Source organism: Apodemus sylvaticus, chromosome 4 (genome assembly GCF_947179515.1).
Source record: "Apodemus sylvaticus chromosome 4, mApoSyl1.1, whole genome shotgun sequence".
Classification (NCBI taxonomy): Eukaryota; Metazoa; Chordata; class Mammalia; order Rodentia; family Muridae; genus Apodemus; species Apodemus sylvaticus.
In genome coordinates, this window is record NC_067475.1 from 58,074,722 (window position 1) to 58,193,073 (window position 118,352).

Sequence of the window (118,352 nt, forward strand, 5' to 3'; positions counted from 1 at the left end):
GTGCAACTTCTAAGGAAAGAAAAGCCCCCCACTCCCTGTAGGAGCTGCAGTATGACACAGACTTGGAGCTGGAAGGAACCCATAACCAGCAGAGAGGCAGTTGAAGAGTTAGGAGGAATTGTAGCAAACATTTCACAACACATGTACTAGTCAGGTGGGGGCTGGGCAAGCTGGAGCTATGTGACTAGCCAAGTATTAGACTGAGCAGTTCATGTTTAATTTGGTGTCCAGCTAAAGAAAGTTCTAAAATGGGGTGGGGGAAAGGTCAGGATTTAACTATTGCTTAGGAGGGTATTTCTGCAAGAACACAAGACAGATGGAAAGGAAAAGAATTGAGCAGGGGATCAAGAGGAGAGTTCATATAGCAAGAGTATAGACTAGAGGTGATCAATAACCAGTCTAGGGTGAGGTGATAGAGCTAGAGAGAGCTGGCAGATGGGAGAGCTACAGGATAGGAAGCATCTATTCCTGCATCGAGCAGTATAGAAGCCTCTAGCCATATGCAGCTATCTAAATATAAATCTAATTAAATTTAAATCAGATTTAAAATACAGCCCCTTAGTACATGGTCACACTTCAAGTATTTAATAGCCACCTGTGGATTATGCAGATAGAGAACAGTGAAGTTCTTGGGGAGTGAAGATCCAAGTCTTGGGAGTAATTCTGCGATTTGGGAGGGAGGGAGGGGCAAGTTGGTCTGCCCCCCTAAATTGGGGGCTAGCCTGGATTACACAATGACTACCAAGCCTGCCAGAGCTATAAAACAAGATCTTGTCTCAAAACAAAACAAAACAAAATAACCAAAAGGAAAAATGAAAATAGGTGGAAGAGAGAGTCATTTTCATCTCAGCAGAATGTTCTATTGGACAGTGCAGATTGCTTTGAGGGCAACTGACATAGAGATAGGGACAAGGGATTAAAGGGCACTAAGGCGTGGCAGGATGGTGACTGAGAAAGGTGATGCTGTCTGAAGCAGATGGTTAGACAGGAAGGAGGACCTAACAGATCCTTCACATCTATCAAACTCTTGGGACACAAGTGTCTCTATGAATTACCAGGAGCTCATAGTGTAAGGAAGGCAAAGTGTCCAGGGGGTCTTCCAAAGCTTTGTAAGGAACACAGTGTCCAGCTAGTGTCCCAAAGCTTTGCCCAGGGGCCCCAGTGGTTTCTAACTGGCTTATTCCTTCCTATGCTAAATTTGTTCCCAGACTGTGGCGCTCCAGATGGTTATGAGTGCGAGGTCCGTTCCTCGGCCCTAGCGGATCAGTGGCGTATACACACCGTGACAAGGCTGGAGTCCCACGGGCTGTGTGTGCTTTCTGGAGCTCCGCTGTGCCAGTCTGAACCCTCGTATCTTCTCAGATGCTGCACACTTCCTCTCCTCTGATTGCCTCACTGGCGTCTGCTTGATCCTTGGAAAGTCCCCTCGCCCTCACTCCCTTGATTGCTTCCTCTGAAAATATTTCTTCCCACGGGTGCCACTGCTTTTTAGTTGGCCTCTTTTCTTTCACAAGTCAAGTTCCAGAGTCTCTTAGCCACTCTTTCACTTACCTCTCTCGCCCCTCTCATCATTGACTTCATCAGCAAAACTCCAAGCAATGGTGGGTACCTTGCTGAGTGATCTCAGTAGAGATATATGACCACCACGTAAAGAGAGGATAAAAGAAAGCACACAGGCCAGATCTGATCTCATCCATCTGTCCGTAGGCAACACTTACAGCAGTGTATAAACTGGAAAAAATATACACAAGGAACAGGCAGGGCATGGATGCATGGGCGCGTGGGTGGGTGTGTGCATGGGTGCGTGGTGTCTGGGACAAGGAAAACTGACAAAAGGCACTACTAAGGAAGAACAGTTAGAAAAGTGTCCTTTCCTCAAGGCTGAATTTGTCCTACTGGGTACTCAGCCTGGTGGGTGAAATAAAAACTAGATTTTAGCTCTCACTCATCCCCTCTGCCCTGCAGTGGGCTCTGCCTACCTCAAATATGCACCTACCTGCTCTGTGTCTGTGCCTTTGCTACAAAACAGTCTGCCACTGTACTGTCCTTGTTCCTATTTAAGCCCAACTGCTTCAGCACCGAGCTAGGCCTCATTGCTTCTTAGTTCCTGTAGTTTCTCTAGGCGTCTCCTCGTGTCTCTGCATGGCAACTTTATTTTTCCGCTCTAACATCACAAGGAAGTAACTGAGCTTTGAAAGCAGGTCCCCGGATTCCCCACACCCTTCCCCCCCACTGACTGTGGCTGGGCTCAGCCAGATCCTTACTCTGTCTTCCTCACCTCTCTTTCATTCTCTCAACACACTCCAGACTTTCCCCCATATGATTACCCGGAAAGGATTTTCTTTAAGCTCCTCAACAAACTGCATCAGGCCAAACTTAGTCAGTGGTTAAATTCCCAACTCTTGACCTGGGATGTGCTCCGCAGCAATGAGTTATCTAGCATGAGCCAATCAGGGTGGTGGGGGTGGGGATGGATGGGGGTGAGGCAGTGATTGAAACTCAATTGACTTAGCTATTTCAGCTGTAGGGAAGGGGACTGGCAGATCACCCCTCCTTCCTGAAACAACTCCCTAACAATTTCCTTCCTTCCAGGGTGTTCCTCTAACCTGCCAACTCTGCTTATCTCCTAACCTCTACTTCTGTGGTTTTCCTTGGTCCTCTCTTCCAGCTACTCTCCATCCCTAAGAAACTTTATGTTGACCTGGGGGTCAAATCATCTACATCGTGATGGATCTCAAATTTATATCTCAGAGTCATACCTCTCGCTTTTTATTCAGTTCCTCTGCTTGAATGGAAAACAGGCAAAATAGAAGTTTTGTTTTGAAAAAGACTTATTTCTATTCTATGTATAAGGGTGTTTTGCCTGTGTGTGTGTGTGTGTGTGTGTCTGTGTAACACTAGCATGAAGTTCCTATAGAGGCCAGCACAGAGTCTCAGATCCCCTGGAATTAGAGTTACAGCCTGTTGTTAGCTGCTGTATAGGTGCAGAGAGCACAGTCAGGGTCTTTTGCAAGAGAAACAAGTGCCCATCACTACGGAGCGTTCTTTAAGGATTTTCTTTTAGCCCTCCTAAAATAGAACTCTCAATTTCTTCGGTCCCAGCTTCTCTCTCACTAAATGATATCAGCCAGCAATCTAAGAATCATTCATAATTGTTTTGTTCTACTCTCTGCCTTCTCAAGTCCAAATCTATTAAAACAGATTTAATAAAGCCAAAATAAAAAAATAAAATAACCATTTCTCACCTCGCACCCTGCCACTCTTGTCCAATAGGACAAAAACAGCCACCTACTAGACTTACCCTGTCGATATTCATGGTCCTGTTGGATATTTTACACACACAGCGAGACTCACTCCAGCTCCTGATGGGCCTGAAACTCCAGGCTAACCTCAAATTTGTGGAAACTCATTGTGTAATCTAGGCTAACCTTAAACTTGTGGCAATTCTCCTGCTCCTGTTTTCAAGATGCTGGGATTACAGGAGTAAGTCACCACGCCCTGCATAATGTTAACCTTTAAAGAAACATGAATTAGATATAGTTATTTCTGGGCCCACCCTCTCCTCAGGGCTTCCTATTGCCATTACAATGGCCCATGGGCTCCACAGGGTCTGACCCTTTGTCCACATCCTGGCGCCTCACTACTCTGCTTTTTGGCCATAGACTCCACTCATCTGTCCCTTCATCTGCCTTTTGCCATTTGTGAGAAATGGCAGGCACATCTGGGGTTGTGGCTGGTTTTCTCTTGGCCCAGGAGGGTTGCTCTTCTCATCCAGTCTTTGTTGGCTAGGATGAACAAAAGCATGCAAAACCCTCCCTGGTGACTCGTCAATTTTGCTATTCTTTTTGTAGTTCGTGTTCCCTCTCCTAGTTTATTAAGATGAAAGCTCCAGAAGTGACTTTCCCTATATGTGTCTAGAACAGCATCAAGGACCTATTAGGCACTCAACTAGTAACTGTCCCATGATTGCATCCCCTCAAAATTCTCTTTCTGAATTTTTCCTTCCCCATTTCAATGTTGGCCTTAACCACCTTCTCAAAGGCAAGGCCCCAGTTCCTGTCTGCACACTATTCCTCCCGACCCTTTGAAGAACGGCTCCCTTAAATAGATTCTCTACAGGGCTGAGAAGGCGGAGCCCAAGGCAGGAGGCGGAGCCTGCGTGCTGCGTGCGTGCGCGTTCCGGAGGCGCCGCCGCCGCCGCTCCCGAGGCCGCTGCTACTGCCGCCGCCGCCGTGCAGAGCCCGAGCCCGAGCCCGAGCCGCGGCCGAGAGGAGGGAGGAGGAGGAGGTGGAGGAGGCGCCGGGCCGCGGGGTGAGTACCGGGTGCGAGTGAGGGGCGCGGGCTGGTCGCACCTTGGCGGCCGCTTCTTAGTCGTCCGTGAGTCCCGGGCGGCGGCCGGGGGCCTGGCGGGCGGGAGGGGCCGCGGCTGGAGGCCGGAGCCAGCCACGCCCGCGGACCGAGGCCGCCCGGCAGGGCCTGCGGGACCGGCCGCGAGGGGCGGGCCGCGAGACGGGACGCGTGTCCGCGCCCGCTCCGCTGTCGTCCCCGCGGCTGGCCGGGGAGGTGCGGTGCCCTCCGCGCGGCCTTTGCCCCGGCCGCCGAGCGCTGACACCTCTGCGTCCCACTCCGCCGCCAGCCGGGTTCCCGCCCTCCCTGCCCTCTGTCTTCTGCGGCTTGCCATGTGTTCGCCTTTGCAGCGTTGCTCTCGACTCTGATCTCTGCTGCTTCCCCTGAATTTTGTCAGGAAAGAGGCCAGGGTGTGATTCCTGTCTTCCTTCCACCGAGGGCGAGTGAGGAGTGTCGGGGTGGTGGGATTGTGGCTTGTCTCCTTACTCAGAAAGTTAAGGACAGTGTCTTCTGCTGAGTTGTGTAATTTGCTGTTGTAAGGACAAGAGCAAGGAAGGACAGTTGTGTCCCCCGCGTCCGCCCCCCTCCCATCTGAGGTTTCCTCACAGGATAGAAAACTAGAGTTGAGGGGACCTTTCATCCCTTGGAAAAAGAGCCACCGTCCAGAAACAGTGAGTGTGTTGCCTTTGGGAAGGGAAAATCATTTTGTTGCTGCTTTGAAGGAAGTACTGTGTAAGAAATGGAATAAAAGGGCAGGAGGTTAATGGGCCAAGCGTTACAGGTACCAGCCACAGTTTTCTGCTTTTTGGGTGGCTGAAGATACTGTTTTTATTAGAGTCAGAAGTGTCGACTCTCAGAATTAACCAGGGTAGTTAGCCTTCAAAAGCAGGCAGTTATAAGAGAAGATGCTGGAAACAGGATTTGGAAACTTTCTTTGCGTTTCCTGTCAGAATGTGTGGGGTAGCTATGCCTGTGAGTACTTTTTTCTTTTGATGTAATTGATTTCTGTAACACTTTGGTATAATACGTACTAGATTAGGTCCCAGACTCCTTCCTGTCTTTATGCCTTTCTGTAACACTTTGTTTCAAAATTAAATTTACATTTTCGGGTATTCTTTCTTAGTATGGTGTTTCAGCGAATCTTGTTTAGTTTAGTGCCTTGCTACTTCAGGTTCTGTTCTGATTGTGTTCATTAGCAGGGATTATACCTGTTCCAGCCTTTGTTGAATGAGTTGAGTGGTCTGTTTACACATCTCCTATCTTTTTGAGAGGAACAATGTTGCATTCCACTTCCATTATAAAAATGTCATTCTCAACCATTTCTAGAATATGTTGAAATATATGAACTCTTCCTTTGCCCAGGAAAAACAAAACAGGCATGTATGCACAGAGTTTTAGCAGTCAGCTTCTGAACTCCTCTAAAGCCACCCATAGACATTCACCTTAAGAGTGAAATGAGATCCCAATATTATTCAGTTTCATATTAAAACTGTTCAAAAGTGCACACTTTTTGTGGCCTCGGGTGTAATTGTGCCTTCACCTGAAATTCTGGGGATTTTGGAACAAGGTGTAAGAGGTTTAAAATAGATTACAGTTTTATAAGGAAAAGTTCTCACTCAGTAACACCCCCCACCCCCACCCCCACCCCGGGCCCAATCTCCTATAGCTCAGTGGTGTAACTGAGGAAGACCTTGCACTACTAACTCTCGCTACCTCCAGAGTGCTTGGAGAGGTTTACTTCCCTGCCTGGTGTGTGGTGCTGGGGATGGAGCCCAGCTTCATTTAGCAGTCATTTTGTTTGTAGTGTTGAGGCTTTGCCACCCCAGCCTTAACCAGCAGCCATTTTTAAGCCAATACTCCCTAGTATATTTTGGCCCCCAAAACTCATAATCATGACTAATTAGGCTTTTATTTGTATAATTTTATGTTTTAGTAATATGAGCATTTGAAAATCAAATAATTTCTTTTTTCTCTTTCAAGTTTGTTCATATATGTGGTCTTTATGTAGTTTACTGTGAAAATATGCAATATTCAGCAAGTACTTAATTGAATGTCTACTGTGTGGATAAGAAGTTCTTGCTGTCATCCCATCAGCAGGAGGGACAGACCATAACCAAGCAAATGCAGTGTCTGGTGTTAGAGCTGTGTAGATGTGTAGATGGGTGAGGACTGGTGAGCGGCTAGAGACGCACTGGCAGGGAAAACCTGAGGCTGGAGCAGAGGCCTGAAGGAAGTGAGGAGGGATGTGTGCTTCCTCTGATGCAAAAAGATGACAGGAAGAGCGGCCTCTAGGACAAAGACCTTGAGTATATGTGATCCTTTGAGAACAGCTAGGAGGGCAGTGTGGTGTAAGAACGGTAAGCAGGGAGAGAAGAGAGGGCTTGAGATTAGAGAAGTAACTGGGGCCCTTATACTCAATAATAGGACTTGTGGATTTCACTCTGAATGAGATGGGGGAACCCTTAGAGTAGAAGAGAGACCTTATTTGACCTAAGTTTATGAACAGCATTCTGACTGTTATGTGGAAGTCAACTCGGGTTGGGGAAGGAAGGCAAGAACAGGACCTGGGAATGTTTTGTTTTGTTTTCTTTTCTTTTTTAGTGTTCTGGGGATTGAACCTATATCCTTGCACTTGCTGGGCAAATGCCTAGCAACCAAGTTACATCCTGCCCTGTCTTCCTTTTTAACTTTCCAGCCATGCTAAAATAGTCCATCTTCTTTGTTGGGCTTGTAGGTATTCCCCCCCCCCCTTTAAAATAACAACGACGTTTCACAGTACTTTAGGCAACATTTCTTTTTCTTTCGGAATATTTCTTTGTGATTTATTTCTAAAAGGATCACTATATGAATAGACTTATTTGGTCATGTAGTTTCAACAGCCATGTTTTTTGAGCAAAAGTTTCATGGCAATTTAGTTTTCTTTGGGTCTTATCACCACACACGATTGTTTTGGTAATCAAGTAATCAAGATTGTTTTGGTAATTAAGTTTAGACAGGCTCAACTTAACTCATGTCTGCTTTTAACAGAGTGCTAATTGTTGGGAATATAGGGATGAATTAGAGGGCTTTTCTTCTCGGGGGACTTTTACATTCTTCTGTGCTTTAGTATCTAGTAGTGAAATAACTGAGTCTTGACAGTGTTTTTCTGTTACCGTGAACTTTGTGGGTGGTTGGTGGTCTTACATAAAATAAGTTTATAATTCATTCTGGCAGTTACTTTTTCTATAAGGAGTTTTTTATTGGCCTTTATAATTTGTTTATGTTTTGTATGATGTTTTTAGAATCTTATGTTTGACAATAAATTTCATTAAGTAGTCCTTAGTTAAGAGCAGTTGGATTTTAAATTGTTGTAGTGCCTGTTATTTTGAAAATAGACTGTTGGTGTGTTAGGCAAGGTCAGCTTTGAATCTTTGACATTTTACTTAGTTTTAAGAGGAGAATGATACCAGTTTGTTTTTTATAGAAAATTATATCACCAAGGCTTTGTTTCAGCATTTCTGGTTCTGGAATCTAGATGGCTTGACTTGGTCTGAGCCAAAACTGTGCCATCTGTAAAGGGACAGAGGACTGCTGAATTCCCAGAAACCACCTAGCACAGTGCAGCCTGTGCTGGAGGTCCACCTAGCACAGTGCAGCCTGTGCTGGAGGTCCAGGGGTGCTTACAGAGCTTGGTGTTCAAGACCTTGGCTCAGACAGCTCTCATTTCAGGTGGTCAATAGCAATAACTGTACACAGCATTTATGTCTTATTATTCTGGTACATTTAAAATTCTGAACATAAACTTCTCCTAAATGTTCTTTTTCAAATTAAGCTAATCACTTGTGAAAAGTTATGGCATAGTTCAAGTATTTTATGTTCAGTTCAGTGTTGTAGTGCAAATTATTGTGTTACTTAATGTAGTTTTTATCTTGTAGAAAATACTAGCATTAAATAGAAATATTTAAGCTTTTATATGTTAATGAGAGGAAGTTGAAACATCCTTTGTGTATGCCTGTGTGTGTACATATCATAAGTAATAATTTTATGTGCCTTTTAGTATTTTATATACTTAAATTTCATTTTGAGTTTTTTGTAGTAGTGGTCATGGTTATGCAGTGAGCGATCTTGGCCTCCCTCCCCTGGGCATACAGTTTTGAGATGACTGGATAATTTGTTTCAAAGTTAAGTGATCCTAAAGAGTATTAAATTTATAAGGTTAACTTTATTCATTTTTATGTTCTGATCAGCAAAGCAGTTCAGCAAAGAACTGTGCCATGCTCTCATTTCTTCCTGAAAATAGACCTTTCAGGGTGAGGGATCTGATGTGCGCTCACACAGGCATCAATATAAAAAGGGAAGTTGTGTGATTATTAATGTAAAACTGAAATAAGAAATGATGTACTTTCATAAGTGGAATACAAATAGTCCTTTTAGTATTATTTTCAGAAGTACCTGATGTACACCTGGGAAATTAACTGTTTTGTGAAATAAACTTTAGTTATTATGCAAGTGAGTGACTTTAAAAGAGTACTTAACTTACTTAGGGCATATCAATTTTCTGTAGATAAATCTGAAAGAATCTTTTTTAAGTCACTCTAATTTTTGCCAGGTTTGTTTTTGTTTTTTGCTTATTTCATTCATAATGATAGGGTGAACTATTTCCTAAGAATAAATATTAAAGTACAAAGCACTGATAAAAAACCAATTTTGAATTAATTAACGATTTAAAGGACCTCACTTTGAGCTCAAAAGTATATATCAAGCATGCTACTTATGGCCTTTAAATTTTTTATGGATATGTGTATTTTGCCTTAGTGTATGTTTGTGCATCACTTCTGTGCCTGGTTTCCAGGGAGGCAAGAACATGCCTGATCTGCAGGGCTGGAGTTACCCGTGGTCGTGAGCCACCATGGGGATGCTAGGCATTGAACCTGGGTCCCTGGAGGAGGGACCAGCGTTCGTAACCACTGAGCCCCTTATTCATGGTCTTCTTTCAGTGCTGTTTTATTCCGACTTATTGTACATGTGAAAATTTTTTTTGCTCAGGATAAGATTGCGGTTTAGCTTTTAGAGGCAAAACTGCCCAGGTACAAAGAACTAGGTGCAGCCATTGGGTAACACCCTGATGGTGTGGATGCTGCTGCAAGTGAATAGTAGGGGTCTCTGCTGTGGACTGCCCACATGCTGACTACACAGAGGGCACATCCATTCACTGTATTGTCAGTGGTGTTCTTAAATTCACTTATAAATAAAATCATTTTGTTCCAGATAGGTTGGTGATATAATGCAACATTAAGACAGCAAGTTCTATGTTCAGTCTTGTAGTAGTTGACATTTAGCACTAATTTTAGAATTTTATGTAGTTTATAACCTAGCACAAATCTATTGGATGTGTTTGAAACTGTTCTTTCAGTTCAAATGTATCTTTTTTTGTTTCTTTTTTGTTTGTTTGTTTGTTTGTTTGTTTTTTTCGAGGGTTTCTCTGTGTAGCCCTGGCTGTCCTGGAACTCACTGTGTAGACCAGGCTGGCCTCGAACTCAGAAATCCACCTGCCTCTGCCTCCCAAGTGCTGGGATTAAAGACGTGCGCCACCACCGCCTGGCTCAGTTCAAATGTAAAAGTATTGTATACTTTCATTAACAGACCTATTCAGCCATTGAACCACTGTCTTAAGTATAAATTGATTTTATTTTATTTTATTTCATGTGTATGGGTGTTTTGCCTGCATATATATCTGTGTACCAAATGAGTGCCCAGTTGAATATGCCAGAAGAGGGTGCCACATCCCCTGGAACTAGAGTTATGTTGGTCATCAGCCATTGACTGGGTGCTCAGAGCTGAACTTCAGTTCCCTGGAAGGGAACTATGGATTCTTGAACTCTGAGCATCTCTCCGGCCCCTTAAAGGTTTTTTATTACCTATATCTATGATCTCTGTTTTTATTTGTGTATGCCAAGATGCATGTATGGATGTCTGAGGACAGCTTGTAGGAGTTGTGTCTCCTTCCACCATGAGGTTCTCAAGGATCAAACTCAGGCACCTTTATCTGCTGCACCATCTCACCAGCCGAAGTTTGAGTCAAAATTAGATTCAATTGTTGGACACACGTAAATGTGTAGTATCATTTTTTTTCTTATTTCCTTTTTTTTTTTTTTAACCAGTAGTACTTTTTAGCAGCTTTTTAGTATTTGGCTCTCTGTTGAATGGTAGGCCTTGTGCAGCTTCATAAATACTATCCCTTAGTTGTCAAAAATATAGTAAAATATAAATTATAGATTGTGATGTAGCTCAGTACACATTCACACACACATGCACACACACTATATGGGAGTTGTTTCCTTGTTAAGCTATCATTCTATGTTTAATGTCAAAGTTTGGGACTTTTCTTTTCTTTCTTTCTTTCTTTCTTTCTTTCTTTCTTTCTTTCTTTCTTTCTTCCTTTCTTTCTTTCTCTCTCTCTTTCTTTCTTTCTTTATTTCTTTCTTTCTTTCTTTCTAGAACAGATTTTTAATATTTTCTCCATCTCAATTAAAATCATCTTTGTCACTAAAACATGTAGTTAGGATGGATATGCAGCCAAATATATCAGTTTGCATTCTTAGTGAACTCTAGGAGCTTGCCAGGTTTATTTTCAAATTTCTTCCTTCTAAGACCTAACTGATATGATTATAAGAAACAATAGTATATTTAGTTTGCAAAATGAGTATAGATAGTCTGGTTTTTCTATTTTGCATGTGTGAATTTGGATTAATTTGACATTCACTTTCAACAGTCATACATAGAAAATCTGCTTAACTGTGGTTCTTTCTTTGGGGATTTTGGCTGTCCATTAAATGATAGGCCTTGTGTAGCATCATAAATACTATTGAGTTTCACATAACATCCTTTATACAATCTAAAAGTAACCATGGACATAATAGAACCTGGCAACAAAACAAGCCAGATGGGTTTTTGTCCTGAGAAATGTAGTTCCTAATCCAACTAATCTGACACACCTTCTCACCTCCCCCTGAGAGAGACAGAGAGATCAGTATTACATCGTGGCAAGTTTTGAAAAGAACATAAGGGTAAAGAAGAAATCTAACAGTTTTGATGGTCCCATTACACAGAGCAAGCCACAGCAATCTTTCAGTATGGATTTTTTCTAGTTTTTCCTTTGTGTGTATAGACTTTTCTTTTTATAAATGTTAGATTTGTGCCTTATACTATTTAGTTATTACTTTTCCTGTCTGTGGGATGTTGGCCCTTAGGTTTAGAGCTTTAAGGTTGACTATCATACTACTGTTTTAAACAATGGGAGACATTTGTGTACATTTATCATTGATTGCATTTGTTTTTGTCTTTTCCTTCCTCCCTTTGCTTTAGGCTTGGATTCCCAGAAGTGGGGTCTCAGGCTCAAAGGGTAGTTGCCCTGTATGAGTGCCTTGCTGGACCTGTGGTGGCATTGATCAGGGTAGTTTTCAGTTTTTGCCAGTGGGGTCGATCCATGTTAGATTCTTCATGGTTATGCCTCAGACTTCCCTTTATTAAGAATGTGGAACATTAAGTGGAAATTTACAAATCTTTTGAAAAAGCTGGAGTGAATTTCTCTAAAAATATTTTAGATGAAAGTAATATGTGAGGACTTATGGGGAGGGGGGAACTGGGAAAGGGAAAATCATTTGGAATGTAAACAGAGAATATAGAAAATAATAAAAAAAGGAAAAAAAGAAAGTGATATGTGACAAAATAGACAGTTGAGTTGCAATCTGAGCACTGTATGTTTTTATTTTTTTTTTGTTTTTTGTTTTTTGTTTTCTAAAATGATGAATATGAGAAAGTTTATTTTCTTGTAAAATGGTGTGTGGGAGGTGGAGAGGGATAGTGGGAGGGAGCAAGGGAAAGAGACAGACAGACAGACATATTGTTCTGACTTAGTAAACAGTGTTTACTAATGGCTCTGGAGTTAGGCAAGCCTGATCCAGAACCTTGCTTCACCACTTACGAAGTCCATGTTACTAACTTGGTGATTTGGTATTTATAAACCTTGGTTTCTTATTTTTAAAGGATCATGACAATAGTACTCCCTGCATCATTAGTTGGTGAAAAGGTTTGAAATAATGTGTGAGACTGCTTGGCTTATAATAGGCATTTAATTTAAAAAAAAAAAAAAGCAGCTATTTTGTTAATTATTTTTGGCCAGTTTCAGAAGGGGGAGGTACCTCACTTCTGTGACCTTGTTTACATGAACGAATAGAGATATAAATGAACTGTAGTGTATAGTGCTTAAGGGGAGAAAAAGAGAGAATGGTAGACTCTGTCAGGAATGGCGTGTGAAAAGTGAGACCGTTCAGAAGATGAAGGATGGGATATTAATTTAACAGAGGTATGCTCTGCAGATGCTTAGTGGTTAATAGCACTGGCTGCTTTTGTAGAGGACCTGGGTTTGGTCCCCAACACCCATGTTGCTTGTAACTCTAGTTCCAATGGACCCAGTATCCTGTTCTGGTCTCTGTGAGTACTGCAGGCATGTAGTACACTTACATATGTGTAGGCAAAACATTCATACACATAAAAAAAAATCTTCCCTGGGTGTAGTGCCTCACGCCGTTAGCTCAGCACATAGGAGGCAGAGGCAGGCAGATCTCTATGAATTTAAGACTAGCTTGGTCTAAATAGCTAGTTCTAGGACAGCCAAATAGTAGTATTTTTTGTTTTTCTAAAATATGTACAACTTGTGCAGAAATTTAATTTTCTTTAGTGTTGTAAAGTGTTTAGTTTAGTTAATAGAGAATTCTTAGTTTTATACCTTATATTCTAGAGATATTGTAAAACTGTTCACTGTACGGTAATATTCTTTTTCATGGGTTAGGTTTTGTTATGATTTTATTTTATATGTATGGATGTTTTATCTTCATGTATGTCTGTGTCAGAAGAGAGAATTAGGTCCTTTAGAACTGGAATTAGGTATAGCTTTAAGCTGCCATGTGGGTGCTGGGATCTGAACTCACATCCTGTGGAAGAGCAGTTTGGGCTCTTAACTGCCGAGCTATATCTCAACTCACCCCACTCCATGTTTTTAAATTCTTGGTAAATGCTACTAGACATGGAACGCATCAGCTGAGCAGAGGAGGTAAACACGACAGCTGAGACCTCGAAGGCAGTGAAATAGAGAGCAGCTCCAGCAAAGGGAAGCTGACCTTGACAAGTATTTAAGTATTCCCAGTCTTTCTTTTTCAGTTTCTCTCTCTCTTTTTTTTTTAAATGAGCTTTTGTATCCAATTTTAGTCATTCTGGTACTTGACTCTAGTACTTGCCATTTGCCTGAAAAATCAGGATGCAAAGCTGATCTAACTTGATATCAATCTATCTGAAAATAAATTCATATGAACGGTGAGTTAGAAACCAAACAACTCTTTTGTAGTTTTAAGATGTTTATATTTTAAAAACCAGTTCTCATTTCTTTCTTAATGTTTTTTCTCCAAATAATATCTAAATTCAGAAATGAAGTCTTTAAGATGCTAAGAATTAAAGCCCTGGACTGCGTATGGCCAGGCCAGTGCCCCACCTCTGAGCTCCATCCTTAGTATTGTCAGGTCTTGTTCAGTTCTCTTCCCTTTAAAGTATCTTTGAAAATACTTTGAATCTGTAAGTATAATAGTAATGTTAGAGATTGTTGCTGTTGCTTTTTACAAATACTTCTTTCTTGTTTGTGAAACTGCAAAATTTCAGATTTACTAAGCTATTTCATTTACCGAAAGACCTCAGGTATTCATAGTACCGAGTTACTGTCACAGCATTAAGATTGCAGTTGAGTCTGTTTTGAATAAGTTTGAGTTATTTTTGCCAGCTGAAATAGAAGTCAAAACTATGACAATTCTTTTAGGACAGACTGATGACTTTCCAACTATAGTCAAGAGAACAATATCTTTCTGGATTGGGCTACATGACACTGCTTCTCTATGGCCTCTTACATTCTTAGAAACCTGCTTGCATATGGCAGGAAAAATAAATTATTAGATCAAGTAGCTACCATTTTAGGGTATATTATTAAAATTACTCAATTAAAACTCTTTTTTAGGTTGCCTAAGCTGCCCCCAAATTCCTGGACTCAAGTGAGTCTACTGCACTGTGCCAGTCTCAGTAGCTGGTTTGGCTTATTTGTCCATTTTTACATGAGGTGACATAAAGTGTGTGAGACTCTAACCTTTTATGTCACAATTTTGAAGCCACTGAATTTGGTAGGGAACAAATCACATAGGACTATGGAAATGGTTCAGATTCTGTGATAAATAGAAAGGGGAGGCACACTGCTCATCAATTCCCTGTATAGATAAGTATATGTAACAACCTGAGTCTGAAGGCAGCGGTACTAAGAATTCTAGCTAAAAACAAATCTGCAGGGTAAACAGTTTCTTGTCTATGCGTGCGTGCGTGCGTGCGTGCGTGCGTGCGTGCGTGCGTGTTGTGTACGTCAAGATAGCTGGCCTGTGATTTGAGTTTGAGTGTTCTCCTGTTTCCTCCACAGGTGTACTGGGATTGATTCCAAAGACACCTTGCCCAGTCCAGCTTTTGTGGGTTTTTGAGGTTTAACTTAGGTCCTCTCACCTTCCCAACCGAGCCTCGCCCCCACATCGCTTTTTTAAAAAAAAGTACAATGGCACTGTTTTCCCAAGGAGATCAGAATAAATAACGTTTAGTATTGCAAAAAGCCTAATAAAATGGTATATTTTTGGTGTGGTAGTGCACACCTTTAATTTCAGCCCTTGGGAGATCTGAGTTTAGGGTTGTCCTTCTCTACACATTGAGTTCTATGCCAGCCAGGGCCGCATAGCTACACAGGAGAGATCCTCTCTCTAAAGTAAAAGAATTCCCCCTGCCGTGTGTGTGTGTGTGTGTGTGTGTGTGTGTGTGTCTCAGTAGAAGTATGTAGACAAGCTAGTGCCTTTTTTTTTTTTTTAATCTAGTTACATGTAGACTCAAGTCTTTGGATCTGGTTTCTGTAATTCATTAACTCACAGTTAATGTCAGAGTGTTTGCCTAGTATGTAAGAGTGTAATGGCTTTGATTCCTCACTCTATGAAAAAATTTTTTCTTTATGGTGGGGAGAACTTAGCATTGAATTACGTTAGTTTTTAAATCTAAGAATTTGAGAATTCTGATTAGCCTTTACTTAATCTGACTAGCAAAGTACCAATGTACTTGGTACAAAAAGCTCTTTAAAAACACGGAATCCATGGAGAATAAGTTTTTTCATAGAAAGGTTAGAAATCACTGATGATTTTGTAATCTCCTTGGGAACTTAAAGGAACTAATATTTCTTTGCTGGTAGACGTTTTATCATTCCACTTAAACTGCATAATAAGTCTCTGAAGTGGATACTGGTTGTCTTAGCTTGCTAGTGTTAAGATACAGTAACAGACGTTATCACAGTTTGGGGAGGAAAAGGTTTATTTCATCTTACTACTCTCAGCTCACACTCCATCACAGAAGGAAGTCAAGGCAGGGCAACGTGCAGCAGGAACTGAAACAGGAACTCAGAGGCTCACTTAGGCTGCTTCCTTATACAACTCAGGACCACCTGCCCACCTACATCAGTCATTACTCAAGAAAATACCGCACAGACTTACCTACAGGCAGTCTAAATGGAGGTATTGTTCTCAATTAATGCTCCTCTTCCTAGATAACTTTAGCTTGTATCAGGTTGACAAAATAAGAAACCACCTCAACAAGGGCACATAATATCACTATCACAATATAAAACTTTCCATTTATTGAAAGGCTACAATCTTAAAGAATTCACATTAAAATTTCAGTCTCTTTAATATATCATTTCTTAAAGCTCTAAACCTCTCTAAAATATCCAGAGCTTCTCTAAAATATCCACCTTTTCCCCTCAGATTCCCGACTGTTAAATTTCTGTCTCTAAAGTTCTAAAGTCTTGTTATCTCTAGGCTCTTGTAAAATAAATAATGGGTTTCATATTTCTCTATGGGGGAAGAACCAGGGCACTGTCACAATCAAATCAAGCAGTACTTAACCTACACAGTGTAAAGAGTTCAGTAGTTTGACATCTGGGACCTACTTGTGATCCTCTGGCCTTCAAAGGGCCTGGACTACTTCTCTGGTTCCATCTTTGCAGCACACATAGCTTGTCTCCTAGGATCATGGAAAGGTCTACTCCAAGGCTACTGCTGTACACTTCGGTAGTGCTGACAGGGTACTGAGATCTCCCCTGTAACTGGGCTGCACCTTCATTTATAGTCTCTCCTGGGATCTCTTCAGTACTCTAAGCCAACTTCATGGTACCAAGCCTCACCTCTCTATGGGCTCTCTTCAGTTTGAGGCTTCTATTGCAGCTGAGGCAAATGTTGCCTTCCCAAGTGTCCTTGTTCATAGTGCCATGCCTCAGCTGCTCTCCCTAACCCCTTGATGCCTTCAAAGCTTTCATATTAGCAGTTTTGGTGGCCATCGGGAACTAAAGCCTTGCCCTACTCTAGACTATAGCTTCTGTGTGAGGAAACACTTTCCCGAAGATTTTGCCTCAATGATTCTGATATTTTATTAATTAAAACTGATTTCTTAGCTTCAGCTAAATGACAACACGGAAAGGAAAGATCACAGCTCCAGCTGACCAGAGACTACAGATTTTTTTGTTAGTTTTTGCTTTGGTCCCCCCACCCCCTTCAAGACAGGGTTTCTTTGTGTAGCCCTGGCTGTCCTGGAACTAGCTCTGTAGACCAGGCTGACCTCAGACTCAGAGAGATCTACCTGCCTCTGCCTGGCATTGAAGATGCACACCATCATCACCTTTTAAAAAGACTACAGATTCTTTTTCTTAATTCTTTTATTTATTTACATCCTAAAATTTGCCTCTTCCCAGCCCCCTTTTCAGAGTTCTTCCCACCATCCCCCTCACCTCACCTCTCAGAGTGCCCCCCCAGCCTTCCCCCTCCCTGAGGCATTAAGTCTGCAGAATTAGGCATATCCTCTCCCACTGAGGCCAGATAAGGCAGTCATCTGCTATATATGAGGGGGTGGGGGGGGGTTGGGGAGGTTGGAGTTGGTGGTTTAGTCTCTGGGAGCTCCCAGGGGTCCAGTTGACACTATTGGTCTTCCGTTGGGGTTGCCTTCTCCTTCAGCTCCTTCAATCCCTCTCCTAACTCTTCCATAGGGGTCCCGACCTCAGTCCTATATTTGGCTGTGAGTATACATATGTCTCAGTCAGCTGAGGTAGAGCCTCTCAGAGGATAGCCATGCTAGGCTTCTATCTGCAAGCACAGTATAGCATCAGTAATAGTGTCAGGGTTTGGTGCTCACCCATGGGATGGATCCCAAGTTGGGCCAGTCAATGGTCAGCCATTTGTTCAGTCTCTGTTCCATTTTTGTCCCTGCATTTCTTTTAGGAACAATTTTGAGTCAGAAAATTTGAAGGTGGGTTGGCGTCCCCATCTCTCCATGGGAGGCCCTGTCTAACTACTGGAGGTGTTCTCTTGAGGTTCCATATCCCCACTCTTGGGCATTTTGGCTAAGTATCCAAAATAGATAAAGAACTCAAGAAGTTTGATTCCAAAAGAACCAAATAACCCAATTAAAAAATGGGGTACAGAGCTAAATACAGAATTCTCAACAGAGGACTCTTGAATGGCTCAGAAGTACTTAAAGAAATGTTCAGCATCCTTAGATATCAAGGAAATGCAAAGCAAAATGACCCTGGGATGACCTTACACCAATCAGAATGGTTAAGAGCACTGACTGCTTTTCCAGAGGTCCTGAATTCAATTCCCAGCAACCACATGGTGGCTCACAACCATCTGTAATGGGATCTGATGTCCTCTTTTGGTGTGTCCGAAGACAGTGACAATGTACTCACAAATATAAAATAAATAAATATAAAAACAAACCAACTCAAGTGACAGCACATGCTGTTGGGGATGTGGAGAAAGGGGAACAAACATTCCCTCTCCTAACTCTTCCATAGGGGTCCCGACCTCAGTCCTATATTTGGCTGTGAGTATACATATGTCTCAGTCAGCTGACGTAGAGCCTCTCAGAGGACAGCCATGCTAGGCTTCTATCTGCAAGCACAGTATAGCATCAGTAATAGTGTCAGGGTTTGGTGGAATTGCAATCTGGTACAACCATTGTTGTATCAACCACTATTTTCTCAGTGTTTCCTGGCAGTTATTCAAGAAATAGTTTCTACCTAAACACCTAGCTATATTGCTCCTGGGCATATACCCAAAGACTCTCCACCATCCCACAAGGACATGTGCTACACTTATGTTCATAGCAGCCTTATTCGTAATGGCCAGAAACTGGAAGCAACCCAGATGTCCCTCAACTGAAGAATATATACAGAAAATGTGGCTCATTTACACAGTGGAGTACTATTCAGCTTTTAAAAACATCATGAATTTTGCAGAATGGATAGAACTAGAAAATATCATCCTGAGTGAGTTAACCCAGACCCAAAATGACATGCATGGTATGTACCCACTGATAAGTAGATATTAGCCAAAAAGTACAGAATTCCCAGGAAATACACTTCACAGACCCTAAGAAGTTAAACGAGGAAGACTCAAGTGAGAATGCTTCAGTCCCACTTAGATTCTTAACATACAATACTATACAAACGCTCCCAGGAGCATCTTTCTTCCCTTTGCAATGTCAAGTCAGGCTTCTGTCATCTCCTTTGCTCTTAGCATTATCCTCCAGATGAACAGTTCACCAAGTTTTGGTGAACAATGACTTTTCTAATCCAAAGTTCTGAATTCTTTCTGCAATCCTCCCCAAAACGCATGTTATGTCTACCACAGCAGTACTCAGTAATCTGATAGCAATTTCTGTCTTAGCCTTGTATTACTGTGAGAGAGCCAATGACTATAAGTGATTTGGAGAGGAAAGTGTTTGTTTCAGCTTACAACTCTCAGCTCACACTCTGTTACCAAGGGAAGTCAGGGCAGGAACCTGGGGCAGGAGCTGAAGCCACTGAGGAACACTGCTCCTCCTGGATGGCACAGCTTCGCTGTAGACTAGAACCACCCACATCCATCATTAATCAAGAAAACGTCCTACAAACTGCCTGCAGGGAGTCTGGATGGAGGTGTGCTCTCATTGAGGTTTCTCTTTACAGATAACTCTAGCTTGTGTCAAATTGAAAACATAACAACCAAACCAAAACAAAACAACCAACCAGGCCATTGTTATTGTCCAGTTCTTATAAGTGATTAAGATAAAGGTAATTGTGGGCTTTATGAAAATTCACACAGCTCTTAAGTATTATTATGCTAATACCAAGCTTCCCCAAAGATGAGTAGCATAAGGCAAAAAATAGATGCTCAGTAATTGTGTAGGTCCTGCTTAAAAACATGAATGAAGGACGTAGTTACAAGGAACTGTCTCTGTACCAGTTATCTGTTCTTTAGTAAACTACACCATTTTCCTCTTAGGTAAGTCTAGAAAGTTTCTTCAGAAATGACTACTAAGTCAGGATGCTATTGAAAGCATTGCTGCTCTTTCGGAAGACCTGGGCTCTGTTCCCTGCATGTACATGGTGCCTTTGAACCAGTTGTTACTCCAGCTTCAGGAGCTCCGATGCCCTCTTCTGACTTTGGTGTGAAGTGCATGCATGTGGTACATGTATCTACGTGCAGACAAAACATCCATACATATTATAAATAAATATTTGAAAAAAGAAAAAAGTTGCTTCAGCCTATTTTTTTCTGTTAACCCTCTCCTAAGTGAGACTTAAATTACTTCTAATAAAAATGCTGTTTAAAACTCCTGAGGGCAGTGAAGATCAGATACTTTATTTTTTTATTTATTCTTCTCTCATACAATACATCTCCACTGGTTTCCCCTTCTTCTCCTCTCAATCCACATGTCCCACCTACCTACCTTTAGAGCCACTGCTCATTCAGAAAAGAGCAGGCCTCCCAGGGAAACCAACCCAACACTGCATAACAAATTTAAGTTTACCACAATTTTCAATCTTAAGGAATGGATGCCCACCTAGACATTAAAATAAGTTGATAGAGGGAAGTTGGAGAAGCGAAGGGATCTTAATAGAGGATTTACTGTACAAGACTACATGTACAGTAAATGTGAGAAAGTTGCTTTTCTAGGTAGGTAAATCACTTGTTTTCACAAAGTAGAAATGAAAATGGTGAAATGTTGGCCAGGAGGAGGTAGGTTAATGTTGAAGGAGGTGCATGCCCTGTGTGGCTGCAGCAGCTCACTGAGACCTTCAGAGGTGATGCTGCCTTTACTGTCGTCTAGTGATGCTCATGTGCACAGCTTCCTGGGGTGTACCATCGCTCTGGGAGTACAATAAGCCTAGACCGAAGGACAAAGTTTGTTTTGGAAAGGAAAAAACATTTACATTCTAACATAATTTGACAGGCTTTTTAAAAAGATAACTTTATATAATAGTTTGATTTTTGATATTGTCATTTTTTTCTTCTAAACTGTTTATTGGATTTTTTCAAAAAAAATTATTTATTTCATGTGAGTACATTGTCACTACTTTTAGACAGACCTGAAGAGGGCATCAGATCCCATTACAGATGGTTGTGAGCTACCATGTGGTTGCTGGGAATTGAACTCTGGACCTCTGGAAGAGCAGTCAGTGCTCTAAACCACTGCGCCATCTCTCCAGCTGTTTAATGGATGTTAGTGAAGTAATTTGTGAGTTTATTTCTAATCTGCTTTTTAGATCCTAGTATTTACAGTAAAAAAAATCATCTTCCTAGATATATGTGGTGGCGCACGCCTTTTATTCCAGCATTTTTGCATACGATGGCTGTAGAGATGGGTTTCTATGAGTTGGAGATCAGTCTAGTCTACATAGAGTGCCAAGTATGCAGTACATAGGTCTGTCTCAGAAAACAAAACAAAACAAAAAACCCTTGCCTTTTTTTGTAACTCTTAAAAAAAAACTTTGGTAGTATAGCCTATTTTATTCTAATTTTTTTCACTTTACTCCTATGATTTAATAATGGTAATAGCTTTCTGGTATGAAGTCTTCATTCTTCAGAAAGTATTTCATATGTAAATTCAAGTATCATTTTCTATATAGCTATATATCTTAATTGTAATAATATAACTTATGTAAGTTTAATTAATGTAAGAATGTCATTAATTTATGGAAAATTGTGGGCAAGTAATGTGGGAAGAGGAATCTTAAGATCTGCTTTTATCTGTGTGTTAGATGTATGCTGTTTCTTTTGCATTCCTATGATAAGAAGTCTGGTACTTTAGAAGCTCAGAATTGGTCAGTGCTGAGGAACAATCCTATCCTACTTTCTATTGCCAGGCAAGCACTGTGATACTGTCTCTTCTCAGATTATTCTTTTCAAACATTCCTGTGCCTTTTGATACTTAGTTCCAAAACTTAGGGCAGACTTCAGTAGTAAAACATACCTTGACTTTTAAATAAATGTTTAGTAACCTCTGATTAGTCTTTTAGTCAACTGTTACACTTTTTACACAGAACATCAGCATTATAATTCAGTAGCATTATAACTCCAGCCTGCATTTGGAGCAGTGGATACGTACAGTTGTAGAAGATGTGTTGTCCCATTGTTCCCATTGTGCTTTAGACTAGGACTGCAGTCACCAGTGGAACAAGCTTGAGCTCCTGTCACCACTCAGCACTAGTTACGTGTGTATGTAAGGAATAGTAGGCCTTAGATAATGGCTACAAAGAGTCATTGCTTTATTGTCTTCTTAGCTGGCTCTGTTTAGGTTCATGTATGCTGGGCTGTTTGTGTCTTACAGTGACTTTTCACTCCCTGGACCTTTAGTCATAATACTGCCGTGACTATTGTTTAGTATCCCCTGTGTGCTGACATGCAGAAGATGGGAATGTGAATACTTTTTAAAAAGTGCCTAAGCTGGAAAAAGTTATTTTAAAAAAATCAAATATTCATGCAAGAGTTGTCTTACATGACGAACCATCATCCCTTCTCCTTCCATCCATCCTGTGGTTAATTTCACAGTGTATTCAATCAGGTTTTTAGTCCTATAAGCCACAGTGTTTTGTACAGCAAACCATAAAAAGTGTCTGTTGTTAAGGGGAGAGTGCAGATGAGCGGCACGGACGGGGTTTCATGATCATTTGTATGAAGTCTGTGTTAGTGTAGAGTATAGCAGACAAAGAAGTAAGAATGGTCTTAAATTGTTACCTCTACAGCATGGGGTTATGGACAGTTATTCCATAACTGTCCAGGGACTCATCGTTTAGCCCACAGTGGCCTACCTGCTTGTAAGTCCTCATACTCTAACCTGTAAGCTGCTGACAGTTCAGGCGTACCCCCGCCACCCTGGCTCATCACATGCCTCTAGCCTTTCATTTCATGGCTGTACACATTACACTGTTTATATATTTTAGATTTGGAAAATAAAAGCTCTAATATGAAATTTATTAGAGTATGAATTAATTTTAAAGATGAAAATTCTCAGATAAAATTAAACACTGTATAATAAATAGCATTTGAAGTAGAATTATGAGAATTTTTATATGATTAGAATTTGTGGTAAAACTAAACTGGAGCAAAATTGACTTTCTAGTTTCTGAATGTGGGGATTGAGAGATCCAGAAAAAGTCTGAAGTGTTTATGATAGATAGCATGCCTTGGAAACTTTTATCGTTGTAATTGCCCAATTACATTGATTTTTCACCACTTTATAGATGACTGTTAATAACAGAACTTAATATTAGTCCTCTAAGTATGCTAAGTATGCTAAGGCTTAACTCTGTCAATTCATAATGTATCTGTGACCAACAGAAAGGATATTGGGCAAAAATTTGCATGTAAATCTTGGTGTTTTTAATCTACTTCATTTTCAGTTTTTTCATCTGCAAAATAGAAAATGAATGGTGTCTAAACTTTAGGCATGTCTAAAAACTAAATAAGTATGCCCGACATATGAAAAGCACTTAACACTTTACTACTGCTTTTTATTACCAAAAGTTGGCATTAATGCCTCTCAGACACTGGAGCAGCCAATCTCTAGAGACTGGAGCTGTATGTGTGTGCACATACATGAAGCCAGAGGTCAGTATTCGGAGCCTCCCTCGTTTATTTCCAACAGTGTCTCGTCATTGAACCCAAAGCTCACTGATCCAGCTAGCCTTGCAAGCTGGTGAGTTTCAGGGATCTACCCTTCTCTCCTACTCTCACAATGCTGTGCTGAAATTATAAATGCTGACTGCTGCACACGCTCAGCTTTGTGTGAGATCTGAGCTTAGTTCTCTATGCTGGCAACGCAAGTGCTTTACCAGCTGAGCTGTATCCTCAGGCATTCCCATTAGTTGAGTAGGGCAGTTAGCAGTTACATTTAGGCAGGTTAAGTTTTTAAGGTTAATGTATAAAATATATCTTTGGCATTCATATCTTAACATTTTAGCACTAAAGTAACATGGAAAATCTGTAACACAGTATAGGCAGAGTGCTGGATTTGTGTGTTTAAGTACTCATTCTCTGAACATGATCTGGGGTAGCTGGGAAAGCCAGCTGTGCTTTGTAGTCTTCTTATGTTCCTCAAGTGGTAGTGATGTGATATTCTTCCAGTTTTTTCTTTCCATGGTTTTCATTTCAGAATTAACTGTATGTGTTGATGCTGGGGAGAGAGGTCTTCATTGTGTTGCTTTGACTGGTCTCTATCTTGGGATTTTTCTGCCTTAGGCTCCCAAGTCATCATGATTGTAGACACAAGCCACCACATCCCAGCAGGTTGTTTTGTTTTTGAAGCTGTAGAAATAAAAGTGGACATTTTTTCATTCACTAATAAAAATTAATGATGTCAACTTCTCATTGCATATTCATTTTGACCTTGTAAATTCGTTAAATGTACACAGATTATATGGCTCAAACTCAGGTTTTACCAGATTTATTTTGAGAAATGAAGTGTTGCTGGAGATGTATCTCAGTGTAGAATGCTTGTGGAGCATGCACTAAGTCCCGGGTTTGATCCATTTGTATGTCATTAGGAAAAAGCAAAAGAAAGAAAGAAAACAGCATCCTAGTGAGGCATAGGCATAGTGAATATTTGCTTTCTGTGCATCTGTGATTTATATAGGAAAAGGAGGGCATACATTTTGCCCCAGAGAGCTAAATTTTCTGCCATCAAGAATGGATTCAAAGAGCTAAAAGAAAACAAAGAAAAAACTCTTTAACTTTATCCTCTAGACCGTTAATATTTTGGTGTATAGCATTCTCCAAATTATTTAATGTAGTTCTTCTGTCAACAGAAGCCAAATCAGATATATAGTATTTCATGTTCCCTTTTTCATAACAAATGAATATACTTTAACTTCTTACTTAATGGACAGATAACATAGATACATAACAGTTATTTAAATGAATCTTTATAGCATCCCACTTTTTTTTCTGGTTAATTTTTCCCTCATGCATCTTAACTTATGTCCTCGGGATAGTTTGAAAAAATAAGAATTATTTATTGTAAATACTTAATATTTTTAGTATATATGACTTAGAAAATCAAAGTTTCTTTCTCCAAAGACAATCGCCATTAGAATGTTTGTGTAGCACTTTCTTATGTGTGTTAAACATAGTTTTATACACTATATTCATGAAATGCAAAAGTAGACTGTAGCTTCACTGTAGGCAAGTGCTTGCTTGTTGAAGGTGTGTTGGTCATGTTTTCATTCCATGTGCATAATTCTTACTCTTTAAAGCAGTGTCCCTTCTTCTGCCAAAGGATCTTTTGTTTCTTACCTCCTGTTTGCTTGTGTCTGTCTCATAAATTCCTGATAGTGATAGAGTCACTGGATCACTTAAGAATTGAAAATGCTTTTTATGCTCATTTTTCTGTTATTTCATTCTTTTGGTATTGGCACCAGATTTTAATTGCAAAATTCTTGTAGTCCTTTAAATAAATAGAAAATATTATTTTGTATATGTGCAGGTGTACCTGTATAATTTTCATATATAGCTTAATTTTGGCTCTAATTTTAAAAATTACTTTTAAACCGTGTGTGTGTGTGTGTGTGTGTGTGTGTGTGTGTGTGTGTGTGTGTATTATATACCAGACTAGAATAATGCATGTATTTAATAACATTTTAGTGCCTAGCCATAATTCAGAATTCTAAAGCTATCACTGAGTTTGTTATCTGTATTATAAAGAACTTGTAAGCACATTAAATAAATAAAAAGGCTATGCACTCTTGAGGGTACCTGAAAGCAAAACATACTGCCTTGTCATACCTTTTAATTTTTAGTTTATTGATTGAAGAACTATGAACTTATATTGTCTTTATTTTGAAATTTGTTTTGTTTAAAGATAGATGTATCCTCCCCTTTCTTTTCTGGTGATATATTTATTTTAGGCATCTTATACTATTCTGTTTTTATTTATTTATTGAGTTATTGCTGTATTACCTACACTTGCTTAAGGTTAACACTCTCATAAATCAACCTATACCAGAATAGAGTTATCTTAGGTGATACTTGTGACTCAGTATTTTTTTCTACAATCTTAATGTAATTAATACTTTGCTAGATTCAAGCAGGTTTCTTTATGGAAAATCAGTAAACATTTCAGAAAGCTGTATTTTAACTTTTAAAAATGTTTTTAGATTTTAAAAATATACTCATTCCTTTCAGATTAATTTCTTCTATATAAACTTAGCTACTTGTAGCTTTTTAAAATATTTTGAATGTTAGTTTTGATTTTTTTAATAATTACATTACCTATGATTTCCCTCCCTCCTTCCCTCTCTCTCTTCCTCCCTCCTTCCTTCTTTTCTTCTTCATTTTTTTTCCTTTGTTTTTTCAAGACAGGATTTGTCTGTGTAGCCCCAGCTGTCCTGGAACTCACTGTGTAGACCACACTGGCCTTGAACTCAGAAATCCACCTGCCTCTGCCTCCTAAGTGCCACAACTGCCTGGCTCTTCTTTTCATTTTTGAGACAGTGTCTCTTTATGTAGATAAGGGTGTCCTTGAACTCAGAAGAGAGCTAGCTGTCTCTGCTTCCTGAGCGTTGGGACCAAAGATGTGTGTCACTATGCCCCAATCTTTTTAAAAGGACACCTTCAAGTGCATTTTTTAGCTGATCTTGGTGGCACACACACACACACACACACACACACACACACACCCCTGTAATCCCAGCATTCAAGAGATACCGGTAATTGTTCAGCTATCTGGAGAGATGCTTCCTCCTGCACTAGATGGGAACAGAGATAGAGACCCACAGCCAGACATTACCTTGGGACACTCAGCCCTAAATGGGATATCTCCATCAAATCCTTCTCCTTGGAGTTCAGGGAACTCTGCAGAAGAGGAGAAAGAATGTAAGACCCAGGGGATGGAAGATACCAAGCAAACAAGGGCCTCTAGATTAACATGAGCAAAGTGCACATGAGCTCAGAGACAAAAGCAGAATGCACAGTTCTGTACCAGGTCCTCTGTGCTTATATTATGGCTTCAGTTTAGTGCCTTTATGGGATTACTGAGTGGGTGAACAAGTGGGTCTCTTATTTTGTGCCTTCTCTTGGACTTTTTCCCTTTGTTGGTTTGTCTGCTCCAACTTCAATGTGATAGTTTTTGTTTTATCTTATTATAATTTATTTTGTTATATATTTCTTAAAAAATTAATGAATGAATGGCCAACCGACCGACTTAGCCACTAGGGTAAAGGTTAACAACTGAACTATTGTAATCCTGCTGGGAGAGGGAAAATCAGTTTCCTCCACTGGAGTGGCACTGGGTACATCGACCACTACCTCATGTTCAGCATAGGTGACCAACATATTATGGATTCTACAGTTTGTGTGCATGTGTGCGTGCGTGCATGCGTGCTTGCGTGCTTTTATTTGGTTACAGTTGGGTGGCTTTTGTTTGTTTTGGGGTGGTGTTTTATTTTGTTTTCTTGGTTGTATTGGGTGAAAGTTGAGTGGATAGGAAAGGGGAAAGGATCTGGAGGGATTTGGGGGAGGGGAAGAATATGGTCAAAATATAAAGTTAGAAATTGTTTTAAATAATAAAAAGTATAATAAAAAGGAACTTTCAAATAAATTCACACACCAGAGTGGGGGAGGGACAAGAGGAATGAAAGTTTGAGACTAGTCATTATGTAATGAGCTTGCTATATTTTATTTAAAAAGGTGACATTTTAATTACTTTTAGTGTTCTGGCATGTTCACACCTAGAATAAAGGCTGGTTGTAATAAATGTGCAGTTCATTGTGTACACCCTCCGTCCACAGTTCAGACGGGGTTGCTCCCAGTACTACTAGACTCTCTTGGAATTGAGTGGTTACTTACTTAGCTTCATTATAGAAAAACTGATCTTGGAACCAGAGAGATGGCTTGTTGGTTAAGAGCAAGTATTTTTCCAGAGGACCTGGGTTTGGCTCTCTGCATTCACTTTGGGCAGTTCACAACTGCTTGTAACAAGAGCTCCAGGGCACCTGACATATGTACTCGCTGAGGCCAGAGATAATTAACATCTTAATTGTGAATTTATGGGCTGAGGTTTACCGTTTAACCAAGTTGGAGATTTCATGCTTTGGCACAAGATATATAGCTTTCGTGAATTTTAAGTATTTACACAAAGCTGCTTTTTTATCTTAGTATCACAGTCACAAATGACAGCTTTTGCTTGAGAATTCATTATGACTTCAGACCTCCCACCAAACCAGGGTGGCTTCACTGAAGCTCTTACCCTGCGCACTGCCTACTTTGTTTCTTGAAGACTGAAGGTATAGTAAGATGAAAAACTAATTTAAATAGATAGTGCATTCAAAGAAGATAAACAATTTTAACTTAATTTTGAACTAAAGTATGTGAAATTATTTTATAAATAATTCCAAAAATTAGAATGTATGATAGACATTTATATTTTATAAAACTTAAAATATTTCCATTTTTTATTACTCTTCCATTTATTCTTGCCTTATTAAGTATTGTGGTAAGTCAATATTCATAGGACTTTAAGTAGCAATGGCCACATTATAACAAGGATTATTTAACGAGTCTTTCAGAGAATACATCTCCACTGCTTGTAGAAATTGGGATATTTCATTTTTATGTTTTGTACTTTTAACTAAAAGTAGGTTGTCTTTCAGGAAAGTATCAAGTATTAACAATATGTAGAAGCCCATTTTTACTCTCAATTTTGTTTTCCCTTTTAATAATAATTTCTCAGTTTAAGGACTAAAGCAATATGGAAAATTTTAAATCAATTTAGAAAGGTTAATTTTTATGAAGTAATAAATTGCAGAAGCAGTAAGTACAGATAATCAAAAAGTATAGAAGATTACAAGTAAAATAAAATGGCTATCAATTTGTTATATGTCCTTGGAGAAACTTCTGTTAAAACATACATATTTTTAAAAATACTTTAATTATTATTCTGAGTATTTTGCCAGCATGTATGTCCACGCTGTGCCCAGAAGAGGGCATCAGGTCTCCTGGGACTGGAGTTCCAGATGGTTGTGAGCCACCTTGTGGGTTCTGAGAATCAAACCTGGTTACTCAGGAAGAACAGACAGTGCTCTTAGCCACTGAAACATCTCTCTGGCTTCCAGATATGCATTTAAATATTTTGTAATTTTACTTTATTTTTTGAAAGTGTAGGATAGCAAATCAGGGTCTTGTGCATCCTAGGCAAGACCATGGCCTTTTGAGAGAGGAATCCCTTATGTAGCTCAAACTGATCTCAAACCCAAGATCCTCCTTTCTTAGCCTCCAATGCTGAGGATACAAGCATGTGTCACCATCCTCAGCTAACAACAGTCTCTGTCTTAGCTTTGCATATTCCCAAGCTTCTAAATTCAAGTATGAGCTGGGAATCTGGTGTAATGGTGCATGCACATGCCTGTGATCCCGGTACTTAGGAGGCAGAAAAAACACCTGAATTATGTGATACATGGTGAGATCCTGTGTTTAAAAACAAAAGAAAAGTACAGATAAAGTGAAACACCAAAAAAATATAAAACCTGAGGTAAGACAGTGATCAAGTCCATGGTACCATGGTTTTCTGTAGCAGGTTGTATGTAGATATAGATAGGCAGATGTTTTTATAATGTTTGTAATTCTCTTAAAATACGTACCATTGCAAACCTGATTATTTACTCCAGTAGTAGTTCATCAACAGTTTATAAATTTATTCAGGCACTATACAATGACTTTATATTTAACAGTGGTTTCCTTAGATTATTATATAAAGTGAAGAGATTCGTATTAACAGTGTAAACCATAACATTGTAATTCTACTGTTCGAGTATATGTTTGTTTGTGGCACACACACACAGAGGTTGGGGAGACATGGAAGAAGAGGAAAAAGAGAAACTTACGAATTAACATTTCATCTTTCTATACTTCAGGGCTGGAGAGAGAGAAAAGAGAGTGGGTGTGCACACCGCAATTTAGCGTGAGACAGGAGGACTGGTGTCCCTGAACTCTTAGTATATAAGACTTGACAATAAGTGGTTGTTACTGGTGTATGTTTCTTACACTATACTCAGATTTCATGTAAGGAGTACATGTTCTGCAATTAGCATTCTAGTTATACTTCCATTCTAAGACAAGTTGTCAAGTTTCTAGACTCTTATCTGTGCTCTTCCTACTTAAATTCTGTGTGTTTACTATAAAAGGTGCATGTTATGCTGGCAGCTGCCTCAAAAATCTCATGCTCACCTTAATTCTTGATCAGTCATTTATTTTTTGTTTGCTTTAATCTTTTATTGTATGACAATAATTATACACACACACACAACACACACACACATACACACACAACTACCACTACCACTTAGCTAAAATGTGCAGTAGGTTATGCTATGTAGGGCACATGCAAGTGCACTGTGATGTTTCACAGTGAAGTCTCCTAGTGACTTAATTTCTCATAACCCTGCCCTTTAGTGACATATGACTATACATTATTTCCAGGGAAAATCATCATCATTTGTGTACTGCAAATTAGATAGACAAGATGGCTGATAAGACAGTGTGATATTGAAATTAGCCACACAGATGCTAGAGCCAAATTGCTTGGCTTATAATCAAGAGTCTATGGTTTATGTCTGTTCACCTTGGACAAGTTAGTTAATTTCATTACTTAATATAAGATGAGGATAATAATCTCTACCTCATAGGAATGGTACAAGGATTAAAAACATAATACACAGTGTTCAAAACACTGTTTTGTACATGGTAAGTTGGCAATAAATAATGGTTACAGTTAATTTATTGCTTGGCAAGGGCTCACTGTATAGCTCAGCTGGCCTCCAGCTTTGATTCTCCAGCCTCAGCCTTCCTCATACTGAGACTCTGTACCACAGCAATGACCCTTTGTTTATATTCTCTTTTCTTTCTACTTTAAATCATATTTTTTACTGTTTCTACCAGTTTCTTGTCCATTTCCCCTGATAATATATTAATGTTTGCTTCAATAAATTAGACCAGAAAGTAGCAATTTTTCTCCCTAAAAGGTGGTAGGTACTATATATTTTAGACTTTTAGGTGCAGTGGGTCTCTTGAGTAGAGTTGACTTTCTGTATCTGTATCTTCACCAACTGTGGATCCAACCAACAGTGGGTCAGACACTTTCTGTAAGTTGTATCTTCTGGGAAACCACAGTGTTGCTTCTTCATGCCTTTGTGCAGTTTAGATGCTGCTTACCCACATTATTGGGGGTAATATCTTAAAATGAACTGCCTGTAAGTGTTAGCCACATTTACATAATTACTTTATACCAAGATGAGATTCCTGTTTGAATAACTGAGTACTGCAACCTAGCCAGGTTGGCACAACTGTCAGACAGTTCAGTAAATATTTATTCATCACAAAAATGAACAAGAATTGGAAATGATGAATAATGTAAGCAGAAAAATATGTTAGCTTGAAGGATAACAGAATAACAGAACTTAAGTCAAAATAAACAGGTAGAATCCCCGAGAGAAACTAGAATAGGTAGGAGTGGAGACCTTGACTTCACTGTTTTCTTATTTAAGGTATACCTTAGTCAAAATTAGTGAGCTCTAATTTTTCTTAAGATTAAGCTTCCTGGGAAACTGATTGTAATGGCCTTACTTTGGTTTTAGGTCATATTTCCTTTGTTCAGTGCAGAGAAGGACACCTTGATTGATGTTCACATAAAAACTGCATTGGTGGAGATAAGGGTTGCTTTCCAGTAGAAAATGAGAATACTGTTGTTGTCAAGAAAAGGGGCAAGAGGGACAATAGAGAGTCAAACGTAATGTAACCAAACTCATCAGTTCTTGTTCCCATAGAGGGACAGCTGGTAACGACCCAAGCCAGGCCCAGGACATGTAAAATTCCACAAGCTCGGATAATAAGCTGATGTTGTCACTTCTGGGCCCTCTAATCTTCCAGAAATTATTCCCAGGCTTTAAGAACGAAGATTTTTGTTCTGTATTCATTTAAGTTGTAAGTGGTTCTTATATTTCCTAAAGTGCATATTTGACTACAAACTGGTAGGGAGAGGATAAAGGATAGTACATGAGGAGTGCAGCCGGCACTCCAGTTGCCAGCTACATTCCGAACTCATGGCTGTGGCTTGAGAGGTGTAAGTCTGTCCACTGAAGAAAGTCACCTTCCCTCTTCCTTCAGCTTGCCAGCTTGCCTGTGTACTCCTAATTCTCCTCTCTCTGGGTTTTCTTTGGGGAATTTTGTTAAGAAATGATGAGGGCCTTTATGAACACAGTGGAAATAGAGACAAAAAAGAGCAAACAGTTGAAAACCGTTTTAGAAAATGAAATTTGTAGAAGTAGCTTAGCTACCAGTCTCACAGATTGTAAGTTTTCTGGCTTTTGGGACTTGCAAAAATATGTAAGACAAGTAAAGACGATGGCATCTGATGTGAGACTTGAGGACAAAAGATGGTAGTGACTAGATTTGGTATATCAAGGAAACTCAGAGACAGAAAGACAAATGTTTCATATTCTCTTTGTGGATCCTAGCGCTGCAGATAATGTTTGAATATTGTGGAATTTTCCCTTATCATTTTGTGTGTATAATGTTCATAACATTATTAGCCTCTCTAATTCATACTGTGTTGAGAATTTGCTTTTCAGTGAAATTAGCTGCTCTATTTAGTGTCTGGGACTAAGTTTGCATATACATTCTTTGTAATCCTTATTCTTTAAGGTGTTTATAGTAGCAGTGTCACTACTCATTGGTGACAGTTTCCATTAAGTATCACTTATGTTTGTATGCTTAAACTTTGTCGTTTAATATGAAAATAATCTTGGTAATTTAGGGTTTATTCTCATATACTACATATTTAAGTACTTCTTTTAAGTACAAATATTTACTTTTCTCATAATTATAACTATAGTTTTAATTATTTTTATGAGATATTTTTTCACTTTCAGTGTCCTTCATTGTTTGAATATTTTTTAAAAACATTTATTATGTTAATTTATTGTATATATGTATGCTCATGCTGTGTGAATGTCAGGATAACTCTCTGGAGTCAGTTCTCTTCCACTCTGTGGTCCCAGGATGGAATTCAGGTGTTAGGCTCAGTGACAAGTGTCTTCACCTGCTGAGCCCATCTCACTGCCCCAGTGTTTGCATATCCATGACCCTTGCCCACTGCTTTACAGCACACTGGTATCAAACTCAAGGTCTTGTGTTCTATTTCCTCAATCTAATTTTTTCCAAACTCCCCCATTCTGGGAATTGACTGTAGGGCTAACACATGCTGGGTAAGCATTCTATAACCAAGCTACTTTCCCAGACTGCTATCTAATATTTTTTTCAGTCGAAAGAAAGGTACAGCTCATTAAGATGGAACTTTTTAGAATTGGGCGCTGGAGAGGTGGTTCAGTGGTTAACAGTATTGACTTCTTTTCCAGAGGACCCAGGTTCAGTTCCCACACCCACGTGACAGCTCACAGTCACCCTTCTCTCCATTCCTAGGGGATCTGATGCCCTCTTGTGGCCTCTGCATTCACTGAGGCAGACTGAGTGCACAGTCACAGACTAACTCAATGTGCTTAATATAAAACTAAATTTATTTTTTAAAGAACTTTAAAGAGATTAAAAAGATATTTTAATTAAAGAGATATTTTCATCAAGCAGGTGTTTTCCGGGGTTCACATCTTATTTCTAGTAATAAACACTTATAACCAAAATGTTCTACTCAGTAATTTTCATGGTTAAATGTCTTTTAAAATTTTGCTCAGAATCACATTCTCTAAGAGACTTTTATTTGATGTTTGCAAACAGTCTCTTATTTTCTGGATTTGATGTACACAAACAATTGGCGATGATGAAAGTGGCGGTAGGGATGGTTGGTCATGTTGATGAAAATAAGTAGAGCTGAATAACGACAGATTATTTCCTGGTGCTATTTCTACCAAGAGACAGTATTTCAAGTATTTAATGTATTCTGTTTGGCAGGAGTGGTAGCACATCTTCAAGCACACTGAAAACAGATCTGAAGTCATTGGTTTGGACTTTATTTAAATAATTCCTCCATTGTGAACAAAGAAACCTACAGAAACAAGGCCCAATTTTGAACTTTAAGATAGCAGATAAAAGCAATAATGAGAGTGAATATGTGTAGGAAGTATTACCTCATAGATCAGCCTGTTCTGTTATGTCGGGTTCTGCTTATTAAGTACTATTTTTATTAGCTTCTGGTCATTGGATAAGGAATGAAAGTGAAAGCACACATATCTTTTGCTTGCTTTATGTTTTTGTTTTGCTCATACTGTAGAAAATGATACCATGATAAATACACTATTTAACTTAACTGGTCCATAGGAAAGCTAGCATTTTAGATGGAGTTTAAGGTAAGCCTGCAAGTACCAGTCTTACTGCTGGCTTCTGACCCTGGTTCCGTAGATCACTGTGGGAGATCTTTGGTAAGACACTTTTTCTTCCTGCCAGCCCTGCTTTCTTCTGTCTTCCCCTCTCTCCTTCACACCCTCCTTCTTCCTTCCTTTCTTACTGGCTTTTTAAGACAAGGTTTTACTCTGTAACTAAAGATGTAACTCATGTTGGTCTCAAATTGTGGCAATTCTCCTGCCTCAGTGTCTCAGTTGCTGGAATTACATGAGGCTTCTCTGGGACTCTAAGCATTTCACACTGCTTCCTAGCTTCATACTTTTTAGCTGTAAAATAGGAGATTATCATTAAAAAGGTGCAGTCCTGTTATTTATGGATTGGGTAGAACTGGAGATTGTTTTGTGTATGCCTGTCTGTGGAGACCAGAGGACTGCCTCTAGTGGAGACCACAGGACTTCCTCTAGCGGGTTTCTTGGCCTGCAGTCCACTCTTTTCCTCCAGTCAGGGTTGTTTGCTGCCTGGAACTCACCATTTAGGTCACCATTAGGCCTCAGGAATCTGTCTCCACTTCCCACCACTGGATCTATACACGCACACTCGTGCACACAAACATCACAACACACACTGGTGGTTGGTTTTGTTGTTGTGGCAGATTTTGTTTTTATGAGTTTTGAAGCTCAAACTCAGGTCCTTGTGCTTGCAAATAGACCATCTTATTAATTGAGCAATAGACTCAAGTCTCTGGACCAGCAATCCTTTTTTTTTTTAATTTAATTTTTTTTAAATTTTAAGACTTATTTATTTAATTTATATGAGTACACTGTAGCTGACTTCAGACACCAGAAGAGGGCATCAGATCCCATTACAGATGGTTGTAAGCCACATGATGGGGACTGAACTCAGGACCTCTAGAAGAACAGCCATCTTAAGTACTGAGCCATCTCTCCAGCCCCAGCAATTCTTATGTTAAGAGAAATAAGTCATTCTTGGAGAGATAAGTACCGCATTTTCACATGAATATAATCAAGCTAGTTTATTAGAGGCTGAGAGTATCATGATGGTTTCCCAGAGGCTGGAGGAGTGGAGCAGAGAGAAATTAATGGGGTAAATTAATGACAGACATTACAGCTAAACAGGAAGCTGCCATTGTATTCCAGACTGTGGATAATGTCAATGTGTTTTATAAGTCAGCTAGAAACTTGCCATGCCGATAGATTATCATGGTCTATGTAAACTCCCTATATTTTGCTATTGGTGATCAATACTTTACTACTAATTATGATCTTGTACGTGAAGTAATTGGTTGCTTCTCATAAAAGTTTTAATAGGCAGTTAATATTTAAAGAATATAGGAAACAATATTCCTTTTTCCTAGAATGAGCTAAGTATTTAAAATAATGATTATTGTCTTAGATTCCTATGAGCTGGGGCATTGGTTTAGATGCTTTTATGCACTTGATTAATCTTTATGCCATTCAGAATATAGAACTAGTTTGCTGATTTTTATTCCTCTATTAGAAAGGCTTTAAAATAACACTTTAATGTTCTTTGATGTCATTAGGACTCAGGAAAAATAATTGTTATAATTATGAAGACCCAGAGGACTCTTGTTTATATTTATTTTGTACTTTAATTATACCTGTTTTATTTATACTTACTTTAATTATAGAAGTTTGTACTTTATACTTTAATTATAAAAAATTTGGTCTTGGTTTACAGTTCTTTCTGCATTGTATATGAGTGATAGTACGTCTCACTTGTTCTTGAGCTCTGTGGAAGACACCCAGATAGCATCACCGAGAGCGAGTTTCTTCAGCGTAGGAAGCTAACTGCCGTTTCTTAGTTCTCACTCGGCCATATCACAGCTTCTGTGCATAGTCAGTCACTTCCTACAAAGATCTAATCTGTGAGGTTCTCGGCAAAGCTGGGCCTACAGTGCAAAGATTCTCATGTGCTGGCTGCACCTCTTCCTCCATTCTGAGCAGTGCCCAGGAGTCACTAGTCACATCCTCGTCACATTACACATTGCACGAAGATCATTGTCTTTCCATGGCTTTGAACAACTGTGTAATGGCAGTGTTGTGTACATGATAGTATTACATTGAGTAATGTCACTGCCCTAAAATGTGCCAGACTCTCCTTTTTATTTGTTTTGACTGTATATCAATTAAGAAAAACAGTAAGTTCTGTCACATTGTATTACTATACTTTTTGCCTTATGGCTTTAAGATTCAGAAATACTTGATTTCAGCAGGTTTTCACGTTTTATGATGTTTAACAATTAATTGATTATAAGTAAAATTTTGAATCACAAAATATGCTATGCATATGTATATACGTGTGTGTGTGTGTGTGTGTGTGTGTGTGTGTCTCTGTGTGTGTGTGTGTGTGTATCTGTGTGTATGTGCAGGCAGATGCGAAGGGCAGAGACATCTTGGGCACCTTCCTCCTCCCTTTTTTTTTTTTTGAGCCGGTCTCTGGCCTCCAGTATGCTGACCCTCCCTCCAGCTTTCAAGGTTCAGCTCTCTCTACCTCCCAGCCTCCCAGCCTGCTGTCCCAAGAGTCACAGGTGTTCTCTACCATGTCCTGCTTTTGACTCCGTGGTTCTGGAAATCCAAAATCAGGTCCTCATGCTTGTCAGGCAAGCGCTTCCTCATTCAGCCCTCACCTGCGCTGTGTCTTAGAACACTCTAGGCAGGGAGCTCAAGCAACCGCCTTCTGTCTTCCCCATCTCTTTTCTGTTATTTGTGACAGGATCTTATTAGTATTATAGGGACATGCCACTGTGCCCTGGTTAACTGTTCAGTTTGAAAAACAAAAGTGACTTTGTACTTACAGAAGTAATTTTCAAAACTACCATGCCTTATGTCATAATTCCTGTAGTGAGCTCCATATATATTTTAACATTTCTTAAATTAAAATATAATTACATTAACTTTCTCTCTTCTTGTTCCTCCCTCCAGCCCATCCCAAGTCTTCTCCTCTTTCCATTCCCATACTCTCAAATGGATAGCCTCCTTTTCTTGTCAGTTATGCATATGTGATATATTCTTATACACACATATATATGAGTATATTTAAATCCAAATATATAAATAAAACCAGCTGAGTCTGTTTCTGGTGTTTGTATGTATATGGCTTCATGGCTGACCATGTTGTATTTGGATAACCAATTAGGAGGCCTTCTTAGTTACTATTCTACTGTTGTGAACAAACACCATGACCAAGACAACTCTTAGAAAAGAAAGTGTTTAACTGGGGTCTTGCTTACAGTTTTAGAGGGTTGGTGTTTGCTTGTATGTCTGTGTATAGATGCCAGACCTCCTGGAACTTGTGTTACAAACCATTGTGAACTGCCATATGGGTGCTAGGAATTGAACCCGGGTCCTTTGGAAGAACAAATGACTTAACTAACTGTATGATACTAGTACAAGGCATGATTTTCCTCCTGTTGAATTGACCTTAAGTCTACTTAATAGTTGATTATTACCAAGATGTGACTGCCATTTATTGCAACTTTAGTGGAGTGCCATCTCAGTTTTTGTGGTGGTTCATAGGTACCACAGCTGAGCAGGGCTATTAATTGCTTTCCTTCCTTGGCAGCTTGCATAGTATTTTCAGGTCTGGAAGCTGGGGACTGTAAGAAGGAGGCTTTCAGGTTAAATAATCCAAGTTCTGTGTCCAAAGTATGCACTGTCTTATCCAGAATATGCAAAAACCTCAAAGAAAAAAAAAAACAGTCCAAGGAAATAAACGACCCAATTAAAAAGTGGCTAGGAATCTAAACAGATTTCCTCAATAGAAGAATATAGTTAGGAAATACCACAAAAAGAAATAACTTCATTATCCTTAGCAGTTAGGGAAGTGCAAATCAAAACAGATTTGAGATTTCATCTTACCCCACTCAGAATGACTACTCAGGTCAACAAAACAACTGACAGCAAATGTTAGTGAGGTAGTGGGGAGAATCCTCATTCACTGTTGGTGGGTAGGCAAATTGATATAGCCACTCTAGAAATCATTGTGGAGAATCCTTAAAAAGCTAAAAATAAATTTACCTTATGGCCCGGCTATACCATTCTTTGGCAGATGCCCAAAGAATTGGACATCCTACTCCACAGCTACTTGCTTAGCAAAACTCATTGCTGCCCTATTCAGAATGGAAACAACATAAATGTCTCTCAATAGACGAATTTATAATTAAAATGTGGTACACCTACACAATGGAATACTATTTAGCTGTAAAGAAAAATAGAATCATGAAATTTGCAGGTAAGTGGATGGATCTAGGAAAAATTACATTGAGTGAAGTGACCCAGACCTGGAAAAAAACACTTCATTTCTCTCTCATCTGTAGTTTTTAGCTCCAAATCCAAATATAGAACATGGAGTAACCACAGGATCCAGGAAAGTAGAGACCATGGCAGGAGTGCCTGACAGGAGAATAGCAGGATTCAAGGGATATGAAACAGGAAACAAATGAGAAGGGTGTCTATGGCCTGAACTCTCTCTTGGTGGCAAGAGAACCATGTCAGAGGCCCTGTTGGTGTGTGTGTGCTTGATACATACAAGTTTTGAATTTTGATGTCCAGTTTTTTTTTTTCTTTTTAGTGGTTGTATTTCAAGTGTCATGCCTCCAAAGTTATTGCTAACCCATGTCATACTGTTTCTATTTTTTTCCTCATGGGATTTTATTTAAGTTGTATTGTTTAGAGTGTGAGCCCCATTTGGTCAGTTTTAATATACAGAATGGGAGATTCTTTTTTTTTTTTTAATGTGGACATCCAGTTTCTTAGCACTATTTATAGAAAAGATTATCTTTTCCTGACTGTCTCTTGTAAAACATAATTTGGCTGTGTTTGTGAAGATTTATTTCTGAGGTCCCTATTTTGTACAATTTATCTGTCTAATCATTTCTACACTGTTAAGAACATGAGGTTCTGTGATAGATATGGGGTGCCTGCCTCTAGTCCCAGCACTTGGGGGGCTCTGAGGCAGAAGGATGGCTTCTAGTTTACATAGTGAGTTTCATTCCAGCCAGAGCTACATAAAAAGACCCTTCCTTGTATATTCATACAAAACCAAAATACTAACTTCTCTTTTGATTTCTTTTTTAAAACTTGGAATATTAGAAATATATTGTTTCCAAATATTTGGAGATTCTCATGATAATCTTTGCTACTGATTCTAAATTTGATTCTATCAGTTAGAATATATTTTGCTTCATGCTGTTAATTTGTTAGTTGTATACATATTAAGTATACAGTTTCTTAAAAGAACAAAGATCATACCATCTAGAACTGAGAAAATAATAAAGTTATATAAAATAACAAAGACTTGTTATATATTCAGTGAACTGAATTTTTTACAGTTCACTTATTTAAAAGTATAGAATTGACACAGGATGTAAGGCATTAACTACTGCTTCACTGCCTTAAAAAACAATTTTATTTGGGCTGCTTAAGTGATGAGAGAAGAAAGCTACTCATGTGACTATCATGTCTTAGTGACAAAGCTCAATGGGGAAATTCTTATATTTATAGAATATTAAAATTATGGAAAAGAACACGTTTAAGTATTGATCATTTTAGAAATCCTGCATAACATTTAAATATACACTCCTTCCTCCAATCTATTCTAAAACAGTTTATGAACTATTAAATCAAGCTTCAGAAGAACTTAAACTTTTAGCATTGACATAATCAAGCTATAAAGAGAACCGGGGCTGGATTCTGACAGGTTTTCTTTCTTACATAGAGCACTGTCTATTAGAAATGAGGATGTTAACTATCCCACACGGGGTCAGTTACAAAGACAAGGCCAGGAAACCATGAAATGAATTGTAAAGGGATGAGGCGTGGTGGGGAAGCGGAGCAGGCTCACCACAGCAGAGCACAGCAGCTTGGCGGAAGACAAAAGGCATTTGTATGGTTGCCTTTATTGAGACTTGTATTTATAGTATAGAGTATTTACTATGTTGGTAAATTTTTACATTCTATTGTTGTTGGGTGGAATATTCTTTAAGCGTGAGTCAACTCTCCTTATTGGCTTTGCCTACTTGGTGTCAGTACAGTGCTATAATTATAAGTGAGAGATTTGTTTCTGTTCTCCTTGTTTTATGCATTTTGCTATGTTGTGTATTCATTCCCAGCAAATACTATTTGTTAGATCAACAAAAGTAAAGGTGAAGTTTATGATCGTCATTTCTAAAGAATTTCACAGTTCTTGCAAGGTAGGCCAGTTGATGACAAATTCCTTCAATTTTTCTTTGTAGAAGTCTTTTCTCTCTCATTTTGAATGATAATTGCCCTAGATGCACGATTGTAGCTTGGCAGATTTTGTCTGAATGATTTAAACATTTCACTTTATATTCTTTTTTGTGGTTGAAAGAGAATCCTGATGTAATTCTTAGCTTAGCTCCTCCCTCTGGCTTATTTGGCCATTTTGTGTGTGTGTGTTTCATTTTCTTGCTGTCTGAGTATCTATCTGCCCAAGTAGATGTTTTTATGTTCATCTTACTCGGTGTCCTCTGCGTTTTCTGAATCTGTGGTTTAGTGTTGATCCTGTTTGGGTTTTTTTTTTAGCAGTCTCCCCCTCTTCCCAGGTCCTCTGCTTGGCTTCGTCTTCAGCTATATTTGGAAACTAATTCTTGCCACCTCCACTGCAGCTGCTTTGGTCCATGTTGTCTTGGGTGCTTGCTGTTGCCTGGTTCTTCCTGCCTTTGACCTTTATCTGTTTCATAGCTAGAGGAAGCTTGTCACCCTCTCTGCTTGTCATCCAGTGGCTTCCGGTCTCATGCCAAGCTAACAGCCTAAGTCCTTGCCATGGCCCGAAAGGCTGATTTAACTGTTTGGAATCTCCTAGTAAGGAATCCCCACTGCTCCCCAGTCTTAGGCCCTCCTTATCTTGTGGCAGTTGCCTCTTCTGGAGGCTTTGCCACCCTGCTCTTTTGTACACCTCTGTTCTTTAGTTTCCTCTAGCCCTTACTCAATCAAATACTGCTTTGGAAAACTTAAACCACACACTCCATCAACTCCTTTCCCCATTTTACTACTTTATTATTCTCCAAAGTATTTGTTTGTTTATATTACTGGGGATTCAAACCAGGGCCTGAGCATGCATACCCCCATCTCTTCACTAAAGGACGTCACCTGCAGAGGAATCTCTGGCAGAGGAGAATATGGTACACTGAAGAAAATGAAGAAAAGCCAATTATGCTAGACTGTTGAGAACAGGGTAGGGGCACACATTGTAAAATAAATCTTGGGTGGGATTTAGAGGTCAAATGATGCTCCCTCTTAGGCATTATTAGCATTTCCATCTTTATATTTAAAGGTAATAGTGGTCATTAATAAATCATACTGCTCACCTGGAGGGTTATAAGGAAGTTGTTACTAAAGTGACTGATTTGTCATGTTATGAAAATCATCCCAGCTATTTTGTGGGGAATAGACTGGAGGGGTTATATTAATTACCTTTTTAAAATTTAATTCAATTTTTTTGCTGTGATAAAACACTGTGGCCAAAGCAACTCATAAAAGAAAGTGTTTAATTGGTCAGGCGTATAGTTTCAGAGGGTTAGAGTCCACCACGACAGAGCCATGTGGTAGCCAGCAGCAGGCATGTTGACTAGAGCAGTACTCAGAGCTCACATGTCAAACATAAAGAACGAATGCACTAGGATAATGAAAGGTTTTGAAAGCCTCAAATTTTGATCCTGTAACATACTTGCCTCCAACAGGGCCACACCTAATCCTTCCCAAACTGGAGCTACCAACTGGGGTCCCTGTATTGAAATATACAAGCCTACACTGGCTATTCTTATTAAAACCATTACAGGGAAAAGATTGAGTTTACTGCAGTCAGATGACAGTTGGTTCCAGTGATTTAGGTGTCAGTTTTTAGCAGGTTGTTGATGACCATGTAAAAGAATGTTGGAGCAGTAAACCTTCAATTAAATGTATAGGAATATCCTTAATTAGCAGTTCTTATCTCCTAATCATCAGAATGAGAAATGTAAAAATATCTAATTTTATACAATCTTTTGATTCTACTTTGAGAAAATAGAATGTCTGATGTAATGTAGATCTTTAATATACATCCTGGAAAGCCCTATGTCCTTTTATATGTTTCTTAACATGTAGCACAAAATCAGGCATCTCTAATTATTCTTATTTAATTTTCATTTACATTAGAGCTGAACTTTGGTTTTGTTTTCACCCTTTATTTTGGAGTACAAGGCAACATTACAGTTTCAGATTTTTAAATAAACCATATGTAATAAAGTGTTGACAGGAAGTATGACCTGAGTTCTGGAAGAGTGGCTGTTCTTTAGTTGCGTGTGTAGGAGAGAGAACAGCTATGAGGTCATCTCCAAAGAAGAGAACACATACTCAGTGGCTGTGACTCAGTGGGGCCAAAGAGGAGAGTCCTGCCCAACCATGATCTTCAACACAACAAACCAGAATCTTACAGTACAAGAGAGAAAGCAGCTTCCAGCTGGCTTATTAATTAATTTGGATGACTACTGAAGTGCCCCATTTGTGATCTTCAGAAAGACTTGTGTGGGGAACATTTCATATGTTCTTTATTGTTACACAGTACACTGAAGCTGGTAAGTGTTCTCACCACACTACCTTGTGTTACCCCTAGAAGCCTACCTGTGCTTTTATACAAGTCTGCTCTGTTTCTAGTTGCTACTGTGTTGGGGTCAACTTTTGTACTACATGTTTTCTCAACACCATCACCAAATGCACAATTGAAGATAATCAGAGACCCAAGAGTATACCCTAAAGTGCCTCTTGCCTAACTGTCATATTCATTTTGCATGAGCCAGGCCTGTTTGGGGGTTTCTTTCCCTCCAAAGTGAAGACCATTCATTTTCTCCAATGTAACCTTTTCTATACAACATCCTCCAATGGAAAAAGAATCCAAATCTGCCCTGGGTTTTATTAATTTCAGTTTAGCAAAATAATTCTATATCCTGAAGATGTTCTGGATTCACATACACATGCAAATGTCAGTTAGCCAAATGTCAATCAAATCAGCCTGTAAGCAATGTAGGTTTGGTTGTTTTGGTTTGGTTTGGTTGGTTTGTTTCAGCTTCAAAAAAGCTGCCTAACCATGTCTCCTGGTTTTGTTGCCTCTTCCTTTGCCACTCTCCGTGCTGTGGCAGCAAAGTGGCTTTGACTTCCCAGCATCACCTCAGGCCAGAGCCACTTCAATTTGAGACCAATTCAGTACCTTTCAATTTAAGGTTAAGAATCAGTGTGAATCCTAGAGCTGCCTTGTAATTTAGGGTTCCTACATTGGTAGTGTTGCTGAATGTTATGTGTATGTTATCTTATTTGTTGTTCACACTGATGTTGCTGAACTGGTAAAGATTATCTCATTTTCCAGCCCTATTTTCATTTGATTCTAAGGGCCTACTAGGTTATTGAACTGGGAACTCATAGACATAGTGGGAAAGGTCATAGACATTAGTGTTCAATAAAAGCTAGTTTTGAATCCAGCCTTAGTTATTTCATGCAGTATTTATTGAACATCTACCATTCCCAAGTATTGTTTGGGGTACTAGGATGGTCTCTTTCTTTATAGTATTAAGGAAGAGATACTAACCTTGAAGCTGTTAAAAACTAAAATATATTATTAGTAGGCAGCTTGAAAAAACTGTTTCCATGCCTTCCTGTGGTCTCTCTCCAGTTTATTTCCCGATTCCATCCTACATGGTGCTCTTTCTTGGGTTCCTGCTGTAAAACTGTGCCCTTGTGATACAGACGTTGTAGGTCTTAGGATGTTATAGGAGACCACAGTAACCTGATAACCTACTGTGAAAACCATCCTTTGTGGAACTGGAGAGATAGCTAAGTTGCCAGTCGTGCTTGCTGCTCCTGTAGAGAACCAGAGTTCAATTCCCAGCACCCACATCAGGTGGCTTATAACTGCCTGTAACTCTAGCTCCAGGGAACTCTAGCTCTAGCTCTCTGGCTTCTGTGGTTATCGGCACACGTATGCGGTACACTCACACAGACACATAAACACTATGTGCTTGTTCTCCCCTCACTTGGCTTGTCATGGTGAAAGCTCGCTAGCTTACTCCACTCTCTTGAATCTGCTTTTTTCCCCCTTGAAATTCCACATCTTTTATACTCTACTTCTACTTTCTTCCTCTCCTGGCCTTCATGTAATACATTTAAAACACAGTGATGTATACTCTTCACTCCCCCATCTCCTTCCAAAGGTGAGCCTGTGCTTAAATACAAGTTTATATATGTGTGTATATGGGTAGAAACAAGTTGGCATGTTAGCCACTGAACTCTGAAATCAAATTGCTTGAGTTTGAATAATGCTTTTTCTTTCTAGATGTGAACTCGTTAGTATATTATATATTAATTAGTTCCTACCTCCTAAGCTTAGTATAACTTCCTCCTTCCCAGCTGACACTAGGGGTTGAACCTGTGGTCTTACCTATACCAAGTAGATATATTGCCACTAAGCTGTGCCTTCAGGCCCCTTAGTTATTATCTATACTTATTTATCTATATATGAGTTATCTATATATATATGAGTTAGATATATGTGTCTGTATCTATACTTAGTTATATATGAGTTATCTATACTAAATATTCAAGAAATGTAGGCTGGTATTATTTGTTGTTATTATGTAACAAAATATATTAAAAAGCTAGTGTCATTTAAACACTAGAGACAGGTTGAATTATGGCTTCCTAGTTACTTTATGCCTAAGTCATAGTTAACCCAAGTAAAATACTTTTGTGGTTTCCCTTATAATTGGGACAAAAATATGTTTTAAATTTTTTGATTACTTAAAAACTTTATAAATGACAAATTGCTATATAAAGTTTAGTTGCTATTGGTGACGGTTTTACTTTTCAAGGTCACAACATTTTGGCTGAGTAAAAGAAATGCAGTCTATTTAAAAATATGTTTCTGGGTGTGGTAGTTCATGCCTGTATCTCTAACACTCGGGAGGGTTAACAGCTCAGTTTTGGATCAAGCTGTTCCTGCATCAAAAATAGTAAATAGACAGATATATCAGAAACTTTGTAATAGTCATCTTTTTCCCCCAAATGACTCTAAACTCAGTCTTCTTTATTTAAGATTATAAATATGTAGTTTACTTGGCAGTCCTGCTAAGGAACAAAATTTGAGTAAATAAACTCTCACTTATGGAAGTATATCTGCCAGTGCATTCCAGAATTGGATATATTTAGCTGTGCTTAGCAGAATTTAGTTAACCTGGTTTAGTGTATCTTTTAAAATTAAAAATAAAACAAAACAAAACTTTTAGTCAACCTTGAAAGTATTAATCTTAAAATGTTTTAGACTGAGGACTGGGGAGGTGACTCGACCCCTAGCACCCATGTGATGAGTTAAGCTGGTACATTACACCTACTGGGGAATCAGAAGGATCCCAAGAGTTCAGGTTCAGAGAGGGCCTGTCCCAGAACAATTGGTTGAAGTGGTAGCAGACACCCAGCATTAACCTGTGACATATGCATGTGCTCCTACACACTAAACATACAAGGGTGTTCGGCCTGGCTTATAAGTGTCTTGTTTGACAGTACCCCATCTCCCATGTCCATCACTCAGCTGTGCACTTTGTGATGATTTCCTATGTTGCTAAACAGGATACAGGCATTCACTAGGCTTTGATAGCTCATGGATCCAGAGCACATGTTGTCCCCAAAGGCAGAGTACAGGGTATTTTTGGATATGATACTGTTCTCCCTTCTGTTACTTAGAGGCATTCTCAGTACTAGACATTTAGAAGGAAAAGTTACAGTCAGAGACACTTTGACAAAGATCATCCCTTCCGGATGAATGCTAAATCATTTAAATATGAGAAGTAAGTTTTACTTCAGAGTAGTAATTTGATTTTATGTAAAAAGTACATTTGAAATTTTCATTTTAAAAGTATTTTTCTTTCTAGAAAACAGCCCAGTTTAATAATTTAATTATGCAATATATACCTTGATCACCTACTGTACTGTGAACTCCTGCATTTATAGGTGATACTTTTTAACATATGACAACAAGAAATAAAAGAAATACAGTTTCTTTCTGTTCTACTAGAGTTCAGATCTAAACTTTGACATGCAGCTGTGCCCCCAGCCCTTCTTTTTTAGTTCTTTTTTGTTTTTTAAGTTATTAAATCCATCTCAGTGTTATTTGAGGTTGCCAGCTTGTCTGAATGTTTAGTGATGCGCACTGGTAAAGTCCATCATCCAGGAGGCCAAAGTAGGAGCTGGAATTTGAAGCCAGCCAGGGATATGTTGCAAGTCCTTCCAGGCAAACAAACCAACAGTGACAAAACCAGTCTCTCCAACTCACTTGCTTCATAACATGAAAATTCATAGTTGGAAAAACATGCTTGTTTAAAGTTGTTTCCTAAAAATGTCTTTAGTTGTCTTTCAGGGATAAAAACATGCTGAACAACACATTTCTCCCTAAATTAGAATTTATATTACTTGATTAAAAAAGCTATCATTTTAGGACTGTGGATAGGATAAGGTACAACATTCAGCCATACAGCATATCTTTACCAGCTCCTCTAACTCAAATCTAGAATTAGTTATTAAAAACAATGCCTTAAGATTAGGTTGTTTTAAGATTAAAAGTTCTGTTTTCCTCTCTGAGACAGGGTCTCACCATAGGACAGACATACTGCCAGAGGGCAGTCTCAGGTATTAACTCTCACCTTGTCCCTTGCTTGAAGCAAGATCTCATTGTCTCTGAGCAGGCTACATACACCAGGTCAGGTGGAGTCTCCTGTCTCTGCTCTCTGTCCTACTGTAGAAGTACGGGGGCTATTTAGATGGTACACTCCTGTATCCAGCTTTGTATGAATTGTGGGCACTGAAACGCACAGTGCCCACTAAGCCATTCCCTCAGCCCTAGAATGAATCTTATAAAAATAGTATGCTGAGATCTAAGGACAACAGTTAGCATTAACAACTAAGATAAAAAGCATTTCAAGGAAAACAAATAGTTGTGTTTCTGTACAATCCCTTGGTAAAGGCAAATGTGGCAGATTATAGGAACTGAAGAGAGACCCAGGGTGCCTGGCAACGAGTAAGAGTGCAGAGCAAGATAGAGTACAAAGGGCTCAGTTACAAGCTTTGAAGACTTGTTCTTGGGTTTGATCGTACCAGAGAACAAAAAGAAGCCATTTGATTCCCTAAGGAGGATGGTAACTGTTATAGTTCTTTCTTTTGCTGTGTGATAAACCAGTGACCAAAAGCAACATGGGAGGAAAGGGTTTGTTTGGTTTTACACTTTCAGGTCACAGTTCATCACTGAGGGAAATCACAGAAGGAGTTCAAGGTGGGAACCTGGAGGCAGGGCACCTTGCTACTCATTGTAGCATTGCCTTCAACCAGAGAACTCACAGCCAGGGATTTACCACAGAGAAATGCTGCTGGATTGCTCACAGGCTTATACTTAGCTAACTTTGTTAAAATCGCAGGACTGCTTGTCCAGGGACGGTGCTACTCACAGTGAGTCGAGCATCCAGTAATAAAACAGTACAGCACAGGCATGGCCACAGGCCAGACAACATAGGTTATTTCTCAATGGAGGCTTCCCTCTGAAGTGCCTCTAGGCTGTGTCAGGTTGACAGTCCTAAAACTGACCACACACACACACACACACACATCCTGAAAAGATCATTCTGTCTACAGTGTAGAGCTAATGTGCTGTGGAGATTAAGCAACAATGACCTAGTTATGAGGCAGTTTCAGAAGTCCTAGAAGAACAATAATGGCTGTTTAAGACTACGTCTTAGAAGAAAAAAATAGATAGGTTCTCTAGCTTGAGGTTAACAGGTTCTTGATCCAGGTAATTCTAACATTGCTGTCTTTTCCCCTTACTCTACCTTTAAAAAAGGGAGTGACACAGCAGAAGAGGAAGCAGGAAGAATGTAAGAGCCAGTTCTTCTGGACGTGACTTGGCCATTGTATCCATTACCTCACTGCAGTGTCATCACTTGGACAAGACCGTATAAGAGTAGGCTCATCATCACTTTGCAGTGCAGAAGTGCTCTTGGACCACCTCTCGCTGAGGGTCTGTGCATAGTTAATAGGTACTGAAGGAAGGGCTGTCATTTTCCTCAGTAGGAATGGGTAGTTGCTCATGTTTTGGTAAATAACCACTGTTAGTGTAAGCAACCTTAATTAAACTCTGGCAACCCCCCAGTAACGGCATTAACATAGGAAGAAGAGAATTGGGAAGAAGGGTTTCAGCAGGAGAGGGTGATAGATGAAAATGCCCCAAACTCGGTGACGTTATGTGTGAATTGTCAAAAGATGTTTAAAAAGTGACACAAAATGCAAAAGCACTGCTTTGTGATGAAATTATCTATCACAGTAGGATGGTATCTTCATAACATCAACTGTGCATAGTTTCATCTTCAGAATATTACAAAGAATTTCTTCATTAAATGTAGATTCTTGACTGTTTGCTTGGGAAGACATATATGTTGGCCATAGAGAATTTGTAAGCAAAGATATATTTTTACCTTTCTGTAATCCTAAGAAGCACTCTTTATACATCTGTGGCACATTCTTTTTTTAAAAAGGAATGTAATTCTTCTTTTTCTCTGTATATTCCTCACCAAGAAAATTTACCATTATCATTTAAGGTTTGAGAAGTATCATAGGATCTTGCTACAACATTTAGTAACAAAGCAAGCGTGCATACTTTTAATTGGCTATGACCTAGAAATGCTTAAAGATAATTAGGGTTCTGAGGGGAAAACTTAGGGGACTCATGGTCAAATGATATGCTATGTTCCTTTACCCTCCCAGATGAAAATAACTTTAAAAGGCAGAATATACAGTATTTTTCATGTATCTAAAAGCTGGAACTGTTTTAAGTTTTATTACTGTTTGTTTGTTTGTTTGTTTGTTTGTTTGTTTTATGGTGCTGTGGATTGATCCTGGATCTAGACACATGCTACATAAGCATTCCACCATTGAGCTAAAGCCCCAGCCCCAGCCCCAGCTCTAGAGTGGGTGTTTTAGAGGACATGCTCTATACAGGATTAGGAAGTAAAAGTTAGAACAACTACTACACCTATTTTTGTCATGAGGTCATTTACTGAACTCTTAGGGTTGGTTACATTGTCTTGGAGACATACAAGTAGGACACTAACTCAGTCTATTAGAAAATAGCCCATCATGTGTATGTGTCTGTTTGGCCCCCAACCCTAGACAACAACAAGGAAAATGAACTGAGTTGAAGGTGGTGATGGAGGTTGGGAGGGAAGCAGTTACTCCCTGACATTTTATAGTTAGAGTCTAATCTCTGTGAGATTTGTATTTCTAAGGCAGTTTATAGCTAGTTCTAAGATACAAATGAAATATGGTTTACAGTAATTCCAGCCAGAGATAGCCCCTTGACAGAAGCAAATGAATGTCATAGTTAAAAAAAAAAAATTCCTCAGTTAAAAAAGAAAAAACTTACTGAAAACAAGGACCAACTACAATAGATGGCTGAATTGGATCCCCACTGACTTTTATACCTTATCATCATTATATAGATAACAGCATGTTTAGGAAATTTTAAATGAAAATATCAGAATTATGAGGCATAGTATTATAGAACTTCCTATGAATCTCCCAATATTCAAATCCTTGATACATATTAATTCAGTCAGTTCTCACAACTGTGAAACAGCGACTACTTACAGGTAAATAACTAAAGCACAAAATGAGGACTTAACATGGTCAAGGTTAGTAGATGAGCCAGTGTGAATCTTGTGTTCATGTTTTAACTGTTTCACTGTGCTACTTAAGAAGAAAATGAGATGATGAAGTACTACCATTAGCGTTGAAGGGAAAACAATTTAGAAACTAAATATTTTGTTTATAGATATATACATTTGTTATATATAAATATATTTGTATAAATAAAAATAAGTTTAAATCGACAAGTTATTTTAGAAAACTAGTGATCAAGAAGATGATTTGGAAAATAGGTTAACTGAAAGAGACAAGGATAGAAATATGTAAGAAAAGATATGAAAATAATGGCAGTAAAATGCTATTTTCCCAATGCTTTTCCCTCTAGTAATGGGTGGATGTGCTGACTGAATGCTTTGCTGCCTAGCTAACGCTTCCACGCCATTGCCTTCCAGCAAGTAAATTCTGCCCTTGTGATAAGCGCTGAGCAATTTGGGATGCAAGTGGGAAATTGTGCAACTTCTAGGTCATGAATAAGGAGAAAAAGTATGGCCTTTCTTTTCTTGTCTTCCATCCCATGGAATGTTACATGGTTGGTGAGCTATTGGGGGGCGGGGAGTGTATGTGTATAAATGACAGGGTAAGATATAAAAGTTTGGCTCGCATATTTCTAAACTGCTAAAGAAGCCCTGGACTATATGAGCAGGGGTGGGTAGACTCAAATAGTCCTAAGATGATATATGTTCTCAGTAGAGCAGCTTGGTCTACATCCTTATACAGGAAGAGGGTTAGCAGTTATCTGATCAGAAGTCCAGATATGAGGAAAAGTCACATAGAGATAGTATTTAAGGAGATTAAGAATTCATATTTCCAAAACATTAAAAGTTAGGTCCTAAGTAAGCTAAATAGAAATCTAAGACTAAGCACTCAGTTAAAAACCACAGCCAAAACAGCCAGAGGGGGGAAACTTTGAAAAGATCTGCCATTACAACAGCTGAGTTACTGAAAGGAAAATAGAAACCAAGACAATAGACAGTATACTCAAAGTAGCATCCATTAAAGCTAAAATATCTTTCAAAAGTAGTGGTAATGGAGAACAACATAACTTTTAAAACAAAAACTATGACTGTTTATCACTAACTGGATATCATAAAGATTACAGAAAATGTTTAGAGATAAATAATCATTGATGCTTCATGAAGAGTGCATATTAGAGAAGGGGCCAAACATGGTGGCATATGCCTATAACCACAGCATTTGGGTACTGGAGCAGAAGAATTGCTATGAGTAGTAAGTCAACCTACACTACAGAACACAATCTAGTCTCAAAAACCAAAACCAAACATGAACACTAACTATAGCAGATCATGGCAGCTGAGGAAGGGGGAGACAACCAAAATTAACTATTGCAATATCATTTTTAGGGGGTTAGTGAATAAATTCGATGGTAAGTTATTTTATTGTCACAATAATATACTAAGCTTTCAAGACCACTTAGGAAACTCAACAGAAATTTTACTGTTACCTTTTGAAATCTTTAACTTGAATATTTAGAAAATTCTAAGGATTTAATCGATGAGTTAACTATCATTCAAGTGGTGTTTGTCTGTTTGGCAGTATTCACATTGGCTGGCCTGGAACTGGCTGTGGTAGACCAAGTGGCTTCTTGTAATCCATCTTCCTCTGCCTTCTAATTGCTGGGAGAAATGATGTATGCCGCTACACCCAACCTCTTATTAAAGTTTTTGACAAAGATTTATTTAGATGATATAGATGGATACATTTCTTTAAAACAGTATAATTTGTGTTTCTAATTGATACGTATATAAGGAAAAGGCAGAGAAAAGTTTTGAACTCAAGGATCATTGGGTTCTATACCTGCACCAAAAAGTGTTGACAATGGGAGTGAGTTATAATTTAGTGCTTTCCCATAAAAACCAGCAAAATTCCAACAGTAGCAACAAAACAAAAACCCAGACACAGTCACTATCCTTATAGTTTAGACTCTACCCTCAACTAAACAGCTTGCAGAAGATGTAGATGTCCTTCCTGCACCAGCTTTCTTAGGAGGACTGAGGAACAGAGCTCCAGATTCCACAGTCCAGAGTTTGAAGCACCACTGTGCCCAGGCACATTGGAGGGGGGATTCTTAACCTGTAGCACTTTGAAGATAGGCACTTTTATCATAATATCTAAAACCAAAAATGAAGAAGCAGCCTCTAATATTCAAGTAACTTAACTGTAGATTAAGGTAATAGTGACCACTTTTTTGGTAATGCTAGTAACTTCCAGTAGTGTTAAGCAACCATGGGATAGTTTTGAGGTGGTTTGGTTTTTGTTTGTACAGTGTCAGGTATTGAGCCCAATGTTTAATGAATAGTATGCAAATTACCTTGCCATGAAACTAGATCCTAAGCACAAAGTGTATATAAAAAGAGTCAGAGAGACAGAAGCTTTCACAGAAGAAACCATGGCAGTAACAGAAACATGATTTAAAAAGAAGACTGCTTACTGCAGAGGAATACATATAGATACTAAAAAGAAAAAGAGAAAAAAATTCCTTTTCAAATGCTTGAAGTCTAGAAATGGAAGAGAAATTCTTTTGTTGTATTTATAGTAGTGGACAGAACTGAAGCCAGCTAGTGGCCACTACAAAGCTCAGAGCAATGGAAAGAACTAATAACTCAGCTGCCCAGAAGTGGAATTTTATGTGCAGTATTGTTTGAAGGCGGTCCCATTACCCTGTGTAGTTCTGGTGGCTTGTGATTAAAGAAGTTCTTATATTTTAATATTTAAGCAGGAAAATGCAAAAAAAACCAAAACAAACAAACAAACAAAAACCAAAAAACCAAAAAATCCCAACCCAAAACAGCTCTTTGTTTACCACACCTAAGTTACGTATATTATATTCTAGGTTTTTGTATTTGTCAGCACTGACCGGAGTCAGGATTCTTTTCATTGTGTGACATCTTTTGCACTGTTCCTAATATCTTTGTTTACCACTCTCTTATTGTTTGTAAGTGAGCGTCAGTGAAATCACCATTCTGGACCACTCTGTGGGTAGAAAGAACGGTTCAATGGGGGAACAAACTGCCTCTCTGCCTCTGAGAATGGTGGTTTGCGGGAAAGCAAGTGGATTTTATATGGTAGTTAGGGTGGGGGAATCTGTGACTGAGGATGGCTGTTTAGGTGCTTTTGTCTGAAGTAGTTGATCATTGTGAGCAGATAAAGGAGGTCATGGTTTTCCTGGTAAATGGAAACTGCCTTACAGAGATTCCCGAGAAATGCTTACTTTAAGCTTCTGTTTACCCAGTATAACAATCCTGTTTACCACCTGTCAGAATCTTTCTGTTTAGGACATTGCCATTTTGGGGGCCAGATTTGGACCTAACATTGTTGATTTTTCAGTTTCTGAGTCTTGTTGAATGATCTCTCTCTCTCTCTCTCTCTCTCTCTCTCTCTCTCTCTCTCTCTCTCCCTGTGTGTGTGTGTGTGTTAATTTATGGGGTAGATGTGGCTGAGTGTAGGGTGCAAGTGTGCTTATATACGTTAACGTTAGAAGTTGATGTCAGGTGTCTGTGTTTATTGTTTTCCACCTTACATAGAGGGGACTTGGAATTCACTGTTTTGTAGAACTGGTTGGCTAAGCAGCCCGTAGAGTTTGCCTCTTATCCTCACCACAGCCTGTCCCCACCCCACTAGTCCTGGAGTTACAGGCATGCATCATTAGACCACACCACCGTATTTGGCTTTTTACATGTGTGCCCTGGGAATCTAAGCTCAGGTCCTCTTGCTTATGCAGCACCCACTTTATACTGACCCATCCTTGGCACCTTTCAAAAGTATATTCATCTAGTTTGCTAACATTATATTTTCCATAGTTGTTTAAACTTGAAATTTTTCCATGTATAGAAATACTCATCATTATCTTTTTCCCAAGCAAATGAAAACATTTATATAACAAAGCCAGTCCTCAGGCAGTCAGTAATTCTTTGTTAATGATCAAAGCCTTCATGATTTAGTCCCACTTCTCAGATATTATACTCTTAAGATACACCTTAGGTTTCTCACACATGAGATTGGCAGACACTTAAATCACAGTACTCTCCTAGGGTGTGTTCCTATCTCTGAGCTTTCTTCTACACTCTCGTCTCAGTTAGACTCAGTAACTTAACCCTTATTTTAAACCATGCTTCTTTCTTCATCCCATCTACCATCATTTTATATAGATAATCATGTTTTTTATAAATCTCTACTAGATCTTTTTTATAAACAGTGTAACCCTGAAAAGTCTTTAAACATTTATTTGGCAGCTTCTCACAGGGTCTGTCAACTGTTTCTTTAGGTTTTGTTATTCTCTTAAATATTTTTGTCTCTCAAATAGTTTTCTCAGATCTGTGGTCATCTTTTCTCATCTAAATGAAATTACCCCTCTACCTGTTATGAGCTTGCTTAATGTTAGCTTCTCTGACTCATCTGTAAAACTAAGATAATTACTTGTCTATAACCCCTGTTCCAGGGATCCATTACCCTCTCTGGTTTCCTTGGATACTGCATGCATATAGTGCACAGACACACATGCAGGCAAAACACCCTTACACATAAAATAAAATTAAATTTTAAAAAAAAATGAGGATAATTGGGATAAGGCTAGGGATACTAAGAATGTTGTGTGGATTAAAAATACTAACACATATAAAGTGTTTAACACAGGGTATTGCACATTGTAGGCAGATCGCAATCAGTTGCAGTTAATTATTTTTTCTTTTATGTTCTGCTCTAACATTTCTATCCTTTTCTTGTTCAGTCCTCCAGATTTATTAGTATTTCTTCTAATAAACTGGAATAGAGTTTTGTTTTTGTTTTTTAGGATATATAGTCTGATGAAATACAGTTGGCATGCTATACCCTTAGGTTTTGTACTCAGGGTTTCAATCAGCCATGAATAAAAAAGGTATTTCTGTATTGACCATGTGCATTTTTTCTTATTATATCATACCTTAAATAACATGTAATGGTAATCTGTATAATAGTTACATTTTCTTAAAGCTGATCATAACATTAATATTTTATCAGGTGTAATCTAGGAATGATTTAAAGTATATAGGAGGATATAAATAGTTTATGTGCAGATATTATAGTGTGTAAGAGACTTGAGCATCTGGATTTTGGTATGTGGTGAGCATGAGAAGAGTTCTGAGACCCACTTCTTCACTTACACTATGGCTTTGTATATACACTCCTTCCCCAGGTGTACTAGTCTGGAGAGTATTAGAAGCTACAGGGGAGGAGGGCTTCAAGATGAATGCTTTCAGTAAGGTAATAATGACACAGTTTCATATTGGAAACCTGCAGTCTTCATTATGTTATAGTATTAAGATGGTTGATGTTTTAGAAGGTTTAAATCTTGTCAGGGTTTCTGTTTCTATTTCCTCCTCCCTGAAACACGTTGTGGCCACTTGGCAGAGTTTTGTTCTGTCTGTTTTACCGTGTGGGAAGCCAATAGAGAGCTGCATATCAAGTGTTCAACCAGTAAGCTCCAGCCGCTGCTTTAAAATAGTGGCCCAGGTATGGTGGTGCACACCTTTAATCACAGCACTTGGGAGACTGAGGCAGGTGGATCTCTGAGTTTGAGAACAGTCTACATAATGAGTTTCAGGACAGCCAGGGCTACATAATGGAGAAAGCCTGTCTCAAAAATAAGTAAATAAATGATAGTGTTGCTATCAGGAAATATTTAAGCATGTGGTGGAATATGGTGGCATACATTTTTAATCTCAGCAGTTCTCAGAGGCAGAGGCAGGCAGATCTCTGTGTTGAAGGCTAGCCTTGTCTGCATAGCTTGGTCCATGTCTGCCAGGGCTGCATAGTGAGACTGCCAATAAGTGAATAAGTTTATGGATAAAGGCAGTTGCTAGGAGCAACTTTGGGGTTCCTACTGTTACAGTTTAGCTCAAATGTCTAAAATTTCTCATCCTGGTCAAATACTTGGTTTCCTTTAGGGAATTGTATATTTTAGTTTCAATTTGCAGGGGAAACTTTTGTCTATAGTATTTATTTTTATTTTTTTGGATTTGGTTTTTTTTTCTCCCGGAGATAGGGTTTCTCTGTATAGCCCTGGCTGTCCTGAGACTCACTCTGTAGACCAGGCTGGCCTCGAACTCAGAAATCCACCTGCCTCTGCTTCCCAGAGTGCTGGGATTATAGGCGTGCGCCACCACCACCCGGCTTAGTTTATGTATTTTTAAAACACAAAAAACTAATTTAGGATTTATTTGCTTTTTAGAGACAAATTATGTTACTTTGTAAAACTACTTTTGTGGAAGGAAGAGTGAAGGAAAAAGTTTAGAACTTGAATCATAACATTAATACATTAAGGTTGACTTAAAACTTAACTAGAGTGCTGTGTCTGTACAGCATTTGTCAGCCATCTCAGCCAAAGTCAGGTGCTTTCTGCTGCTTGTTGGGAGCACAGGACACGAGATTGAGATCATAAAGACAATTTGCTTGAAAAATACCGTGTTTCCTTACTTGGCAGTGATGTGTTAGAAGTAACTTCCTTTAGAAGGAAGATATAACTCCAGTTACTCTTACTGATAATTTATGTGTATGTGCTTGTTATACAAGCTATTTTATTGTTTTTATAGATATGCTTCTATGTATGCGTATTCATAACCCATGTTATGTACATAGGGTATGTGAAAAATGACTCTGAAAGTTAGATATATTAACCATTTTGTTAAGGAACAGAGGCTAAATATTCTGTTGTTGGAGAATTCATTCCCCCAAGTAAATTGATCATCTCTGAATTCTTTCCCTAATTCCTGCTCCCCTAGAAAATTTGGAGGCATTTGGGGAATATAAACAAGCTCACAGTTTGCTGTAATGTGGCTACTTCATGAGAGATGCATTCTTGAATTAGAGTACTGGTGAGCTCACATAATGATTACAGTCCCCTGAGAGGTCTGGATAAGGACAAGGCAGTGTGTGCAGAAAGCAGTATGCCCTTGTATGTAACCATCAGCATACCTGTTTTCAGGTAAATGAGAGAACCACCTAATACACACGTAGGATACTTATACAAGTTTGTCAAACAAAAACTCACCAGATTTCACCTGTTTCTTGTGTCTCTATGATAACGTGTAGTTATTTCCAAGTCCTCTTCTTAGCTTTCCCCACTTTTCACTGAATGTTCCTCAATTTCATATACTGCTGTGGTTTTAATTGCTGCCATTTTTCTAGGCCCTTTCAAACCTGAGTTTTAAAAATAGCTATCAAATTCTATTACGTGCTTTTCCCACAGGAATCTCAAATTTCCCCAAGCAATGAGCCTGTTTCAGTTGCAGGAGCCACTTTTTTGCAAGCTAGATTCCTAGAAGTTGTGTTTGCCTTTCTTCTTCTCTCTCATCAGTTAGAGTCCTGAACCTTCAGAAGAGCACAGGCCCCTTCTCAGTCTAATGCTGCTGTAGAGGTCTCCATCAGGTCCCACTGCACTGCCGATGTGGCTTCCTACTCCTTTACTGCTGATCTGTCCTTGCGTCAGTCCGTGTTACATAAATATACATGCAGCCATGCTAACATGAAGAAAAGTCACCATATCATGGCTGGAGGGAGGGTGCTCAGAGGTTAGAAGCACTGGCTGCTCTTGCAGATGACTCGGGTTTGAGTCATGCACCTTCATGGTGGCTTACAAACATCTGTAATTCCAGGAGATCGTGTGCTCACTTCTGGCCTCTGTGGGCAACAGGCACACATTACACAGACATGCAATGCTAGCAGAACACCCATGAGTTTAAAACAAACAGGCAAGCTGTTTTCTATCTGGGTAACTAGGTAAAATGTAAACTGTAATAGGCCAGGTGCTCAGCTTCACATTCCATAGCTTGTTTCTTTGTGTGGCAGGATTTCACTGTGTAACCCTGGCTGACATAAAGTTCACTGTGTAGAGCAGGTTGGCCTCAAACTCACAGAAATATGCCATTTGAGTGCTGGGGTTAAAGGTGTGAACTACCTCACCAGCCATAGTTTTGGTTTTTTTGTTGTTGTTTTGGTTTGGTTTGGTTTTAGCTCTACATTGAAAAACATGAAGAATATCACTAAGGGATTTCTTAGATTTTTCTACCAACGTGTAAAATTTTTGAGGTGTCTAGTGGATGCCTGCTGTTTGACCAGGAGGCATCAAATTCTATCACCATGTAAACACTGAGACTGTAGCAACATTTTCTTTTCTGTCATATTATGTTCTTTGCTTTGTCTCATGTAGTTCAATATCCTTGCTTGGTAGTCCTTTTGATACATTTCTAAGAAGTATAGAAGTATATTTTCAAGTGAATTGCTCGATAGTGCTTGGAATTTAATCATGCTGAGAAAAACCAGTGTTTGTATAGAGCACCTATACAGACACTATGGCTAGTCATCAAGTGTGAGCTTGGCTTACTATCGGTCCCAGACTCAAGTGATCCCCTGAGGATTCCTGAAATTGTCAGAGCCTAGCCCCCTTCCTCTGCTGTATTCCCAACGCTGCCTGAATGCTTTCTCCCTGTAGCACGGCCTGAAAAGTATCTTCAGATAGAAAGCCAAGGACTTGTGAATACTTTCTGCTGGTCTTAACTACAGGTTTCCATCCTCACTGTTGATTTTCTCTTGTCTAGAATAGTTATCTCATCACCCCCACCTCCACTCCCACCCCCGCATTCTAGCATTCTCTATAGGGTGGAAAGTCTTACCTTTGTTATTCCATATTGACCATTGGAAATTACTTTCTGGCTTTTACTTTGTAAGATAAGCTTATAATCCATTTATTTTTTTGCAGCTCTTTGGATCTTAGGTAGTGCTTACTAATCCCTGCTGCTACATGTTAACAGTGTCTTTTCATATACTATTTATAGCCTAAGAATTTTCAAGCTGACATTTTATTTTACACTGTTCAGCTATAAAATAACAATGAATAGAATATCACAGAAGTACTATATGTTTTGAGCAAGTAAAGTAGCATGTCAATTATATTAAAGCTCACGTGTCTCTCCAAATTATAGCTTTGCAAATAAAATGCCCTGTTTTCTGGTCATTCTTCAAAGTAACATGTACAGGCTTATCAGCTGATACCTAGTTAGAGATCATCATCAGTAAATTAAAGAGTCTGGAACTGGTCCTGTAAAGCTGTTATTGAAAACTAAGACTTTTGCCCATAGCCCCTGTTTTAGCTAGATAATGTCAATGGAAAAAATTAAAAACCAAACCCTGTATTTGATGCTACATTCTTAATTTGTTTTGTAAGTTTTTATTTTTATTTTTTTGTTTTTTCAGATTGCCAATATTTAAACAGCACATCATGCGTGAGTACAAGCTAGTAGTCCTTGGTTCAGGAGGCGTGGGGAAGTCTGCTCTGGTAAGTTAGCCACCCAGCTATAACTAATCAGTATTAACTAGTACATAGGATGTGGACGTTAGCTTGTTTTCATGCTTCTAGTCGCTAAGGAAAAATGAGGCATTGCTCTTTTTAAACCTGCTGTTTGTAGTCAAAGATGTATAGCTTTAGACTGGAGAGCCCCTTACACTTTTGTATACCAGCTACTTATTGGCCACCAATATTTGTGATTCAAAGTGGAATGTAATTTTTATTGTAAGGAAAGTGTATATTCCATTGGGGAAAAGTGTTATAGATTGTCTCAGAGTAGATTCTCCTTAACTGACTCCAAACTTGCATGGAATGAGAGTTACTTTTTTCATGTATGAGGCACCATGCCAGTCTCTGGGGTCACAACAGCAGATAAAAATCTCTCATGGAGCACACAATATGGCAGAAAAGTAGATGTAATAAAACACAGTTAAAGAGCTACTTGATGCTCTGAAAGAAAAATTCAGACTTTTAAGGGAGAGACTGGTAAGTGGCCTTGGCTTTGAGCACTGCAAGGAAGGCCAGACTAGCTAGGCAAGGGGAGAGGCGGGGAGGCGGGAGCTTGCGGGACTTAAGCTTGACTGTGTAGGTTTCTTGGGGTGCTGGAAGCAGGTGAGTTAGCTGTATGTTTCATTGAACAAATGGGCCTTAACCTCTGTCATTTAGAAGAGTGGGAGAAAGTCAGGAGCTAGTTAAGTCCACTAGATTGCTTAGGTGCTTGACTAGGGCCATGCTAGTGAAGAAGAGAGGCAGGCTTGAAGATTAAGGAGGAGGTAGACCTGAAACTGACTGCTGCACTGGGGAGCGGGGTGTGCGAGTGAGGGAATGGAAATGCAAAGCCTGATACTTATACTCAAGTGGCTCAAGTAAAATACGTTAAATACACAAATGAATCTGTAAGAGATTAAAAGGGGCTTGTGATATGATATTAATTGCCATGTATATGTTGATCATATTTAATTTCATGAGTTCTATTACTGTTAGCCTGTTAGGAATATAAATTAACACCTCTCTTGAAATGAGTTTTCAAATGCATGTAATTTGGAGAAGGGGAGAAAAGGGCCTCAGTGTTAGCTCAGGCTGGCTTTGAAATTAATAATCCTCCTGCCTCAGTTCCCCAAGTGCTAGAATTACAAATGTATACCACAGCACTTGGCTTTACATATAACTTCAGTCCAGCAATTTCTCTCTGGACTTTTTCAAAATATATCTTTATTTATGTATGTGGGTGTTTTGTATGTCTGACCTGTGGTGTCTAAGATGGAGTGTGTATAGGGAAGAAAGGTACTAGTTAGGCTGCCATTTATGCTTGGTTTTTCAAAAAGCTGTAGGTATCAGGGCTGGAGAGATGACTGGACACTTAAGAGAAAACACCGTTCTTGAGTGGAACTTAAGTTCAGTTACCAGAACCCCAATTGACTAGCTTACGACACTTTTAATCCAGTCCTGCTGGAGCCTGTGCTCTCTTCTGGTCGCTGTGGCTCACATACATGAACATAAATGCATCTAAATAAGATTGAAATGACTTTTTAGAAAGTTAGAAATGCTGAGAAGAGGGACCTATGAAATACATGGACTGTTGTTGTAAATAGATTGGGTAGATGGAAACAAGGAATAGGATAAAAAAATAAATTAAATTCCATAGGCGCAAACAAAATTGTCCAGGGAGAGAATAGGAGAGAACAGCCCAGGACTTAGTTCTGAATAGGTGTCAACTGTTAGAGGACAGAAATAAGGCTAGGGGTGATAGAGTAGGACACCCAGTGTCCTCCAGTCTCTGCACGCATGTATGAACACACAGTTCTAAGACACAGTATGATGGTAGAATCTTTGCCTACCATGTCTGAGGTCCTGGGTTGTATCCTCAAAACAGAGGAATGAAAAGACGGAGAGGATAATTAAAAATTTTATCCTTTAAAGGATAAGTTCCTTTAAATAATTTAAGTGTAGATGACCTTAATCTGCATGTTTGCTTTTGTTTATAGGCAGGGATATTCCAGACACTGTTTTAAAACTGCCTAAGATATATCTCAGAATTATTATCTGTACTTGCCATTTAGTGAATGATAAATGTTCTTTCTACTATACATTCAGATATTTTCATTTAGTAAACTGCAGCTGAAAGTATATCATTCTCTGTAATCTGGGTGTCCCAAGGCTCTTGGTTGATTCCTGAAACTATGGGTTGTACTGAACCCATATTTTAAATATTGTTTATATTGTGTATATTCACATATATACACTATCTTTCTTTTTTCTGGTGTTACTTACATAGCCCTTGTTTTCTGTGACTAGGTAGTACTTCCCACTGGAAAAAGTAAGACTTAAGAATTAGAAAGATGGGGCTGGAGAGATGGCTCAATGGTTAAGAGCACTTCAAAGTGCTCATAAAAATATGAGTTCAGTACAACCCATGGTTTCAGGAATCAACCAAGAGCCTTGGGACACCCAGATTCAAAGGTAGAGTTCAGTTCCTGACATGCAGGTGTACATCTAATAAAGCACTCATATACATAAATAAATATAAATCTTAAAAAAAAAAGAATCAGAAAGATGATGTAAGTTCAGCTTGCAAATGGGAAGTATTTCTGGGGTACACGTGAAACTGAAATGTGCTTATAATCTAAAATTGAAGCAAACATATTCAGTAACATTAAATTTCCTTAATTCTTCCTTACAGCTTAAAAGATAGAAACATTTAGAACCTTTGCTTCTTTCCTTTTAGGCAGGAAGCTACATATTTTTTAATGAGCTATATAATCTTGCTGTCTGTGTTCCCATATTTTAAGGTGTGATGTAATCATGGTTGAGTAGTGTAGCACCACTACTGACATGGTTTTCATATGGCCATCTGTCTTTATAATAAATTTGCTCTTAGATTATGGATGCTTTCTTACTGGATATACTACTGATGATTTACATTCATTTTTATCCAGAATTTCAACACAATTCCATTTATTCTTTACAATTTTTAATGTAAAATAATATTAAGAACTTTTGATTTTTCTTTCAAGTCTTTAACTCTGGTTTGTTTGTTTTCTCCTCTCAGACAGTTCAGTTTGTTCAGGGAATTTTTGTTGAAAAATATGACCCAACGATAGAAGATTCCTACAGAAAGGTAAAATGCAAAATAGTGTGTAGCACATGGGAGTAATTCTTACAACTTTCAAACTTGGTCATGGAATTGCTTTTTAAAATAGTTTTGGAAATCAACAGGAATTTGCCTGTGCTGTTTTTAGAAGTTTCACCTGGATAAAACCACGTGCTTCACTGGATACTGCTTAGGAGAGCACTCCGTGTGCTGCTACTGCTGCCGCCGCGTCTGCTTAATAGTTCATTCTCTGCTGTATACATTTTCCCAGTAGGAAGTTTAAGTAGAAAAATATTATAAATGAATAATAGGCATATTTTTAACTACTGCTTGTTAACAAAACCTACTATTATGATTGAAGTTATTCATTAACTTTTTTTTACTTGGTTTATAGGACATTTAAGGATTTTTACCTTTAGACTATCAAAAGTATTCAAAAACTGTGTAATGCATTATGGGAGTATCTGTCATGTTTCTCAGAATCTGTGGAACATACAATATTAAAAGCAACTGCAATATAAACTGTGTGTGTCATTGTAGTCTCATTGATTATGACAAGTTTCCACTTTGGTGCAGGGTATTGATAAGAGAGAGGGAGGCTGTATATAGTAGAGCATAGATAATGTGGGAAATCTCTATTTTTTCCCTAATTTTGTGGTGAACCCAAAATTGTCTTAAAGAAGTGAAGTTGGATAAGGCATGGTGGTACATACATTTAATCCCAACTCCTAGGAAAGAGGCAGGGGGAGCTCTACAAGCTCAGGGGCAACTTAGTGGACAAGACACTGTCTTCATTAGGGGGCGGGAAGAGAGGGAGGGTGGGGAGGGAGGAAGGAAGTCTTTTTTAAGGAAAGACTAAAATGTATTTTAAAAGAAGCAAAATAGTTGGTCTTGTCAAAAGTAAGTTCTAAGACTAGGTAGAACTATGAAAAGCTTTCATGATTTTATTTTCTTAAGTATCCAGGGTTAGGGTAGTATAGCAAAATACCATAAAAGAGCAAGAGTTACCCCACCTCCCAAAGACTAAACCTACATCTCACCAGAGAGGTGTAACTGCTCTTTGCTACTTTGTGGGTTCTTCTTTCTCTCGACCTATATTTTATCCACAAGGATACAGGAGAGAGAGAGAGGGGGAGAGAGAGAGAGAGAGAGAGAGAGAGAGAGAGAGAGAGAGAGAGAGAGAGAGAGAGAGAGAGAGAGAGAGAGAGAGAGGATCCCTGATTAATTTCTTTCCTTTGTTTCTTCTTCAACCACAGTTACTAACAAATTGCAACCAGCCTCCCCAGGCAACCAACAACCACCAACACCACTTCTAGGTGCCCTAGCATTTATGTATCCTCTGAAAAGTTCTCAGAATTCCAAACGTTACACAATTGCAGAAACTAACTACAGCTGGCAAAACCATGCCTCTGCTGAGCTTGAGGCAAATCATGGGCAGGCCAAAGCAACCCCACATCCCTGCACCTGGGATTAAAACTGAACACTCATTTCTGTGTTTTTTTAAAGAAACCAAAATTCTAGAATTGTCACTACAAGGAGGAAAGGAGCTTTGTTGGGTGTCTGTTCTGAGAATCGTTTCTTTGATGGCACTGTACATTTCCTTGAGCTTTTTAGGATGTACTGGCAGAACAATCTCATTTTCTTCCAAATTAACACAATTGAACTCTAAGTACCTATGAAATTACAGGCCTGTTAACTGTTTGCCCAACTCTGGGTAGGTGATGCGCTTGTGTTCCCTCCACTCTCTCAGAAGCACTCCCTTCAACACTGGCAGGGAGGCCAGGGTCAAAAGATCCTGGAGGGTGATGTATTTATTTTTAGGAGACAGTGTTGCTCTACTGAGATTTCTTCCAAATAAATTGCTAGTTAAGTCTCTAGCTATAAAGCAAGAGCTGTCCCTAAGCATGCTGAAGGACTAATTTTCTCAATCCTTTCCATAAAAATTTTCCACAGAGTTGATAATTGATACTTTCTTTAGGCCAATCTTGTTTTAGAGACTGGGGAAATAGAATTGGTATATTTATATTTCACTTTCTACACAGTTTTTTTTTCTAAAGAGCCCCCTTAAACTCTTAAGAAATGCGTATGTTCTTAAGGAATAACTAGCTCATTGCTATTTAACGTTTCTGAGTCCTTGTTGGAAATTTTGTGTATATTTTAGCAAAATTTTAACAACTTGTATATAGTAAATTGCAAGCTTTCTATTCCTCAAAATCTTTTTGCATACAATTTGACCCATTTAAGGTGGTTGAGTGAAGCTTGACCTTTTGTTGGAAATAGTGTCTTTTGATGTCACCCCATAGGGCCATAAAGAGCTCTTCCTGCCTCAGCCTACTCAGTACTGAGATTATAGGTAAACCTACATGCAGTCTAGACTCTAATTCTGTTTTCCATGAAGATCGTGTGTGTGTGTGTGTGTGTGTGTGTGTGTGAGAGAGAGAGAGAGAGAGAGAGAGAGAGAGAGCTTATTTTCATCCAAAATACGATCTTCATGTTTTTCTGTTAGATTTTTTTCTGTTAGAACTGTATGTACCATTTTTCTTAAATTACAAACCTGCTCTTTTGCCTTCCAATAAGAACAAATGAGCATCATTACAGCAAAGAACATCCACACGTGGCTTTGACCATCTTGGCCTTAGGAATAGTGCTAGTGTGCTTGAAGACCCCTGTTGTTTATTGTGGTACGAAGTAGGCAAACACTCAGTCATTGTTAATAAGTGCTTTGAAGGGGTGAAGGGAAAACAAATTGACGTTGCTTTTTCGATTTTCCTTCTTTGCTCTCTCACAGCAAGTCGAAGTAGATTGCCAACAGTGTATGCTGGAAATCCTGGACACTGCAGGAACAGTAAGGATTCCTTTTTTCCCTTTAATACATTTTCTTTATGAAATTGTTTTGTGATATGCTTGATGCCCACTTATTATGATTAAATTGTGTATTCTATTCACCTGAAGAATCTAAAGGGTTTTGGGGCGGGGAGGTAACAGTGACAGTCTTATATTGAAGTAAGATATATGCAATGAGTACTTTTTTAAAGTTATTTAAGTTCAGAATTTTAGTTAAGGTAGGTATCCCTGGCCTAGTCTCAGTCTCAGTAGCCTGCTGGTTAACTGGTTGCTCTGCCTTCTCAAACACTGATTCTCCTTGGGCCTTGTGTATTTGTTGATCTCTGCCTGGGACACATTATAAGAGCACACGATAACCTCGCCCTCCTTGCTCTCCTGTTACCTGTAGATGCCTTCCTCTTTAAAATGTAAGCTTCTATTCCACACCCCAGCCCACAACCCTGAAAAACAGGAAAGAAAAACTTTTTCTTTGTAACGTTATACTTTATTTTTGTTTATCTCTGTGTACATTCCTTGAGAGACTTTTGTGTTGACCAACCTATCCATCCTGCTGAAACAGTTGTTGCTAAGTCTTGTAGAATGCCCTTAGGAAGGAGGTTGGGATTTTCAGTGCTCAGAGCCATAACTGACTGTATCAGTACTGTATTTACACTGTTGATTTAATACGTAGCAGAGACCTAATCTCAAGAGAACATGGAAGGCATACTAGTGCTAGAATTTCTAATAGTCTATAATTAAAATCTAGAACAAATGTACAAAAGACGAAACGTGAGGATGGGATGTGGATGAGTGTTAGCTCTGCTGACATCGTGCAGTAATGGCGAGCACAGCAGCCAGGCTGGACATACAGAACTATTTTGGATGTAGTAAATAGAACAGAGGCAGTGACAGTGGGGAACAGCAAGTCAAAGGAACAAAGTTTATAAAGCTTTGTTGGTTTGTATACTTAACGATAAAGAGGTCACAAAAAGAATACATTTGTATTATTCTGCTATATATGCTTTCTTAATACTATATACAAAGTTCAAGGACTTTTTAGACATTCTGTATTGTTATCTATGGATATAACATACAATAATGATTTCTCCAAAGAAGAGAAAGTGAGTTTCAAGCAAACGGAAAACATTTAATCTGATACGACTGTGACCAAGTTAATGGTCAGTGACTCTTAAAAAAAATAGTCACTGTATCTAGTGCAACTATGACTGATGTTGACGGTCAGTGACTCTGAAGAGAGCAGTCACTGTGCTGTTCTCAGGTCCTTTCTAAGAATTTGAGATTTAGGGAGCAGGAAAAAAATATGAAAAAGCTCTCTTCAGAAGAGTGTAATCTAGGGTTGGTAATGTATCTATCTGGCTGTGCTGGATGACTGTAACTCAGTACTAGATTTGCATCTTCCGGACTGTTTCTAATTGAGTGGTAAGCATATATAACTCTTCCAAACAAAATAAACTCAGGTTTGTATATTAAAGAAATAGTGTCAGCAAACATAGACCCCAATTTCTAGAAACTAGCATGAAGTCTTATGACAATATGTAATTTAAATGTAGGTCCTTATTTAAGATTGTTCTGTATAAAATTATTACAGCATACCTTCAAAATACACTTATATTTATAATTTTTATTATAGGAGCAATTTACAGCAATGAGGGATTTGTATATGAAGAATGGCCAAGGATTTGCACTAGTTTATTCAATTACAGCTCAGTCTACGTTTAATGATTTACAAGACTTGAGAGAACAGATTTTACGGGTTAAAGACACAGAAGATGTAAGTATTTTTCTCTATATAAAACATATTGCTAATCTCTCTATAGCGAAATTGTCTGCTTTCTCATCAGTAGGTTTGGAAGTTATCTAGCATATGTCAAAAAGAGCCCCTAAAAATAAATTTTAGCTTTCAAAATTAACCTATTGTTATATCTGAGATGTTTAGAAAATGAGCACGTGTACGGCAAAGGGACCCTCGTTGGCCATATGATAAAGGTATGGTAGGGATGAGGAGTCAGGCACTTCACAGAGGGAAGAGCCAGAGATGAGTTACTGTGTCTGAAATTCTTTCCATACAGGTTCTTTGGGTTGCTTTGCTGTTTTAACACAGAATCTTGCCATATAACCTAGGCTAGCCTTAGGTATTTAGCCTTTTTGTCTCCACCTTCTAAGTACTAGGATTATAGGCATATGCTACCTTTGTTGGTAGCACATGCTTTTTTCTTACCTTTGTAAAAAAAAATAAAATATATTTTATATGCTTTTATCAACCTGAGATTATGGGAAAATTCCTTTTCAATTATACAAATTAAGATAGAAATTTTCAGTTGCATATTCCCGGTGTGTGTGTGTGTGTGTGTGTGTGTGTGTGTGTTTTCTAATAGGAGCATATTCAACTGTTCAGGACCTTAACCTTGATAAGATTGTTTGTTCCATATGATCCATGACTGCCTTTAATGAATAGTTGTCTTCCTTTTTTTGGATTGATTTATCCAAAGAGTTCTGTTTTCATAGAGTTACATACAGATCAGTGAGTTCTGATAACACTAATCCCCTTTATTCCATCAATAAAAGAAAAAAGATGGAGTTGGAGATGCCTAGACTGTTTAATGTAACCTGTTTGGGGTAGAAGGTTCACCACGCCCCAAACATTCTTTCTTTTGTGTAGTACTATTAACTTACAACCTCTGGCTTTCTCTGAACTTTTAGCTGAGGAACCTAATACAGTTGGTTAGCTGTATATTTTATTGGGAGTAGGATGTATTAAAGATAAACATCTGTGGTATGGAGGAAAAGGAAAAACACCGCTGCATGATGTGAATCCCGCTTGTTGAGAGATGCCCAGGGAGGCTAACAGAGGGCGTTAGAGTCCCTGGAGCTGGAGTTACAGGGGATTGTGAGCCATCTGATGGGAGTGTTGGAAACTGAACTCAGGTCCTCCGAAACAACAGCAAGTGCTCCTGGCCACTGACTGAGCTCTCCAGCTCCTGTTTTCATTCTTACTTCTCCTTAATATCTCACCTAAAGAGCCTTCAAGTCTAAACATAGAAGTAGAAACTGCTGATAAGATTTTGTCTTGTCACTATTTTTGGCATTTATTAGAGCTGTGAGGTGAAGCATTTAAACCACTTAGGGCAGATGGATGTACTGCTTGCTGTATGGTGGGGAGTCCCAGTTCCTTCAGTTTTCTACTTGAAATTAAGCTATTTGTAGTTTTCACATGAGAATTTTAGGATTAGGGGATGGAGAGATGGCTCAGTAGGTAGCACTTGCTGTTCTCCCAAAGGACCAGGGTTCAATCCTCAGCACCCCCATGGCATCTCACAACCCTCTGTAGCTCCTTTGGCCTCCCCAGGCACCACACACGAACATGGTGCATAACATTTAGACACTACATTAAGAAAAACTGGGATCATTCTTTAATTTGGTGTGTGAGTCTAGTAGGAGTTCCGTACTGTTTTTGGCCCCTCTCCCCTTCCATTCTCCCTTTGTCCTGAGCAACCACAACACAGAGTGCCTTGAATCACTTAGTGATGCATACAGTTGCAAGCTTCTGTGTTTCGGTTAGTAGCAGGTAATTGCACATTTGTCACAAGAGGGTAGGTCATGAATATGTCTTTCATTTGTTGGTTTTTCCTTCCTGCAGGTTCCAATGATTTTGGTTGGCAATAAATGTGACCTGGAAGATGAGCGGGTAGTTGGCAAAGAACAAGGCCAGAATTTAGCAAGACAGTGGTGTAACTGTGCCTTTTTAGAATCTTCTGCAAAGTCAAAGATCAACGTTAATGAGGTAACCTGCAGCCATTGGACAGTGCAAACAAGTGTCTTTTTAATTTCATAGCCAGAAGTTTTCAGAAAAAGAAAATAATAGCAATCTCAATTTTATCATCTTGTAGAAAATAGTAGTTTCTAGATACTGTATTCCTTTTCTTCCATGACATCATTCTCTTAGAGTTGCAGTACAGACACCTAATGTTACCCTATTGCCACAGGCTGTATATAAAATCCTGCTAAAACCTTTAAGTGATATGCCAGAGCTAGCATGTGAAACTTGACACAACACCTTTTATTGTAAGTTACTTATCCAGATGAATATAAATAGGTGGTAAAGTCCAATAGAAAAGTACAAAAAGAATTAAAATTGCCATTGGTAAACCCATGAGAGCTCTTTTGCTTTTGGAACTTTATCAAAAGCATTTGCAATGCATGGTGCAAAACAGCAGAGTAAGTCTCTTCTCCTCTTCTCTGGCTGATGCACTTGCCACTGTAGTGCTGCAGGTGCCTGGACACAGGTGAGAATAAGAGAGGGCTTGCTCACCAAGGCTGGGCTTGCACTTTCATTCCTTTCTGGCCTCTGGTTCTGTAAGTCACTTTTCAGGACTGTGCCTGTAGAATATTATTTTAAACACCTGGTAAGGGGAAAAAAATCAGCTTACTACACATTTTGTTTCTTATAATCAAAAATGTTAAAACTTGCTTTTTTAGGTGAAACCACTTTTAACAAATACAAAAGCTCTTTAATTCCATTTACCTGGCAAACACACTGAGTACCAGTGTGTGCTTGGCACTTCATTCTGTGCCCAAGTGGCAGCCATCCAGACAGAGCTATTTCAGCCCTTAAAAGGTGTACATCCTATTTGAGGAACCAGTGCTACTGAGCACTACCATACAGTCATTTGTTACTCACTGCCAGGACAATGAAGAGAAACTGACAGCTGTCACTCATTCTCCTTTGTTATAGAATTAGAATTTCCTAGAGGTTGTTTTTTTTTTAAATATGACTGTAATAAAATTTTAATGTTTAATATAGTATTTTTTGAAAAAAATTAATGAGCAAGAAAAGGACCCAGATATGGTGGCACACACTTGTAACCCCAGCAGTCTGGAGGCCAAGGCAGGACAATGAGTTCTAGGCCAGCCTTCTCTGTATATCACAAGACCCTAACTAAAGTGAACTAACAATATGTTAATGAGGAATACATCACAGTTGGTGAATGTCCCTGGGTCATAGAGTTGTAGTGCAGTGTCACCTTATGAAAGATGGTTGGCCTTTGGATCTGGTTCCTTACGGTGTCTGTCACCCTCACTGCTGTCCACCTTCCAAGTTCATCAGATGTGCAGGGCTGAGTTGGACCAGAGTCCATCACACAAGACCTCTTCTTGTAGGAGCCAGAGTATAGTAGGGAGAAAGTAAGTATTCCTCCTCTTTTATCATTATGTGATTGTGGGAACCTACACAGGCTATTAAATTTCCTGGATTGCAGTTTCTTATGCAGCAGAATTGACTTATTCACAGTAGTATTATTCAAGCTTTACATAGGGGTTTAAAAGCAATATACAATGCCATAGTCATCATCATAGTCTCTACTGTTTTGAGAAGCCACACAGACTACATGCTAGAAATGAGAGTATAATTTCAGGTGTTTGTTTGTTTTTTTTTAAGATCTCACTCTTCATAGCCTAATAATTCAGCTGCAGAATTCCTTGGATAGTTCACGGGTTTTCAGACAGCTCAAGCCGCTGTTCTAATGCTTGTATGGTTTCTGAGTGCATAAAGATAGGGGAATAGTAATTTCACAAGATTCAGTTCTTGACTTTAAATTTGCAAACAAACAAGGTCACAGTGGTTGGCCAGAGCCCTCTAATTCTCTCTATTCTACAAGTAGCAATCAGTGCACTGGAATTACCTCAATCTTAGCCCCAAATTTCTTGTTCTTAGCTGAGGCTGGAGTAATGATTGGAATAAAGACATCCCAATTAGGAATGGGAGAGGGGTTGAGAAACTCTATTCTGTGTTCCCTCTAGATTTTTCTATAGTTCAGAGAGATGAGGACGAACCTAGGCTGGGAACTTTCAGCATTTCTAACCAAATATTATAGTTCGAACTTGCCCTCATCACTCAACCACCTGCTGCTGTGAGGTAGGCAATGCTTTCCAAAGATGTCATTTAGAATAATATTGCAGTCAGTTACCTGTCTGTGTGTGCCACAAGCTGGAAGTTGACTGGTAGGAAGAAGCTGAAATTAGAACTGGGTATGGGTTTCATTAATCTACTGTTCTGGTTTATCTTTTTGTTACGTCCTATTATAGCTTGCATGTTAAGCCTTGCACAACAATGAGAGCTTTTTCATGACTCCTATTCTTAAGTTCTTAAAGGTTTCAGAGTTGTGAAAACAGCTACCAATTTGCTTATAAATGTTGTAATTTTCAACATTTAGAAATAAAATTGTAGAAAGTGGAATGATTTTAGAAAATGGGAATTGAATGGAGGGAACAAAAATATATTTATAGCTTTGTAATTAATCTGTTCTTTTTTTTTTATTTTCAACAGTCGGTCTTGTAATCTCTGAGCCATTTGAAAAAGTAACATGGTTTTCATCTTAAAGAAATATATAGTTTGTTTCTCATCCTTAAGAAAACTGCACCAACTAGAATATAGCCTAGTGCTGGAGGATGCTTCTAGCATGCAGTCTGTGGGCTTAATCCCCACTGCTGCAAACAACAGTGAAATAAATGTAAACCAGTGATGTTAAAATCTCTTGCTTTTGAAATTTACTTAAAAGAACAAGAAAAATGTTGTTTATTCTTTATTTAGATTCACTAGTTGTTAACAATTTGCCATGTACTTATGGAAACCACATTTCTTTGATATATTTTAGTATATGTATCCCTGGATCAAAGGCATGCTTGGGCTGGAGAGATGGCTCTGTGGTTAAGAGCTCATAAGGTTATTGAAAGGCCCTGAGTTCAGGTCCAGCACCCAGGGCTCACAACTTTCTATAAGTCCAGCTGTGGCTGATCCAACACTCTGGACTCCACAGGCACCCACACAGATAGATAAATGGAAAATTTAAAAAAAAATCACTAAAAAAAACTATTAAGGTCATTCTCTAATAAAAGCACACTTATTAAAATCATTTAGCTAAAGCTGCAACTCATCTGTTGAGTGTTCGCCTACATGAGCAAGGCCTGAGTCCCGTCCCCAACACTACAAAATAAAACCAAAATGAGGAAATTTGCCTTCGACACAGTTTGTTTGGTGTGTGTTGAGAATGCTGCCAGCTCCCCCTGTTGTACTCCTTAGGCCGTTCTGCAGAACAGGTATTCAGACGAGGATGCTGAGGGCCTTTGCGTTCATCCCAAGCCATTAGGAAATGAGTGCCTGCATTCTTAGCAAAGAACCGGGCTTGTTTTAAAACAGGGATGCGTAACACAGTAAAACTACATATAAACACAACATAGTCAAAGTAATCTGCTTTCATGAAGTAGGAGGTATTGATTTTTTTGTCTTTGATGGTTTTTACTCTTCCAAAGATGAATCTCCACAGTTATGACTGTACTCTTTGTCACTTCCAATCAAGGATTAGTGGATTATTCCTGTCTGTTGTTGTATTGTTTGCTTTGACCATGTAGATGCACACTTTTAATCCCAGCGCTAAGGAGGTAGAGCAAGTGGGCCTTTTAAGTTCAAGACTAGCCTTGTCTACAAAGTGAGTTTCAGGCTAGCCAGGGCTGCATAGTGAGACCCTGCCTTAAACAAAAATCAAAAAAACAACAACAAAAAATTGGTAGTAGATGGACATCATGGACTTGATCTTGGGTTACCTGAAGACACTCTTTGACCTGTCCCAGCCTAAAATGTACATCATCATCAAATAAAGATTAAGGGAAATTCTATATACATTTATTAGACTTTATTTTTAGAGATGAGAAAACAGAACAAAACAAAAAAACCCTGAAAGACAAAGACCAAAGAACTTTTCCCAGTTTTAAAGGCTAAAGGCAGTTTATGAGGTAGTGTGCACCCAGCACTTGGGAAATCTAGGCAAGAGAATCAAGAGTTCAAGACCAGCCTGAGTAATAGTAAGCTTGAAACGGCCTGGGCTTGAAATGAGGCCCCACCTCAAACAGATAAGCAAATAATAAAGAGATAGACAAATAGATGCTATAGTATCAAGGACAGAATGCAGTGTGGATCCTGATAGATTCTGCCCATTTTAGGGCATTATAATAACTGACAAAATTGGAGTTTATAGTCAAGATAATGCAATGAAATGTACTGATGCTTAAATATCTTACTATGATCAGCTATTATTACTACTACTACTACTACTACTACTACTACTACTAATTTTATATATGTGAGTACACTGTCACTGTCTTCAGACACACCAGAAGAGGGCATCAGATCCCATTACAGATGGTTGTGAGCCACAGTGTGGTTGCTGGGAATTGAACTCAGGACCTCTGGAAGAGCAGTCAGTGCTCTTAATCTCTGAGCCGTCTCTCCAGCTCTATGACCAGCACTGTATTTAGATTACCATAAGAGTATATTCTTGTTCTGTATTCTTGATACATGCTTAGCCCTTTAAGGATCCGGGTCACTATCACGTGGTTCAAAAGCAAATGTGTTGGAGAGAAAGAGAAAAAACAGTAAAGTAAAAGCAGCAAAATACTATTATTTGGATCTAGGGAAAATGAGGGAAGGGCGTGCCCTGCTGTTATTGCTGGAATTTTGGTGCTATAATGTTAACTATAATTTTAAGTGCTCACTACTGGATTTTTTTCAGTTGACTACTGACTGTCTAAAAGTAGGTACATAGCCTTAATCATGCCGTACTCTGAGTTAGCTTGGGAGGCTAAGAAACTTGACTTGAGAAGATAACAATAAAGCGTAGATCTGATGGCAGAATGAGGCCTCGTACTTTCCAAATCATTCTGGGGACAAACAATCAGGATCTTTTACTGTTGTTTTTACCTAGATATTTTATGACCTGGTCAGACAGATAAATAGAAAAACACCAGTGGAAAAGAAGAAGCCTAAAAAGAAATCATGTTTGCTGCTCTAGACCAGAAGTCAGCAGCAGCTCTGAGCCAGGTAAGATGCTTAAGCAGAACAGACGCCTTCCTCGTCTCCCCTGTGCTTACTCTCTGTGTTTCTGAGCTTCTGTAGCTTGTGCATGTGTACTGTAGGGACACCCATGTCTGCTGAATAATTTCCTCCCCCGGAGAGTCTAAGCTCAGAGTGAGGACCATGTGTGACTTGCTCACCCCGTATTGACAATACCTGCCACAGAGTGGGTATTTGTGAAATAGTGCTAGAGGCTGGGAAGAGCATTTACCCAGTGTCACCATGTCTGTTCACTCCTCTGTGAACTCAGTATAAACAAAAACGTACACTGCACTACGTCTGCCATCTTTCACCCAGAGCTATGGTGATTTTTTTTTAGAAGTATCCATGGTTTTTTTTATTTATATATATATATATACACACACATACACACACACATATCAATAGTTTATTTTTTAATTAATTTATTTTTATTTTATGAGCATTGATTCTTTTTTTTTTTTTTTTTTTTTTTTTTTTTTTGCCTGTATGTATGTCTGTGTGAGGGTGTCAGATCCCTTGGAGTTACAGATAGCTGTGAGCTGCCATGTGGGTGCTGGGGATTGAACCCAGGTCCTCTGGAGGCGTAGCCAGTGTTCTTAACCTCTGAGCCATCTCTCCAACCCCAGGTTAATTTAATGACAATAGTCTGTTTAGTATTTGACTAAGGTATTTTGCTGTTGAGGTACTTTTGAGGAATTAGTATGGATAATACTGAGCCTAGCCTAGCACCTCACACCTGGTATCCCAGACAGAGACTGAGGTGGGAAGATCAGATGTTCAAAGTCAGCCTCCCTTACATAGCAAAGTCAGACCAGGCGGGGCTCTATGAGACCCTGACTTAAAACTAAAACAAGCAAAATATATGGATCATTTGTAGCTGTGTGTATAATTTATGCACATGTATGTGTCTAGAAACATAATGGCCAGCTCATATGCTATACGTATGGGTTCTTTAAGTGTTTGTGCCAGGGTACATGTACCAGCAATTCATGAGTTCCACATCCTCCCCAAGATTGGTCTTTTCAGGTTTTTAAACCTGGGCCATTCTGTCTGATATGTGGTGGCATATCACTGTAGATCTATTTGTCAGTTCTTCTTAAGAGTGAGTGACTCTCCAACAAACATTTTGCCAGTCTGCATCAAGTAGACTTGTTCAGGTAGCACTTGAGCTTTCATTAAGAAATGCATGTCAGCATTCATACTGCCAGTCAGGTAAGAGTATATGAGCCGGTTCCTTGTTTTCCTTTAATTACATATTTAAATCCCCTGATGTTCCTTCTTTGTCAGCTATTAAACCCAAACAGAATGCTTTCATGAGTCACATGTATGATGTAATTTGAGATTAATTATGTGAATATAACTAAACTTGATGGAGTTAGAAAAAGAACATAAACTCTCCCAAATTAAGAGTTGATGACACTAACTCCTTTCGACTTCTAGGGCCTATTTAGTAGATTGCTGCTTTCCAAGCTCCCGATGAGCTAATTTGTACTCCTTAGAGATAGGGATGAATAACTACCCCTCTTAGAGAAAAGGGTTGAGTAACTGCAACCCCTTTTAAAAGAAAAGTAGAAAGGAGGACAAGCATAGAGATTGTCTTATTCAATAAGCATAGTCAAATTCAGAAGGTCAGCTCCTGCCTAAAAAAAACCAGCTTCAGCTGCTGTTACTGAAGAGCTAAGTGGCTTTTTAATGGAATGAATTGACTAAAATATTTTAAATTATTAGTTTTCTGAAAATGATTCTTATTAAGATTTCTGGTGTGTGTGTGTGTGTGTGTGTGTGTGTGTGTGTGTGTTTAAGGAAGGGTACAAAGACAAAAATGAGGGCTTGAGTTGGCAATGTATTGTTTTATACTTTTAGAGTTGAATGGCTTATTGACATGACCTGGTAAACATGAGTTTTTACTTTGCATTCTCAGAAAATGTTCTCTTAGTTTATATTAAAGGAAAAGATAACACTTGGCCTATTATGATATTAAAATTCATTCACGCATGAAGTTTACCTTAGAGAAAAGAAATCTTGCCTAGGTCTGGAAATAAGCCGTTCGTACTTGTTGCGTCAGTCTTTAGACTTGTACGTAATTCTACTTAAAATGCAGTGTCTTGAGGTCCTTACAGGTGTATGATAATGCCCGATGATAGAGGCCTTAGCAACCAGAATGCTTTGCAGTGCATTTCGTTGTGATTTGTAATTGAAGTGCCTAAAGCTTAGTGTGGTGGCACATGCATGAAGTCCCATCTCATTAGCCGAAGGCACAAGGATTACTTGAGCCCAGGAATTTGAGAACATCCTGGCCAACATAGCAAGACTAGGGCTGAGAAGTTCTAAGATAACAGGGGTTAGATTTAAATAACAATCTTTTAGTAAGAATATTTGAATGTCAAAAGCAGCTTATATATCTATAGCCTTTAAGTTGAATTGTATTAAAACATGTAAACTTCTTAAATGTCCCAATTTTTAGGACCTCAGAGAAATTTATCATCAGGAGTTTGCCCTCTAAACTAATTGGCTTCTGCTGAGTAGTAGGACCTGCTTTTGAATTTGGGCTCTTTCTGTGCCTTCTCTGGCCAGCTGTGTTAGCAATGATAGTCCCTAATATGGTATCAGAAAATGGCTAACTTTCCCACAGAGAGTATATATAGACAAATGTTGAACTTTGTTCCCCCCCCCCCAGGGTTTCTCTGTGTAGCCCTAGCTGTCCTGGAACTCACTCTAGACCAGGCTGGCCTCGAACTCAGAAATCCGCCTGCCTCTGCCTCCCAAGTGCTGGGATTAAAGGCGTGTGCCACCACCGCCCGGCTAAATGTTGAACTTCTAAAAATAAGGTCATGGGATACCAGCAAAATACTACTGTCTGCCTCTTTATATAGGGTGTTAGATAAGATGCGAAATACTGAGTGTAATAAAAGCAGGGGGAGACAAAAATTGATTACTAATTGCTGTTGGTAAACTCAGTCTTTTATATTTGACTTTGAACTTTTGAGAGTCTCTGTACCTCAAACTGTAATCAAGGTCAGACTTAAACTCCCGACCCTCATGCCACCATACCCTATTGTTTTTGCGCATGTTTAATGGGAAGGTAAAATAGCTCTTCTACTGAAGCAGTGTGGTATACTTGAGTTCCTTAGGAATGTTCAGCACTGTTATCACTTGTGTTATTAGATAGTTGTTTATTGACGGCCACCTTGTGATACTGAGAGAACTCTGTGTGTGTCTGTGTCTCCTCAGTGTTCCAGATTACAGAATGAAGAACTGCTGCCTAGTGGAAAGTGCCAGCATTCCAGACTGCAAAACTAAATCTGAAGAGGCTTCTCCTGTTTTATATATTATGTGAAGAATTTAGATCTCATATTGGTTTGCACAAGTTCCCCGGAGACAAAGTTGCTCTGTGTATATCTCTTGGAAATAAGACATAGTATTTCTCCTTTGCAATAGCAGTTATAACAGATGTGAAATAAGATACTTGACTCTAATACAATTATACAGAAGAGCATGGATGCATTTCAAATGTAGGTGTTACTACTATAATCAAATGATTTCATATTGACGTTTTTATCATGACTCCTCCCTGTCAAGCACTAAAAAGTTGAACCATCATACTTTATATCTGTAATGATATAGATTATGAAATCTCTCAAACTCATTGCAGCAGATAACTTTTTTGAGTCATTGACTTCATTTTATATTTAAAAATTATGAAAATATCATCTGTCATTATATTCTAATTAAAATTGTTTGTGCATAATGCTTTGGAAAAATGGGTCTTTTATAGGGAAAACTGGGATAACTGATTTCTATGGCTTTCAAAGCTAAAATATATAATATACTAAACCAACTCTAATATTGCTTCTTGTGTTTTACTGTCAGATTAAATTACAGCTTTTATGGATGATTAAATTTTAGTACATTTTCATTTGGTTTGTGTCTTTTGTTATTGTTTATAGACATAAGTTCTTTATTTTATAATGAGCACACTGTTTAAAGTGCAGCAGTAGCCCTTCCTTTCTGCCTGGATTCAGCAGAACACATGGCTGTAAACTACACTAACTGGTGATCTCTGTAGGAGCAGACCTTGTACTTCTGCTCTCAACAGATGTATTCCTACTATACAGTAAGATGCACCATGCGACATAGAATAGTTTTATATATTCTCTCTTGACCTTAAAGATTGTATCGTATTGAGTAAAATATCCCAGTATGTATTATTTTTATATGTAAAAAGATAAGTTCAATACTGTATCAGGGTTTGACTTTGACTATTGCAAATCCTGCACAGTTTGTAACTTCATCCAGGGAATCCTTGCCATTGTTCATTTGTTGGTGTGAGTCCACCAGTGAAGTGTTAAATGAACAAATTCAAACTTGCTCCCTAGTAGATGGAAGAACTTGAGGGAAGTGGTTGCAAGTCGGAACACAAAAAGGGACCCGTGGCTTGACTGTATGAGCAGTGTAGAGGAATGATGTGAAGACGAGACATCAGTTTGCGGGCTGTTCCGAGGTGCTTTTCTTTTCCTTCCCAGTTGCGTTTTACACAGGCGGGGCTTATGTAGGACGTGGACCCAGGGTGAGACTGCTGTATGTTCTCTGTGAAGAAAGGGAAGCCAGTAGCCCGTTGGCCAGGTGCACACAGGAGAAGGAAGCAGATTGCAGGCTTAGGAAACCCTGTGCCTTGTCCCCGAAAATCAAGGAGACCAGTCCTAGAAAGTAAACCTTTGCTCAGGGATCTAGATACGGTCTCACTGCAACCAGGCGTGAAGGTGTTCATGCCTTGCTGAGATTCGCCAGGTGTGTGGACAGCATTTCAGTCACCAAGTCAGCTTTCCAATGTAAGATCCGACCAACCTGAAGAAATGTCAAAAATACTGTTTGAAAAATTGGAAATTGTATTCTTTTGATATTCTAATAAACTTAGCTACTTAACATTTCCCTTCTCTTTATCCAGTTATGCATGTCTGTGGCTGAGGGGCAAAACCTTAAACTAAACTAAAATGCAAATGGAAAGATAGGGGCCATTTGTCCCAGTGAGAGACGCTGTGCTCTTTGCTTGTGATATCTTTTAAGTGGGGTCTTGATTTGCTACCCCCTGGCTTCAAACTTCTGGATTCAGGTGATCCTCCTGCCTCAGCGTCTCAAGTAGCTAGGACTACAGGAATGTATCACTGTGTGACCAATTCCAGGCATATCATATTTTAAGGACTTCTGAAATAATTCTGCATTGAAATACTTCTCACACATTTCTTTGGACTTAAAATCATGGACACAGAGACCTCTTACAAACCAGTTAAAGTGTCTAAATACTTTGTCACATGGGTTGTATAGGTATTTGTTAAATTATAACAGTCTCACCAGTAGCATGGGCTAATTTTATCAGATTGCTTTGACACATCTTATACTCTTCGCTTGGATTAAGGTAAAACCCAAGAAAAATGCTTTTTTGGCACCCAGGGATATTCAAGCCAGAGGAATTCTCTGTTATCCAAGGGAAATCTGTGCTTGCTGAGCAACATGTAAAGGTGTCCTGTTAAGAGAGAGGCTTACCTCTTCACCGAGTCGTTATGTGAACTCCTGGTCTTGGGAAGGACGATGTCAAGAGTTTCTAGGATCTCAGGATGCATGTCCACAAACAGATTACACGGTAGTGTTTATGGCTGTGTCAAGAATAATAGCTTTAGTTTTGTGAATAACAACTTAAAGGAATCTTGATGCTACAATTGGTAGGTTTTTTTTCCTTTTCCCAACTAGACCACAAGCAATGTTAATGACTTGATGCCTCCAATCTAGTTTTAGAATTAACATTAAATACAAGTGCATCATCTTCCCCTCCACCAGGGGGAGCTTCAGTGTCATATGATGCATCTTCCAGCATTGTATCAAAAGTACATGCTTTTCCTTAAAAAGAGTCATGGAGTTTACAACTTAATTAGGCAGAAAATAGACACAAAATTTTGGGAGGTATGAATACCATTACCTTAATGAACTGTAGCTACTTTAGTATTTGTTTTTCTTAATGCTTGGGGAAACCGTGGCTGCTAGCATGTAACTGCCATCTGCCCACAGCTCTGAGCTCACCGTGGTCTGCCATCTTCATCTGCCGTCATCAGAGGCCCCCTTTTACTCCTCAGTAAGACAGTCTCATTTTCTGAAGTTGTACTTTTTTTGTCTACTTCATTAAAACAAGTGATTTGGAGTCATTTTCCTCTCCTTAAAAATAGTAATAAAACATCCCTCATGCCTTGAGTCCAGCCACTTTAAAATAGCTACTCTGTGTACCCTCACAGGTCAACAGGTATTTGTCAGTCATATGTCTGAATTTTGGTTAGGGACCAAGGGTCAGAAAGAGAAACAGTGAGTACTGTGTTTCCTTTCCTGAGGGATGCTCATAGGATGTTAGAACACAAAATGTGCTCTTATAAATTATGTGTTGAAATCAGCATGTGAACAAACTGTCTCATAATTTAGAGGAGGAAAATTATACTTTTATTTGGGTCTTTGCTTATTTACAGTGCTAAATATATAGTGAAGTGGCCCCACAACCAGCCACACCAAGCATCAAAGGACACTTTGGTTTGCTCATCCAGAATCCAGAAAGAGCTTGTCTTGTAAGAAGCAAATGAATGTGAGCATTGAATGTGTCTGACTACCCAGCTATTAACATTAATGTTACTCAAAATATAAACATGGATATTCTTACAAACACAGCACAGCTCTTAGGCTGATCTTGGGTTTCTCTCCTGAAGTTTCATCTTGAATCTATTGACTGTGCAGTCCTCTTAACTATCATGTTTGAATGTTCCTATAAGAACAGCTAGAGGCTTTAAACTGGCTGCCTAGTCCTTTTTTGGGAAGGCAAAATGGATCCTGTTTACCAGATATTAACAGCCTTCAAAGGGAACTTGGGAGTTGCAAGTGCTTTGGGCTCCTTAAGAAGAAGCAGACAACTACAACTCGGCCCAACTGCTAATTGCTTGTGCAAGAGACTGGCTGTTCCCATAAAGGAAAAAAATTAATAAACCTTCCCGTCTTAAACAGTTGCGTGGCTTTTACTTGGAACTGATATTTTCAGTAATTTTTTTTAATCTTACCTATGTTCAAATTTTTACACTATAGTCGGACTGCATACAAAGCAGAAAAGCACATGATCTCTATGTGCCTGTCAGTAATTACTGTTTATACTCTGAATTCACAGTATACAACAACATACACAAATTCCTTTCCTTGTAGACTTTTAATCTTTAGAAAATGGCAAAAGATTGTGCTGGGTAATTGAGTTGAGGGGTTACCCCAAGGGCTTTCTATGCAAACACAGGGACTTGAGTTCAGATTTCTAGCATTCACACACTGATATAAAAGGTGATAACTGTAATCCCAACACTGGGAAGTGAAGATAGATGCTCCCAGGAGCTCACTGTCCATCAAGTCTAGCCAGACAATGAGCTCCAGGTTCAATGAGAGTCCCTGTCTTAATGTAAAGTGGAGAGCAATAGATGAAGACGCTCAACATTGACCTCAGGCCTTCACCAGCATATGCAGGGTACTTGTACTTACACATACACATGGTACACATATCACACATACAGATAGAGGAACTGCTGAAAACCCCATGTGTTTATTACAATGAATGCTGTAAAAACTGTCCAGAGGGCAACAGGAATGAGGGGGTGGGAGATGTATATGTCCTTGTGTTGACCCCATGCAACTGCATTGGAGAAAGAAAGGCCTTCACATGGGGAAAGGATGAGGGCAAATGCCTTACTGGAGCTTGTGCTGGGCATGTTGGAAGACTAATGACAGGTCACCTTGGCTGGAGGAGAGTGAACAAGAGGAAGAATACTCTAGATAATAGAACTCGGTTGAATATAGACAGGAAAAATCAGTATTAGCCTGTAGGGTATTCATGGGAAGGATTTTAGCAAAAGGTACAACATAGAATCAGTATGTCACCAAGAACACTGTTGTGGACTGGGGGGATGGATGGCTCAGTACATAAGAGTACTTTTGCTCTGGAAGAAGTCCCAGAATCCAAATGGCAGCTCACAACCTTCTAACTATAATTCCAGGGGTACTGCACTGCACACATGTGATGAACATATATACATGAAGACAAAACACATATTTGCAGCATTTCTTCCTCATGAAGCATCAGCTCCCTACAGTTTGGCTCTCAAAGATGTCAGAGAGGATGAAGGAGAAAAAGCTCTTGCCCTTAGTTCTGTGTTAACTAACATGGTTGTTCCCCTCAGGTTAGCACAGGCAGGGCACTGTGGGCCTTCTGTATCTACTAGCTCTCCCTCTGAGTCCTTACACCACAGGTAAGGCTCCGGCTGGGCTGCCTAGGGTTGTGCGGAATCAGACTTTTTAGTCGTGTCAGGTGGGTGCCAGCTTCTTCATTGACATCCTATTCTCATGCCCTCCCTTGTGAGTGAGAAATCCACAGGCCACAGCTTTTAATGCAATTCCGGCCACCTTGCCTAAGCATCACTGAGATCTTCCTCTCCAGCTGGATGGGCAATAGTTTGAAGGAACATCTGGATAAGGGAGTGCTAGGCATTCAACCTTTCCAATTTGAAGAGTAGGACTTGGAACCGTGGAGGTGGGGTCTGCCTGTGTAGAGCTAACAGAATTCTGAAGACACCATTTGAACCTATACTCCCATAAGAGTCCTAAGGCCTACACCAAAAGCTTTGGAGTTCTTTGGACCCCTGAAACCATTGTTGTAAAACTAACTATTTTCAGGGATCTGAGTTTACTTAGTTGATGCTTGGAACCTCAACAGAGGGTCTGAACAATTGCTTCACTCAGTTTGGCCTAAGGCCCTGTGACAGTGATCAAGGTCCTCAGGTCAGTGGTGGGTGTGACATGAACATGGGCAAGGTCCAAGGCGCCCAAGGAGCTGGTACACAGGGGTTCAGTTGCTGTGCTTTCCTCATTTGGAAGAAATTTTATTGCTTTTTTATCCCCAAAGTACTTGATGCAGGCCTAGGGAAGAGGTGGGTCAGTGGCAGTGTGGGCCTAGTAAGCCCAGGGAGTCAGTCCCAGAACGAGCACAAACACGCGCACGCGCGCACACACACACACACACACACGCACACACACACACGCACGCATGCACAGCACCTGTGTAAGTTTCTGATGACCACCTGTCTCCCACAACTTCCACACAAGTGCCTGTGTATCTTCTGCCTTTCTGGCAAGCAGGGCCTGGGGAGACAATGCCTGGAGTGTAGCCAGAGGTGGGACTGGAGGTAGAGAAGGCGCTCACCACCCAGCTCTCAATTTCCTTCCCTGCTACACCACTTACCCCACCCCTCCCTTAAGAATCACAATAAGGGGAGGAGGGTCTAGCAGGCTTGGTGTTCCCATTAGAGCACGGCAATTTAGGAAAACATCCTGGGCTAGGAAGGTCTGGGACCAGATGTTGATTTAAAAACAAAAAAGGATGTCCATGGAGGTGATCTAGGTCAGGAAGGCTGGAGGAAAGAGGCTAGGCAAGAAAGGGAGGAAATCTGGGGGCTGGGGCAAAAGGAGACTTCTTCAGTAAGTACTGAGAGAAAGGTAGCTAATTACCTGAAAAGCCTGAGCAGCCCAGTGACAACAGAAGGTGAGGCGATTCCACAGCCAGCCAGCCAGAATTTAGAGTTGGCTTGAGAAGCCAAGCAGTGGACCAGGGACAGTTATGTACATCAGCTTGAAGAGGGCCTTGTCTACCCTTTCCTGCTTTGACAATAACTGGCCATGACTCCCCGCTTTTCTGGGGAAGGGACTTCAGTGTTGTGAAAAGCAGAGTAGGAGGGGTTAGCTAAGAAAGACTTGGCCACTGACTGTTCCTAAACAGTACGAACTAAAGGTGGGCTCAGCTCAGAGCTCCCTGGGAAGTGGAGATTCCACAGGCAGCAGCCCTGTACTCAGTATTGGAGTCAGAAATACTAAGTAGTCACTAGCTTGGAGGTTGTCACAGAAAAGTATGTGCAGAAGCGACTCACCAATCCAAGTAAGTACTGGGGGTTAGGCCAAGGCACAGTTGGCCTTCGGGAGGACTCTCAAGCTGGAACAATACAAGGTAGTCTCAGCAGGAACTGAACTTGTTGGGACAGCACAGGCAGACCCAAAACTTGGAATACTTAAGGTAATCCATCTCCTTAGTGGGTAAAGTGACTGAGAAATGCCAGAAACACGGGCAATCAGGCCAGCTGGGGGTCTACTTGAGCAAGATTAGGTCTCTGACACTTGGGACAGACAGGAAGACAGAATCAAGTCACAGACAGATCCACACCCAACTAGTATCCTTACAAAGCCTGGACGTTGGATAAGGACATCTTCCTCCTTTGATGGATACCCAAACCACTCTGCCTGGCTAGAAGATGGGAGATGCAGTGTTGGGAAGAGTTAAAAATGAGCAGCAGTACCTGCATAGGGTAGAATCCTCAGGGATCCTGCTTGAGGAGATGCAGAGGGAAGGAAAATTTCAAGTGATTGTCAAGATGCCCTGTGAGAGAATGGCCCCCGAGCGATGGGACACACTGATTCGAGGCCTCTGATCTGCACAAAGATGCTTTAGGGAACCCTAGGGGCGGTGAGGGAGAGAGGACTCCAGTAGGAGGCTGGAATGTAAGAATGCGAACTTTGTTGCAGGGACAAAGATGACGCCTTGATGGTGGCTGCATGGGTGTGCACTGGGCCTGGAGGAGGTGAATGGAAGGGAAGGGTCACCAGAAGGGCAGGGAATCTTGTCAAATTCAGGCTTCATGGGGGAAAGGATTAATCTGATACCACCCACCCACCCCCGCCTGGCATGATTTTGCCAAGAGGGTGAAACAGCTGGTCACAGAATTTGGCTCGTTCATCTCCATCCTTGGCCTGCAATTGAGCCTCCAAGGCATCAGGGAGGGAGAACTGAGTCCTTCAGACTTTGGGTGTGTCCTGAGGGAAGAGGAAGGTCCTGAGGCAGTGGGAGCCCCAAGCACTGCCCTAGCCTGGCCCAGACTATCCTTCCCCATTTGACAAAACAGCCCAGGGAAGCCACAGTCCTGTGATATAATGACAGTCGCCGTGAACTTTTTAGCAGAGCACCAAGCCTTAAAGTAAGCACTGTTTCTTTTCAGTTTTGCCCATGGTTAGGCAGATGGGTGGATAGTGGCATTTCTGTGGAACCTGTGTGTTGGGAACAGCGTTCTCCACCACTGGTGTGTTGTGTCGTGTGCCTGACAGCATTCCTACTTCATACAAAAGCAGAGGAGCCTCCGGTAAGTAGGTCAGGCCGCATGCTCATGTTCACACAGCACATCAAGCCTGGTCTTGATTCCTGTCTATTCAACTCCAGATCAGGAACTCACAGAAATACTGGTGCTTGCCAAAACACCTGCATGTCCTGGTTGGGAAGATCACCCGAGGTGAATGGACACTTCTCCAGGGAAGCTGCAGACAAGCCCCAGCTTCACAGATGGGCTGGACTCTTGATTTTATCCTGCAGAGAATATTGGAGTAACTTGAGAAAGAAAGGGCCCTCTCCTATGGAGACTGAGAACAGGTGAGCCAGGTAGTAGGTGGAGCTGTGCCAAATGTCTGCTCCTTGGGATTAGTTTGGGTTAGAGAGAAGAAAGAGGTCTAGAAGCCGGTAAAGGCATTAAGTAAGCTTCAGGCTTATTGACTTGTCCTAATTAACCATAAAATGAGCCCAAGAGGCAGACTCAAGCTTTCAGTTTCTCTGCCTGTTTTCCCTATCTCTTTCCCTGACTGGTGGCCCCACATGCGGCCTCACTGAGGCCAGAGCACGTCTCTTCACCTCTTCCCTTCAGTGGAACACTCCCCATCACTATCTCAGCAAGAGCCAAGGATGTGGACAGAAAAGTAAAAGTTACATGAGACTGAGTCAGCGTAATTGTTCATCAGCCAAGCACGACCTAGTGGTTGGGACATAATATTAGCCCCTGTGAGACCCAGGCCACAGGTAATGAGCATGACACTTGTCAATCATGAAGAGACATGAATAATCTCAGAAGACAAATGTTATTCTTGATCTGGCTGTGGAGTAAATATGGACAGCTTGCCAGGCAGCATGAACATAAGATTGGAAGTCAACTACAAACAAACTGATTCAATCCCAGCGTTATACTGTGTGGCCTTGAAAGAGTTAACTTCTCTGAGCCTATTTGGTAAAATGAACAACCATTTCCTGGGTGTAGCAAAAAAGAAAAAAGAAAGAAAGAAAGGAAGAAAGAGAGAGAGAGAGAGAGAGAGAGAGAGAGAGAGAGAGAGAGAGAGAGAGGAAGAGAAGAGAAGAGAAGAGAAAGAAAGAAAGAAAGAAAGAAAGAAAGAAAGAAAGAAAGAAAGAAAGAAAGAAAGAAAGAAAGAAAGAAAGAAAGAAAAGAGAAAGAAAGAAAGGAGAAAGAAAAGAGAAAGAAAAAAATGAAAGCAAAGTTGCCGGGCATCTGCGGATTATATTAGAAGCCAAAATTACTTCCTAATTGATTTGTATTGGTCCCTTGCGTCTTTTCTGGCCAGGTGGTGGTTAACTGCATTTCTTTGTGAGCCTTGGTAGCTGTGGAGGCCAGCGGCTGCTTCCCTTCCGTCCTGACTTCTCACCTTCTATTCCAGTGCCCAGACAAGCGATGCGTCTGTCGTGTTGATTTAAATGATGTGAACATCATCCACAAAACTAGTCCACAAAACAGGTGGGCTAGCCATGAATGGTGACAAGGTGAGTTGGCTTCCTGTACCATCGCTGTCCGTGTCCTCTTGAATAATGTGTTGAGTGTGTCACCCTTCAGGAGTCGGGTGTGGGGTTTTCACACGCTCCTCCTCCACATACATTACAGCAGCCGTCAGAGGCAGCTACAGTTCTCTTCCTTCACCAGAGAAGGGAGTTCAGCGGAGACAGGATGGACAAGACCATGCTTGACCATAAAGAGTGGCCCAGCTGACAAACACCAGGCCACAGGAGACAGGCCTGATGCCCACGGATTTGAGCTGGGAACTGCTTTCCTTTTTGAGCAGCCTGATGGGGACAGCCTGCATGCCAAGACCCTTTGACACCATTGATTAATCATTCTGAAAGAGATACACACATGGCCTGGCAAAAAGCTACGGATTTAAAAAAAATCCCCACTTGGGAACTTGTGGGCAACCCTTCCCACTGTTCCTGCTACTCCCCACCCCTATCCCCTAAGCTCTCCCTTCCCCCCCCCCCCCCAGTCCCACGGGAGTCTAGACTGCAGGCAGAAGAGCTTCTCTTGTTATTTTTCTTCTCCAATTTGCTCTTAATGCTCTGGGGGCAGCGGGCGGCCTGCCTCTAATTGCAGTTGTCACACCCCATCAAGCTGAGCTGGGTCTGCGGGAGGGGCCGAAGGAGGAGCTAAGGCTGGGGGGGGGGGTAGCTGGCCTGGAACAGGGGCCTAGTTTGTTCTCTCCTGGCTAAGGGGTGGGGGCTGCGATGGATTCTCTATGGACCCAGGCTTGCACGTCTGCCTGGCGTCAACCCCACCCTGCAGGTCCCCTGATGATTTCCAGGATAGTGAGATAGATGTGTCCAGTTCGCTGCATGGCTAGGAGATGTAGACTAAGACCTTTCTAAATGAATGGATGTTATTTCTGGGCTCACCCCGACCAACTGTCTGCTGCCTTGCAGGAGCATTAAGTAGGGGTCAGGATGGCTCTCACTGCTGGACCATGCTGTGGGTGACTCTAGAGGCCATTGATAACCATGACACTGGCCTGGCCTATTTTGCCTCCTGGCAGCCAAGTGTGTGTGTTCTCAGAGAATATCATGCTGGCTGGGCATGCCAGCGTGGACTCATGAGACAGCCCCTGAGTGAAGGCACAACACTTCTCCTCTGCACTTTGCTGATCTGGGAGCATCTCAGGCTTCCTACACACACACACACACACACACACACACACAAACACACCTCTGCTTGTCCTGGGTCCCCAACACCCAGCTATGGGCTGAAATCTTGGTCCTAGTAAGAGCTGTGAATAGGGACTTTCCTCTTTCTGGTCTTCCATTCTGAGATACCAACCCTTTAAAAAACATGAAACCCTTGCCTGTAGCAGTGCCTTATCAGGGAAGCAAACCATTAAACTGGTTGGGGGTCCCTGAGGCAGGGCTTTATTGGGAGTTCTCTGGGAAACTCGAGGGCTCAATGCCCTTTCCATATAGAATGCTCAAATGAGGACTTTGGAAGGTAATGGAGGAATATCATGGGCTTGTTGGGCTCCTTTCCTGTCCCAATTATTGTCACATCCAGCCTTGAAAAAGAAGGAAGAGGAGGATGATGACGACGAGGACAATGACAACAATGATGACAACACACAACAACAACAACAACAACAACAACAACAACACACACACACACACACACACACACACACACACATTCTCTCTCTCCAGGGACTCAGCTCAGCCTGGCCTGTGACAGACAGAAAGCCTCTCTCCACTGTTCTACTGAGGCCTGACTAAGAGCTCTGCTTCCTGTCTTTCTGAGGATGGGAACTTGCATCTGGCCTGAAGACCGTGCTGTCCGCCCTTCCTCTTCCCCAGGGCCCTCACAAGTCTGCATTTTCGGTTCAGTGAGCATCTCTCGAATTCAGACCCAAACAGCTGTGTTAATGTCAAAGCCCTTACAGGAGGGTTCCAAGGCCTTGGGGCTGCTTGTGGCAGGGGTTTCAATATGTCTGGGCTCTCCTGTGCTTGGGAAAGGGAAGCGTCCTGAGCCCTTAGCAAGGCTCCTCTTCTTGACTTTCTTCGAGCGTCCTGCTCGTGACTCGGAGACCATGGGCGTCATCCAGCCAGGCTTCTCCTTAAGCAGCCGGTCTCGGTCAGGCCTCACACTACGCAAGAACTTCCTAAAAATGTTTGCGGTTAGGGCAAACTTACGACCCAGCTCTCTGGACTGGCCTTTTTCTCCTTTGGGTTCAGTGGATCCCCCAGTCTCACCTTTCTCCACACCCTTTTCCAGTTCTGGTAAATCTAGCCAGTTGCCCACCAGGTCAGCGAAAACATTGTCCCCCAACACCAGAGGCTGCCGATTTCTGCCCCGTGACATTAATGTGGAGGTCCAGTCATCTGGCTCCACCCACTCCGTCCCCTGTTGGGTACAGCTCTGGTGCTCTGGCAGCCGGGTCTTAGAAAGGACAGCCAGCTCCTTCCCACAGACACTCCTATGGCAGGGAAACTTGGGGCTGCTGTCAAAGGATGGTTGGCTGGAGGAGGGACAGGCAGCAGGCCCAGCAGGACCTCCACTACCCTGCCAGCGAGGGCACTCAGGCTGTTCCTGTGAGCTCTCAGGGCAGCTGAAGGTGGGCGTGCCTCCAGAGATCTCCAGCTGTTCCAATGCTGTCTGCACTTGTAGGAGCTTCAGTTCTTGAAGTGCACCCATCATGCAGTTCATCTGATCCTGTAAGCCATCCCCTACTTCCTTCATGGACATCTGCAAGGAGAGAAAACACAGGGCCAGTGAGTTGGGGGCTTCAGGGAGGGCTACCCCTCACAGCCTAGAACCTCAACCTGGAGTCTCTGAACACTTTCAGAGCCATTGGAACTTCATGTATACAGTGTGCTGCAGGGCAGGCCTGTGTCAGGAGAGGAGAAATCAGAACACTGCTACGGCTAGATAAGAGAATTGACAGCCATGAACTAACACGGGCACTGTCTTAAAAGCTGTTCAATGTTCCACCGCTTGCTAAATCCACAGTACACTGAAACGACCATTTTAAGTTGAAAATGCATTCTCTATGTCTAAGCCATCACACATCACAGCTTGGTCTAAACTATGTCAAAGTGCTCAGAACTTGTATCATCTTACTGAGGGAACACGTATCCAATACAAATCCCATTGCATTGCATAGTAAAGTATTGACTTCATTACTGCACTGTACTACACACACACACACACACAGAGAGAGAGAGAGAGAGAGAGAGAGAGAGAGAGAGAGAGAGAGAGAGAGAGAGAGAGAGAGAGAGAGAGAGAGAGAGAGAACACAGAGAGAGGACACAAACAGAATAGACAGACAGCCATGGTGACTCACACTTGTAATCCCAGGACTAGATTTGATTTGAGGTACAGCATATAAAAGTTGAGGCAGGAGAATTACTCTGAGATTAAGGATAGCCTTGGACATGTAGTAAGTTCCAGACAAGTCTAAGCCATAGAGTGAGACTCCATTTCAAACAAACAAGCAAACAAACAGTAAAATCTAGAGGAGCTTTATGGGTATGCCTTGTCCAAAAGGCATTAAGTTGGGAGTTGGGGACTGGTGTTTTATGTATTTGTCTGGTTAGTTGGCTGGTGTGTGTGTGTGTAGAAATGTATATAAATACATATAAGTATATATATATCAACTTATATTAATAAATTACCCTATTTTAATCCTGTCCACCACTCTTTGAGATCGTCACTATTATTGCTTCCATCTGGCAGATAGGGAAACTGAGGCCCATAAGGGATTAGATGGTAAAAGGTGGAGCTGAGTTCAGACTAAGGCTGTACAAAGTGGTAGCAGCATTACCAGAGAGATGCCGGCGGTTAAGGGCACTGGGTTTCCTTCCAGAGGATCCAGATTCAATTCCCAGCACCCACATGGTGCTCACAACCATATGTAATGCCAGTTCCTGGGGCTCTGACTCCTTCCTCTGGCTTCCTCTGTCCATAGCCCCATGTACAGACCAAATACCCATGCACATAAAATTAAAAAAGAAAAAAAAACAACTTTTCTTTTCAAGAATGCTAGTAGCCACTTTTGTCCTTTCTGTGACATTGCCCCCTGATGGATAATGATGGCAATAAACATTTGAGAGTAGTTACTATGTGACAGGAATCACGCTGCACAAACTAGGTATCTCGGCTCCTTCAATCTCTATAAACCCTGGAAGGTTGCTGTTCTCCCTTCAGCAAGTGAGTGAGCTCTAGCAGGAGGAAAGTAAGGAACGTGACACCATACGGCTCATGGAGCAAGACTTCAGCCCAGCTCTGTCTCAACTAGCAACCGTTGCTTGCGGATGGCTGGGCAACAGGGCCAGACTTGAAGGCTACCGTGTCCTCTGTGAGACAGTAAAGAGGGGAAGGGAGAGGACACTAGAGAGAAAACACAGGCCTGGGGCTGCTTCTGACTGCTCTTCACATATGACTGACTGGTCAGGAGAGAGAGACCAGGGAACTCCTCTGTGCCAGAGGCCCCTGCCCAACCCTGCCCACCAAACCCCACCCCCACCCAAGCACCTGTTCCCTCATGCTTGGCTCCAGCATTCTTCCTGCCTTCCCTGCCTCCCTGGCTCTGTCATGCCAGAAGCAGGGATTCCAAGGTCAGTTCCCCTAACCCCATGTCCTAGGTACCATCTGGAAGGGGCCGAGGGCCCCACTTGGAGGCTGGAGAGGAGAGGCTGCTTCTGATAACATTCACACAGTCCGAGCCCCTTTGCCCAAGCTGCCTTGGGCCTGCCAGCTCCCTCCCCACATCCTGATCGAATTACTCACAGTGAGCCTCAGTGCGGGAACCATCTGTTTTTTAAGCCCCCCCAGAGACCCACGGGATCATCTTACCTCCCAGGCTTGTCTTAATGCCCAGAGCTAAGGCCACAGCACCGTGGGGTGGGGGACTGAAATAGTGGGGAGCACAGATGCACTCCTGCAGAAGGACCACTGCAGTGTGGGCGGTCAGTCGGCCCTCTCTGGCTTCTAGGTTAAATCTCCTGCCAACCCTGGCCTGGTAGGGAGAACTCGATCCAGGCTCCCCTGAGCCAGCTGCACTGAAGGTCAGCGGAGGACTGTCAGCCCCCGAGGGCCGGGAGGGAGGCCTTTTCTGGGCTGCAGAGCTTGCCCTTGCTCTGTGCATTCTCCAGGGACAGGGAGATAAGTGACAGAGGCTAACAGCCCTGGGATTTGCAGGGGGCACATATATGCCATTTGAATGGCAGGAGACACGGAACCCATGGACTGGCTGTGCCCGTCCCTGGTGACCCTGTCCTGACCCCTTCCTTCACACATGTATTTACTATGCATCGACATCAGCTGCTGCTGGTGTAGCCCAGACTCTAGGACTCAAGCCCAGCTCAGCTCCTTCCCGAGAAGTTCCACTTCCCTCCATTTGCCCTATCGATCCCCACTCTCCAATCTATTCTATCACCCAGAATCTCTGTTCAGTCACCGTGTTCCTGTCTAACTTGTTCCTGCACTGGCTTGGAGCCCTCTTTCCAGGCTATCCTGCATCTTTCTTCCATGCTGGGAAATGCTGCAGAAGCTTCCTCCAGACTTCCATCCAGGTCCCCCCCAGACCTATGAGTGCCTGTCCGCTCCTCCGGACACGTATCTCCATCCCATCACCTCACACGGTGGCTCTCTATTTTCAAAACTCAATTATTATGAGTTTTCCAACTGCTGTGACCTCCAGGCAAGACCCATGATGGAAATTTTAATTCCTGGAATTTGAATCCATGTCCCATGCATGTCTCCACTGTGTTCCTGTCAGGGCATCCTCTTAGATCCTGGGGGTACATGTCCCCAGAGTCCTAATTCTGTACTATCATCATCAATGCCTTAACTATCCACGGTTCAAATGCTCAGTTGCTCATGAAATATTTACTGAGTAGCTACTGTTTAAAGGTAGAGACTGAGATCTGCACATCACCATATCACCCCAGAACCCACCTGAAACTTTGCATGACGCTCAGAAACCATATATGGGACTACTAACTCCCCTCCCCACATCATCCCTAAAGATTGTTTGCTACCTGAAGTCTCTTATTAGAGAGGGAGAGAGAGCCAGGGCCATTTCCCAAGGTTTCAATTCACCAAGCAACAAGGAATCTAGGCTGGCAGGCTTTCATCCAGAAGGAGGGCCACAGTCAGACCAGAGGTAGTGGGAGGAATGAAATGACCCCATTCAGTCTCCGCCAGTGCGGAAAAATCCGTAAGAAATAAGGCTGACATTTTGTACAGTTTTCCAGTGGGAATGAGTATGTGTGGGAATGTATAAATCCAGGGTCGTCCACAAGACAGGGGCTCCTTTTTCTAAGAAAACAAGGGCTGAAATTGTATCCATATTGAAAATATTCCATATTTGTTAAGAACGTGAGCTCTGGAAACAAAAGGAACAGGGTTCAAATCCCAGGTCTGTCATGTAGTAGCTGTATTTTAATTTTTCTATGGGGACATTGTTGTTTATTAATTTGTTCTATTTTCTTCAGAGTCTTGCTATGCAGTCCATCTCGGATTCAAATTCACAATTCTCCTGCCTCAGCCTTCCAAGTGTGGACATTATAGGATGAGCTATCACACCCAGCTCAGTTTCTTCATTGGGCTCAAAATCACTGGGGATGATCTTGAAAATCTCATCCTCCTGCTTCTCCCTCCCAAGGGCGGGATTGCAAGCATACCTCCATGCCCAGTTTTACTGGGAATCAAACCCAAGACTTTGTAGTAGGCGGGTACTTGTCATTGCCAGCTCTATTTCTCCATTCTTTAGAATAGGGATAGTAGTCGCTGCCTCAATAGCTACTGTGCAGATTAAACGAGCTAATAGTTTTCTACATGGCCCAATGAAAGCATCAAGTGCAGGCTGGCTTTTAAGACTCCTGGTGTGCTTTCAAATTATTTCTTCCTTGGTGAATCTTCACACAGAGTAATGACAGATTCCATGTATCACATATGGACTGACCAAAGAGAACACTTCTTTTGTCCAGTTCTTTACTCCCCAACCTTGCCTTACTCGGGCAGAGGAAGGGAGGAAAGGGAAGCCAGCTTCCTCCTGACCACTCACTGACTTCCGGGAGCCCAGCCTCAGGCAGAGGACAAAGTGACACTAAAGGAAAGGCAGCTATGAGAGGGATGAAAAGGAAGCTGTGGGAAGCCGGAGGGCCAGGGGCGGTGCAAACAGTAGCATCCTCTGGGCCATGTGTGTGAGGGGAGCCAAGAGGACAGCCTTTCCCACCAACCCCAAGGGGATGATGTCATCCATGGACAAAGAGCCAGAGGCTGTGCTGCTCTCTTCACTCAGGGCGTGGGACCATCTGGGATCCCAGGGCTTCTCTTGTCTTAGGACCAAAGCAGGGGGAGCAGTGTGGGGTGGGAGCTAAGGAACAGAGTTAGCTTAGACAGCCAGAAATAAATAGCTCTGAGTACCGATCTCCATGCTACAGGCCTCAGTATCTCAGAGCTGCAAGGGTCAAGTCATGCCCTACTTGCTCTTGGGAGTCAACTGGTGACATCTTAAGAAGATCTGATTGGTTCTTATCTGAATAGACATGGATCCAACAGCCCTGCCTCCGCTGCAGCTCTAGACCATCAAATGCAAAGTTCTTAAATACATCCCAATGGAATCTCTTTGAGCAAGACTTCAAAGGTCTCCTCACCCACATCTTTACCCTCAGATCACCCCCAATTCATTGCTTACCTCCTACCTAAGATTTATATTTTTATCTATACATTTTTTGCATATCAAACTTCAGTCTCTCTAGCTACATAGATTGTACATAGACTAGATTAGTCTAGTCTTCCTGGTGTGATCAAGAGTCCCATGCTGTAGTCTAAAAACCCTGGTGAACTTGACACTTGTCATTGGGAAGATTCACCTGTGTTCTTTAGGCCTTTGGGAAGATTTCACCTGTGTTCTTTAGGCCTTTGGGAAGATTTCACCTGTGTTCTTTAGGTTGTGAACTTGGCAATGTCGACCCTCCTGTGTCAGTTTGTGCCCTTTCCTTTGCATTGCTGAGCACCACTATTGCTCTGGGTGGCTGGCTAGGCAAAAGAAAGAAGCCCCACTTGATGGATTAGGAAGTTAGGGGGTTCCCTCAGATCATCTTTTCTAGAGCCACTGTTACCCAAACATTCTTTTCCAAGCCTTTACTGAATTCACTGTATATTCAAATTATTCAAATTCCTAGTTAATGTTTTACTTAAATCTACTAATGTTGTTATAATCTCTGTGTTTATAAAGGAATTTGCATGAGAAGTGTAACACAAGCCACCAACAGGTGGGAGCTGAAGAATACATGCACCATGACCCCTGTCGTAAGGCTTTTTGGTAGGAGAACTGGAATCCAAAGGCTGGCCCTCTTCCTGTAGACCAGTTGGAGTGCTGTGGGAAGCCAGGCCAGTCAACAGGAGGTGGAAGAAGGAGTTGCCATCAGATGAGGAAGGAGTGTGGAGAAACCATGGTCCGAGGACCTCCAAGCCCCAGTTCTGCTCCTTCCTTCTCAGGGCTCCCAAGAGGGAAAACAACTGCTGCCTTTGGGCATTAGATCCCTCCATCTTGAGTCATGGAGCGGGAAGAGATTCTGGGGTCAGCCATCTATGGACAGACCCTCCCATCGGCACTGGCGTGGCCCTTTGTGTTGTGGGAGGAGAGAAGTGAGGAGACGCCAACATCCTCGGCTCCCTTCCCAAGTCCTGCCTTGGGCCCCTGACTGATCCTGCAGCTGTGCCCTCCTTCCATCCATCTCACGCCCTCTCGGAGCTCAGCCGGAATCCTTTGACACAGGCTCAGCTTTGCCCATGGACTTGGCAGTGTGCCCTGCCTCCCTTCCCCACCCCATTACTCACAAAATCCCCACACAGTTCCTTTCAACCCATGGGGGAGCTAGGAGGAGGCTCTGGGCCGGAAATGGGGAAAGCCCCACTTTTGCCAAGTGACCCATTCTCCAGCTCAGTGAAAAGGAACCTTCTTGACTCTTGGCTAGAACTTTCAACAGGAAGGTAACACAGACACGCTGCCAAGAGCTGCCGCAGGGAGGAGGACAAAGGCAGGAGGAAGTGAGGGGTGAGAAATGATGAGCCTACTTTCCCAAGTGAACCATCTCCTGGGGAATCACATGGTCAGGCAAGAAGTAGACGGGGAGAGAGGCCCAATATTGCCCACCCTGGAAATCTGGCCTCTCAGCCTTAGCCGGCCTGCTTTCCTCTGACAGCACTGGCCCATTTCTCCTGCAGTCAGCTAAGGAAACCATAGAAGGTCCCTGCTTCTCTCCTTCCTAGTTCAGATTGTCATACCCTTTTTCCTGATCTCTTCTAAATCGTGTTCCTTCCTCATTTGCTTCCTCCCCTCTCATATGACATCCTAAGTCTCAGGATATATATTTGTGTGTGTGTGTGTGTGTGTGTGTGTAAACCATGCTGTTGTCTAGTGCACAGAGGAAGAAGTCCGTCTTTAGCACGACACTTCAGGCTATCCTACCCACTGTTTCCCTACATATAGTCTACAGTCCAGCAAACTCAAGTTGGTCTTCAGACACCCACATGACTTCAGCCTCCGCGTCATCTGCCTGTGTTTCTTTGTGGGCCCACCTTTGTGCCCTAAGGTCTCGTGTGTGCGCCGTCTCTGCAACAGAACACTTGCATCACATAGCTGAATGTTGCTGCTCCTTCCTCAGAGCGCCGAACCACGCCCTTACAGACGTAAACTCACCATCTTTGTTCACCTTTGCACATCCCATTGAGCAGATGGGAATGGTAGCTCTGTCGTCACCTGTCTAGGTCTGAATCCAACCCTCACCACTTACCATTGCTATGACCTTGGCCAAGTTGCCTAACCTTTTCCAGTCTCTATTTTCTTGTTTTAGAAATGAGAATAAGCTTGGGGTAGTGGCTCACACCCATAATCTCAGCCCGTCTAGGTAAGCATAGGCAGTGAGACTCTGTCTCAGAACAGAAAATGCACATTTGCATATGCGCGCACACACACACACACACACACACACACACACACACGCGCGCGCACGCGCACACATGGACGGATGGACGGACAGACAGACAGACAATAATAAGAGACAAAGAGAAGACTATAGTAAAAATGCAACTTCTTTGGTTGCTCTAACAGTTGGATGACACAATGTGTTTGGTGTACCTTTGTTTCCCAGAGCTGAAGCTTGAGCACAGGGTCTCACACATGCAAGGCAAGCACTCTATACTGAGTCACAATACAGCCCTGACATTTTAACATCAGTATCCATATACGCTTTCTTTTCTACTAAATAACTATCCCCTCCCTGAAGACCAAATCTGGGTACGCACACACAGTGCTAGTGTCTGGTCAGTGCCTTGAGCCAGTATGAACTCAGTAAACCAGTCTGACTCTTATGCAGACCAGTCTGAGGAGCATGACATCAAGTTTGTCCAAGCCTGGGTCTGGTAGCACACATCTTAGTCCTGACCGTGGGAGGCTAAGAGCAGGAGACTTTCAAGTTCAAGACCAGGTCTTACTTATATGAAGTAGGTATCTTTAACAATCCAATCTAAAGATGAGAAAAGCCACTAATACACCAGAGGCAGGCAGGGCCAAGATTCGGGTTCAAGCTGACCTGACCCCAAATCCTATGTCCCTACTGACCCTAGACTAACTGACCTAGAAGCGCTCTTTCTTCCCCCTGGGGAGGAAGAGGAGGTGGGGCTTATACACAGAGAATGAGATGTTTTTGTTGAAGCTTTTCTTTGTTAAAAAAAGGGGGGTGCTTGGCTCAAGACTTGAAAGCTCCAATTATAACTGCTCCACACCTGTCTTTTCTCCTTATTTTGCCTTTGGGCCCATTCCTTAGTCATATGCTAGGACACCCGAAACTTGTAGCCACTAGTGACTGAAGAATTGCCTTCTGGGAATGAGTTCCCTGTAAGGACTTTTCCCAACCTGTGAGAAAGAAGTCCATTGGTTGCTTCCCCAGGGCTCAACGAGGATGGACATTTCATAGTGTCCTCCTATAACATCCCCTCCTTCAGGAAGTCTCCCCAGCGTAGCTGAACTTCCGGAGCTCTGATCATGCATTAAGTTTGTTCCGAATTGATCTTAACTCACAAGAAGTATCTGTGAGCACCCTACGTCTGCTTCTCCTGTGTGCCTGTGTCCATACATTTGTCGGAAGCCTGAATGGATGCTGTGTGTAAGGAACAGCTGGTCCCAAGGCCTGCGTTCAGGCCCCTCTTTGGCAGCTGGAGGGAAAGGGAAGATCTGGACATTGCAGTGCCTACTCCTACCCCCACTTAAGGAGAGTGTCAGCTGCTGCCACTTTTCCAGCCACATTTCATTCCTGAAACTCGACCCTCCTCCCCTTCCAGGCAAGGAGAAGGGACCAGTGCTCTAACTACCAACTTACTTGAGCCAGGGTCTCTGAACTCTCAGCCTCTCTCCTGCCTTAATTATTACAACTCATGCTCTTTGCATCAGGAAATTTGGCCATTTGGCTATGCTGTTTTTATTTTTTAGGAACAACTCTTCTTGGTTGAATTTCAGTGCCAAGAATGGAACTGGATAAAAGAGGGAATATGGAATGGCCTGGACAAAGACAATTTCATAACTTGTTAAGGTTGCCTCTTGCAACAGGTTCATCCCATCAGGTCTACAGGACATGCTTGAAAGGAATTTAATAAAATAAGTAAATGTATACCTTAATCAGAATTACATGAGGCATTCCTGGGCAAGAACCAGGAAACAGTCCTTTTGGATGGCACAGAAGATCCTGTCTGGAGTGAACCAACTGCAGACAAAGGCCTGTATGTAATGTATGTAATACTCTGCTACAGCCTGAGGGTATAAAAGAAGCCCAAAGCTCCCTATCCCCGCCATGCCAAGATCCATGAATTCAGTCTCTACATCCACGGAGGAAGGCAGCTCAGGGGTGGGCCTGGCTAACAGCACGTGGCTTTCCTCTTTGCTCCAATTAGGGATACTGAAGGTCCAAGATTCAGCTTTGCTACGGAGATACTGAGGTGGCATCTCAGGGGCTGAATGAGACACTGATAGCTCTGCTTACTGCTCTGCTAGGACTCTTCTTCAGTAAGCTGACACTGGGGAGGGAGCAGGGTACCACAGGGTGGCGGGGTGGGGGGATGGGGGTGAAGAACTTTGCCATCAGAGTGTCATTCTGGGACCCAGGCCAGGCAGTTGGCTCCCTCTCCAAGACAGTCAGAGGCTGGAGATGCTCAGACAAAGGCCAAGTGAAAGCTGAAGGAGTGGGTGACTTCAGTCTTTGCTTCTCCCAGGCACAGGGACTCAAGGCCTTGGTGGGGGTTTGCAGATCAAAATCTGGGAGCTCAGCTCAGTGCAGAGCTCTTTTCTTTTTAAAAAATTCTCTTGACATCCAGACTGTCTTCTCCCCCCACCCCTCACCACCTCCCACCTAGAGTGACGTAAAATGCAAATCAGTAAGATTCAGAAAAATCCATCCCCATGCCAGGAACACCCACAAACCCTCTATAGATGCTGCTCCTGATGTAGGTGGCATGATCCCAGGTGCCAGGCACAAAGAGGATTCTATTAGACTCTTTTCTTGGCATGGGCTTTGATCCTCAGCCATTGCCCATAAAGGCTTGGACAATGGTCTGACCCCAGGAAGTGGGAACATGAGCAGGGGATATTTATGGGCCAAGACTACCATCCCAAACTAGCATGACATGCCTATGAAAACTGATAAGGTAAGGGTGTGGTACAGTTCAGAAGAGCAGCACTGGGCACTCACCAAAGTGGGTTGGGGGCTAGCAACTTTCCTAGCTGCCTGTTGTCACAGAAAGGGCTCAGGAGGAAGGACTGAAGAAGTGAACCATAACCTGAAAAGGCAGTCTCTTGGGCCGGACCAGACAAGACTAGCGCCCTCCAGGTCAGCGAGAGCACCTGCTGCTTCTGCTTCCTTTCTACCACCAAAGCCTGCCTGCCTGTTACACACCGCCAAGCAGGCAGAGTGGAATCTCTGCAGATAGGACTGGAAAGGTTATCTCAGGATCTCAAGAAGCCTGAGCTGGCCACTCTCTGAATCCAGATCTGCTGTCCGGTGCCTGGATGACCTGACTGAATAGAAGAAAGAAGGAGTGAAGCCAGACTGGAGGACCTCCTACTGCCGCGGGAGATAAAATGAAAGAGACATTGAGTGGTCGAGTGTGAGGAGGAAGCTAAGGCGGTCTAGATGAAGAAGGTATGGGCGGAGCTGAGAAAAGATGCATATTACCTACCTACCTTGCTGAATCCCGGTGGTAAAGGAACACTAAAAGGAGGGGGAGGAGGAGGAGGGAGAGAGGAGAGAGGAGAGAGCAGAGGAGAGAGGAGAGGCGAGAGAAAGAAATCAGAATTCACCTGGCTTCCCTAACACAGGCTTAACAATCACTTATCCCTCTTCTGTGATTCATTCCCCCTCCACGGGGTAGCATACTCACCCTCAGCACCCCGAGGCCCCGCACACTCCCAGCGCACTCCCCAAGCCCAGACCTGACATCTGGCCGAGCCTCCACAACTCCCGCTCCGCGATCTGCCAGGCGGCACCCCTCCTCCCCCGTCATTACAGCTGCCACCCCCCTCCCTGCTGGCAGACAAGCCCGGGCAGACAGCCGGCCAAGCCTGCCCCCGCAGCCGCGCCAGCTCTGCCAAGCCCAGCAGAGCTGGGGGCCCCGGGCGGTGCCAGCTCCCCACGAGCGAGCAGTCCAGCCTGACCTCCTGCCCAGGGCAGGGATCTGTCTGCGCGCTGCAGGACTCCAGCACCAGACCACTGGAGCCCGACGCCTGTGCCTGGCAATCCTGAGGCTCTGGGCACTTGACCCTTACTCTGTCCGTGTGCCTGTCCCCTCTGAGTGTGCCCTCCTTTCTCTTCAGTTGTTCTGTCACATTCAACTTGGCTGGGTGCTCTGACTCCCTATTACTTGTCCATATCTCATCAGATATCTTTGCCAAAGTTTGTTGCCTCTGAGCGACGGCCCTAGCCTCTACCTACCAGTTGGCATCCTCTGTCCTTTCCCCTCCTCGCCTCTGCGGGTCCGCCCGGTGCAAGGAGCGCGGGACCCAAGCCAGGTACCTAGGTCTGGGTGGAGCAGTCCTCCCTGTCCCCCGGCTCTTGCTCGGCTCTTACCAGCTCCTGTTTGAGGCGACGCAGATAGCAGTCCATATCCTTGCTCTCCTTCCTCATTCGCCCATTTGCCGGGCTCGGGCTCACAAGAAAGTAGGGTTCTCGGTGCGCCCCGCGCTGCGCCCCTCTCTGCGCCGAGCTGAGCCTGAGCTCCGGCGTGCGGACTTAGAGCAGCGTCCCCCGCCGCAGCGGCTCACCGCGGGGTAGGGGCGGAGGAAAAGTGCAGCAGCCAATGAGAACTCAGAAGGGGTATCTTCGGCCAATGGGAAGAGTGGTCGGGGTGGGGGTGCGGGAGCCGCGACCCGAGAAAGTCAATCACCCGCCTTGCAGACAACAGTAACTACTGGGGGACCCGCAGAGGTCTTGAGTAGGTTCTGGGTTCTGTGGGGCAGTGGAACTGCCAAGGCCCCCAGTGAAGTGCATTGTCTATTACGAGGGAAGAACGCAGTTTTAGGAGCGAGGACTAGACATAGGGTCTCGGACTAGGCAGGAGGTCCAGTGTTTAATCTTAACTCGGTTCAGAGAAGAAAAAGCTCCCCTCTGCCTTCCCCTTAAGTCCCACAGAAGCCTTTTCTTTCTAAAGAGGTCCTGGAAGCGCTCGGCTCCACTTCATCTCCTCCGGACCCACTCCTCCCCAAAGCGGCTTCCGCTAGGTCTCTCCTGGTGTGGCAGTCTGTTGTGTCCAAGGTAGACCTGGTGATACTGAGAAAGAGAGACAAGGTCTCAGCCTTCCGTGACTTTTATCGTGGGGGAGAAAGAACTATGAGACAAACAAGTAAATATGAGGATAGTCACTTCAGAGAGCGAGTTTTAATGGAAAATTTAAAGATGGAGTGACAGGAGCTGTTTCAATAGAATTGGCAGGGAGTGGAGAAACAGGCCTTTCCCTCCCTAGAACTCCCTAATGCTGGCCTTCTTCAATCGGGGAGAAGAGGAATTGAAGATTCTGAGTGTAGTCGACAGGCATCTCCCTGGAACCCAAGGTGCACCAACTCTTACCAGACCTAAGGGGTGGAGTTGGGGCACAGCGGATGGGGCGCTTTTGCAGGCCAGCCCAACTAGATACTTCTAAAGCGGGCCTCCTGGCTACTTGCCCGACTTGAGTTACCCTTGGTGAGCAAAAGCCTTGCCATTCGGCCTGCCAGAGTAATTAGGGCAATTTGCTTTGCGTTGTTTCAAGAAAATTAATAGGGGAAAGTTTGCCCCTGGCAAGATTTTGGTGGTCTGCTTGGGCCAGAACCAAAAAGACACAAGAGAAGCCGCTAAGGGAGAGGGCAGACACTGTGGACATTCATTCGATGCCAGCCAAGATCACTTCTGAAAAAAAATTAGGGGGTAGATGAAGAACCTGGTGACTGTGACCACGCTCCTGGCCTCCCTTCTCACTCCTCTTCAGAGTGATGTGTCAGTCAGAAAATTAGGCGGAATGGTGCTGGTGCTCTTGAATCTGTTCAAGAAGGTCGCGGGTCAGAGCAGCATCCTCCTAGGGACGGGGGTGGGTTACCCACCCCGAAGGGACCCCTTTTCACAGTTAGACCTTCACCCTCAGAGCAGCAGCCGGTTGTAAAGAGCGCTCCGTAAACATTTGCAGATCTGTGGTTTTTTTCCATCCCCGAAACCTGGGCATGAAAGTCTTTGGAATTTAGGGTACTGGCTGTGGTTGAACCGCCAGAAGAAGCAAGCAAGCAGTTGGGCTCTTGACAAGAACCTAGCGCTGTGGTTGGGGCTACAACTCAAATGCTTTCCTGGACCTCAGTTTCCCCTACATACCACTTAAACCCTTGTAAGTCTAACAGGTCATACTCTTTACAAACCTCTCTTCCCTTTTAAAGATTTATTTTTATTTATGTGTGTGCCACATGTGTGCAGGTACCCTGGGAGGTCAAAAGAAGGTACAAATCCTGTGCCCTCCCCAGAAGCAGCTGTTTGCAAGCAACTTTGCCTCGCCTTCCTTCCTTGTGAGTGCTAGAAATGGAACTTTGGTCTTCTGGAAGAGCAGCAAATGCTCTTAAGCACTGAGTCATCTCTCCAGCCCTACAAAACTGTCTTTTGACGACCCCAAGTCAAGATGTAAGAATGTATCCCCATTGTGCAGGTGAAGAAAACAGCGTTAGTAAGGACTGCACACACTGCTTCTGCTCTGAAGGAAGTGGAGACGGCAAGACATAACTGATAACCACAGTCTCTGTCCAGAGATCACAAGAGACGCCCTGATAAATTAGGGATGCACACAGTGTTTATGGCTCCCGAGGACATTGGAACACAGGTACCAGCAAATTCTGAAGTCCTTCTATGATGCTGGGCCCCTGCAAGCCCGAGGTTAGCGTGACTAAAGGGAGTATAGGGCCCCCTCTCTCCTACCTCTCTCTCTCCTTCTCTAGCTCTACCTCTTCCAGAAAGCAATAGCAGGGAGATGAACTGCCTTTCTATTTCTTCCCTTTTGAAGGGTCTAAGTGATAGAGAATAAAGCTTGTTACCATGGTTATATAAACATGGATAAATATTCCTGGCCTGAGGACGGAGGCTGGGGGACATGATTCAGCTTTGCTGAGAGGAATCAGATGGTTCAGCCACCATCCTCCCACCTTCAGAAACTCAGCCTGGAGAGAGACGCTGGCGATCTCAATTGACAATAAATCTTAAAGGGGTCAGAGGTCTCGAGACTGGCTGTACGCATCATTCTCAAAGGCATCTAGAGCTGAAATAGACCCCTCAAAAGCATGTGACCATCTGCTCCCAGCAAGTGGGGATAAGTGGTCTGTAGTCTTCCTGAGGGTAGGGGTGCATTTCCTAGAACTGCGTCCAAAGGTGTCGATCACTCAGCATTTGCACCCAGCTTGGTGAGGGAGGGTGGCCCCCTTTGTCCTGCTGCCAGAGCCCGAAGGACCTGGCACCTACAGATGAGCTTAAAGGGAGAGGCAGAGCTAGCTGTGTCCCAACAGTGCATCCTGCACTAAACAATGGAAATGCTGCCGTTCTCCTGGCTTCGGGTCCCGTGGCCCCACCTGAAAGGTCCCCACCCACCAGGTCCTGGCTCAGTTATGGAAGAGGTGGTGCCCAACGTCTCATCTCCGCTGGCGGCCGAAGAGCTGGGAGATACATGGCCACACATGTTCTAGAAACTTCAATATAATAGCACCCTTCCAAAGGGTGGAGCCATGTCCCTGTTGCCCTCACTGCTTGCTTCCTGTGGCTGCAGAGACCATCAGCCCCCTTCCCCCTACCTACCCCCAGAGCATCAACAGGAAAGGCTGACCTTAGAGATAAACATATGTTGTTGGAATGTGTTCAGATACCACTCCAGAACGGCAACTCTCCAGGGAAAGGACTTGCCTCACAGCCTGTGCAGAGCCACCAGTACAGAGCTACCATACACTGGGGTGCAGAGGGGGGTAGGCTAGACAGAGACTTGATTCTTCTTGGAAAAGGATAACTCCTGCTAGCTTGACATCTTCCTCTGTCCACTGTCCATGAAGGACTGTCCTCCTGTTGCCAGGAAGGGCAGACAGGGAGAGGGAAAAGGAGAGGGAGAGAGAGAGGGAGGAAGGGAGGGAGGGAGGGAGGGAGGGAGAGAGAGAGAGAGAGAGAGAGGTAGCTTCTTGGATCTAGTCATAAGTTTCACTTTGAGTTTGAAAAAAGGTTGGGGGGGGGGGGCTTTATGACTTGGTAGATGACCCAAAGGGACTGGACAGAAAAACACCACAAGGAGCCTTTAAAGATTTGGTCTATTGTTTTTATTCTCTCTCTCTCTCTCTCTCTCTCTCTCTCTCTCTCTCTCTGTGTGTGTGTGTGTGTGTGTGTGTGTGCGCGCGCGCGCGCGCGTGTGCATTCGTGCCTGCCTGCCTGTCTGTGCCCGAGGGGGACAGAGTCTTCAGATGCCCCTGGAGTTGACATGAATCATGAGAAGCCCAGGAAAGCCAGAGTGTACTTTTTTTTTTCTTGTACAAATGACTTTCCAGCTCTCTTACCTGGACAATTCTGTGGGATTTCTCGTTCTTCTTGTTGTTGTTATTATTATTTGAGACAGGATCTTGTTGCTGCCCTCACACAGACCAGGCAAAAATCATCCTGCCTCTGTCTTTAAAAGGCTGAGATCACAGCTATGCCCACTCACTGGGGATGTAGACAATTAAGCTAGTGTAAGTAGCACATATTTAGTCTGTGGGCTGATGGTCATGACATGGAATCACTGGTAGCTGTGGGCTTAGTGATTACGGTGCCTAAGCTGCGGTTTCCTCACTCCCTGGGAAACAAATATTTCCATTCTGTAAATATTTGTCTGTCAGAAACCCAACTACAAAGAATACCTGAAGAATGTTAGGGAATTGAAGAATATTAGTTCAGGGAAATACTTCTGTTTTGTGTGTGTGTGTGTGTGTGTGTAAACTAACACTGGTAGATGTTGATCATACTGAGAAGGCCAATGGCTTGCCCCAATGCCCCTGAGGACATTCTACAATGTCTGGGCCTCTAGAGGTACAGCACTGGCTTCTCTGTAACCTTACCAGGCCCTGTAACTCAGAGCATGAGCTCTTTTACTATCTACTACTTGCCCCCTTCTACCAGCTCTATGCAAGCACCAGGGGCTGCCAGCCTGCCAGGGAGACACTTGTTAGCAGGAGATTAAGGGAGGCTATCTGCTTCTCCTGAGGCTATGAGGTAAGCAGAAAATGAGGTCACTTCTCAGGTTTGGCCGCTGATAGGCTGGCTCCTAAGCCTCCTCTGGTGTTGTGTGGGGTCAGAGAACTGTGTTGGCACTAATCATCTGTCAGTTCGGGGTATGGTAGAGATTTCATCCAGGACACCCTCAAAGGAGCCAGAGACAAAGATGACAGCTGGACAGGCAGGACTCTCTTCCTGGAGTTTGCAGTGAATACCACCAGCGATGGTCTGTACCAAGAGGCTTGCACTCCCAGATAGGAAAGGCAGGAGGCCAAGAAACAGCGTCGTCACACTTAACAAATGAAATGCATCCCAAAGCCTAGGAGCTGAGCACACTCAGGAGTTGAACACTGGGGAGCCTGAGCGCCTCCTCCCCACCCCCGGCCAGACTTTCTTTGCTGTGCTCATTCTCTATCAATCATCGTCCGGGGAAAACGACGGGGGAAAAGGGGGGAAGACGGATGACTCTCCCAAATGGCCTTCTGTGTCTCTCCACGAAGAGCTTTGAAAATAACTTGATTTGAGATTTCTGATGTACAACATAGAATTTTGGAATCACGGAGGACCTTATAGAAAAAAAAAATCAAGGCCTGTGAGTTCATGGGAATACTGGAAAAGATGATAAACAGGCTCAAGTCTCTACCGTGCCACCGGAAACAGTCCGGACTTCACATGTATGGAAGGCTTTCCTTGTGTCAGGCCCTGAATCCAGAGATGTGTACACCCTCAGTTCTCTGCAGATGAGAGACAGAAGACATGAGATGGTGACACCTGCCCCAGACCACACCCAGGGGGATTGCCAAATACACCCACTGGCACTGGCTATGACTCTAGAATCTACCCTCCCAACTATTCTACTCACCGTGTGGCCTTGAACCAATAAGGTGAATTCTCTAGGTCTCAGTTTTTGTCCTTCACGATTGCCACAGTTTTGAACACTCTTAGCACTCTGCATTTCTGGACTAAGCCCACGATTTTACAAGTCAAGGAAGTGAGGGACAGAGTATTAGTTATCTGCCTTAGGTCACCAGGGTGCTGATGATAGAATTAGGAGGCAGGGCCAAGGATCTGTGACCTCTGTCCCAAGACAGGGCCTCCTTCCCTTCTGTCCTCCCCTGCCAGGTGTTTCTAGAGCAGGGCTTCTCAACCTGGGGGTCATGACCTCTTTGGAAGTCACATATCAGATATCATGCATATCAGATAGTCACAGTCTGATTTCTAACAGAAGCACAATTACAGTTATGAAGTAGCAACAAAATAATCTTCTGGTTGTGTGTCACCACAGCATGAGGAACAGTATTAAAGGGTCTCAGCATTAGGAAGGTTGTGAGCCACTGTCTTAGAGGACTCTAATTTCTTCCCTTGGAAGAGTCCTGTTCAATGTTTTTAGATAGGTTGGTGTTGTTGGAGTTGAGTGTAGTTAATCGTAACAAGAAGGATGAGTTTAATAGGCCAGTGGTATTTGTATCCACAACCTGTTGGGATACTGTTAGTCTTTTCCACATAGTGACTAGTGACGTGAAATGAGCTCAATGTAAACCGACTGTGGCATTCATACCCTTCCCTTGATGGTGTTTCTAATTGTTTGTCTTCTATGATGGCTACTTTGTGTTGGTGACATAAGCTTAGGTTATCCCGGAAGAAGGGATTTTCAGTTGGGAAAACACCTTCATCAGATTAGCCTGGATGCAAATCTGCGGGGCCTTTTAGTGATTAATGGTTGATTTTGGAGGGCCCAGACAACTATGGGACATGCCACTTCTGGACAGGTGGTCCTGGGTTGAATAAGCAAGAAGGCCAAGCAAACCAGGAAGTGTAAGCCAGGAAGCGGTCCTCTGTGGCCTGCTTCCATTCCTGCCTCCAGGGTTCTGCCTTGAGTTCCTGCACTGATTTTCTCCTAGGATAGAAAGAAGAATGAAAGCCAAATAAATTCTTTCCTCCCAAGGTTGCTTTGGGTTACAATTTCTATCACAACAGAAAGCAAACAAGGACATCTCGTCTAAGCACATCTGCCACCTCTCCTGTGTCTAGAGGCTGCTCATTAACTAGTGTGCAGCCTGGGGTAGTGAATGAGCATGCCCGAGCTGCAAGGTGTGACAAGATCCCAGCTGTGCTCCCTGATTGCTGTTCACCACCTTTGCCAGAATCCCCATCCCAGCGTTCCCCGCTGAAGAAGAGATTGGAAGGGGTGATGTGTCAATAGCATCGCTGGTGTGTATCTGGAGTGAGAACAGGGGCCTGCAGATGAGGTATTGCTCTATTCACAATGGCGCCCTGCCTGCCTGCCTGCATGTGTGAGAGTCTATGTGTGGCTCTGACACCGAAGGAGCTCACACCTGCTAGTGAGTGGAAAATTAGTTTTGGCAGGTGAGAACCAGGTGACAGGTGAGGAAGCCAGCAGGGTATCACTGCTGTCCTCCTCCTCTTGCTGATTGCTGGGGTTGCTAACAATATCTTCCCACCTCACCTCCTGCCCTTAATTACAATTAGATTGAGTGGAGATGACGTGGAAGGGCTCGGGCATACGGGCGGCTGATAGGAGGATGCTGGAGTGGAATCCTGATCTTTGGAAACTAGCCATGTGTTTTGTAGATAGGAGGCACGAGGCCATTGGGGAGCTGGCATTTTCCTGATGGCCCAATATGCAAGCCATATACAGCGTAGGTTCTGGTGGGTGGAAGAAAAGGCTAATCTCTAGGGACTAAATCCTAGGAAATTCTGCCATATGGTACAAAACTAGAGGCAGTGTGTGCCAGAGCTAGGAAGCAAGAAACCCAGGCTCCTGGACTGACTGTAGGTCAGCCCCGTGGTCTTTACTGCCTGTGTCTCTAGCAGCAAAGTGGAGCTAGCAATCCTGCTGTTGGGGAGGTAAAATATGTGAAGGCCCTTTGAAATGTCAAAAGAAGTGTTCTAAATGTGCATAAGGCCTCAGTGCCAGGGGAATTTGCCAAGCCTCCTGGGAGGCAGCCGTCTGCCTCTGCATCAGTTTCCACAGCCTGTGCTCAGACGGGTCCTTAAGCATCGCGCATCTATAAATCCCATCACCTCTCCCCAGTCAGCAAATAAGGGAAAGGGCAGGCTATGCTCTGCCGCTGTCTGATCTTCTTACCAGTGCCCGCCCCGCCCCACCAGAGGCGAAGATCCTGCTGCCCCCCTCCTCTTCTCTGAGCCTGTCAGTTTAATTTACCAAGGTTGCAGGAGAAGGTTGATTTAATCAAACCAGTTGCTGTATCCATCCCTCTCAGAGGTCCCTCAGTGTCACCACTGAGACTCAGATTAGACAGCGACAATGATTTCCTTTCTGGCCATTGCCCCCCCTCTCCTTTCCCTGGAGGGAGCAAGGGGGCAGACCAATCTGCTGGGACCTAAGAATAGATGCAGGAGGATCAGAGGAGGCAACCGGGCTCTGGCCCCAGAAAGCCCCTCTCCGCGCCTTACATGGCCTTGTTTAAGGCTGAGCAACAACCCAGAGGGTGGGGAGAGAACAAAATGTGAGCAGAGCTGCTTTGCAAAGGCTCAGGGCTGCCTGAGGACAGAGCTATGCTCTCTCTGACGGAAATCTCTCCCTTACAGCAGGCAGACTGGAATGGAAGGGTGGACAGGCGGCTGGGTGCTCTGTCCCACCCCACCAGCACTTGTGCCCAGGGACCCAGCTCCGATTCTGAGATATTTGGGGGTGGAAGACAATGACAGTCGCAAGGTGAGGCTCCATCTAGCCTGGTTCCCATGGCTCTGTTCTTGGCAAGAAAGCAGGAGCCCTACCTGAGCCAGGGCTTCCAGGAATACTGTAGTGTGAAGTAACTGGTGAGGTAGTAGTGGTCACAGTGTGCGTGGGCATGCGAGTGTGTGTGCCCGTGTGTGTGTATGTATGTGTGTGTGTGTGTGCGTGCGTGCCTGAGTGTGCGTGTGTGTGTGCCCATGTGTGTGTGCGCGCGCACGCTCGTGTGCATGTGTTTGTGCATGTGAATGTATGTGTGTGAGCCCATGTGTGTGTGCACGTGTGCATATGTTTGTGCATGTGAGTGTGTGTGTGAGTGTATGTGTGTGCACAAGCGCATGCATGAGTGTGCACTGGTTGCAGTGTCGATAGTGGCTGGAGAGAAAGGCAAAGGAGGAGGGACAGCTGTCTCTGCTACAGAAAGTTTAGAACTGCAAAATGAGTCTTTCACGACCTGTGACCCTTCCATTTCTCTCTTTCTGGGCTATAGGTGCTAAGCACCCCCGTCCCTTGCAGCTCACAGAAGAAAAACAAAGGGCTTGAGCGGATCCTTCACCAAGGGTGGAGAAGGCCTTTGCCTTTTCTCATTTGTGTCATATTCTTTCATTGACGCAGCCACCAGCAGGTGCACTGTCTCCAGGCTCCTTCCAGGCTCGTCTCTGAGCTGTTCATCCCTCACTCAGATATCTAGCTGACCTCACAATGCATAGGAGACAAATATGATCAGCAGAAGCCCTTCCTGACAGCTCCAAAGAGAATCCCTTCCAATGCATATTCTATTGAGCGCATCTCACAGTGGCTGACAGGCGCTTTATCAATTAAATTCCCCACCCCAGTCTTTAGAGACACCACAAATCTCCCTACCTAATAAATCACAGGCCCCCAGTTATTGTTAACTGTCCCATCAGTCTCTAATAAACTCCCTGCCAAAAGGGACAGGTTATTTATTATGCTGCTTGGACAAGAATGAATTGGGCCCCTTTCTCAGAAGAAGAGCAAACATTCTGCCTTCCTCTCTAAAGATTGGGGCAGTGCTGTTAAATGGGGCAATCAATCACCTCAGGCCTTGAGCAGAGGAGAATCTGGTGTATGTACACGTGGTATGTGTGGGAGGATCACCTAGAGCTTCAATCCCAAAGCCAGCCGTGAAAATTCCCATAGCCAGAGGTGCTATTCAAAACACTGCAGGGCGTAGACCTTTGTGGTAACTTACCCATCCCCAGTTCCACTGAGGAAGTTCTGAAGATGCCATCCACGTGGCCATGGGGCCCTTGTTAAAAAAAAAAAAGCTTATTTCTCCATCTTAGGAAATGACATCTGGGATTGAACTGGGTCATAAAGCATTTTGTGTCTAGGGGGCACATGATTTTTTTTTTTTTGAGGAAAAGTTATGCTCCTCTACTGCATATGAAAGGAGGAATAAGACATGAAAGAGTGGGGAGGTCTGGAGAAAGAAGCTAGAAAGCTCTGCCTTGAGGTTCAGGGTAAGCAGCAGCACAGACAGTGTGGCAGACCCCAGAGGCAGCGGGTTTGCAGGCCAGGTGGCCTTGCTCTTATCTGCCTCAGCAGATAGAAAGCGCAGTGATGCACCCAGACCTGCAAATGAAGTTCTAACCCCTCCAGTTTGCTGGGAGTCAAATCCCATTTTCATTCCCAACTGTGCTTCTCTTCGTGGTTACATAACACTGCCCTCTTTAGATGAACAAGACACACTCATTTTATATTCCTTGTGGTGACAAACAAGGCGTTCCATAAGGCACAGCCAAAACATCCCTCATTTGGCTTCTCATTTCCCGGAACCGCTGCCGCCCCAGCCTCCGTTCACACTGAAGGACTTACCTTCTTTAAGCACTGAGTTAAGTTCCTCATGCTTCCACACCCCTACACAGACTGTTCCTTACCCAGAATAGCTTCCTGCCTGCCTGCTCAGCTCTCCTGCCACCCCCACTGCCTGAGGAGGAGTTGGGGGGGGGGGAGACGCTTCATCCCACAGGACAAGAAGAGAATATCAGCCCCACCTCTCTCAGGGACAGCAGTTTCAGCTCCAGGTACTGACGCCGCCCCCTCAGTGCTGGGAATAGGTCAGGTGCATAATTTTCCTCAGAGCTTCCTGTGTCCTGTAAAGCACTTGGACTTGGAGTGAGGAGGAGAGGGCTAGAGGAACAAGAATGCCCTGCTCTCTGAATCCCCACGGCTGTCTCCCTCAGTTTCATAGAACTTCGCACTCCACGTGACAGCCACACTTTGAGCAATGGAGGACCTGTAATGTCAGTGGTGCATGCGATCTCACACAACTTGTGCTACCTGCATGTTTCATGCTTGATTTTTTTTTTTGACACCTTTAATGAACACAGGCTGGTATAGTTCAGCAGTTTTTTCCAATTATCCAGTGTCTCTCAGTAGCTTTTGTTTTTTTGTTCATTGGCATTCAGGAATTTTCTTTTTTAAAGATTTATTTATGTATTTTATATATGTGAGTACACTGTCACCCTTTCAGACACACCAGAAGAGGGCATCAGATCCCATTACAGATGGCTGTGAGCCACCATGTGGTTGCTGGGATTTGAACTCAGGACCTCTGGAAGAGCAGTCAGTGCTCTTAACCACTGAGCCATCTCTCCAGCCCTTCATACTTGGTTATCTCCCCCCCCACCCCCAGCTGGACTGCCATCTCTTTCAGGACAAACAGAAGTCAGAGTCTGGACTTTGCTGCTGGGCAGATCTAAGCTTAAGCTCTGGGACTCTGAAAAGGTCCTTTGCTCTTCTGAGGCATTGGCAGAGGGCACTAAGTAGCTCGCGTTCACTGCGTTAAAAGTCTCTATGGGGGATAAACCTGCCTTCAGCTCAGCACTCTCACCTCCTTAAAGCTCATTCTGTTACAGTTTGAACGTGAAATGTCCCCAAAGGGCTCATGTATTTGAGTACTTTGTCCTCAGCTTGTGCTGCAGTTTTGGGGAGGTGGGGGGCGTGGGGTCTGAATAGGGAGGGGATGCGGGATGCTGAGAATGGACCTGGAGGATTCTGGCTCAGTCCTGCTTCTGGTCTTACTGTGTGTTTTCTGGTTTGCCAAGATGTGAACAAATAGTTCAGCAAAAGCTCCTGGTGCCCCTGACGAAGCTGCTCAGCTACTCCAGAGGCCACGCCTTCCGTGTCGGACAGACACAGAGCCCTCAGGATTTATGAAGGAAATGCATCTCAGCTCATTGAAGTTGCTTTGTCTGGTGTTTAGGCCCAGCAATGAGAAAAGCAACTAATATTCTCCCTCCGTTCTCATTCTAAGATACTCTAGAATGTGCTATGGGGTCTGGAGAGATGGCTCAGTGGTTACAAACACCAACTGCTCTTATTGAAGAGTACAGGCTCCCTAAGCCCACACAGCAGCTCACAACTGTCTGTGAGTCCAGTTCCAGAGGATCTAACACCCTTTTTCTGGCCTCCTTGGGAACCAGGAACACAATGGTACAGATTCTCATGCAGGTAAAACACACATTCACTCACTCGCACACACACATACACCCACCCACACAACCACACACACACATACACCCACCCACACAACCACACACACACATACACCCACCCACACAACCACACACATGCACAACCCCCCACACACACATGTTAAAATGAAAATTAAAAGAAGTGCACAGTGGTTTTCTGAATCTTAAGGCCTCTGGTTTCTCCTATCTGGTAAGATTAACAGTTTCTGTTCATTCTCCAGAATTTTCTAAGATTTTACATTCTCCAAGAAGAAGTGGAAAACTTCCAATTGTTTCATATGTTGTCCCCTGCCCACTTCTGTAGTAATAGAGTCCTTTCTAACCTGCAGTTAGATGGACACGGATTGTTGAGGAGACACACCTATATTTCCCATGGGCCCAGCAAGATGTCTCTGTGGGCAAAAGCACTTGCTGCCAAGTCTGATGATCTGAATTCAATTTCCAGGACCCACATGATGAAGAGAAAGAAGTGATTCCCACAAATTTAATTCCCAGACTTCCTTGAAGCCAGGCAGGACTCTCAGGTTCAGTTCTGGTCAATGAAATGCCGCGTAGGAGTATAGTAGCTTTTTGAGAACACACTTTTTAAAAAAGAGGGCTTTCTGGGGCTGGAGAGCTGGCTCAGCAGTTAAAAGCACTGTCCTTTTAGAGGCCCTAGATTCCATTCCCAGCACTGCATGGTGGCTCACAACCAATATACAGTCACTATTCCAGGACTGTGGTCACACATGTGGTGCATCCATCCATCCATGTAAGCAGAACACTCATAATCATAAACCAAAATAAATAAATGTAAAGGGGGGACAGCTGCCATAATGATCTCTTTCTATGACACTTCCTTCGTCCTGTCTGGAATGAGGACCTGAGGGTTGGAGCCAGGGCAATCGTTTGGTTAGCAGGAGAGAAGCTTGGGTACGCGTGAGCTCTGTGGACTCATGCCTCCATGTCACCTTCACCCAGGACTTCATTAGGGAGGAATGAACTTTCCAAGGACCAAAGTTTCTAACATGGTCTCATTTTCAATGAGTCCTAATCTTGACCCCAGGTCTTCCCTAACTTTCCATGCCCGGGCTGGCTGGTTATCCTTGACTTCTGTAGTACCATGTACTTTCAGTGGAAAGGCCACCTGTCCGCCCTTGAGATCATTGGCTCTGGTTGTTTTGTTCTGTTTTTCCATCTTCAGCATTTGCATACGTTGTAGGGAGTGTTCAGAAGATTGTATGGATGAATGAAAAACTATGCATAGATTAATCTGAATATACTGCTGTTGGTTTGAGGGTCAAACGAGTAAAAGTGGCTGCAATAGTTTAGTTTTCTTCTCTGCTTCCCACATTCCCTTAATGATCCTTAAATGCAGGGCAGCCTCAATACCAGCCTTCTCTAGCATCCTACCACAGAGATCCTTTTAGCTCTTCCTTGGCTTAGAAGTAACCACCTTGAGTCTTCATACACATTCTGGGCAGGAGTCTCACTCTTACTCTCTTACTTCTTCAGTTCACAGATCTCTCTCTCTCTCTCTCTCTCTCTCTCTCTCTCTCTCTCTCTCCCTCTTGGGGTTCCTAGAGAGTCTTTACTGGCATGTCATGAACAAAGTACCAGAGACATTAAGGATTTAGGTCTGCTCGGAGGAGGTAGGTAGGCATCAATGCCACGGAGAAGGCTGGATTATTAGTGTGATCCTGCCAGAGGCAAGGAGGCTAAGACAATCTACCTAATCACTATAAGTGCCACCCTCACATCTCATCTGCTTATCAAACTATTGATTACCTTTGTGTTTTATCTTAGAGCACTCATTGCTGCAACTTCAATTCCTGAGGGATTTTTTTTTGTTCTTAAATATAATACAATTTAACCCAGAATTGTAATATTTGCATCTGTAAAACATCATGAACAACAAATGTACTAACAGAATGTCTATAAAGCTATAAAATTATTTTTTTTTTTAGAAAGGTGGTCTCTTGGGGGAAAGCTAGGTGATTTGCATGAGTTTCATAGAACTATTGCTAAATGTACAAGGTCAATCAGAGAATTTTCAGCAGGAAGGTATCAGCCATTCAGTATTTTCTAGGTCTACCAAAAGCCCAAGGCTGGTGCTGGGATGGAGAGCTTAAGGTGACAAAATTCCTTGGGAAGTTGATAGTTTATTGTGAGACAGAGAAATGTAGACAATTTGAGCGCAGGACCGGGCTGTTTCCAGTGTAAGGCCTGAGGTGGAGTTTAAAGGGCCTCAGGAGCAGTATCTGAAGCTGGACCAAAACAACCTAGGAAGTCTGTGGGAAAGTCTCCCACCTGTTGGTCTCTCCATTGATCTCCACTCCTTGCATGGAGCACAGCATGATTTTCACACTGTGAGTGTTACATGTCCCAAATCTATTGTAGACCTAGTAATCCTTGGGCCTGCTTGGAGAAGAGCCTGCACCCTTCTCCATGACGACAGATCCCTGTCACTTCTGGAAGGCTGAGACATGTTGTGTGGCTTCTGAGGACTTCTCCCAGTACCTTGTGTCTCTGAGCCATTGTTGGGCCCAGGTCTATGCAGTGCATTTCTTCTGCTGGAAGTCATCATTGATCCCGTTTCTGTTCTGGTTTGCCAAATCACGCTCTTTCTGTGGCTGAGGAGGTGATTTCAGGCCTTCTGTAAATCTCAGGAAGATCCTTAGGGCAGAGGGTCCTGGTTATCTTCCTTATCTTTTCAGTTTTCTACCTTCTTTTTGACAAGATGGTTTTTAACTAAAATAGACTTCTGTCATTTCCCTGCTTCCCTTTTTACCTTCTAACTCCTCCCAGGTCCCCTCCCTTAAACTCCTCCACAGCTCCCACTCTCAAGTTGATGATTTCCTTTTTATTAGTTACACACACACACACACACACACACACACACACACACACACACACATGTATATGTGTATACAAATATATAAATATAACTTGCTAAGTCTGTTTTTGTTGTTTATATATGATTTCAGGGTTGACTACCTTGTAGTGGATAACCAATGTAGGTGCTCATGTCTTCGAGAGGCTCCTTCCCCATCTCCCAGCGAGGCTTTCTCTAGGGATGGGACTTCGTGAGACATCCCCACTTCTGTGTTAGACTTCTGTGTACTGATACTGGCACTGTTCTGGTCTTGTCTATGCAGTCATTTCTAGGGGATACTATTTCACAGTGGACTCCTTGGTATTCTGGCTCTTAGAGTCTTTCTGCTGCTTCTGTGAGGCTCCCTGAGCCATAAATGCAGGAGCTGTGCTGAAGACGCTTCCACTGGGGCTGGGTTAGCTCTGTGTCCAGTTGTGACTTCCCATGATGGACTCTATTTGCTCCCCTTCTTTTGGTTTTTATAGACAGAGTTTCTCTGCATAGCCCTGGCTGTCCTGGAACTTACTCTGGAGACATGCTGACCCTGAACTCAGAGATCTCCCAGCCTCTGCCTCCTGAGTGCTGGAATTAAAATCATGCACCACCATTATCCTGCTGAGAAGCTCCTTTAATAAAACTATACTTGCCTATGAGTTTAAGAATAATATTTAGAAATGTAGTTAGGAATTATGCTGGTCTAGCAAAGGGTGTTAGAAGGTTCTCTTTTAAGATCCATGACCTCACTAGCCCCAGAAGTCAGGCTAGGTGTGGTTCTGCTCCTGTTGAGTGGGCCTTCAGTCCAGTCAGACAGCTGTGAGTTACCATAGTGATGTGCCACTATTGTGTCGGTTATGGATGTCTTGCCTTAATACTGTTGTGATTCATAGGCATGTCAGATGGGTGATGCCTTACCTTCTTTAACTGTAAAATGGAGACGATAGTATCCATCTCTTGGAGTTGTGAGCTCCTCACGGAATGTGAGTTTAATAAATGTCAGCTGTCACCACAGTCATCATCATGTCCATCTCATTCATCCCCATCAGCACCATTCTCCACCAACATCAACCTCACCGTCATCTCCTTTCTTTCTTACTTTCTCTGTCTGCTTTGCTTCTCTGTCTGCAGAGCATCCCACTAGAAAAATTTCATGGCTCACATTTCTAGGACCCCACTTCTCTGGTTTTCTTTTGGGGATTGTAATTCTGAAGCACAGGGCACAGATTGAATACCTGAAGACACAAGCAATGATCTTTAAAGACGTTATCTGTTGCTTACTACCTCACCGTAACTTTATCCTTTCATTACCTTACAAAAGTTTGTTTCTAATGATCCTATAAACATAAGTGGGAAAATATCTTGAAAAGAGAAAAGAAATGTAATGGTTAGTATTACCAGTCCACTTGACAGGATCTAGAGTTACCTGGAGATGGGCCTTTGAGCAGGTCCCTAGGTGATTGTCTCTGTTAGGTTAATTGATGTGAGAAGACATCTTAATGTGGACAGGATCATTCTCTGGTAGGGGATCCTGGCATGTATAAAGTAAAAAGAGCAAACATTCTCTGTTCTCTGCTTTCTGAAAGTGGATGTGAAGCTGCTTTAAGTTCCTACCGCCTTGACTTTCTCACCATAATGGACTATATCTTGAACCATGGTCCAGAAAACCAAAACCCAAACCCTTTTCCCAAAAGTTGTTCTTGCCACAATGTCTTAGTCAGGGGTTCTATTCCTGATGCAGAGGCCATAGAGGGATGTTTCTTTCTTTCTTTTTTTTATTCGATATATTTTTTATTTACATTTCAAATGATTTCCCCTTTTCTGGCTTCCCACTCCCGAAAGTCCCATAAGCCCTCTTCCTTCCCCCTATCCCCCCATCCACCCCTTCCCACTTCCCTGTTCTGGTATTCCCCTATACTGCTGCACTGAGTCTTTACAGAACAAGGGGCCACTCCTCTGTTCTTCTTGGACATCATTTAATATGTGGATTATGTCTTGGGTATTCCATGTTTCTAGGCTAATATCCACTTATCAGTGAGTGCATACCATGATTAATCTTTTGAGACTGGGTTGCCTCACTTAGTATGATGTTCTCCAGCTCCATCCATTTGTCTAAGAATTTCATGAATTCATTGTTTCTAATGGCTGAATAGTACTCAATTGTGTAAATATACCACATTTTTTGTATCCATTCCTCCGTTGAGGGACACCTTGGTTCTTTCCAGCTTCTGGCTATTACAAATAGGGCTGCTATGAACATAGTGGAGCATGTGTCCTTATTGCATGCCGGGGAATCCTCTGGGTATATGCCCAGGAGTGGTATAGCAGGGTCCTCCAGAAGTGTCATGCCCTGATTTCTGAGGAACCACCAGCCTGATTTCCAAAGTTGTACCATCTTGCAACCCCACCAGCAGTGGAGGAATGTTCCTCTTTCTCCACATCCTTGCCAACACCTGCTGTCTCCTGAGTTTTTAATCTTAGCCATTCTGACTGGTGTAAGGTGAAATCTCAGGGTTGTTTTGATTTGCATTTCCCTAATGATTAATGATGTTGAACACTTCTTAAGGTCCTTCTCAGCCATCTGAAGTTCTTCATGTGAAAATTCTTTGTTTAGTTCTGTACCCCACTTTTTAATAGGGTTATTTGGTTCTCTGGGGTCTACCTTCTTGAGTTCTTTGTATATATTAGATATTAGCCCTCTGTTGGTGAAGGTCCTTTCCCAATCTGTTGGTTGACGTTTTGTCCTTTTGACAGTGTCCTTTGCCTTACAGAAACTTTGTAATTTTATGAGGTCCCATTTGTCA

General features: G+C 42.0%; 2 protein-coding genes across 6 annotated transcripts; one reads left to right on the plus strand and one right to left on the minus strand.

Annotated features, from left to right (window-relative positions):
- Nucleotides 1-4,174: 4,174 nt before the first annotated feature.
- Rap1a (RAP1A, member of RAS oncogene family) lies at nucleotides 4,175-78,942 on the plus strand. 5 transcript variants are annotated; one of them, XM_052179555.1, is made up of 8 exons: nucleotides 4,175-4,311; nucleotides 59,108-59,136; nucleotides 62,248-62,316; nucleotides 65,078-65,134; nucleotides 66,764-66,904; nucleotides 68,771-68,914; nucleotides 73,887-74,002; nucleotides 77,249-78,942. In XM_052179555.1, the coding sequence occupies exons 4-7, from the start codon at nucleotides 65,105-65,107 to the stop codon at nucleotides 73,971-73,973; spliced, it is 402 nt and encodes a 133-aa protein (XP_052035515.1). In that variant the 5' UTR covers nucleotides 4,175-4,311; nucleotides 59,108-59,136; nucleotides 62,248-62,316; nucleotides 65,078-65,104; the 3' UTR covers nucleotides 73,974-74,002; nucleotides 77,249-78,942. The 5 variants fall into 5 exon arrangements, with proteins under 5 accessions (XP_052035515.1, XP_052035513.1, XP_052035512.1 ...); XM_052179553.1 differs by having other exon boundaries at nucleotides 4,248-4,311; nucleotides 59,108-59,189; XM_052179552.1 differs by lacking the exon at nucleotides 4,175-4,311 and adding an exon at nucleotides 6,602-6,704.
- An 8,277-nt stretch (nucleotides 78,943-87,219) lies between these two features.
- On the minus strand, nucleotides 87,220-101,006 carry Inka2 (inka box actin regulator 2). Its single transcript, XM_052179556.1, has 2 exons — nucleotides 100,824-101,006; nucleotides 87,220-89,442 (listed from the first exon to the last, which is right to left on the minus strand). The coding sequence occupies exons 1-2, from the start codon at nucleotides 100,878-100,880 to the stop codon at nucleotides 88,600-88,602; spliced, it is 900 nt and encodes a 299-aa protein (XP_052035516.1). The 5' UTR covers nucleotides 100,881-101,006; the 3' UTR covers nucleotides 87,220-88,599.
- Between the last annotated feature and the right edge of the window lie 17,346 nt (nucleotides 101,007-118,352).

Excerpts from the sequence above, each read along its gene's own strand:
- Rap1a (XM_052179552.1), top strand. The coding sequence starts at position 6,617 with ATGACAGGAAGAGCGGCCTCTAGGACAAAGACCTTGAGTATATGTGAT. Across the intron at positions 62,317-65,077 it reads TAGAAGATTCCTACAGAAAG|CAAGTCGAAGTAGATTGCCA; the intron begins GTAAAATGCAAA and ends GCTCTCTCACAG. Across the intron at positions 65,135-66,763 it reads TCCTGGACACTGCAGGAACA|GAGCAATTTACAGCAATGAG; the intron begins GTAAGGATTCCT and ends TTTTTATTATAG.
- Inka2 (XM_052179556.1), bottom strand. The coding sequence starts at position 100,880 with ATGAGGAAGGAGAGCAAGGATATGGACTGCTATCTGCGTCGCCTCAAA. Across the intron at positions 89,443-100,823 it reads GTCGCCTCAAACAGGAGCTG|ATGTCCATGAAGGAAGTAGG; the intron begins GTAAGAGCCGAG and ends CTCTCCTTGCAG.